This window comes from Lepidochelys kempii, chromosome 10, assembly GCF_965140285.1.
Source record: "Lepidochelys kempii isolate rLepKem1 chromosome 10, rLepKem1.hap1, whole genome shotgun sequence".
Classification (NCBI taxonomy): Eukaryota; Metazoa; Chordata; order Testudines; family Cheloniidae; genus Lepidochelys; species Lepidochelys kempii.
Window position 1 is genome coordinate 32,642,424 of NC_136389.1, and position 139,893 is coordinate 32,782,316.

General features: G+C 50.9%; 5 protein-coding genes across 14 annotated transcripts; 3 read left to right on the forward strand and 2 right to left on the reverse strand.

The window, feature by feature from the left end:
• Positions 1-14,937: 14,937 nt before the first annotated feature.
• LOC140917893 (deoxyribonuclease-1) lies at positions 14,938-28,585 on the reverse strand. The gene is made up of 8 exons (XM_073361416.1): positions 28,439-28,585; positions 25,401-25,489; positions 22,008-22,091; positions 21,312-21,427; positions 19,734-19,846; positions 18,377-18,531; positions 17,297-17,393; positions 14,938-14,991 (listed from the first exon to the last, which is right to left on the reverse strand). The coding sequence occupies exons 1-8, from the start codon at positions 28,583-28,585 to the stop codon at positions 14,938-14,940; spliced, it is 855 nt and encodes a 284-aa protein (XP_073217517.1).
• An 8,006-nt stretch (positions 28,586-36,591) lies between these two features.
• On the forward strand, positions 36,592-52,732 carry INTS15 (integrator complex subunit 15). 5 transcript variants are annotated; one of them, XM_073362725.1, is made up of 7 exons: positions 36,593-36,746; positions 38,568-38,766; positions 39,560-39,781; positions 41,755-41,920; positions 42,522-43,049; positions 47,448-47,487; positions 50,961-52,732. In XM_073362725.1, exons 2-7 carry the CDS (start codon positions 38,575-38,577, stop codon positions 51,175-51,177), a joined length of 1,365 nt encoding a protein of 454 aa, XP_073218826.1. In that variant the 5' UTR covers positions 36,593-36,746; positions 38,568-38,574; the 3' UTR covers positions 51,178-52,732. The 5 variants fall into 5 exon arrangements, with proteins under 5 accessions (XP_073218831.1, XP_073218826.1, XP_073218828.1 ...); XM_073362727.1 differs by having other exon boundaries at positions 36,675-36,762; XM_073362728.1 differs by lacking the exon at positions 36,593-36,746 and adding an exon at positions 37,414-37,841.
• A 3,112-nt stretch (positions 52,733-55,844) lies between these two features.
• Positions 55,845-100,295, forward strand: NAA60 (N-alpha-acetyltransferase 60, NatF catalytic subunit). Of its 3 annotated transcripts, XM_073362731.2 has the most exons (7): positions 55,845-56,037; positions 80,410-80,525; positions 81,320-81,449; positions 82,262-82,358; positions 92,695-92,929; positions 94,619-94,805; positions 95,690-100,295. In XM_073362731.2, exons 2-6 carry the CDS (start codon positions 80,416-80,418, stop codon positions 94,773-94,775), a joined length of 729 nt encoding a protein of 242 aa, XP_073218832.1. In that variant the 5' UTR covers positions 55,845-56,037; positions 80,410-80,415; the 3' UTR covers positions 94,776-94,805; positions 95,690-100,295. The 3 variants fall into 3 exon arrangements, with proteins under 3 accessions (XP_073218832.1, XP_073218834.2, XP_073218833.2); XM_073362733.2 differs by lacking the exons at positions 55,845-56,037; positions 94,619-94,805; positions 95,690-100,295 and adding an exon at positions 56,046-56,123 and having other exon boundaries at positions 92,695-92,968; XM_073362732.2 differs by lacking the exons at positions 55,845-56,037; positions 94,619-94,805; positions 95,690-100,295 and adding an exon at positions 56,144-56,479 and having other exon boundaries at positions 92,695-92,968.
• A 4,089-nt stretch (positions 100,296-104,384) lies between these two features.
• On the reverse strand, positions 104,385-109,128 carry NUDT16L1 (nudix hydrolase 16 like 1). Of its 2 annotated transcripts, XM_073362737.2 has the most exons (3): positions 108,874-109,126; positions 106,756-107,016; positions 104,385-105,490 (listed from the first exon to the last, which is right to left on the reverse strand). In XM_073362737.2, the coding sequence occupies exons 1-3, from the start codon at positions 109,072-109,074 to the stop codon at positions 105,086-105,088; spliced, it is 867 nt and encodes a 288-aa protein (XP_073218838.2). In that variant the 5' UTR covers positions 109,075-109,126; the 3' UTR covers positions 104,385-105,085. The 2 variants fall into 2 exon arrangements, with proteins under 2 accessions (XP_073218838.2, XP_073218839.2); XM_073362738.2 differs by lacking the exon at positions 106,756-107,016 and having other exon boundaries at positions 108,874-109,128.
• A 7,402-nt stretch (positions 109,129-116,530) lies between these two features.
• Positions 116,531-127,371, forward strand: LOC140918409 (forkhead box protein J1-B). Of its 3 annotated transcripts, none has more exons than XM_073362741.2 (3): positions 116,531-117,917; positions 119,519-120,063; positions 122,720-127,371. In XM_073362741.2, exons 2-3 carry the CDS (start codon positions 119,548-119,550, stop codon positions 123,491-123,493), a joined length of 1,290 nt encoding a protein of 429 aa, XP_073218842.1. In that variant the 5' UTR covers positions 116,531-117,917; positions 119,519-119,547; the 3' UTR covers positions 123,494-127,371. The 3 variants fall into 3 exon arrangements, with proteins under 3 accessions (XP_073218842.1, XP_073218841.1, XP_073218840.1); XM_073362740.2 differs by having other exon boundaries at positions 116,531-116,796; XM_073362739.2 differs by lacking the exon at positions 116,531-117,917 and having other exon boundaries at positions 119,470-120,063.
• The last annotated feature ends 12,522 nt before the right edge of the window (positions 127,372-139,893 follow it).

Below are 139,893 nucleotides of genomic sequence, written 5' to 3' on the forward strand. Positions count from 1 at the left end.
CACGGGGGCTGGCCTTGCTCTGGCCACCATCCTGCCGGGGAGCGAGGTCAGGACATGGGGGCTTGCCTCGCTCCGCCCACTGCTTCTGTTGGGGAGCAAGGTAAGCCCTTGTGCCCCAACCCTACTGCCTGGCAGGAGTGTGTGGAAGAAGGCCGGGGGGACTGCAGGCGGAAGGGATGGGGAAGGGCCCCCACTTGCTCTGGCTCCGGGCCCCACAAACCCTAGCAACAGGCTAAGCCCAAGGAGCTCAACCTCTGTCTGTGGCTGTTCTGCGGTCCGAACAGAAGGCCGAATCCACCGGGACAATTACTCTCTGCTAATTAGCCACCCAGCTCTGAGACTATTGAAGTATCTGAATCTCCCTGATTGCTCCAAAGGGGTGGTAAGCAGAGAAGAGTGCCGCTGGCTCAGAGGGCCCAGCACCATCAGCACTAGATGCGAGCGGGGAACAAACCCCTGGGAGAACACCCCACTCTGACACTCTCACGCCCAGGGCCCCACGCTCCTCGGGTGAGCCCACCAGCTTCCATCCAGCAAGGGGCACAGACACCTGAGTGGTGCTCTTCTCCACCCACCACACAGGGAGAGCTCTGAGTCGCTCACTCCCTGGGGAATTCGCTGCCCCGTTCTGCCCAGCGGAGACCAACACTTACTTCCCGCATGCAGCATAATAGTAACACCTAGCTCTTCTGTGGTGCTTTTACGAAGGAGGAATCATTAGCTCCTTGCTACAGGTGGGGAAACTGAGGCAAACAGCAGCTACAGCGACTTGTCAAATGTCGCCCAGTGGCAGAGGAGCGGCAGGCCAGTGCTCTATCCACTCGGCCATACTACCTCTTACAGGAGGCAGAACGCAGGTACCTCCCAGTAGCTTGTATGGTCCCAACCAGCACACACTCACTTTCCTTCCCTGGCTCTGCCAGGCACCTCCTGGCATGTTGCCCCACTCCCTACTGTGGTTGGGTCCCGCTGGGTCCCCTGCTCTCCACTAGATTTGACTGCGCCATCAGCAGGTCTCATCAGCTCACCAGTCACTGCTCTGGCAGGCTGCTTGCGAGTGTCCTGACCCCTGGCACATCCCTCTTAGCCTCTCACCATGCTCAGAATCGGCCATTGGTCCCTATCAATTGCTTTACCTGCCTCCCACCACAATCTCCATCCCTCCTTTCTGCACTCTCTCTTCCCAAGGGCTCCGAGAGACGTCACGTGCTGGGGAGAAAGCAGGGATGGCTCCACACCATCACATCAGGCTCGCAGTGGAGCTTTAGGGCTCCTTCCTGAACGGTTTTCCCGCAGCCTGCGGATAATGCCAATTCAGGACAAATTGCTTCAAGCAGGGCAGTTACAGCCCAAGGCTGGGGTTTTTCCACCTCGAAGGCAAACCAAACCAGCCAAACAGAGCAGACTTTGGTCTCACCCCACTGGCTAACCACAAGTCACACAAGCAATTCCCGTAGACACTCCAGTTTCCCAGTATCACCACCAGCGCCACTTGTTATGGGGACAAATGGTGATGAAAACCAATACCCCAGTAAAAGAAAAAAGGGATCTCCCGATCCCAAAGGACCAAGCCCCAGACCCAGGTCAATATACAAATCAGATCTTACCCTCAAATCACACTGTTGCCAATCCTTTAGAATCTAAAATCTAAAGGTTTATTCATAAAAGGAAAAAGATACAGATGAGAGCTAGACTTGGTTGAATGGAATCAATTACATACAGTCATGGCAAAGTTCTTGGTTCAGGCTTGCAGCAGTGATGGAATAAACTGCAGGTTCAAATCAAGTCGCTGGAGAACATCCACAGCTGGGATGGGTCTTTCAGTCCTTGGTTCAAAGCTTCAGTGTAGCCAAGTCCCTCTAGAGGTAAGAAGCAGGATTGAAGACCAGATGGAGGAGCTGCAGCAGCTTGTTATATTCTCTTGCCATGTGGTCTGTCTTTCTTTGTTCCAAAGACAAGCTGTCCATCACATGGCCTGGAAAAACCTTAGAGTTCTGTCCATAGGCATGTCCCTGCATGCCTTGCTGAGTCCCAGGGCGTGTCTGCCTTCTCTCAGTGGGTCAATTGTATGTGTAACCCTTCTGCCCGTCAGAGTTGGCAGCAACAAGGGCCGGGTTCAATATCTAGGGGTTCCATTCCAATAACACAATGCAAACCGGCTCGAGCCCCCACCCAGTGACCTGGGACAAATATATACCACCCCCGCTGGGCGCCTCTAAGAGGCAATACTTCCCCTCTCGCAAGCACATAGTCTGAGTGTAGCAAAAGTCTTAATAACAGAGAGAAACAATGTGGCATTATGTTGGGGAAACACCACCAACAGGATTCATAACACAACCCATGAGCAAAAACAACCCCACCCCAGGCAAATTGGGGCATGCCCTTTTCCCTTTGGTTCTTGAGTCCAGCAACCCCAAAAGTCCAATGCCCCAAAAGTCTCTGTCCCTGGTCAGGGCAGCCCCAGAGTTCGAAAGTTTATCGGCGGAGCTTTACCTCCCAACCTGGGTGGAAATGGGACGGGGGTAAGAGGCACCTTATGTGATCTGAAGCTGACCGCCCCATAGCTGCGCTCCGCTCTGCTCCGCCAGCCGCCCCACAAAACTCCTTCGCGCAGCTGCACTCCGCTCCACCAGCCGCCCCACGAACTCCTTCGCTCAGCTGCGCTCCGCTCCGCCAGCCGCCCCACGAACTCCTTCACTCAGCTGTACTCCGCTCCGCCAGCCGCCCCACGAACTCCTTCGCTCAGCTGCGCTCCGCTCCGCTCCGCTCCACCAGCCGCCCCACGAACTCCTTCGCTCAGCTGTACTCCGCTCCGCCAGCCGCCCCACGAACTCCTTCGCACAGCTGCGCTCCGCTCCGCCAGCCGCCCCACGAACTCCTTCACTCAGCTCCACGGCCCACAAGCAGCTCCTGCCATCCACACACTGCTCCGCGTCAAACCACTTCACCAGCCGTCCCGCAAACTGCTCCACAATAGATCTTCAGGCTCCCCCACTACTTAACACAACACTCAGTGATTTCAGCTCTTAGGTGAATTCAGCTTATAGTAGGGGAGCCCCAGTGCTGGTGCACTGTCAGCCCAAAGTGAGCTCAGCAGCCTATAACTAGACTTCTAATGAAATCAAAATTAGCTCTGATATTCCACAGTGGAGAGAGGAGGAAGTGCAATCAGCATGTAAGGCCCTCACCAAGGGGCCCATGCCACCAAGTATTAATACTTGTCCCCAGCCTCTCTCTATTCACACAGTTTTGGAACCCATGACCCTTGCCTAGCGAGTGCTACTTAGATGATGGTGAATCCCTCCATCGTAACAAAAGGCCACGTACAGTTCCAAGCACAGTTCCCATAATCAGGGTAATAACAATTTATTCTTCCTGCCCCAATAACAGAGACACTGGGGATCCCACAGCAGCCAAAGTGACCATTTGGGCAGCTATGGTCTCATTCTAGGCGTGGTGGGTGTGCCTATGCAAATGAGATCGGCCCCTGAAGTTCTTTTCCACAACTTGCCACACCTCACCACCAGATGTCAGGGTGGAGCTCATCCTGACACTGCTTACATCTGGCTCACTCCTTCTCTATCTGAGGTGGGGGACCGGCAATTTTTTTCCCCAATGTGCACGCAGACCGGCAGCCAATGGCTCGCGGACCGGCACCGGCCTGCGGACCACCACTTTGAGTAGCACTGGTATACCTGATGGTCCTTAATGGGCCAACAAGCAGGCTGGGCAGAGCGGACACCAACTTGTCTGGGGTGTCACCCAGTGGCGTAGCTAGCGGGGGAGCGGAGGAGAGGCCGCTCCCACACTGAGCACAAGTGGTGCCTTTTGAATGTCTTGGCGCCTTTTAAATTTTCACTCGCTCCGGGTCTTCAGTGGCATGTCGGAGGCAGGACCTTCACTCGCTCCGGGTCTTCGGCAGCACGGCGGTGGTGGGACCTTCACTCGCTCCGGGTCTTCGACGGCACGGCGGTGGCGGGATCTTCACTCGCTCCGGGTCTTCGGCGGCACGGTGGCGGCGAGACCTTCAGTGCCGAAGACACCCGGAGCGAGTGAGGGCCTGCCGCCGGAGTGCTGCTGAGTGAGTAAAAGAGCCGCAGCGGGTGGTGCCATTTTTTTGGATCGCTCCCCCTGTTCCCTCCACCTGGCTACGCGGCTGGTGTCACCCAGAAGCATCACACAAGTTTGAAATACAGACAGTATAGAGCCAATATTCATAGCTTCAACTACAAAAATGATACACCTATAGACAGCATAATCATAACCAGCAAACCATAACCTTGTCTTAGACACCTTATTTGACCCCCTTTATACAAGATTTGGTGCCACTACAGGGCCTTGGTTGCAACAATGTTCTATACGGTCCCAGTTCAAGTCAATAACGTGACAGGCTCCCTGCCCCATGTTCCTCTGGCTAGCATTTGACAAGGGCTGTGGAGTCAGTCTGGCTCCAGGCCTCTGCTGTAGACACAGTTTTTGATGTGGTTTGCAAAGCTTCCGGTGAGCGCCGCTGCCTCTGATGACATATGGCCCCATCCTGCTCCTGCGGAAGCCAAAGGGAACTCCAAGGGGAGCAGCGTCAGGCCAATGCTGAGTGAGTATGACAATCCCGCCTGTAAACCACACGCCCTTATGATGTGTGTGACGACTGTTGCCACCTTGGCTGCCCCCTGGGACCACCAGAGCTAACCCCCCCAGTCCTGGCAGCTTCCTCTGTAGCTGGGGCTGGAGCAGATTTGCTCCCGCTGCAGACCGGGCACCCACTGCCCCTGAATGCACTAACTGCTTTCCTTTGACCTATGGAGTCATGGACACCCCTACAGCATTCCTAGAGTGGAAGGACATCTCTGTGGAGAGAGCACAATACTTGCCCTGTATCTGGTCTCTGCAGGTGGGCAACTTAAAAGGACCCACATCCGCCCACCCACCACTGTCCTCCCTGCTTGTCCTGAGGGTGGCTCCTTTAGCTGCTGGTCCATGTGCACTCTCCTTTGGTGAGGCAGGAACTGCAGGTTGCATGTGCCTGTGGCTGTTGGGCCAAGCATCAAGCACCAGCACCACCTCACCTGGGGCCTGGTCTGCTCCCCTCAGAGCCTGCCCGGCTCCTCGCTGCATCGGGTCTTGCTTGTGTGTCTCCATGTTACAGTAAAGCCCACGACACAGAGGAGGGGAATCTGTTCTAAACCAGTGAATCCCCCAGGACCAGCCCGGCCTGGGTTTCAATGTCTAGTTTCAGAGAACCTGGAGCGTTCCCCCAGGGTTGAGTCGCTAAGGTTTGTAACATGCTCACAGCTCAGATCCTTAGTCCTGCTTGGGATGGGACAGCCTCTGAAATGGCCGTTGGTGCCGGCTCCAAATGTGGTGGGTCTGCCAGAGCCGTAGTGGCCCTGACTGCTAGGACAAGTACAAACACCAATGGCTGCTGTCTTGGGGGCCTCCATTGGAACGGGGACCAGGGTCCTGCCCCTGGGCTGCACCACACCCAGAGAGCCCTATGGCCAGCCAGCCTGCTTCCCGATGCCTGTGGGGACCGCCTGCCTCCTCCTCGCTGTCTGCCCCTGCCACCTTCACTGGCTGTCCCAAACGGCGGAGGGGGCAGGGGGAGGAATCACATGGCATTTTCTATCCAAAAAGACACCACGGCAGCTACAGTGAATAATTATCTCAAGCCCTAATCTACCATTTCAAAGCCATCTCTGTGCTGTGCATGCCCCAGCCGGATCACCCTGTGTGCCTCCCACTTCACCCCCATCTCCATCCCCACATGAGAGCCTCTCAATAGAAGGAACCAGGCCCTTCCTTTGTGGAATTTCCCCTGAGCTCTGCTAGGGCACCCTGGGGTGGGGAGGGGGTCATCTCAGGATCTCTGGAGACAGCGCAGAGCAGCTGCTTTGAGTGCTGGGTGTCTTCTCTGGGCATCGGTTCCTGGGCTGACCCTGCTCTTGCTGGGCTCTCTGGGAGAGACAAGGGCACTCGCTACCCCACTGAACAGGCCCTGTTAGCCCCAGCCCAGCCCCACAAGCACTCGTGCAGCGGGAGCTGCGGGTGCACTGCACCTCTCCAGATCAGGTCCAGAAAGAGCCCAGTCCTGCTGCCAGCAAAGCCAGCGGAAGTGTGTTAAAATGGGCTGTCTGCAGTGACCATGCTCTGCCTCTCCCCCACCTCACTGGAGAGTCCCTGGGTGTGTTAATGTGCCCCACGCGAGGGAGGGGCAGCTGTTCTCACTGCGCACAGGGAGGAGCTGAGGTCGCCTACCTGGTTAAAATGGCCTCTAATTTGGGACCTTGATTTTTATGTTCAGGTGCCTAGAGTCCTCGTGAACGAGCTCCCACTCCTTTCAGCTGGAGCAGTGAGTGCTGCGTCCCTCCAACCCTCAGGCCTGAGGCACCAAACGCTGGACACCCAAAGCGAGAGACCACCTGTGACAATTTGGACCTAAAAAACAACAAGGAGTCCGGTGGCACCTTGAAGACTAACAGATTTATTTGGGCATAACTTTGCATGGTTAAAAAAACACTTCTTCAGATGCATGGAGTGAAAATTAGAGATGCAGGCATTGTATAATGACACATGAAGAGAAGGGAGTTACCTCACAAGTGGAGAACCAGTGTTGACAGGGCCAATTTGATCAGGGTGGATGTAGTCCATGCCCAGTAGTAGATGAGGAGGTGTCAATTCCAGGAGAGGCAAAGCTGCTTTTATAATGAGCCAGCCACCCCCAGTCCCTGTTCAAGACCAAATTAATGGTGTTAAATTTGCAAATGAATTTTAGCTCTGCTATTTCACTTTGAAGTCTGTTTCTGAAGTTTTTTTGTTCAAGTATAGCTACTTTTAAATCTGTAATAGAATGTCCAGGAAGATTGAAGTGTTTCCCTAATGTGTTCTAACCACTAGCCACCCTGGCCACCATTGGTTGTACTCTGTGAGCAAATTAAGGGTAAAACCCTCCTTCCCGGTGCCTCCTGGGGCTCTGATCCAGCCCCGGACACGGCTCCAGGCACAGCCTGGCTTCTGCATCAAAACATTGTCTTTCATGGCACTTTAAATGGGAGGGGAATTCTTCTAGCCAGCGGCGTGTTGCCTTCCGTCCCGAGAGATGGACTGTCACTCCGCATTGTTGCTGATTATTATTGAATCTGATGATGGCTGTATTTGTACGATGGCGGTGCCGAGAGCGCCCAGCCGAGGTCAGGGCCCCATTGTGCCAAGTGCTGCACCCTCGTAGGGCGAGTCCCTGCCCCAAGGAGCTGAACAGATATAAGAGCCAGGGGCTGGTGGAATAGAACATACCCCAGGTCCACCGAGCAGGTCCTTTCTTACTCATCTGCTAATGGAGCAGCTCAGCAGGTATTGTAACACCTGTACGTGTGGGTGTACGTGTGGGTGCTTTCCCAGGCAACACTCGCACAGCAGCGTTCAATTATCTTTGACAAATACAGCAGACAAGACGCTGGCACGTCCCTGGGAAGGGAGGGGTGGCAGAAGGCTGCCAGTCTGGCACTGCGTAGTGCTGGCTGGCCATCTAGTACAGGCCCAGACGACATTTGAGACCAAGGTTCCTGGTGGGGGTTCCTGACCAGTGCCTGCCCTTGATGCTTGCGAAGTGTGGGGCAGCCTATGCATATACAGCACCCCAAAGGAAGGATGGGCTGTGCTTATGAGATGAGGCTGTGAGTCAGATCTCGCCCCCCAGCTCAGCTACAGATCTTGGGCAAGTCAATTACTCTCTGTGCGTGGCGACCCCCCATCTGTAACTGGGACAGATGATAATACCCATCTGCCTGAGCGACGGTCCTGGCTGGCACAGCCAGAGCCCTGGGCCGTGGTCAGGGCCATGTGTCAAGGATGTGGTTGGCTGAGGCATGGTCAGTGCCTGGGGAGAGGGGGTGTGCTTTCTGTGCCCGCCTTGATCTGCCAGCTACTGATGCCAGCCAGGCACAGTGATGCATGCCATAGGAATAACGGAGAGGGGCAGGTTAGATTTGATTGTGAGTCTAGGAGCCATGGTGAGTAAAGACTGTGGGTTACGTTGACTTTGGCCAGGCACCCTCCACAACTGCTTGAGGGATTATGGTATCACCAGGTATCAGCGTCCCCTGCCAATCAACCTCTCTGCTACCTCCCCCAGAAGGCATAGGCCCCGACTCTGTGGGTGCTCCGGGGCTGGAGCACCCACGAGGAAAAATTAGTGGGTGCTCTGCACCCACCGGCAGCCAAGCTCCCCTCCCCGCCCCACCTCACCTCTGCCTCCTCCCCTGAGTGTGCCGCGTCCCTGCTCCTCTGCCTGCCTTCCAGTGCTTTCTGCCACCACTTTAGCTTTGAACGCAGGGGTGATGAAATGTTATTATCCTGGTTGTATGACTAAGAGGCAACAGAACTGTATTTATCATGCCTTGATTGAGGCTGTCACTCTAAATTAAGCATGTGGTTGTGATGTTAAATGCAAGTGAAAGGCAGAGGGTGACGGGAACAGATGCTCTTAGGTGGTGGTGGGGATTTTGTGGAGGTAGTTTAGGTCACATTTGACCTCTCTCGCTCTCGCGTGTTTAAAGATAGAGTTGATCTGAATTAATTGAGTCTTTGTTTCTGCTGAGTGATCACTAGGGCTGAAATCACTGATGGGTAGGTCCAGGGGGCTGAACCTTAGACCTGTTGTGAAAGGCAGCATAGAGGCTGCAGCAGCAGTCAGGTTCCCTGCTGCCTGGTGAAAACATGAAGAACTGGGCTAAGTGGTGGAAACTCAGAACGTGGCATCGCAGCTAGACACAGGGGCAGCAGTGAGTGGCAGGTAGCAGCAGAGCCATTACCTGCCCCCTGCCCCCATTAGTGGCGGGTGGTGAACCCATGCAAATGCTCCCCTGAATTCTGGGACTGCGCTGATCTGGGACAACCAGCTGTGAATGGGGTACGGCAGAGGGAAAGCGGACTGCTGTGTTAAAGGGATATTCGTCTGTCAGACTTCCCCACGGCAAGGTAGAAAACAGAGGCAAAGGATACGGCAGGGTGGGGGGTTACTTATTGTTTGCACACTTTTGACACACTGGTGCCGGGTTTCCCCAAATTCATGCAGAGTTCCCTCTCCCTATTAATAAACTTTTGCTTTGCCTCTTTACAGGCCCAGGAGTGGGGGGGTTAGTTTTCCCAGATTTCTAGGTAGGGGCTTGAGCCAGATCTGGTTTTGTAATGTTAAGAGGAACCCCTAGATATTGAAACCAGCCCTTGTACGGATGACGGCAGACTCACTGGTGTGCGGTGCCTCCTGCTGGTTACCTCAGGAATTAGCTCAATTCGAGCGCTCAGAGCGCTCTCTGCTAGCCTGTGTCTTGCCCCCCTCAAAATCCCCACCCCGGGGATAGAGGGGCATCTTGGCTTGGGCTCCCCAAAGCAGCCCCTCCAGGGCCACCCACCCCATCTCCGAAGCCTCCCAGACTTGGGGCATCTCCCGGGTGCGTGCCTCCACCTTCTGGTGGGCCTGTTCCGCTGCCTCCAGCCACGCTCACAGGTCAGCATCCCTCTGCCTCTCCACTTTTAGGGTCTGGGTCCATTTTGTGGCCTGCTCCTTGACCAACTGGGTCCCAGCCTCTTGCTGGGCCCACTCTATCTCAGTTTCTTTATTTGAGACCTGCCCAGCAACGGTCTGGGTCTCGATCTCCTGCTGGGTCCCCTTCATCCCAGTTGCTGCCTCGGCCACCTCCTGTTGGCATCCCGTCAGCCAGTCAGCCATCATCACTGCGGTCTTGATCCTGTCCCCTTTTGACTCTTCCAGGCCCCCAGGCACCTTCTGCGGCCCCTCCGTTCCCTTGAGGGGGCAGTACCTCCTAATGTGGCTGATGCAGCTCCAGCAGGCTTCCCGCCTCCGTGGGTCTCTCGTGGTCCTTCTGTGGTTCCACCCTCTCACCCGGGCTGACTTGGACCCTCCGCCGCAGGCCTGGGCACGCCCATTGTACGTGTCCACGTTGTCCGCAGGCCCAGAATGTCCTCGGCCCCCTGGGTTCCCTCCCCAGGCAGGCTGCCTTAGGGACTTGCCCCTGTCCCGGCTTGGGGTGAGGCGCCCTGCCCCCGTCCCAGTAGGGACAATCCCTTTTTAAATATCCATGCCTTGTACAGGCATAACAAGCACTACGTTCCACACCCGGCCTCCGGGCCCTGGTGCTGGGCTTCTCCCATTGCTTCCTGCGGTGGCTCCTCCGGAACTTGGCAATAGTTCCAGTCCTGTCCCTGCCCCTCGTATAGGTGGTGACCATCTATGCCTACCTTCTCCACCACATGCAGCAGACTGCTGACTCACTGGTGCGGCGCCTCCTGCTGGTTGCCTCAGGAATTAGCTCAATTCCAACTCTCAGAGCACCCTTGTTGGATCATATTAAAGAAGTTCTGTATTAAAATCACAAATGAGTTTGATTCCCCATAGTTTAAATTCCAGGGTATTACTAATTAAGAGGTCTCTTGGTTTTTGGTACTGTTTCTCTCCCTCTATGTGTGAAACTTGCAAGCTGCTAATTGTGTTAGTACATTCTAAGACAGAGTCTGCTCTCAAAGCAATCTTTGTAACAACTACTCACAGAGAGAGAGACTCAAAGCAATACTCTGTAACAACAGAAACAGCACCCAGAGACTCCCTGCCCTTTTGTTGTATTCATCTCGCTTTGTTAACAATTGTGATTAAAATAGAGATAGAGGATGTATGGGATGGATGCTTGGTGTGGATAATAACTGAATGATCAGGGAGGTGCCAGCCTAAGAATCCAGTGTCCATCGGCTGAAGAAGGCATCAAGTGGAAATAATCAGAGGACCCCCGGAGGGCAGACTGGAATCCACCCAACAGCCTCAAGGATGGGAGAACCAAAGAACAAAATAACATCTGGCAGCACAGAGCCGTCAGAAATGTGCTATCTGCTGATGGATTCAGCAACAGCATGATGAAGCAATTCCCACAGACTGGCATAGGAAGAAATTCCTATAAAAATGGACTCTAGAAAGTGAGAACTTTGGGGTCTGATTCTGCAAACCAACTTCCAGGAGCATCAGATGTGCATCTGACGAGGCCCTGCTCCCTCCTCCTGTCCAGGCCACCTGGCCAGTGGCTTGGCATGAGCAACTCTAAGGCTGGTAACTATGATAACAACCTTGTGTGTATGTATCTATCTGTGTGTGTGTGTCTGTGTGTGTGTATGAATGAATGTGAATAAATATGAGATTGAATGGAATGTTATAGCTGTAACTAACTGCTTACTATGAGTCTTTCTGTATTCACAATAAATGTGGTATTTTGCCTTTTCCCCTTTAATAAGATCCTGCTGGTTTTTATTTTATTGGTATTACACCCTCTGCTGGCCAGGGTCTTACCTGCTTCAGGCCTCTGTGTCCCTCCTGGACCCTGATGCCCCTTACCCCGGGGTTCTGTCCCCAGCAGTCCCCTCACCCGGGTCTCCCCCTCCCAAGGGAGCTCCCTTCCCCTATACCCACCTTGCCTCAGTGGCTACTGCCAGTCATCATCTCGCCCCCTCTCACTGGGGCAAACTGCAGTCTGTGATGGCCACTCCTCACTGGCAAAGGGGTTGGACCAGCTGCCTTTCCCTGCAGCACCAGTACCTCTTTAGGCCTTTACCAAGGCCTCAACCTGGGGAGTTGCCAGGCTGGAGCTCCCCAGCTCCTCTTGCCCTTCCCCAGCCCTGCTCTGCTCTGCATCAGGTACCCTCTGTTCCCAGGCAGCTTGGCCCTTCCCACTCCAAGGCTGGAGCGAGCCTGACCCAGCTCCTCCCTTAGCCATTTTCTCCTACCGCTGTGGCCTGATTAGGTGTGACCACAGCTGTGGCCACTTCTCCAAGCAGCCTACCTTTTCTCCCAGGAGCAGGGGTGACTGCCCGCGACACCTTGGGGCTGTGACACCCCCTGGCACAAGGGTTACGTGCAGCTGTCCAACTCTGCCGTAGCCAGATGTAAACAGTCTCCACTGCCACCTGGGGGCCAAGGGAGATGGAGCAGGAAACTCGTCCCAGTAACAAAGAGCATGGACATGGTAGAAAAGAAATGACTATTTTTCCCCCCCATTTTTTTTCCTGTAACAAGGAATGAAGCACGTAAGAACGGCCACACTGGGTCAGACCAATGGTCCAGCTAACCTACTAGCCTGTCTTCTGACAGTGGCCAATCCAGGTGCTTCAGAGGGAATGAACAGAGCAGGCAATCATCGAGTGATCCATCCCCTGTCGCCTACTCCAAGCTTTTGGCAAATAGAGGCTAGGGCAGAGGGGCAAACTATGGCCTGCGGGCCACATCCAGCCCATGGGACTGTCTTGCCCAGCCCTGGAGCTCCTGGCCGGAGAGGTTAGCCCCCGGCCCCTCCCCTGCTGTTCCCCCTCCCCCAGTGGCAGGCAGCGTGGCTGGCTCCGTCCGGGCAGCGGGACTGTGAGCTCTTGCCGCTCTGAGCGGCATGGTAAGGGGGCAGCGGTGGCACATGCGGTGGCGGGGGGTGGGGGTGGGTAGAGGGTCCCGGGGGGCAGTCAGGGGACAGGGAGCGGTTGGATGGGGTGGAGGTTCTGGGGTGAGGCAGTCAGGGGTTGGATAGGGCGTGAGAGTCCTGGGGGGCCTGTCAGGGGGCAGGGGTATGGACAGGGGTCGGGGCAGTCCGGGGACAGGGAGCAGGGGGTTGGATAGGGGGTAGGGTCCTGGAGGGCCTGTCAGGGGGCGGGGGTGTGGATAAGGGTCGGGACAGTCAGGGGACAGGGAGCGGGGGCGGGTTGGATGGGGGTGGCAGGGGTGCCGGGCGGGGGCGGTCAGGGGACAAGGAGCGGTGCGGGGGTTGGATGGGTTGGAGGTTCTGAGGAGGGAAGTCAGGGGGCGGGAAGTGAGTGGGGGCGGATAGGGGGCAGGGGCCAGACTATCTGGGGGACACAGCCTTCCCTACCCGGCCCTCCATACAGTTTCGCACCTCGATGTGGCCCTCAGGCCAAAAAGTTTGCCCACCCCTGGGTTAGGGTTACTCAGAGCATGGGGTTGCATCCCTGCCCGTCCTGGCTCAGTGGGATATTTTGGTGCCTTATTTAATAAATTAGAAGAATCATTAATCGTGGTTTAATTTGTTCTAAAATAAAACATTTTGTAACACGGCAGTAAAACCCTAGCAGGTGTGTGGTCTCACACACACCCTGCACTAACGCACTCCATCTCCGAGATGCTAGGTACCCCCTCAAATAAACAGGATGCTCACAGCAGCCTAGATGGAGGTTGGCTTGATTCACTCAGGGCCACCGCTGAGCTGTTCTGGGGGCTCTCCATGCATTGTGAGAGCTGAGTGACTGACTGCAATAGACAGAAGCGTTCCCACTACATGCCCACTGAGCCACGTGCCTCCCCCATCCCAAACCCTGTCCTGTTCCCACAGCCACAGTCTAGTCCCTTCCTTCCTGGGGCTGAGCTGTAGTCTTGCTGTTGCAGTAGCATTTGTTGAATAGGGATGCTGCTGTGAGCAGAAAAATGCCCCTCATTACAAAATCTGGCAGCTCAGATGGCAGAGGCCCTCAAGAGCATAAATGACCCCCCCAAAAAACACTCTGAATCAGATACAGATGGATCCATTTGATTCTCCGGGCCCTTTGATTACATACTGATTGCATGTCATGGTATCAAATTGCAGATGACCAGCACTCCCCCTTATTATTCCATAGTATAGACATAGTGTCCTTAGAGTCATAGAATATCAGGGTTGGAAGGGACCTCAGGAGGTCATCTAATCCTACCCCCTGCTCAAAGCAGGGCCAATCCCCAACTAAATCATCTAGTGCAGGTGGGGCTTATAAAAGGCAAGCCATAGACACAGAATAGAATCTCTTCCCCGAAGAGCTGCTAGGGCAATGCCCCAAGTCAGGATGGGACACCACAATGCAGGGTTAATGCTGTCCTGTAGGGAATGACTCCAGGTGGACAGACAGTTACAAGAACAGTCAGGTTCACAGAGTTCATGGAGGACAGGTAGCCCTCAATGGCTTTAGGTCACGGATGCAACCCCATGTTCTGGGTGTCCCTAAACCTCTGAGTGCCAGGTGTGGGGACTGGACAACAGGGGATGGATCACTCGATAATTGCCCTGCTCTGTTCATTCCCTCTGAAGCACCTGGCACCAGCCACTGTCTGAAGACAGGATCCTGAGCTAGATGGACCATTGGTCTGACCAAGTGTGGCCATTCTTACGCTCCATGTTAAGTGTTCAGAGCTCATGAGTCTGGCTTAAAAATCATGAGAGAGAGAAAAAATAATCAGTGGTGGGTTCTGTTTATTGGCCTGGTGGGGTTTGAGCGCTGAGAGGTCATTCACATCTTCCAGCTTTTAAACACATGCATGAAGGCTGGAACCTGGCTCTTTTAATGAAAGCCAAGAGTCTGCTATAATCACATGACTCTAAGAGCTAGGGCTTTATGAAAAACACCAGATATCATGCGACTCCAGAGTTGGCTTCTAGCCAATCATCAAGCACTTATAAAACTGCCCCTCATTCAGCCTATGTTAATTGCACATACCCATTGGTCACAAAATCAGCGCCGCCCCAGCCCTGTTGCCCAGCATAACGCTCCAGGATGCCCCGAGACCAAAGATTTCAAAGCTTACTAACTACATTGCATGAAGGGCATTCCCAATGGCATGGCATGGCATGGATATGCCAGTTATCCAGGTACCCAGTAAATGACGCTGGTGGGCCATTCGATGCAGCACCTAGAGAGGTGGGTTTGTGACCAGCCATGAGGATGTGCCAGGAGCAGCAGGTAGATGCCAGGAGGCTGGTATTTGGCTATAATCGTAGATGCTAAGGTTCATCCTGGGGAGCTCGTCTGAAGGCGTTGGCGCTGCAGCCAGCAGCAGCCAAAGGGAATATGAATGCGGTAGAGGTTGCTTTGCTGGTAGCTATGGGGGGGATGGAGCAAAGCAGGAGCAGGCGAGCCTCAGCGAGCCCTCAGAGTCACTTCCACCGGGAAATGGTCACTGACGGCCAGGGCCTGGACACAAAAGGGAGAAATCACAGAGCCTAAGTTGTGGGGCTGCTCAGCAGGCATCAGATACAGCTTGTCCATGACCTCGTGTCATGGCTCTTGTCACATGAATCCTGGCAATTCCTGAGGTGCAGCAGGAGGCAGAATGGGCTAATGGACAGAGCATGTGTCTAGATCTGTTCCGTGCCCTGATACCGACTCATTGCATGGCCTTGGGCAAATCACCCAACCACTCCATGCCTCAGTGTCCCCACCTGTACAATGGGGATAACGCTGACCATCCCTATCACTGGGCTCTGCCAGGGTGAGTCAATTAATATTAATGAGGTGATCTGAGATCCTCCTATGCAAGGTGACTCATTGTCAAACGCAGGGTTCCCGTTAGCTCCCTGCCTTTGGGAAGGAGAGCTCCCTAGGGGTCTGCATGGCTTTAGATGAGCTCCCAGGCGTGAGCTCCATCAGGAGTGTGAGTGCAAACCAGGGGAAGCCCGGCCTGCACTCATCCCATGGACATCAAGGCCAGCGGCACACGTTGAACAGGAGGCCAATGCCAGAATGAGCCAAGGCTCCCCCAGCTCCTCCCTCAAGCTCAGAGCCCTTTACAGAGGGGAAACTGAGGCACAGAGCAGCAAGGCGAACTGGCCGTGCAATTCAAGCCTAAGGTTTAACCCTCTCCTGCCCTGCGCCTTGGGGAGTCATTCAGACTGGTGCAAAGAATGTGTGAAATGCTCCCAGCCTGAGCTGGCCTGGAGCGTGTTACCATCACTTCACACAGCCACTCTAACCAACCACACAAGGGGAAAGTCCTGGGTTATCAGGCCCTTGGCCTCTCGACGCCCCTTCCTGCGCCCTAGCCACTGAGCCACGCTGCCTACACAGTGCCCCCAAGAGCGTTGCCTCCTTCATGCAGTCTACATGCATGCAAAACACAGCCACAGTCCCCAGGGGAGATGGCCTCCCGAGGCGCTGAATGGTTCTGTGCAGCGAGCCCCCTGAGTGATGCCTGAGTGGTGGCATCCAATCACGTAAGAGCACAGACGCATGAGCTGCAGTGGACAGCACTGTCGAAGGGAGAGCCAAGACCTCAGTGTAATTTACCCTCTAATTCCCCAGCGCTGTGAAAGGAGCAGCCGGAGTCTCCTTTCTCACCTACACCCAGATGTGCCAATTTCTATTTTTCTCAAGGGGTGCTCCATCTCTGCTCTGCCCCGAAGCCCTGCCCCCATTCCATCCCTTCCCTCAAGGCCCCACCTTCACTTCACCTCTTCCCGCCCCAAGCCCCCCACCCACCTGCCACTCGCTGCTCTCCACTCTCCCCCAAGACCCTCCACCAGCTGCCAAACGGCTGTTTGGCTGCACCGCCTATCAGCTGTTTGGTGGCATCTCCGGATTAGTTGATTGGGGGCACTGCCGAACAGCTGTGGCTGGTGGGCGCTGAGCACCCACTATTTTTTTCCATGGGTGGTCCAGCCCCGGAGCACCCATGGAGTCAGCACCTATGGTTATACCAGTTGACAGCTGGTCTGCCAAGAACAATGGTTACCCCAGGGAGAAAGCAGGATCAGGCCCGGGGTTTTAACCCATGGCAGGGGCTAACTGCAGGTGTGGGGATATTCTACACAATATCCATAAGAAAACAGCCACTAGCAAGCACTGGCAGGGGCGGAGCGAGCTGTACAGCATAGAGCCAACAGGACCCTCCAAGTGTAAATGCTGTGTCCTGGCCAGGATGTAACCATGTCTAGGGCCCGTCATCCTACCCCTTGGGCAGTCAGTGACAGCCAAGTGTGTGGGAAAGGCTGCCCTGCAGATCCTGCACTCTTACTCTGCCCCGCATTCACTCTACACAAGATGTGGGACAATGGAGAATCAGGCCTGTAGGGTCTCCAGCCTCGTCTACACCCACAAGCGGTACCCCTTTTGCCCTCAAGTGTGGATGGAGTTAGACTGGTCTAAAGGTGCTTACCCCGGGATAGCTCTTCCCATCTGGGAAGGGGAACAAGCTATCCAGCCCCTTTATATTGGTATAACTGCATCCACACGAGTTCCTGCCCCTGTAACTATAGCAGTACCCCCCAAACCCACACAGTTATAGCAGGACAACACCTGTGTATAGAACAGGCCTTAGTGTAGCTGAGCTGGACTAGCCTTTAACTCTGGGAGACTCCCTGCAAAGCTTGATGCAGTGATCTCTGAGCTTGGCCCCAGTCCTGACCAGCTGTCGTTTGTCCCCTGGCTAGCTAGCAGCTATTGTCTCTGCTCACAGCTAGGTGCTCTGAGAGCATGCAGGCAGGTTGTCGGCTTCACTTACATCCTTGAGCTGCAGGTGGAAAGTCTCCTGGAAGTTGTTGACCTTGGCAGATTTGTCCACCGTACAGTGCTGCAGCTCAGAGCCACTCACCACGATCCTGTGACATGCCACAAGGGGCTAGGGTTAAACACTGCACTTCTCAGGCAGCTGGGCTTCAGGGTCACACCCTGCAGGGAATGCCCTCGCCCACCCCAGAGCCAGGCTGGAGCCCAGGGCCAACGATGGCAGCGCTGCTGGTGGGGTTCCTCACCAGCTTCCCTAAGTAGTGGAGCCAGGGAGAGTGCTGGGGGGAGCTGACAGGGTGGCTTGGTTTGTGCAGTCCTGGGGGAAAAATCCCTCTCCCCTGCAGCTAGACCCCCCGGGGCTCTCAGCCAGCTCCATCTGGTGTGGAAGCTGAGCTCAGTGGAGGCAGGTGACAGCTGAACGTGGGGCCAAGTTCCAGCGGCACCTGATTCCAGAACCTTCTGGAGAGAGCCAGGCTTCCTATTGCACCCGGGTGTGTGGGGAGCACACACCCACAGCACAGCACAGGGCAATCAGGGTTAATGAGTGTCCTGGCTGGGCTACAGTGTCTCTCTGCAGTCTGGGCCAGAGGCTGTGGTTTTCCCCAGCTGAAGGGGTCTCTGAGTATTCCCAGATATGGTCCTACGAGTGATGACCTTCTGTGCTAGGGCACTGCCCACCTGCGGTCCTCTCCTTGTCCCTTTTCATCCCCTCCCCGTCATTTGCTGTCCCCAGGGCTGGCTCTGGCCGCATTAGGCTGTCTCTTGGGGCTGCTGTCATTCCTATCTCTGATGTGCCGTGGTGCTCACATGGTACCCTCCTGCCAGGTGACTGCATTGCTCAGGGACCGGCAGTCCCAGGGACCGAAACCCGCTACTGACTGGTAGAACAGGCACAGCCTGGGCAGAGGCAGTGCAGGCTCCCCCGACAGCCCACTGCCCATCTGCCTCAGCACCAGCCCAACCCCCAAGGGCTGATGGGGAGCCCACAGACCATGGAGCCCTGGGCTTCTCCTTACAGCTGCCAGGCACAGGCCCAGTAGCGGCACTGGGGATGATCAGCAGCAGCTCTCCTCACCGGTCGTAGGCGCAGTCTGTGTACGACACAGTGGTGTCTGCACTGTCTGGGATGAGCCACTGGAAGGCGTCGCTGGTTCGCAGGCGGATGGAAGGCCAGTCCTGCGGCCCGACGTAGGAGCAGTCGGCATTGAAGTCTCCCAGGAAGAGGATGTTCTGCCAAGGAAGTGCCAGGTCAGTGCGGGGGGCCCAGCCAGGCAAGAACCTCACGCACGGCAACCTCCCTGAGCCCTTCGCTCTGGAGTGTCCCAGGCAGCCCTGCCAGTGCCACAAGCTGAGGTCTCGCTGGCTAACCACTGCTCTCCTTGGCTGTGGCTGTCTTTGTGGCTAAGGCAGGGGCAGAAGCTGATACATGGTGGTTTGGGGGTCTGTCACTCCCTCTGGCTATTCTGCTGGTTCCTTCTCTGCACGGGGCGGGGTGTCGTCTTCTCTGGGGCTGGGGTCATGAGGCTTTCCTTCTGCTCAGATACACCATGAAGTCCTGGCTCCACAATGACCTGGGCCAGGGGGGCTGATGCTTCATCTGCAGAGCAGGGGCAGCACAGGCAGGGCCCCCCATGCCTCCTGCTGATGTACCCAGCCCTGCCCTGGAGAGAGCAGCTCTAAGGAGGGAGCGCAGTGCAGGTGCCCAGGCTCTGGTGCCAAGACCACCCCTAGGGTGACGTGCTCTGTGCACCTCCCTGGCTCAATGTCATCAGGGAACAGCTGGCTTCAGTCACCACTGTCCTGGGCCCAATGCCAGCAGGTGAAAGGGCCTACAGCCCATTCCTGATTGATCGAGCCTTCGGCACACTGGGACTGTGCTGTCCAGGCTGAGCCGCGGAACCCCTCGATTTAGCTGGAAGCGGGTCCGAGATCCTCGTTCGCCATCGGTGTGATGAAGGGTGGAGACCCTGGCAGGGAAGCAGGAAGGAACCCACACCTCCCCACCCTTGGGCACTCTGCGGCGAGGGTCCCAGAGGGGTTGTGTGGCTCTGAGGCCTATGGGCCGAGGGCTGAAGGGGTTGGGGGCAGTGCAGTTGGGCCTCTCTGCTCCACAGCTTTGTTCAACACAGATCAGTATGTGGATATGGACGAAGGGAGATTCGCTTCCCCAGAGGCAAACCCTGCTGGTTAGCTCCTGGCTGTTCCCTCTGACCATTCCTGGTAACCTACACTGGCCCAGGCAGACAGAGCAGCTCTGCACAGGAAGTCGGGGGTCGGCATAAGTAATAGACTAGCCAGGACCTTCCACAGCCAAGTTAGCTGATGTCTCATCCTGGCAGCAGCAGCCTTACCCGAGACAAGCGGGGGAAGGAATGCCAGTGAGTTCATTCACACGGCAGGCACTGGGTTTGCATGCGGCTACATCTGCTTACGTCAGTCCCCCACTTGTTAATGACATCTAAGTAGACATCATAGAGGGCGTCGATCTCTGCCACAGCCTCACTGGGGGCCGTATGCAAGGGCACCAGCACGAATTCCGGCACCTCTGCCAAAGACACAAGTTACACAGCCAGCCATTTTCCATGCGCACACGGAGTCGTCACCCATCCTCCCTGCTGTCTCTCTCTCACACACATCTGGGACTGTTCCACCTTGGGGTTCCCAAGACCATGCTCTCCGTATGGACACTTCCCCTCCCACTCAGAATCAGGCAGGACTGGGACTTGAACCAGGATCTCCTATTACTTGTGCTTACTCTATTGTCACTTGGCAGTTCCCACAGTGCTAGCAGCTCCAGTTGGCCATGCTGGCCTCTCTGGGTCCCTCTGCACTTGTGTGCTGCCCTCCTGGGTCAGTGCCATCCATAAAGCTGCCCCTGGTTGGCTTTGTGCCAAAGCAGCAGCTGTCAAAGGAAGCCTCTGGGCTGGGCTCCCGCTGGCCAGGACTGTCGCTGCTTCTCCCCGGCTGCTCTGAGGAGTTCAGGCCCCATGAGAACGGCTGCCGTGGGGTTTGTATGTCAGTGCACAGCCACCCTTTTCCTCCCTCAGCCCCGTGACCAATCATACCCCAAGGAGCAATGGGATTGCGGGCTGGCAGAGGGGCAGGTATACTCACAGCCCGTTGAACCCCCACGACCCCAAAGCTAAGCTCTAGGTCCCAACTGCACCTGGCTTTACAATGAGCTGAACTGATCCCCTGCCACTGACCCCCAGCTCAAGGGATGCAAACGCCACCCCCCAACCCGCCAGACACTGGGATTCAGGTTCAGTGTCCAAGATCAGCCCCCTGCAGGGGCGTATGCCGTGAAACAGCCCCAGGCACGCACTCCGCAAGCCAGCATCCAGACCCACACCCATCGGGGACTGCAGGTCTTGAACCCTGGTCCATAGGGCACTTCAGCACCAGTAAGCGCCAACCCGCCACCCACTGACCTGCTAACCGGTGTCCGAGTAGGAGCTGAACTCCGCCAGAGAACCTCAGTCCTCCAGCTGGCAGAACACGGGGGGTCCTCACTGCTTCACTGCAACTATATAAACCCAGCACAGGAACAGGAAGATGTCTATGCTGCCAGGATCTCCCTGCTCAAGGCTGCTTCCCCTGGCATACCTGCTTCTGTTACCTGCTAATGAGCTCCTGGTAACCTGGCCCTGCCTGACCCCGGACCTTGGTTTGCTCTCTGGCCTGTTCTGGACGCTGACCTCCTGGTATCAGACTGGTCCTGACTCCCAATGCTTGCTCCAACCACTAGGTCAGGCTGCCCACATACCAGTCAGAATAACTTCCCAGAACCGGACCCAGCCCCACGCTCCCCCTATTGGATCTAGGCCTGTCCTGAGTTGAAGCATCATTCCCAAAGACTTTGCCGAACTCTCCATGGTAACGTTCCTTGTTCCCTGGTGGGAGGGGTCAGCGTGTGGGGGAGCAGGGGTTTCTCTAGCTAGATGCAGGATGGCCTGGGGTGCTGCTGCTCCCAGTGCCATGGGGCAGAGAGATCCCTGGGCCCCGCTTACCTGTGTAGGGGGAAGAGAACTTCACAATGAAGGGTTCCCTGCTGAAGGTGTCGCTCCCACAGGGCTCACAGCCATCATCGTAGCAGTAACTGTCCACCACCGACACTACACCCGTCCTGCCGGGAGGAGAGATGGAATGACCACACGCAGTCAGGTGGCTCCACTCTGGGGTGGGCCCTGGTGCACCCAGGGTAGGATGGCCAGGTGTCCGGTTTTCTATCCCAAAGTCCAGTCAAAAAGGGGACCTGACAGAGTCCGGTCAGATCTACTGACCAGACACCTAATGTCCGGTTACTGTAGGCTGGATAGGAGCCAAGTCATCACCCACACCAGCCCCTATATGGCCAGGGCCACCTCCTACCTGCATCAGATGGCTGCAGCTCCAAGCACCAGCAAAGCAAGTGAGTCCCTCCTGAGCCGGTTAGAGGGGTTGGAGGGGAAAAGCAGCAAGTGACAGGAGGGAGGGTGGAAGAAGAGTAGACAGGGGCAGGGTGTCAGCAGGAAGAGGCGTGGCAGGGCAGAGGTGGGGCCTCGGGGGAAGAGGTGGGGCAGGGTGTGGCCTCAGGGGAAGGGGCAGGGCTGGGGAGGTTCCGTTTTTCAAATGTTACCAAATTGGCAACCCTAGCCCAGGGACATGCATGCAGAGAGCAGCAGTGGTTGGGTAGGAGGCGCTGTGGCTGTTTCCTGGATCCTTACCGGTAGATGAAGAGGTATTGCTCCTTGTAGGCACTCTGGCCCAGGGGCTCGCTGATCACATAGCTGTATGGCTGCAGAGAAGCCCTAGAGTGGGGGTGGCAGAAAAGCCGGCAGTGAGGTCCGTGCTGGAGCAGGGAGGGCCGTGCACACGTCCAGCACATCTCCCTGCTCCTGCACCACCTCCCACCATTCCCATCCCACCCCCAGCTGATCTCCCAGCCAGCATAGGTAGGAGTAACCCTGCCTGCTTTACGGCTGAGACGTCTCCCTCCATGCAGGCCCCTTGCCACTCTGTTCCAGGAAGCCAGGTTTGGGGGGGAGGGGAGGGTGTCTCAGGGAGCATCATTCCCATGGGGCCCCTTCAATATGTAGGCTGGCTTGACATGAGTAATTGGACGTGGGTGAGGCCTCATTTCTTGGGAGACAGGATTAGGGAGGTAAGTGGAGCAGCAGGGTGGAACCAGACTGTCTGTGGTGGCTAAGATAAGGGGGGACCCTCAGGGAACCGCTGACAATGGACAAGATAACAATGGGTCAGCGAAGTCTGGAAGGTGAGCCAAGGCAAAGAGAAAGTTGTGCATGGACAGTGCATGTTGTACAGGGATTGGGTCCTCCAAAAGAAGCACGCCCATCCCCCAACCAGTGCTTCAATGGCATGTGTACCTGTCTATAAAAACAGAGGGTTGCTGGGTCACTTTGGATGGGCGGTACCGGTATGCCCGATCCTCACCCCTTCCACTTGAGTCTGATCAACTCAGCGTAGCTTCGCTGCAGGCCCAACGAAGAGACCTGAGTGATGGGAGTGGAGTCGAACTGAGTTCTTGGGAAGCCGAGTGGAAGAGGTCTTGTGGGAACCCCTCTGCCACAGAGGTGCTGAGCACCTGTGACTCCCGCCACATCAGGGACATCTGCAGGTGGCCTCAGCTCTCATACCAGAATCAGACCTCGCTGGTGTCATGTTACCCCTGGCCTGAGGCTGTCTGCTCCCTCTGCACTTCCCAAGCCCATTCCAGCCCTCTCTGCCCCTTTGACAGGCTTCTCCTGAGGGGTTGGTGGCCCCTGTCCCTTGTCACCAATTCACACCTATATAGTAGGGCCCAGTTCTGACCTCACACCGGTTTCACACTGGATGGCCTCCACTGGCTGTAATGGAGTTACCCCTCATTTATACCTGGGTACATGAGATCAGAATCAGTGTATACAGTCACTTTGCACTGGTGTAAACGGCTGCACAGGGGGCACAGCAGGAGAGCCCCAGGCCCCACGATTTTTGTCTGCCCTGTCAGCAAACACCCAATCTATTTTCGTAAGTAACCATTGGAATGTGGGGGGAGGGGCATCTCCTGTGATCTTCCTTCCCTGTTTCCTCTGGGCTCAGCTTGTCACCGCATCACACAGGCAGTGTCACGTGTGTGTCACACCTCGCCCCTCACGCACTACACCACCCTCTTTTGGTGAGGCCATTCTCTCTTGTAAAGTGGGTGGTGTGGCACGTAGGGCTGCTGGCTGTCTCTGGGAGGCCCCCTGCACATTACAAAATGGGGGCGGTTGGCAAAAATCTACCCTGCGCACATTTGGTCAGAAGCCTGGGTAGCATTGGAGTCAGTGGTGTAAACTAGAGTAGCCACGAAGATGCTGTAATCCCAGGGGAAAGCAGTCATCCAAGGATCCCGCCCAATCCCAGATTCTGGCCATGACCTGCTCAGTGTCTGCACCTTGCTGATGTCCTCAGTGAGTTCTGTGCTCCTCTGTTTGTGCTGTCTTTTGTATACAAGATTATTGCCCCGAAATATGCCACCCTGGTACCACTGTACCCCATGTCATGCTTGCTTTGTGAGAATGGCGGCGTGTGGCGCCAGGCAGGGATGCCCAGGTCCCTTCACACGCGTGTGCCTTTCGGTGGTGAAAAGCTCCAGAGACCCACGAGGGTGTTTGTGATGGGGCATTTGCCCCATACTGGCCAGTAAGGAGAGGGGCTGTGAGGAGTGACCGATCAGGGACCGGCAGGCCCATATAAAAGAGCCGCAGAGCAGATCAGGGTCAGTATTGACTGGAATTTGAGGAGGAAGAACTGTGTCTGGAGGTGGCTGCAACCCAGTAGCACACGGGTGGGCAAACTTTTTGGCCCAAGGGCCACATCAGTATTGTGAAACTCTATGGAGGGCCAGGTAGGGAAGGCTGTGCCTCCCCAAAGGGCCTGGCCCCCGCCCCCTGTCCGCCTCCTCCCACTTCCTGCCCCCTGACTGCCCCCCTCAGAAGCCCTGACCCATCCAACCCCCCCTGCTCCTTGTCCCCTAACCGCCCCCCTGGAACCCCACCTCCTATCCAATCCCCTCTGCTGCCTGTCCCCTGACTGCCCTGACCCCTACCCACACCCTTGACAGGCCCCCTGGGACTCCCATGCCTATCCAACCCCCCTGTTCCCAATCCCCTGACTGCCCCCCAGAATCTCCTGCCCCTTATCCAACCCCCCTGCTGCCTGCCCCCTTACCATGCCGCTCAGAGCGACAGGTGTTCGCAGCCCCACCGTCTGGCCGGAGCCAGCCATGCTGCCCATGCTGCCTGGCAGGAACTGCAGGCCAGAGCACTGGCGGTGCATTGAGGCTATGGAGGAGGGGGTTCAGCGTGGGAGGGGCCGGGGGCTATCCTCCCTGGCCGGAGCTCAGGGGCCGGGTGTAGTTTGCCCACCTCTGCTGTAGCACCTTGGACACAGCAGTGCAGGCAGGAACCCGGGGAGAAGAGAAGGAGCTCCGGATGGGCTGGTGAGACTGAGGAAGGGGCTGTGGCCATGGGGAAGTGGCCCAGGGAAATGCAGTGATAGTAAAGGCAAAGGAATGCAGTAAGTGACTGTGGTGTGGAGGGTCCCTGGGCTGGGACCCAGAGCAGTGGGTGGGCCTGGGTCCCTCCACTCACCACTGGGGAAGTGGCAGAACTGTTGAGGAGGTAAACCTCCCCCGGAAGCACGGAACCCAGATAGTGACATGGCCCGAGGGCTGAGCCACGAAGAGGATGCTGCGGTACCTGATGCTGCAAGAGGGGTTGCAGGTGGACTGCGGCTGAAGTGGTGGGGTGGGTGCAGACCGTGGATGGGGGTGTTGGCCTCAAGCTAATCCCCAGAGTGACCAGGAGGAGGTGCCAGACCAGCGGTGAGTGATGCGCCCTGTGACACTGTCACTGAGTCAGTTATGCCAGAGCCACCTGCAGAGCCCCAGCTCCAGCACTCCCTTCATCTAAACTGCTGTGGGCAGCCGCGTAACCTTCCCCATATGGCTGGCTGGGTGCTGCACTCGAAGGAGCCTCGTTTATATCTGCTCTAAAACACTCCAGACCACAGCAAGGTTTTAGGCTCCTCCCCTTCTTCCTCCCCCCCTTCCATGTAGGTTTGGAAAACACCTGTTGAGCTGATCCATCAGTCCCTGGACGGCACTCAGGTCAGAGTCACGGACCTCCTGCACCACAGTGATGTCGTACGTCTGCAAGATCTGGGGAAAACACAAAGCGCCGTGCTGTGAAGCCGAGCCTGGTGCAGGCTGCATGTGCAGTGCCTAACACCCCAGCTTCCCTTAGATATGCACAAACGCTGGGAAAATCGCTGAGAACACCCAGCAAAATCCCAGGCCGCAGCCAGCCACCAGAAGGGTGGTGTCCCCAGGGCCAACATGCCCCTTCACACACCAGCTGAGCCAGGCATTTACCTATCTTCTGCTGCAGTGCACGAGCTGGGGGGAAGGAGCTGAGCCCTGGGGTGACTTAGATGGGGAAACAGAGGAGAACATGAGGAAATGGCAGCTTTCAGACTGAAGCTGTTCCAGAAGGGTTCAAAAATCAGCCAGCAGGATCCCAACACAGCAGTGATTGCACAAGATGAGTTTCACTGCCATGGGGAACGCCAGCCAGGCTGCCAGGGTTACCCTCTGTCTGTCTCTGAAAACACTGTGGAATCTGAAAAAAGAAAAGGAGGACTTGTGGCACCTGAATCTGAAGTGGTGATAGATAGATAGATAGATCTAGATCAGGGGTCGGCCACCTTTTAGAAGCGGTGTGCCGAGTCTTCATTTATTCACTCTAATTTAAGGTTTTGCGTGCCAGTAATACATTTTAACATTTTTAGAAGGTCTCTTTCTATAAGTCTATAATATATAACTAAACTATTGTTGTATGTGTAAAGTAAATAAGGTTTTTAAAATGTTTAAGAAGCTTCATTTAAAATTAAATTAAAATGCAGAGCCCCCCGGACCGGTGGCCAGGACCCGGGCAGTGTGAGTGCCACTGAAAATCAGCTTGCGTGCTGCCTTTGGCACATGTGCCATAGGTTGCCTACCCTTGATCTAGATAATGGTCCATCTAGCCCAGTATCCTTGTGCCAGATGCTTCAGAGGGAATGAACAGAACAGGGTAATTATTGAGTGATCTATCCCAGTTTCTGGCAGTCATCAGCCACATGGTCTCCTATAACATTGAGAAGTGAAACCAAGGTCCCAGATAGATAGATATGTAAGCAGGGGAATGGTCCCGCTATTGTGGGGAACTTTCCTGGCTTATACACTACCACGGTGAAACGGGCTAGCGAAAGGCTCTGAGTCCTCGCTCCCACTTCCTTTACCCAGAGGCCTGTCTGACCTCAAGGGCTTCCCTCCCACTCTCCTGGGTGTCAGAGTCCTCTCCTGGGTGTCAGAGTCCTCGTAACCCCAATAAGGCTGGGCCCAGGATTCCTGGGGGTCTCGACCCCCAACCTTGTTGTGGTCACTTAGGGCAGGGGCTAGGATGTCCCCTCTCCGGGGTGCTCTCTCTGCACTGGATGCTTCACTGATCATTACATATAGTTCAAAGCAAATACAGTTTATTAAACAGCCATCAATTTAAAAAAATAAGGAAAAAATGGGACAGGTTAGAAGAAAACACATCACCCCACTCTGTGGCACGGGGACATCACAACCAGTGTCCCTGGAATGTCAGGGAAGTTCAGTCTGTTCCTCACAAGTCCCAGGCCACCTGCTCAGGCCCTGGCTGTGCTACAGAGATGCTGTGGGTCGGACACTTGCTCTGGCAGTGGCCACATGCCCTCAGGCTTTCTTCTTCCCAGCATCACCTCCACCCCGTCAGGGTTACGATCCCCCTCCCAGTGCAGCCTGCAAGGGGCATCTTGGCTGAGGCGTCTCCCTGCGCTGGCCCCGCTGCCCAGGGTCCTCCTTGCTCTCCCCAGCTGCTCACCACACCCAGCTCCGGACTGCTCCAGATCCAGCTCAGCTCCAGCTCCACTCTGCCTCAGCTCCAACTTCAGCTCCACTTTGCCTCAGCACTGCTGCTGCTGCTCTGCCTCCAGCTCCCTGGGCTGCTTCTCTGGCCCCTCTGGCTTTGATTGTTGCAGCTCTTCCCACAGCACAGGCTGCTCTGTGGGCTGCTTCTGTGACTCTGCTCCCAGCACTGACTTGCTTCCTGGGCTGCTTTTCTGGTCCTTCTGGATCTGGCCCAGCTCTGCTCCCCAGCTGAGCTTGAGCCCCTGCTTTTTCCTTAGCTTGGCCCCACTCTGTCTGACCCAGGCAATTCCAGCTTACATGGAGGACAGGACTCCCCTGGCCTCCTGACTCCCTGATTAGCCTGCCTGCCCTGTCAATCAGGCTGACCTGGAGCATTGGCCTCTCCCCATTGTTCCTGGGGTCTGTTAGTCTCAGGGTCTTGATCTCCCATCGACTGTTCCCAGTTCTTTTGGTACTGGGAGTGAGCCAACCAAAACACCCCCACTGAGTTTGAATCAGGGGACAACAGTCCCATTACAGATAGATAGATCGATCGATTTATTTATTTAGGACCTTGGTTTCACTTCTCAGTGTTATAGGGGACCGTGTGGCTGATGACTGCCAGAAACTGGGATGGATCACTCAATAATTATCCTGTTCTGTTCATTCCCTCTGAAGCATCTGGCACCAGCTGCTATTGGAAGAGATTCACCATTAGCCTGATCCAGTGTGGCCATTCTTTTGTTCTGATAGACCATCTATGCCCATACATAACCATCCATTGATCTATCATCTCCTCACTTAGACCTTGGTTTTGCTTCTCAGTGTTATAGGGCACAGTGTGGCTGGAAAGTGTCTCCCTGCAGGGGTTCCTGGGCAGGGCTCAGATAGGCTGTCTCCACTTGTAACCAAGAGGTCTAGGGCATAAGCACCATGGAGGAGGAGTCACACTAACCAGCTTTACTATCTCTAAGCCAATCCTGCTGGAGTAAGCAGAGAAACAACCCAGCACTTGGCCCTTCATCACTTCCCTTTCAGTTGGGTTTCTAAGTAGCCTTCGGCCCAAGTGAGAGCATACTTTCCAGGCCCACAGAAATCACACTTCTGAGAGCCCCTGGGCCAGCTGTTTGATAGAGTCCAGGGTACCCCCAGCTCTCAAGAACTGCTGGTATGTGGGAACTCCCCCATACTCACATTCAAGATGATGCCTGCGATGGTTTCATTGGACAGCTTGCTGTCTCCAAAAGTCTTGATGTTGAAAGCGCAGATTCTCAGGGCAGCGGCTGTGTGCAGCAGGTAGGCCAGGGATAGCAAGGCCAGCGCCGGCCTCATGGCCCCCATCCTGCAGGAAGGAAGGGAAGCAAAGCCCCAAGGGATTGGCAGAGGTTAGTTACAGTAAGAACTGCCTCGCCTGTCCCCAGTCACTGTGCCATGCAGCGATGTTACTCTGGCACAGGTAACAATCTTGAAAGCAGCCCCTGAGATCCCCCTTCCTCGGAGTTTGCCCTCACTGACATTCGCCCTTGAGACTCCCTGGATTCATCTTCCCAATGTCACTCAGCCCGAGAGAAAGGCTCGATTGTTTGGCAGAGGGATGGGGGCGGAGTGCAGGCTGATGCTGCAGGATCCTTCCCTGAAGCTGCTCATACTTCCGTGCTGTTCTCAGTTCACCTGTGCCACTGGATTAACACAGGGCCATTCCCTGAGAATCCTACACAGGTGAAATGCCCACTGAAATTCATGGAGCCAATCCTGATGCACCGACTCCAGTAAACCCAGCCATACCCCCAGCACCCTATGCCAACACATCACTTCCACCTGCACAGCTGTCAGGGGAATGATTCCCCATGCTCCCATTGAAATATCTCACACGCTCATTCAAAGGTCATTGCTTTCAACACCTCTATAAGAGAGCTCCCTCCCCATGCACCCTTCTGTCCGGACAATTGGGTGGTACCTTCAGTAGAAGATCACCACTGTTTTGCTACCACCTTGTGCTGGCCCTTTGTTTGGTGTCCCAAGACACTAGATGGTACACGTGGTTCTTACACATAAAGGGTGAAGTCTTGGCTCCATTGAATCAATGGGAATTTTGCTATTGACTTCAATGGGGCTAGGATTGCACCCAAGGGGTTTGTAAATATAAGAGAAATGCTACATGCCCTTTTCTGCCCTCTTTATTCAGCTGCAGCTGTGCTACTGCAGTGGAGCTGCTTCCTACAGCGGCGGAAGGGGGGTTTCCATCGCTGTAGGAAATCCACCTCTCTGCGCAGCAGTAGCTAGGGTGACGGAAGAAGTCTTCTGTTGTCCTAGCCATGTGTACACCGGGGATTGGGTCATCGTAGCCGCAGCACTCAGGGGTGTGAATTTCACACCCCACCCCACCCCCTTCTGAGTGCTGTAGCTATACCGACCTAACTTTTCAGTACAAAACTTCCACTGAAGTAAGGAGGTCAGGATCAGGGCTTATAGGGAAGTACTATAATTCAGAGAACATAGATCTCCTCAACGACTGTTAATTGACTGGTTTACCCCTGCTGAAGATCTGGCCTTAGATACTGTCTGGTGGAGAAAAATCTGATCTCCAGAAAATTAGATGGAACAGCCGAAGTCTACATCTGTAAGAAGGAAATGAAAGTGCAGCTTACCTTTGATGTCGCTCCGTATGCCCCACGGAGAGCAGAAGTCCCCCCGGCCCCTATTTATGAAAGTTTGTGAAGTCCTGACTTTGCCAAAGGAGGATTCCACTGTTTGCTCAAGGCCTGGTATAGGCTCCATATGGTCATTTTCATGAAAGCAAAGGTTTGCTTAGTGAAAAAATAGCTCTTCCTATCTGAGTTAACAATGATATCTCCAGCCATGGGGTCCAATGTAACTCTAGGAAACGATGCTAATCAATAGCAACAGCCCTTGTGGTTGCGGAGAAAAACTTGAAAACACAAACCCAAAAGGCTCAAAAATCACAAAGTCAATAAAAAGAACCCAGATGGATTATTCTTTAAAAATCTCATGATTTTTAAGGCAATCTCATGAGATTTTGGGGCCTGACATATGATTTTTGAATATGTAGGATTGGCAATATCCCCATGGTCTGAATGAGCCAGGCTTCCTTCCTAATTCCCTGCTAAAGGTAGGTAAGTGGAGTATTTCAATCGTTACCACATTGGTTCAACTATTATTGAAAAAGTTATCACTTCCCAAATGTAACAAGATAAAGAGTGGGTTGCTTGGTTTAAACCAGAGACACATAGTGAAACCAGCTCCATGGTACCCCATGGCTGGGAGCAAACCAAGGCCATGTTCATGTAAAAGAATTGTAATGTCTCAGGGGCCGGTAAGACACACAGAGGTGTGCACACTTCTTCCGAGTAGTGTCCAGGGAGAGAAGCAGTTGCCCTGGGCATTTTCAACACAGAGCTGAAGCCCTGAACTAGAACTCCATTTGGGAAAGCCTGATGCTGCCACTGATACCCCTTTATGCCCCTAAACCCCAATCAACAACAAAGGAAATGAAATGTGTATATATAACACATCTTACCCCAAGCAGAGTTTTGACTCTGGAAAGGGAGAAGAGCCAGAGACTCCATAAAATCCAATAGGGACTTCACTATTGCTCCGTGGAAGGTGAAGGCAGGATAAAACACATGCTCATTTGTCTTTCCTTGTGATAAGCATTAACAGGAACTATGTTCATGCTGTCACTAAAATAAACTAAGAGAGTCTATCCCAACTTTAAGCATTCCTGACTCCTCCCAGGTTTTACCCCACTCCAGCAGTGAAATCCTGGCCCCATTGAAGAAGTCATTGGGAGTTTGGGCAGCTATTGAGCGGACTTGGGATTGCCAGCTGTTCCAGGGACAGGAAGAGGCAGCTGAGGAGGGGTTTTTCATCCCCTTCAGCTCCTGCACAGAACTCAAGGGGCAGGTGCCTATCTGATCTACGGCACCCTTCTCAAGGGGCTCAATCTCCCCAGTCTCCTCTCCACCCACACCTGTAACTCCTATGGCTGCAGACCTAGAGCCCGGCTGCTTTAGGGTTGCCAACCCTCCAGGATTGTTCTGGAGTCTCCAGGAATTAAAGATTAATTTTTAATTAAAGGCTACCTCATGGGATGAAATCTCCATGAAATCTCCAGCCAACCCAAATTGGCAACCCTAGCCTGCTTACTCCCCAGTCCCCAGCCAGGACCCTCCAACCTCCCCAGTTGCTACTTTCCAGAGGAGGGGTGAATCTTTAGCCCCAAATGCCTCTTTTAGTGGCACTGTCAGCTAGAAGAAAAGGAGTACTTGTGACACCTTAGAGACTAACAAATTTATTTGAGCATAAGCTTTTGTGAGCTACCGATGAAGTGAGCTATAGCTCATGAAAGCTTATGCTCAAATAAATTTGTTCGTCTCTAAGGTGCCACAAGTACTCCTTTTCTTTTTGCGGATACAGACTAACACGGCTGCTACTCTGAAACTGTCAGCTAGGGAGACCTCAGCCTCTATGGCCCATTTACAAATCTTCCCTTCTCAGATGATGGTCAGGAAAGAACCCATCTCCTGGAGGATGTGTCCATCTCCTCACCCAACCTCATTCCCTAGGCTCTGAGTAGTGGCAGGACCTGATTCTTCTTTCCCTCTGTGTTCTCATGCACACCAGTGTGAGTGGGAGCAGAGCAAGGCCCAGAGCCTCCCTGCTTGGTGCAGCTCCCCACAGCCCCACCACCTCGGGAGTGGGAGATGCCTCCAATAGCTGGACCACCCCCATGATTGCAGAATCTCTGAGGGCAGCAGCTGTGGAGGCTTGTCTGGGCTGGGGAGGTCAGTTATGCAACATGATGGAACTCATCTCCCCTGGGCTTTGCATGCTGCTTCTCTGCACTGCCCCACCACATTACAGCTGTCCCCATGTTGCCTCTCCTTTGGTCACTGTGAGCGCTGCTCTGACTGGAGCAGCTGCTTTTATTTACATTCCTTCATCTACCAAGAGCTTTTCATCCTTGAAATGCAGCTGGTGAATTTCTCACAAGGGTGGGGTTGGATCCTCCCAGTGAGGGGCCTGGCAGCAGAGTAGAGCCAGGGCAGCAAGGAGTGCAGGAGGCAAGAGGTGGCAGAGCTGCTCTTTGCAACGTCAGGATGCTCTTTCCCAGTTCCACAGGTAGAATTTTGGCTGAGTCACGGGCTTCTGCTGCAGCAAGGCTCCCCTACATCCTCTTCACAACTCAGGCCAGGGCTTGAAAAAACCATCTGGCTCTTACTTCCCTTGCTCGCTGTTCACCATTGTTTCGCCTACCTTGAAAGGAGAATGTAAAATAGGATGCTGGGCTGTGATAGTACCTGTGCAAACATGTGCCACTAGAGGACATTGCATGCCGCCTGAAACAGCCAAGTGGGAAGAAAATCTTCCAACCATGCAGTGTCCAGAGGACATAGAGCTGGCTACTGGTGCTGGAGCGTCCAGGCAGCTGGAAACATTAGCTGTAAGCGGTATGAGCAGCTCCAGTAATTGCCATAGAATGTTAGTTTTGAATAATGATCGTGATGCAGGACAACACAAAAATCTGCAGCCCTTTGAAAATGTGGGTGTAGCGTGGAATGAATTGCACTGGATAAGTAACAAAGGGTCTGCTGTGCTGACTACAGTATTCACAGTCAGGTTTCATTCCATAAGCCTCCATTCTTAAAATGACTTGACTCTGCCACAGAACTTCCATCCTGCCTCTTCTAGTGGAAGAGGAATCTGGGGACTTTGTTGCTGATTGAGGCCCGGCTTGTTGCAAAGTACACAGGGCTGTGATTATAATTTGAACCAGAGCCTTTCGTAGCTATGTTACTGATTCATATCCAGCCTGGGTCAACAGAGGATGATTTTCCAACACAAAGTTAACCATTTTGAACCTAATTATCACAGATAAGGATGGATTAATCATTGGACTGGAAGTTGGTGGTTACCACTGTCCAGTGACCATGACTGGATTACATTCAATATGGGCAAATGAAGACCACTCCCAACTGGTCACTATATACTTTGTGCTTTAAGAGGGCTAATTTCCCAAAGCAGAGGAAAATGATGAGCAAAGTTAACTGGGTAGAAAAATTTAGACAGAAAACTATAAATGAAATTTGAGAGTTCTGAGAGTGCTTTAAGAATTGTTTATTAGACGGCCAAAAAGCAGTAGAGGACAACTTTGGCTAAAAACCCATCCCGATTCAGTGACAATGTAAAGACTGCAAGTAGAAATAAAAAAAGCAATATATAACAAAAGGAAAAAAGGGGAAATAGGGGTCACTATAAATTAGAAGTGTAGAAGATTGAAACAGGAAGCTAAAGTCATCAGGGGAAAAATTCATAGCTAACAGGGCTAAGAACAATAAGGACTTTCTAGGATTTCTTCCGTTGCTGATATACTGTTAACAATGGTATAAACCCTGCAGACAGCTGTTCTGTCCCTACCACTCAGGAAGGCTTGACCCGCACACTCAGAGACTGTTTCAGGCCCCTTTTTAAGGGTTTTGACTTTATTTCTTCTAATTAACACACTTCCACACATCAATAATCCTTTAGCCCACAAAACCAGTTCTCTTGCAGGAGCCTTTCTACCCCTCCACCAGTTTGATTACAGAGCTCCAAGGCCTGTCATATAAGCTAGCTAAATCCCTGCAACTCTCCACTCCCAGCTAAGCCACTTGCAGGCTTTTATAATCAGCTGATCCCTAGATGATCAGTCTCAGCTGGGAAGTAACTGATCCATCACAGGTGAGGCTTGGCCCAACTTCCTTTAAGGACCAGCTACCTGTGACAGGCCCATAATTACATGGAGATGATAAAGTTGATAATAATGTTGCAAAAAGGCAGATATATTCAATAAATATTTCTGTTCTGTATTTGGAAAGAAGCAGGATGATGTGCTTGTATCACACAAAGATGATGAAGAACTTTTCCAGTCCATTAGTAACCAAGGAGGATATTAAACACTATCTATTCGTGATAAACATTTTTAAATCAGCAGGCCCAGGTATCTTGCACCTAAGAGTCCTAAAAGAGTTGGCTGAGGAGATCTCTGGCCTGCTGATGTTACTGTTTAATAAATCTTAGAATACTGAGAAAATTCCAATATTCAAAAAGGGCAAGTGGGATGAATCCAGTGGGCATGTACTCAGCACAGCTCAGCAGTGCCTCCATTTCCTGTGCTATTGCTGCTAGACTGCAATTTATACTCAGGCTAACTCAATGACAGTTAGCACAAGTATGTGTACACGAGCTGGGGATTGTAGTGTAGATCTAGCTTGTAGTGTAGATCTAACCTAAAAGTTGTTGCTGTGGGATGGGGTTGAAGATCTTGGTGTGGGTGGGAGGCAGGATCACCATCTCCAGGGACACATCCCCACCTCAGTGGTGCTAACATCTAACAAGCTTCCAGAAGGAAACTAGAAGAAATATTATGACAAGAGCATCCAGCAGTTACCTGCAAGTGAAAGAATGTTAGATACTTGAACAAAACCAAGGAGGACACTGGGTGCTCACTTATGAACTGCAATCTGACCCCTCAACTCCTGAGGTGTGTGAGCCTGGAAAGAGGCTGAGGGCCCCCAGCTAGGAATTCCACTGATGCACAGGGGTTATCCAGACAGCATAGGCACAGGCCAGGGATGGGAAGGACCATTTCAGGGAGGCCAGAGCACTCTGCACTATAGTTATTCTGGCAGCAGTGCAGCCCCTATGGCTGGGCGGGGGGAAGCTGCTTGCTTTACTTCTGGCAATGGGTTCAGGCTAACTCCCTTGCCACCCTTCCTGGAGGTCTCACTTTAGGGTGACCAGACAGCAAATGTGAAAAATCGGGATGGGGGTGGGGGGGTAATAGGCCTATATAAGAAAAAGACCCAAAAATTGGGACTGTCCCTATAAAATCAGGACATCTGATCACCCTGTCTCACTTGGAGGGCTGTATTTAATTAACTGGCTGTATTGGTCTGCTGTTGTTCTTTTAGGTGGTACAATATTTCCTTTACATTTTCAAAAAGAGGAAAGCTGTATGAGCAACTACTGAAAAGCGTGTCTGTGGGCTTTGGCATGTAACACCTGGGCTGTATGTCTATGATGACTGAGGCAGGTTTGAGTATTATTTGCTTATTAACTAACAACAAGAAATATCTGATACAGTAAACACAGTGCTCTCATTATTATTTATTTGTCTTGTGGTCACACCTACAGGCCCCAAACCCACTGTGCTAGGAACAGTGTAAAAATATAACAAAGAGCCAGTTCCTATCCCAAAGAGCCTGCAATCCAAGCACTAATGGTGCTGTATCCTACCTTGACTAAATACTCAAGCACCAGATCTGAGCTGCAGGCTGTATACCACTTTTGCTTCCACTGGATTTTGGGGTTGGGTAGGTGCCAACCAATGTTCCTTCTAATTTTTGACAGGCCCAGTGCGCAAAAAATTTCTTCTGTGCAAATTTTTGTGTGCGTGGTGTTTTGCCATGTGCATGCGGGGTTTAGGATCTTAGAGGGAACAGTGGTGCCAGCCCAGACTACAGCATAAAAAGGGGCACTCCAAGGGCTTCTATAATTTAGGCTGGGCTGCGCTGGTGCCTAGGGGCCATTCCAGCAACTGAGATTAGCCAAAAGAAAAGGAGGACTTGTGGCATCTTAGAGACTAACCAATTTATTTGAGCATGAGCTTTCGTGAGCTACAGTTTGCAGCATCGCTCCAGCCACACCTCTGATGTGCTCCTGTGCTGACAAGGGGATGGCTCAGCCCTATGCCACTGGAGGAGGCTCCTACACTAGCGGTATTCCCTGGGGGTTAGCTTAGTCGACTTTCATGGTGCAACGTAAAAGAACAGACCCTATGGTGCCTCAGGATCTGCAGCTGGCTCCGGTCCCTGTGAGAGTCAGCAGGGAGCATGGCACTGCAGTGCCCAGGGCTGGAGGTAACTTGACACACCCTGCTGCTCTGAACCCACATACACAAGGGGCACCAGCCCTTCCTAACGCCAACCTAGCACAGGGGAAATAAAGAGCAGTCTCTTACCAGCCCTCTGTGTGTCCCTCACTCACATTATAGCATGGCCCTGGCCCCTTGAGCACTGCCCCCCCTCCCTGGCACCAACCCCTACACCCCTCTCCCCAGGGACACCCGCCCCACGTACCCCTTTCCCTTGGGCACCATCCCCACAGCCCTCCTCCTTCTCCCCTCCCCAGGCAATGGCCCCACAAGCCCCTCTCCCCCTGCCCACCAGCCCTACACACCCGCGGGCACGACCCCACAAACTCCTCCCCCCACCCCGCCCCGCCCCGCCCCTCTCGGGCGCCTCGCGCGCGCGGCCAGCAGGTGGCGCTGTGGGCGGATGGCCGCGCCCCATCCCCCTTTTTGGCCGTGCCGGGCCGCCGTGCCGCCCGCTCGCGTTGCACCGCCCTGGGCCGCGGAAGGCCTCGCCGCTTCCCCTCGCCTCAGCCCGGCCCCGCCGCGGAGGCCGCCCGGATATGCTCGCCTGAGCGGGCCCGGCAGGAGGTGCGGCCGGGAGCGGGTGCGCGCTCAGCTGGGCCCCGGACCGAGCCCCACAACCGCGCGGGGCCCCTGGCGTCGGGCCTGGGGCGGCCTCGTGGCTTCCCGGGGGCTGCTAGTAGCCTCGACGGGGGAGGGGCACCTGGGGGGCCGGGGTGAGGAGGGGATTTGGGGGCAGGGGACGGAGAGAGGATGGGGGAGGGGCACCTGGGGGGCCGGGGTGAGGAGGGGATTTGGGGGCAGGGGACGGAGAGAGGATGGGGGAGGGGCACCTGGGGGGCCGGGGTGAGGAGGGGATTTGGGGGCAGGGGACGGAGAGAGGATGGGGGAGGGGCACCTGGGGGGCAGGGGTGAGGAGGGGATTTGGGGGCAGGGGACGGAGAGAGGATGGGGGAGGGGCATCTGGGGGGCAGGGGTGAGGAGGGGATTTGGGGGCAGGGGGCGGAGAGAGGATGGGGGAGGGGCACCTGGGGGGCAGGGGTGAGGAGGGGATTTGGGGGCAGGGGACGGAGAGAGGATGGGGAGGTGGCTGGGGTGAGGAGGGGATTTGGGGGCAGGGGATGGTGAGAGAATGGGGATGGGGCACCTGGGGGCTGGGATGAGGAGGGGATTTGGGGGCAGGGGATACATGTGGGGAGGGGATTTGGGAGGCCTGGGGATAGGGAGGGGGCACCTGCGGGAGTGGGGAACAGCAGGTTTCGTGCCTGTTCTCCTGGCATGTGGGGGCATCACACATCCATGACCTGGACCTGTAACTGCCCAGCGAGCACAACATGGCTCTACCTTGTCTTAGCTTCCTACCCCACAGCTGGAGAGACAGTGCTGTGCTTGGCACCCCAGCAAATGACCTGAAGCAGTGGCACAGAAAGATTACAGGGGTTTTGATGCGATTGGCCCTGACAATAGAGTGGGGGCTGTGCCAGGACTTTCTGCAGTATCTGAGTTTTCATTTACCAGCAAGGTCTCTAGCCCTTGCAGTTACCCAGAAAACCTTCCAAACAGGGCTTGTGTGTAAGTGGCACTCTGATGTCATCTTGATGCTGCAGACAGGACTCCTGCCCTGGCCTGCTCCTGGGAGATTTGCAGAAGCTAACGTGACTGGTCAGTTTCATGGTGGCTGTCTAGAACTTTGTAGCAGTGAAACTCAAGAACCGGGTATATTTAATTCCAAAGCAGTTTGGGAAAGCGCTGAGCTGCAGAAAGAGCTCTGGAGCCACTGGCCTTGGTCTTCTCCCCCACACGCAGAGGCTTCAGGCTGCTAGGTGTCTGGTAAATTTTTCAAGTGGAACCACTGCTGCAGATATACATAGGGTGACATTTTTGTGCTGCCCTAGGTTAGTTTTAGAATGAAGCATTTTTTCTCATCCCATTTCCACAAATTGGCTATATTTGAGGCACATAAACGTCTGTGTGCTGCCTCTGTGCTGTGATCCTGTCTTTGTGACAGCGGTACAGCAGCTCATTCCACATCCTTCAGGGGTTGCTCGTTGTTTTCTCAAGAGTCCTAAGCATATTTAGGAGCCAGTGCCATTAATGCTTTCAGTATGAGAAATGCATTTGTGTTTCTTGGCTTTACTTGTTTGCTTAAAAGTAGGGTGAGGTGTGGGCCAAAGAAAACAAAAATCAAGGGCTTTTTGGGAAAGGGTGACAGACCCCTGTCGTCTTAAGTACTGATTGTTCCTGCTCAAGAGTCCCTACATGCAAATACAAGAGAACTGCTGCATAAAAAAGCAGAAGCCTCTCATTTCCTTGCAGCAGAAGAACTTAGACAGATGCTGTTGTTGGTATTGAGGTTTACTCATCACTTTTTTGTCTCTTTTCTTGCAGGAGCACAATGAGTGACATTCGTCATTCCCTGCTCCGCCGGGATGCCCTGAGTGCTGCCAAAGAAGTGCTGTATCACTTGGACATCTACTTCAGCAGTCAGCTCCAAAATGCACCTCTTCCCATTGTGGACAAAGGCCCAATTGAGTTGCTGGAAGAATTCATATTTCAGGTTCCCAAAGAGCGCAACTCCCAGCCTAAAGTAGGTAACAGGTCCAATGAGCAAAAATACAACTGCATTTGAATTGGCTGATAATGTCTTGATGATGTTGTACTTATAATCTAGGCCCTGTTCCTGCAATCAAATCTACACAGCTGGAATCTTGTATCTCTGTAGAGCCCCACTGATTAAATTGGGGTACATGTAAGTGCAAGTATCCAGCCATGTAGATCTGGGTGCAGGATCAGGGCCTAGAAAGATAATAGGCACTGGAAGAACCAGGAAAAGGAGTCACTTTTAGACCTTTTTTTGTATTTTTGGTTTAGTTTCTTTTGAGAGTTCTTTTGGGTCCCTCTATAGACTTTATCCTTTGCCTTGACAGCAAGCTCCATGCAGTTACCCTGCAAATAATATGATTAATAAACTTTCTAGCTTGATAAGTAAATGTAATGTTTGTCTCAGAACTAAGCATGTGCACACTGTACCAGAGAGGAGGCAAGAACTGAAAGATAAGTCAGGCTACACGTGTGATAGGCTAGGAAGTCTGGGAGGCTAGAATTTCTGCTACTGCTCAGAAGCCCTCAAGACCCTCAGACTCACTGCTGCTGCTTGATCTTTCAACCAAGGAATTTATATGGTCCCTGAAATTGCTGGTCAGTGTGTGTACCCTATTCTAGAGGCAGTTCATGGAGAAGTATGGCTAGGCTTGCCCAGGAGCAGGAGATTGAAGTGTGATGGGGAAGGGAGAAAGAGGCATATTTTCATAATGCTTCCTTCTGTTTCTGGACATGCTGCATTGGGATTTACTCTGTTATTTTCTGGCTTTGTTTTTTAGAGGTTGAATTCTCTTCAGGAGCTTCAACTCCTTGAGATCATGTGCAGTTATTTCCAAGAGCAAACCAAGGATTCAGTCCGGCAGATCATTTTCTCAGCCCTTTTCAGCCCTCAAGGAAACAAAGCAGATGATGGCAGGATGGTCTTGCTAGGAAAATTGGTTTCCATGGCGGTAGCTGTGTGCAGAGTTCCTGTTCTGGAATGTGCTGCATCGTGGCTGCAGGTAAAGCTGGTGCATGGATAGGACAGTCCCTAAGAGCTGAGTAGGTGAACATGATGTGCAAGTGGGTGAACTGAAGAAAAGGGGCTGTGTAGTGGCCAAAGCAACGTAGGTTTAGGACTGAGAGGTGGGCTCTAGAATTCAGTTCACAGAACTCGCAGTGCAACAGTTGTGGACCCTCCACTTGCAGCTTAGGAAAGTTGACAGGGCAGTGCAGCGAGGGAAATTCTCCCTACTGAGGTCTGTGCAGGGCATAACTTTACGGCTCTCCAAGCCTCTCGAACTCTCATGCCCCTGCTCCTGTGGATCTCTTAATGTTTGCCTTAGGGGAGCGGCACCCTGATGTGCCTCCTAAGGTCCACAGGTGTGAGCTTTCATTCCCTCACCCTTCAGGAGATGTGCAGAAGCAGGCTGTTCTGCAGACAGGGGGATGGGAATCCCCCCACTTCCCTAAAGTCTTCAGTGTAACTGTTTCTCCATATAGGTCTCCTGAAGGCTGCAGGAATAGGAAGGGGTATAATGTGGGTGGCAGGAGACTTTGAGGGGGTCGCTTATTGTGGTGTACTGCCTCCTTCAGACCACTTAGGTACATAAAGGTTTCCATGTTAAAAACTTGGTGCTTAAAAAACACATTGCAGGGATGGTGCTGGCCTGGTGAACTGGCCTCATATTTCTCACACGTCTCCCACTCACTCATTTTCCTGAGAACTTTAGGCAGGGGAGCCCTGATCCTGATACCCTCCAGAAATCCCTGGGAGCGTGGCTTTCTTCCTCTGGGCGATGGTGGTCTTCAGAATCAAGTGTCAAGTAAGGGACTATAGTTAAGAGGATTTGGACAGCAGTGGACAGAGGACATTGCTATCCTCAGTTCATAAAAGTAGAACACTTTCATGTGAAGAGCAAAGGTTAGTGTGGTGATGAAACATCACACTCTGTATCAGATACATGTAACTTTGGCCAGTTGTAGAAATTCTTGCAAAGCTTTTTACTATTCAATTACTGACTTGTACCCTAGATCTTAAATATTTTTTGTCTGGGAATGGTCAGTTTACAGATCGGTCTTTCATACAGTAATGAATGAGAAAACATTTTTAGAAAATAGGGAAGCATAATAATTGAAATAAAAAAACTGGCAGGGGGACATGGGCAGGTGTAGTGTCTGAAACACCTTTTAAATCGTGTTTGACTAGAATAGATAGTAGATTTCAGGTTGATGGTGTTTCTTTAATATTGGGGTATTTATTTTTTTTGCACAGAATTATTATAATCTACTCCAGTAAAGCTAAAAAGTGGCTGATAGATGGGTTTGTAATAGATGACAGTCATGGTAAAAAATGATGGTCTTGTTCCAAAGTGGTATTTGTATCCATTTTAATGAAGTTACCCTCCCTCCAGATGATAATTAGTAAGACTCTTTCTTCTTTGCAGAATAATTCTCACTTGTGATCTGATAAGCTCGTGAACCCATTGTACTGAGGGCGAGCCACAGCCATCAGAAGCTAAAGCTGAGGCGCCTGATCTTTGTGTTTTACATAAATCAACCAAAACTTAAAAGTTAGCAAAAAGATGTAGTAACAGCCAACTGATAGTTTCATGTAACAGAGCCTTAGGACTGGTCTACACTGGAGGGGGGAATCAACCTAAGATACATCGACTTCAGCTACGCTATTCTCACAGCTGAAGTTGCCTATCTTAGGTTGACTTACCTCGCTTCCTCACGGTGTGGGGTCGACTGTGCTTCCGCCTCTCGCTGTGCTGGAGTACAGGAGTCGATGGCAGAGTGATCGGGGATCAATTTACACTAGACGCGATAAATTGATCCCCGATAGATCGAGCACAACCTGCCGATCAGGCGGGTAGTATAGACGTACCCTTAGTGAAAAACTCTGTATCTCCCCATGGGCTGGGCTCTGCAGAATTTCTTACCTCCTGGTTTGACGTACTTGTCGCAACTTGGTACTGCAAATCTCTTTCAGCGAACACCTGCAATCTACTCTGTGAGGTTAGCCCGTGCCTTAGTGGATGACTACTGCTGTTTGGTGCCAGGTTCCATTCAGACATTGAAACAAATATTCAGCGCCAGTCCTCGCTTCTGCTGCCAGTTCATAACGTCGGTTACCGCGCTCTATGACCTTTCTTCAGGTAAACTGCAAAAAGGCAGCATTCTCTTCTCGAAACAAATGCTGCAGTGCCCTTTAACTGTTATGGGCATGTTTGTGTTCTCAGCTACCTATTGGCATTTTAATGGCACTCGGCACCATAGCTTTGCTAGACACGGTGCTGGATGCAGCACCTATCCTTTGGTGTGTGTGGGAAGTTGAGAAGTACAACACAGTGGTGAGTGACCTCAGTCCAGATTGTAATAGACAACTGTCCATGTAACGATTGGTCCTGTTGTTGACGGTCCTGACCAAGGGCAAGGAACGAAGGGGTCTTCTCAAACTAGGTTCAGATGTGGCTACAAAGCCAGTGAAGGGACTAGATCTGGTGGTAATTTGGCTCAGGCTTCCTGGAGTGAGGGTATCTTACTGTGGCATTCTGAAGGTGAGAGAGCTGGGATTTAGGAGGCAATAAAAATAGAATTGCAGTAGTTGGGACAGAAAGAGCGTGATGCATGAATAAAGATTTTAGCAGAGGCTGGGCTCAGACTTACAGATGAAACATAGGGGAGGAGAATGAAATTGCTGTCCCTATGCCAGAGGAGGGGACTTGCTGAGCAGTGTCTCATATTTTTTATTTTCAGATGATCTCATTCCCCCTTCAGACTTGCTCGAGATGGTTGTCTCCTGGATCTTTGAGGACCCCCGTTTGATACTCATCACTTTTTTAAACACTCCTATTGCAGCCAACCTGCCAATAGGATTTTTAGAGCTCACCCCCCTCACTGGACTGATCCGCTGGTGTGTGAAGGCTCCGTTGGCTTACAAAAGGAAAAAGAAGGCCTCTCTCTCAAATGGTCACCTCACCAATAAAATCGCCAAGGACTCAGCCGCTGGAGCTGACAAAGACTGCCACCTGCTGTATTCCAAACTACATCTAAGCGTCCTACAGGTTCTCATGATGCTTCAGGGGCACTTAACAGAGAAGAACCTATATGGCCGACTGGGTCTAGTGCCCTTTGACCACGTGGTTCCACTTGTTGAGGAAATTAACAGACTGTCTGATGAACTCAATCCACTCAATGCTTCCAAAGAGATTGAACTGGCTCTAGACAGATTGGCTCAGGCTCTGCAGGTGGCCATGGCATCAGGAGCATTGCTGTGCACTAGAGGTATGTCGCTGAAAGCAGCTGGTGAAGAGCCTGGCATGAAATTACTTTTCTCTGGTATGTGGGTAGGCTGTCTCTGGGTGAGGGAGGGATAATACATGGGTAAATGCATTAACAGACGAAATATTCTATAAGTCTTAGGAAATAAGAGATTGTTAAAGCTACAAGTTGGGTGTAGCAAACAGCTCAGGACAGAGAGTAAGAAAGGAAAGACCACTGATGAAAATAAGTGCTATGGACTATCAAGAAAGATTGTTGCTTTGGGGATTTGGGAGGGAATCTTCTGTTCATACTCCCACCATTGCTCCCAGGCTGTGTTGATGGTTTGTAGTTTGTTTTTTTGACATGGGAGTATGTTTGTCCTCTTCTGGGCCCATAAACAGAGCCTGAATGGTACAGTTGACATCAAAACACTCCAAAGATGATGGGTCTGTGGCCTGCTTTAGGTCCTGCACAGTTAGATAATTATGGTTCCAGATTCATGTCTTTAAACCCTGTGTCCTAAACTGGTTTAAAACTGTTGAATTAAAAAATTAGAGTGTAGCCATCCATTGTACATCCTTGCAGCATAGGTTAGAGAAGGATGCAGGCTATGATTCTCCTTTGAAAAATGATACAGTGAAAATTAAAGTGACAAGGTGAGTGAGGTAATATCTTTTATTGGTGCGAGAGACAAGCATTCAAGCTATATAGGGCTTTTCTTTCGGTCTGGAAAAAGGAGTCGGAGTGTCACAGCTAAATACAAGGTGGAACAGATTGTTTAGCATAAGTAGTTAACATATTTCAATATGTGCAGTGGTGTTGTAGCTGTATTGATCCCAGGATATTAGAGAGCTTACACGGAGCTCTTCTTCAGGTCAGAAGGAGAGCTCTGTGCAAGTTCGAAAGAGTGTATCTCAGATCAACAGAAGTTGGTCCAATAAAAGATATTACCTCACCCACCTTGTGTCTCATGTATTTCAAGGGACTGTTCAAGGTGAAGTAGCCCATTAGCACCCCTACAGTCACGAGGGGGAGAGGCTGGAGTGGAAGGTTTAGGTGGGTTACAGATTGAATGTATGGCTCATAACAACAGTATGTCATTTTATGGGGAGGGGATGGCTGTGTGTGTGTAAATTTTGCCCCAATAACTCCAGGGTAGACTTGCCCTTTTAAAAATGTGTGCTAGTCCTTCCAACACCCTGGAATGTGAAAGTCAATCCAGGTTCTTGTGGGCACGTGAATCACATATAATAAAGATGCTGCCCTGAGTTATATTGTACAGCCCATGCTTTCAAAGGGGCTGTACTGGTGTTAACTGAGGCAGAGTTTTGCACTGCAATTAGAAGTTAGTAAACGATTCTAATTCATGAGCCAGAGTAGAATCCAGTTTGCTATTTGGCCGGTATATTGGTTCTGCGGTTTTAAAGGAAGTCAAATCTTACTTTGCCATATCTGACTCTGGGTACAGGGAGACGGGTTTTCGTGACATTTCAGAGTAGGAAAAAAACAGTTTGTGGCTCTGTGGATGGGGCCCATATGACTGAAAAGAACTACTGGTTTGCTCCCACCACAATCTCTGGCAGGACCACCGTTCTCTAAAGGAGCTCTGAAGGAGCTCTGGGGAAGGACACATTTTCAGTGGTTTAAAAGGAAATGGCATCCTGTTTGTTCAACTCGATGGTTTTTCTGCACTGGATGAGGGCCCCTGAACTAGAGCATAGGGTATAAACATGACATGGAGAATAGTCCAGGTGGTGGTTTTATCTGAAACGTTTTTGAAGCCTACATTTCTAGTCTTTTTCATCATGAGAGAAACAAGATTTGTTTGGGTGGAGGGTTTTTATGTTCCCTAGCCTGTAATTTTTAGTACTTTTTGCACAAGATGGTAAACTTATTTCATTAGCTAAGCATTAGGATCATTATAAATCTGAGGCCTGTTGAGGAATCTTGGTGAATTTATTAAAGGACACCAACTTGAAAATCCAGTCAATGTCTAAAAGCTGTATTAAAAGTGGGGCAGGTGTAATACCTGGAACTAAAGTCCCCCTACCAATTTGTGTGGCCCAAAAATGTCTGAAAGACCCACACAAACAAAAAGTAAAAGCGGCTGGTCAAGTGATTCAACCCGAACGAAGGGTCAGCCAATCATACCATTTTCTCAGAGCAATATAACAGAACATCTGCTAACAAAACACCAGAAATCTAACCAACCTTCCCCTGCTCAGGGCTTCTCACCCAGACCCAGAGGTTCAGAGACCAGTCTTTTTTCCTAGACAGGTGTTCCCTGAGGCACCTGTGTGAACCTGAATCAACTCCTCTCCACACCTGCTACGCTGACTGTACTCAGTATTAAGTGCACAAAGCCAACTATATAGGTTTTTCTCTAAGATTTTAGTTCTAGTAATCTTAGGTCTGTTTTGTAATAGTAGCAAGCCAAAACGTGAGGCTTTTTTTTTTAAAAGTTGTCCCTTTAAACTTATTTCCTAACTACTTACTTGGCCCATCTTGTTGGGGGATTGCTGTACTAGAAGAGGAAGGGAATTCAGTATAAATACCGGCTAATCACATTTTTGGGCATTCAGTTTTCTATAGAATTGGGAGGAATTTGTTTAAACCAGCATTAAAAGGACCTCACAACTGCATGTTCTTTAGAGTAGGATTCTTGTTAAATTGGTTGGAAACTGTTTTCCCCAATAGAGCCAGTGTCCCAAATTCCATTACCAGAGTCTCTTAACACAAATCTGAAAATACCTCTTGAGGAGCGTTTCACCTCCAAGCCTGCTCGGCAGGGTGCAGCTTTCCTTGGTGGGTAAATGAAGCAGTGCACAGAGGAATGAGGCATATAAAGATACAAACAGTGCCAGGACTGGTGTCCTACTCCCCAAGTAGCAATTGGGGAAGAGGAAGGAAGGAGCAGCACACTTGTTTGTCAATAACAAACTTTGATACGACAACATAAAGTTCAGTTATAATTACAAAAACCAGTTAGAAAGGGCTGCAAGCAGAGTTCTGCTACAACAGTGGGGAAAAAGCGGAGGCGGGTGCCTTACGAAATGTAAGTTCCAATTTACATTGGGCAGTGATATTTCTGGTATTGCCTACATCTTGGCTGCCTGTTTCCCATGACTGTTGTTGGAATCCTTTGAGAGTACAACTAACCAATTTGTAGCCTTTGATACTGGGGATTTTGGAGATCTGCTCTTCCTTCTTGCCTGAACCATTCCCAAACATGTTTCTTCTACCTCAGCATGACCTGAAGCAGTCTAATACTTGATAAGGAGGTACTTTGAATCTCCATTCCTTGTCTTGTTTTGCTCAAGATGGAGTATTGCATGATGGGACATGTAGTCTTCAGGCTTCCTATTTTTAACTCTACTTCTTGTTAAAGATGAGATGACCATAGCAGTCTTCCCTTATATCAGTGGTTCCCAAACTTCAACAGCACATGAACCCCTTTCATTAAATTGTGAAATCTTGTGAACCCCCTCCTAAAAATGAATATTTCTAGGGATTTAAGATTAAATTTCCTCCACACTCCATGGGAGTCCTGCTGCTGGACCCCATTGGCCGCCCCGGTCAACTGAGCTCCACTGAACTTGGGCTGCAGGTCTTGCTGACCTCCGGGGCTCAGGCTGCCAACCCCAACTACCCGGCCCCACTCTGCCTAGGGCTTGGGCTGTCAGCCCCGCACGGAGTGCTGAGGTTTGGGCTGCCAGCTCCCCCACTGACGGGGGCAGGGTTCGGGCTGCCAGCCTCAACTGCCCGGCCCCGCTCTTCCTGGGGCTTGGGCTGCCAGCCCCGCACGGAGCGCTGGGGTTCAGGCTGTTGACTTCCCTGCTGATGGGGGCAGGGCTCGGACTGCCAGCCCCAACTGCCCTGCTCCGCTCTCCCTGGGGCTCGGGCTGTCTGCCCTGCAACCGGGTCCCATCTGTTGCCTCCAATGCCTGGGGTCCTTTGGCCACCATGAGTGAAATTTTTCTGGCGAACCCCCAGGGGTTTGCGAACCGCAATTTGGGAACCACTGCCTTGTATGAATTGGGTGCTGCTCCCCTGGCTCTAGTTGAGTTGCCAGTGTGGCTGCCCCAGTTGGGCAAAGTTCTGTCTGTTTAATCCGCTGAGAATTTTGTGCTAGGGTTTGTCTGCCTTGCAACAGATGTGAATTTCTGTCCATTTAACTTAAATATAAGGCAAGTGAGAGAATGCTCATCTGCAGATGGATGATGTGCGAAATAGTTTGTGATGTAAAAGTTATAGGGAAATGTTCTCTATACATATCTTACGCATGAAAGGATGAAATTTTGGGTCTCTACTAATCCATTTTATGAAATCTGACTAAAACTTCCCAGAATGAAGAGTAGAGGGGAAAAATCTTTTATTTTGCTTTATCCACACTCTGTTTTCTATCCTCTTGAATTTCAGATGACTTGAGAACAGTGTGCGCTCGGCTACCACACAACAAGTAAGGGACCTTTCTAAACTTGTATTTATTTTAATGCATATTTCAAGGCATTTCCTAGATGTTTGTTGAGGCAGACATCTGCCCAGAAGAGCTTATAATGTAAGTGTGCTTTTTTGGAAGAAGAAAAGGAGTACTTGTGGCACCTTAGAGACTAACCAATTTATTAGAGCATAAGCTTTCGTGAGCTACAGCTCACTTCATCAGATGCATATCGTGGAAACTGCAGCAGACTTTATATATACAGAGAGAATATGAACCAATACCTCCTCCCACCCCACTGTCCTGCTGGTAATAGCTTATCTAAAGTGATCATCAGGTGGGCCATTTCCAGCACAAATCCAGGTTTTCTCACCCTCCACCCCCCCACACAAATTCACTCTCCTGCTGGTGATAGCGCATCCAAAGTGACAACTCTTTACACAATGTGCATGACAATCAAGTTGGGCTATTTCCTGCACAAATCCAGGTTTTCTCACATCCCCCCCACCCCCATACACACACAAACTCACTCTCCTGCTGGTAATAGCTCATCCAAACTGACCACTCTTCAAGTTTTTGGAAGGTGTGCTTTAGTCAAACACAAGTTTGGGGGATCAATACAGGAGCAACTGGGTGAAATTTCACAGATGTATAGATTCCAAGGCCAGAAGGAACTTGTGATCATGTATAACACAGGCCAGAGAGCTACCTCCAAAATAATTCTTAGAGCATATATTTTAGAAAAACATCCAATCTTGACCTAAAAATGGTCAGGGATGGAGAATCCGCCATGACCCTTGGTAAATTGTTCCAATGTTGAATTATCCTCACTGTGAAAAATTTAACATCTTGTTTCCAGACTAAACTTGCTAGCTTCAACTTCCAGCCACTGGTTTGTGTTATACCTTTCTCTGCTACATTGAAGAGCCCTTTATTAAATATGTTTCCCATGTAGGTACTTATAAATTGTGACAAGTCATCCCTTAACCTTCTCTTTGTTAAGCTAAATAGACAGACTCCAGGAGTTCAAACAATAAGTAGGGCATATTTTTCCTAATCCTTTAATCATTCTCATGGCTCTCCTCTGAACCCTCTCCAATTTAACATCCTTCTTGCATTTGCGAGCACCAGAACTGGACGCAGTATTCCAGCAGCAGTCACACCAGTGCTAAATACAGCAGTAAATTAACCTCCCTACTACTGGAGAGTCCCCTCTTTATGCATCCCAGGATGGCATCAGCTCTTTTGGCCACAGTGTCACAATGGTAGCTCATATTCAGCTGATTATCCATCACGGCCCCTAATCTCTTTGAATCACTACTTGGCAGGATAGAGTCCCCCATCCTGTAAGTATGGCCTACATTCTTTTGTTCTGAGATGTATATATTTACATTTAGCTGTATAAAAATGCATATAGTTTGCTTGTGCCCAGTTTACCAAGCAATGTAGATTGTGCTGAATCACTAGCCTATCCTCTTCGTTACTTACCACTCCCCAAATTTTTGGGTCATCTGCAAATGGGTTACCAGTGATGAGTTTGTTTTCTTCCAGGTCATTGATAGAAATGTTAAGTAGCGTAGGGCCAAGATCCCATTCCTGCAGGGGCCCACTGGAAACACACCTGCTTGATGATGATTCCCTGTTTACAATTACATTTTGAGACCTATCAGTGAGCCAATTTTTCATCCATTTAATATGTGCCATATTAATTTTATAGTCTAGCTTTTTAATCAAAATGTTGTGTGGTATCAAATCAAATGCCTTAGAGAAGTCTAAGTATATTAGATTAACACTGTTACCATTCTCAACCAAATTTATAATCTCATTAAAAAAAAGATACCAAATTAGTTTGACAGAATCTATTTTCCATGAATACATTTTGATTTGTATTAATTACATTACTCTCCTTTATTCTTTGTTAATCGAATACTGTATCAGCTGCTCCATTATCTTGCCCAGGATACAAGTCCAGCTGTCAGGTCTATAATTACCTGGGTCATCCCATTTACCCTTTATAATTAGTACAACATGAGCTTTCTTCCAGTCGTCTGGAACTTCCTCAGTGCTTCAAGACTTACTGAAAATCAACACTAATGGTCCAGCGAGCTCGTCAGGATGCTGTTTTAAACTCTTGGATGCAAGTTAACTGGACCTGTTTATTTACAAATGTCTAACTTTACTAGTTTTTGTTTAACATCCTCCAGAGACTAGTGGAATGGAGTGTTACCACCATATGATGAGATTGTATCACCTATTTTTCCCCAAATACAGAACAGAAATATTTATTGAAGCCTTTAGCATTTTCTGTATTATTATTAATTCTATCCTTTCCATCTAGTAATGGACCAATACCATTTTCAGGATTGTTTTTGTTCCTAATACATGTTTTGAAAACTCTTCATTGTCCTTGACCCTGCAGGCCACAGATTTCTCCCTGTGTCCCATTGCTAGCTGCCTTCACGTCCCTTATAAACCAGTATGGCCTTTTTCCTCAGTTGTGGAATTATGGTCTTTTTGGGAATCTTAAATCAGTAAATTCTTAAATGGTTCCCAACTATAATTCAAGATAGTTTGACTTCTGGTATACAGGAGGTCATATTAAATGATCTAATCGTTCCTTGTGGCCTTAAAATCTGTACAAATCCCCAAGCCAGGCAGACCCCATTAAAGTCAGTGAGACTCCTCCTTGGTCCACCCAGTTTGCAGGATAAGAGCCTGGATTAAGACAAATAGACAAACAAGACTGTGAAAGTGAAATGCAATTTTGAAAAATTACCTCTGCCCCATCCCTAATTCCCACCTATTATACTTAGACTCCATGCTTAACCATGCTATTTTTTGTTTGTTGTTGTAACCATTATTAGCCAAAATATTAAAACCTGAGTCTCTAAAGGTAGGCTTTGATATCTGAAAATCAGGCCATTTCTGTTTGGGTTTCTAAGTGTGGATTTAGCCTAACTTTAGGCACCTGGGGTTGAAAATGTTGGCCTTAACATTTGCCTATTTTTAAAAAATTAACCCTTGCTGATTTTGGGTATTTAACCCTAGCTTATATAAATCATTGACAGTCTTGCTTCTTTTTATCATCCCTCTGAAACCTGAGCCCTCGCCCTCTCTCCTGCAGCCTGGCCATAGAGCCTCACAGAGCATTGCCCTTTGGAGAGATGGTAACCAGAGCCCCCTCTTTCTTGACAAACCAGCTGTTCAACAGGATTACTGAAAATACTTAACTCTGTTGATTGTCATGGACAGTGGTCCTTTGAGAAATATCACTGTGCATGTACCTTGCACCATACACATCAGTCTGCAGGATGTCATAAGCATAATGCCACCATCTCTCCCTAAGGCACTTTCCAGTGTTTGTTGCTACGCATTGGCAGGGGCTTTTTAGTGACTCTTCTTGTCATGGAGCAGGACTTCTGCCAAACTGCTCCTTGTTCGGACAATTTATTATTGGAGTAATACTTACATCTATCTGGATCTTCTTTTCGCAGCCTACTCCAGCTGGTGATTTCAGGTCCAGTGCAACAACCAACCCATGCTGCTTTGCCACCAGGATTTTATCCTCATATCCACACCCCTCCGCTGGGCTATCCTGCACATGCAGCACACCCTGCGTTGCCTGCACATCCAGCTCATCCAGCACTCCCAGCCCATCCTGTGCAGACATTTATACCAGGCATGACTTTCCCATACAGGCCTATTCGCTAAAGAACCTAACTGAAACTGTACGATGTGCACACATTTTTCCCTGACTGGGGAAGCCTTACAGAGGAAACCAAACATTTATGGAACCATATTTTCCTCTTTAATATTGTGTTGTGTGAGTTTCTTCAGGAGTAGGGGAGAAGCAGATGCTAGGCTGCTCTAGCCCTAAACATGGACAATTTCTTATTAATCCATATTTATGGATGAGAGACAAAAACAAGCCCTCTGGAATGTATGGGTTTTTTTAATATCAACTCTAACTCCTCTAATGAGCAGTACCACTGTATTTCTTGATCTGGTGTTTCTCACATGTACACGTGTCTGACTCTGTAGGGAGACCATCTACTTTCTTGCTCCTTCTCATTTGTGAGGGACAGAGAGAAAACCATACCAAGACTTGCAAGTTAGTCCCTTGCCCCTGTTCTTTCTCTTTGTAAACATTTGTATCCATTGTATATTTTTGGCACTGCAAATGCTTGCTTCTGAAGTGCAAGGTGTAAGGGAGGGTAGCACTTCCTTTGAGAGGAAACCACTAAAGAAAGTGAGAAGGGATTGCTTGCCTCACTTTTATCTCTCAAATGGTGTTCAGCAAATCCAATTTTTTTTAGCCCTCTGCTAGGAAGGAACTTACTTCTTTTGCAATTGCAACCTCCTTGTTTTTTTGGTAGGCCTCTGGAATATCCTTTTCACATGTTCAAATGAACAAATTTGTGAAATGTAGAGATCAAATCTGGTATCACTAACTAATGCTGGTTGGCAAAAACAGATCAACAGCTTACTGCAACAAATTAGTTACTGATGTTTACCAGTTTAACCTTGTACTGCAATTAATTTGCAGCCACACAAAAAATACATACTGATATTGTTCCAGAGAAGTACCAGTACCACAGGCTTTTAATTAGAAATGGTGTACTCTGTGGAAAAGTGTTCTAGTCAAGATAATACGTTTGTCTTCTGTATCACTGCAGTGAAATACATAATGTATCCCCACTCAGAATTGGGTAGTTTTCTAGCACAGTGAAATTCTCTAAGCCCCTTTCATTGGCTTTAGAAGGAAGCAAGGGCATCCTTTTTCTAGGAGTCAATCACTTTATTTCTTTATACATATTTCAGATGTCATGTGTGGCAATAATAGTTATCCAATTACACACTAAAATCAAAGGACAAAGAGATGGAAGCTGGGGCTTGGCACTTGTAATTCACTCAATAAATTACAACTGGAGAGTAATCCTGATGTTTGTCTACTTCTCTTTCCCTGGAAAGATAAAATTAATCACTTGGTAGAAGCTGCAACAAGATGAAAAGGTCCTGAAGCTAAGAACTACTAAGCATAAAGGAGTATGAAATGATATTTATCAATACACATTGTACCATATCTCCTTTAAAAGATTACTTGAAAGGGGGAAGTAGAGGTGATAACCTTGATGTGTAACACCCATGTTTATTTTGTTTTTACCTGTAGTTAATTGATTTTAAATTGTCTGCAGCCTGTTTTCCAAAATTTGTGCTCAAGGATGGGACTCCATTTTTTTTTTTAAATTAAAACTCTTGGATTTCTTTCTTGTTTTGTATCTCTGACCTATTTCAGACACTTAAATTAAAAACCTTACTTTAGACCTTTTCTGTCATCATCCCTTTGAAGGATTATAGTTTCAAATTAGATGGTGTCAGCAGACAATTAACCTACCAAATGAATGGGGACTTTTGTTATGGTGGAGGGACCATTAACCTCTACCTCCTGATGATTTGGGTTTGAGAAAGGGTGTCCTGGATATGCATAGCATGATGATGCATATCTGGATTCCATGCTGCTGTCAACTGGTTCTAGAAGGAATTTAAATACTCTCGTTCAGCAGTTTTTAACAAGGGGCCTGGAGTCCCCTGGGGGGGCATGAACAGGTTTATGGGGGGCTATCAAAATAAACCAGAGAGCGGGGCCCACCATGGTGTGGGTCTCTGGGCAATTGCCCTGCTTGCTACCACCTAAGGCCAGCCCTGGCTATTAATCTACTGCATTTGCCAAAAACCAGTTGTTGTGGCACATGTTGGCTGTGGAATTCTTATAGCACGGTTGGGGGGGACTCAGAAAGAAAACAGGTTGAGAGCCCCTGCTCTTGTTCCTATGTTCTTATAGCACGGTGGGGGGGACTCAGAAAGAAAACAGGTTGAGAGCCCCTGCTCTTGTTCCTATGTTAAGCCGGTTGGCATGTCATTTACACATCTCTGATGTCAGTGAAGTTTGTAGTAATTTTGATTATGGTATTCAACAAGTGTAGAATGTCCCATGATGCTCTCTCCATTCAAAACCAAAATGTGCATGATGGATTCTTGCTGTGTATTGTGGACCATTCTGGCCACTGGCTGAACTTTAAAAGGCAAAGTTTACTGTAGACTGAGTAGAATAGTGAGAGCAGCCACTGTTGCATCAAACTGCATCTGGCACAGGAAGGGCTTACATGATCTTCTGTTTATCATGTAGTGATCTGCACAGTTCTTAGAAAAGCTAGCAAGATAGCTTACAGCAGCAGTGCTCAGTTTATGCATGGTGACCCTTTCGTCATTAGCAGTTGTCCATAGTCATCTGCCCATTTGCTCACTCGTAACAAGATCCTGTCATTTGTCCCATACACCTCTGCACTAATTGCCATTGAGCCACCTTTGAAGCAATATGGCTCCTGGAGCAGAGGCTTATGGAGTGCAAGGGGCTTGTAAAAGGGTCTCTATTTATGTTAAAATGCATTAACTTATCTCACTGCAAAAGTTTATGTATGTCAGCTTTGTGATTGTAATAAATTCTTCCAAGGTACATTTACAAAGTTCCAATGACACAGCTCTTTCATCAGAGAAATTCTGTCAGGCTGTGTTTTCCCAGTGCGTGGGCACAGAATCATAGACTTTAAGGTCAGAAGGGACCATTATGATCATCTAGTCTGACCTCCTGCACAACACAGGCCACAGAATCTCACCCACCCACTCCTGTAACAAACCCCTAATAGTTTGAGCTATTGAAGTCCTCAAATCATGGTCTAAAGACTTGAAGATGCAGAGAATCCTCCAGCAAGTGACCATGCCCTACGCTGCAGAGGAAGGCAATCTGCCCTGGAGGAAAATTCCTTCCTGACCCCAAATATGGCTATCAGCTAAACCCTGAGCATGTGGGTAAGCCTCACTAGCCAGACACCCAGGAAAGAATTCTCTGTAGTAACTCGGATCCCACCCCATCTAACATCCCATCACAGGCCATTGGGCATATTTACTGCTAATAGCTGAAGATCAATTAATTGCCAAAATTAGGATAGCCCATCATACCATCTCCTCCATAAACTTATTGAGATTAGTCTGGAAGCTAGATATGTCTTTTGCGCCTACTGCTCCCCTTGGAAGGTGGTTCTAGAACTTCACTCCTATGATGGTTAGAAACCTTTGCCTAATTTCAAGTCTAAATTTCCTGATGGCCAGTTTATATCCATTTCTTATTGTGTCTATGTTGGTACTGAGTTTAAATAATTCCTCTTCCCCCCCCCCCCCCCGGGTATTTCTCCCTCGGATATATTTATAGAGAGCTATCATATCTCCCCTCAGCCTTCTTTTGGTTAGGCTAAACAAGCCAAGTTCTTTGAGTCTCCTTTCATAAGACAGGTTTTCCATTCCTCGGATCATCCTAGTAGCCCTTTTCTGTACCTGTTCCAGTTTGAATTCATCCTTCTTAAACATGGGAGACCAGAACTACACAAAATATTCCAGATGAGGTCTCACCAGTGCTTTGTATAACAGTACTAACACCTCCTTATCTCTACTGGAAATACCTCACCTGATGCATCCCAAGACCGCATTAGCTTTTTTCACAGCCATATCAAATTGATGGCTCATAGTTATCCTGTGATCAACCAATATTCTGAGGTCCTGATCCTCCTCTGTTACTTCGAAATGATGCATCCCCAGTTTATTACAAAAATTCTTGTTATTAATCCCTAAATGCATGACCTTGCACTTCTCACTATTAAATTTCATCCTATTCCTATTACTCCAGTTTACAAGGTCATCCAGATCTTCCGGAGGCATGAAGGGGAGATGTTCATCTTAAAAGTCTCCATGAATGCATGATTTTGACTCTGGACCTAGAGAGAAATCTGAATTATGCATGAGCTACATTAAAGTGTTTTGTATCAAAGGGGTAGCTGTGTTAGGCTGTATCCACAGAAACAACGAGGAGTCTGGTGGGACCTTAAAGACTAACAGATTTATTTGGGCTTAAGCTTTCTGTGGGTAAAAAACACCCCCCGGAGCACTGCAAGGTTCAGTGCTTTAAAGTGCCAGGGTGGACAGTGCACCAGCGCTGCTAGCTAGTCCCCTCCTGGAGGTGGTTTAACGGGCAGTGCTTTAATGTTGCTCCTGGAGATGCGCCCAGCAGGGGGCGCTGCTGCCCAGGGCCAACTCCCGAGCGAAGCCTCTGGCAGCTGGGGTGGGGGGAGGGGAAGCAGTCGCAGACACTGCTCAGGTCGGCCGCGCCCCAGGGACAGGCGCAGAGCCTTGAGGCTAGTGCTGTAGCGGGACGGCCGCGGGTCTACAGCTGCCCCCCCACGCCGCTCTGCGCTCTGGCCGCTGCCAACCCCCGAGAATCAGCTGGTGCGCATGCGCGAACAGTTCCGGCAACGACGGCGATCCGAGTGTCACGTGGGGCCGGGGAGCCTATGGGGCGGCGGCTTGCTGCGGGGTCGCCGGGAGTCGGTGTCTGGGCCTGTGGCGCCTGCTGGTTCCTCAGGGGCGGCCCCGCAGCCTCCGCCGGCCCGGAATGTGCTGAGCGACGCCGCCGCCGCCGCCGCGTTCCCGTAGCAGACCGAGGCAGCCGCCGCCTCGCCCGAGGTGAGTGACGGGGGCTGGAGCCCCGGCCGCTGGTGCCGCTCGGCCCGGCCCCGCCTGACGGAAGGACCTGCCTCAGCGAGCCTGAGGTGCGGAGCCCCCGCCCCGCCCCGCCCCGCCCCGGGAGTCGCTGCCCGGCCTCGAGTCCGTGCTCCCGCCGAACTGCTGCGCCGGGCCCGGGGAGCGTCTTGAGCCAGCCGCAGCCGGGCGTCCCTCGCCGCTCACACCCCTTCGCCCTGCGGGGCAAGGAGCGGCGCGGCCCGGAGCGCCGGGGACTCCGGGCCCCGCTTCCGAGCGCGTAAGGGTTTGTCTGCAGGCGGAGCTCCCCCTGACCGACCTCGCGTCTTCTGGTGCCTTGCTCGGGGAGAGTCCCTCAGGAGTGACGCCAGGTGGACACGCGCCCTTAGTTTTGGTTCCAGATGTTTCTCTTGGGCTGTGGGAAGAGGTAAAGGAAGTGATTTCCGAATTCTCTGCCATGACACAGTCCCAATCTTCAGTGCCAGCGCTGGGATATCTGGATTCCCTGTAGAGACCCCTGTCAGGCAGCTCTGTTCGTCTTGTTTTTATCAAATCTGTGGTTTGATGTGGAGAATTCAAAGATCACACACTTCTTGGAATTCATTTCCTCCTTTCATCTCACCATTTCATGGAAATTATTGCTGTAATTTGTAAGCTTTTTTTGGCAGTATTAACTAGCCTAGTTTAATTGGGACACTTGTTGCTGTGATACAAGTATCTAGAGTTAATGGAAAGATTTGGGTCAGGTCTTTAGTGGTCTGAGATGTAATCCCAACTCTGTCACTGAGTCACTAGGTAGCCCTGTGCAAATTACTTATGGCCCAATTTTCAGAGGTGCTGAACACTTGCAGCTCCTGTTGACTGCAGTGGTCCAGTTCCTTAGAAAATCAAGCTAATTTCTGTGTGCCTTGCCTCATTTGTAAACTTGGTAGTAATACTACTTCCCTGCTCTAGAGGGATGTGTTTACTTAATGTTTGTGATAGTGGATATGTGTGGAGAGTGTTTTGTTTTTTTGTTTTTTTACTTACTATGGTTCAGTTTCATAATTGTTTAACTATCTGATATGAGTGTGACAACTTAAATTCTCATTGTCTAATATAAACTTTAGTGTGAGAAATAGAAAAGATCTATAAATCAAGTTTAAAGGGAATTACACCTTGGGCATGGCTACACTTGAAACTTCAAAGCGCTGCCGCGGGAGCGCTTTGAAGTGTGAGTGTGGTCACGCGCCAGTGCTGGGAGACAGCGCTCCTGGTGCTCCACCCTCATGAGGGGATTAGCTTAGAGCGCTGGGAGCATGGCGCACACTGGCACTTTACAGCGCTGTAACTTGCTGCGCTCAGGGGGGTGTTTTTTCATACCCCTGAGCGAGAAAGTTGCAGCACTGTAAAGTGCCTGTGTAGCCATAGCCCTTGTCTCATGGCTAACTATTCAGGAAAAGAGGATGGAACTGATTTTAAATTAAATGTTTCCTATTGTTTCCTGCATAGTTACTCTCAAACATTGATTCCTGGTTGGAAGTGTTTGCTGCTCTAGACTACCAGGCTATACTTTCGTAGCTGCTGTAAGGTACAACTTTATTTTACGTATAATTTAGTGAAGGGAGAGTTTGCTTTTAAAATTAGATTAGGCAACAGCTACACATTTTAAGGTATATTCTCATTCTGAAGGGCTCACCCCCACATACTGAGGTGAAGCAGTTTTAGTTTGTTTCTTGTCTTTCAGTCTGAACGATCTCATAGCATTTTACAATTTTTCAGATGTTGCTGAGCCTGGGATATGTGTCTGGAGTAGATTCCTCCACTGAATTTGTTCTGTTTTTTTAGTATGATTTTATTTTAATATTGCAAATATACAGAACAAAAAGCACCTGTGTACATCTATACATATATACAAGAATTGTTTTCACCCTCTAATGAAATGCAGCCATTTGGGGTACATTGCTGAATTTTTTTGTAATGGTTCACAGCAATGCTACAACAGGTTAGGACTAGGCATGTAAAATATTAAACGGTTAACCAATAAGCATTAGTCTTACTTCGAATGTATTCAGTAAATGTTTAAAACAGCTTGGTAAAATAATTTTGTGACGTAATACCGAATGCGCACATTAGAAACGCCACAGCAATACCATTTCATAGTGTATGTGGAACTAGGTTCTGCATTGTTAGGAGCATTGCTATGGAACTGATGTCACTTTTTGGTGGTAGTAAACCTTCAAACAGCATCATGTAGGTTATCGTGATTTTTGGTAACTACTTTTCCCTAGTGAAGATGGAGCGATCGAAAAGGAGTAATGCCTGGAATCATTTCACAAAAATAACAGAAGATGCAGTTAAATGTAAACTGCGTACGACAGAGCTGAGGTATGCAAACAGCATCGGAGCAATGCTGAACCATTTGAAGCTGAAACATCCCTCTGTTTCATGTGAAAAAGAAGGCAAAACTCAAACAACACTGACAGTGTTTCTGATAGTTCAAGAAAATGCAACACACAAAGTGGCAAAAAACTAACTGAGGTGTTGTGCACCATGATCACTACAGATATGCTGCCTCCAAGTGTTGTTGAGGATACAGTTTTTTGTGCATTGATAAGTTTGGTAGAATGTGAATACTGTGTGCCTGTGAGACAGACTATAACCTTCTGACTAGAGAAGTGCTATGAGGACTGTGTGAAATCTGTCCAGGAAAAATTGGAAAACACTGTTAAAGTAGCTTTCACCACCGACTGCTGGACAGCATTAACTACAGAAAGCTACATGATTGTCACTTGCTATTATATTGAAAATTGGGAGCTTCAGTCCACGGTTCTACAAACCAAAAGTATGGCAGAACGACGTATAGCGGAAAACCTTGCTGAAAAATTAAACGCTACAGTGGAAAGATAGGGTCTGGCAGGCTGTGTCTTGGTGTGCATATACGATAATGCAAGCAACATTGTGTTCGCCAACACACCGAGGTATGTTGCATGGGAATCTGTCAATTGTTTTGCCCGTACATGGCAGCTAGCCGTAAATTATGAGTTTTCTTCAAGTAGCGTGAATCGTGCTGTTGCGGCTGCAAGTAGACTAGGTGCACACTGCCACCACAGCACCGTGACTGCAAAAGCACTTGAAAGAAAACAAACACAGCTTCAGGGTAGGCGATGCTGTCCGATCCAGTTATGTAAAACTCACTAGAATTCGTTTTATGACATGTTCAGCATCTGACTCAGTGAGCAAAGGTGGGCTATAACAGCTGCGCTTTCAGATAGCCCTATAACAAAACAATCTGATACCCAAACACTTCAGCTGCAAGATGAGCACTGGTAATTAGTAGAGGATATCTTATTGCTACTTTCCACTTTAAAATGCACTACAACTGCCATGTCTGCTGAACAGTCAATCTTCTCCAAACTGACCGCAAAAGCAAAGCTCCTGTTGAAAATGGAAAAGTTGCTGATTTCAGGGCTGTTGTTCGTCACTCTCTGGAGCATCACATGAAACCCAATGATCCGGCCATAACTGCCAAACCTGCACTTATTGCCTCCTTTTTAGATCCATGTCATAAACACATGCAGTTTCTTTCGCCGGTTGTCCAGATGGCTGCTAAATCAAAGCTTCTGCACTTGCATCGATGTTAGAAATAGAAGCACCTCCAAGTGCTGTGGCTGAATTGGATGAGCCGATAGAGCCAGCACTGAAAAAAATGTGTGAAACTGAGAAGTGCTGTAGTGATGCTTTTAGGTGAAGATTATACCAATGAGGAGAATGCGGTAGAAAATGAACTGGAATGTTATTTCAGGGAGCCTTGTCCTTCATTGGAATGCAGTTCATTGGCGTGATGCAGTCCATCGCACAGCGTTTTTTAAGGCTTGGAATGTACATACCTGTGCATTCTAGCATTGTCTATGCCTATAGAACATGTTTCCAATGCTCGCCTTACTGTTGTTTATCTGTGCATGAGACTGACACCAGAGCATGTAAACGTGTTAATTTTTCTTAACAAAAATCAGCAGTAGAGTTGAAATTCTAATTGGATTTTTTGTGTTTTTTGGCCAGCTCGGGGATATTATGTAAAAAGTTAAACAAAAAAGCGGGTTTTACACATAAGACTATTTTTGTTGTTAGTAAAGACACTTGACAAAGGTAATATGTACATGGGGTAGATTGTGAACTTGTTAATGATTAAATGTTTAGCCGATACAGTTTCAGTAGTTTAAATGGTTACTTTTTTAAACGCTATTTAGATCCCTAGTTAGGACAAGGACTGAAGAAGAAGATCATGTCCAGTTGAAATTGCCGGTGGAGGTTTCAGTTGGGAGAATGTAGTCACACAACTTGGAATTTGAGCAGGATGCCAGATGAACACCACGTTCTTTCATGAAATGTTATGAGATTTTTAATCACAATAGGTCAAACTCAGTTTTGTGTCTGATCTGAAAGATAGCACTTCAGCATAGTGCCCACCAGCACCAGGTTGGGGGGACTCGCTCAATTTTGACTTGGAAAGAAGAGTACAGAATGACCAGCACCATCTACAAAATAACCAGCACCTTTCTCTTCTTGAGGTTTAGAGCAGCCTGTTTTCTAGCACTGTAAACATATGCAGTTTCAGTACAACATTTAAAAAAAAAAAAAAAAAGTTCCCTGTTCTGAAGAGTTTACAATCTAACTTGCACATGGGAAAGCATATTCAATTTCTTATTGCACTAGAATGATAGTTTGTCAGCTTTTCTTTTAGCAGTGGATTGTACAGTGGTTTGATTTTTTTTTCCCTTTTGCTTGTTGAACAGCACAGAAAATGCCCAGTGCATTGGCATCAAAAAGGATTCTGCAAGTACACTGTTATGCATTCTGCATGAGCATCCAGTTTCATCTCCAAGTACTTAACCCATTTCCAGGGTTTCAAATTCATGTCTTTGCTTTCCTGTGCAGGGTTGAGTGGCTTAATGTCTCATATTTTAAGGCCAGAAGGGACCATTATGATCTAGTCTGACCTCTTGCATCACACGGGCCATAGTTTTGTCCCAGTGATTCCTGTCTCCAGTCCAACAACTTGTTGAACTGGAGCATACCTTTCAGAAAAAATCCTGTCTTTATCTATAGACTCCAAGTGATGGAGAATTTACCATATTCCTTGGTAAGCTATTCCCATGATTAATTACCTTCATTGATAAAAATATGCATCTTATTTCTAGTTTGAATGTTGCTGACTTAACTTTTAACTGCAGGATCTCATTTGGCCTTGTCTGCTAGGTTAAAGAGTCCTCTGGTATGGAATAGCTTCTCCCAGTGAATTTACCCGTGGACTAATCAGATCTCTTAACCTCTTCTTCTCTGGTAGAGCCCTGATGATTCCTCAGAATGCTGCCACAAGGCTGGGTTCCAAAATAATATTTTAAGTAGATGATTTTAATTACAGTTCATCAAATAATCTGTGTCTTGCCTTGCAAACCAATGCTTTAACCCAGGGATAGTCAATAGGTGGACCGCAGGCCAAATCCGGAAAGCCAGAGACCATGAAATCTTTTTATTTACTTATCGTTGTTGTTGTTGTTATGTTTTGTATTATTTTCTCTGGAGTCTGCACCTTGGCTAAATACCTTGACCAAGAAATTTGCACTTTGAAAAAAATAGATTACGTCTTCTTTAACAAGTCCTTGTCTGACTGGTAATAATGAAGAATCATACAGTGATATAGTAAACGTTACTCTGGTATACTGTTGTCCTTTTGGAGTAGCTCTTCTGTTCTGTACTTTTAGCTGACTACTTCTTACTAAAAAGTAAGAGTTTTTTATTGTGGGATATTATTATTTTATTGTGAGATCTTGCAGAGAAACTGAAAAAGCATTTGGCTTGCAAGGACATCTTTTATTAATGCCACTTGAAAGATTTGGAGTTCCTCACCCTCATATCTTTATCTAAGCTAAGAAGTATTATCACCTTCTTTATGGAAGTCTGAGTCTAGATTATGCTGCTCAGATATTGCAAATTCAGAGGAGCTGTGACAGTGGAATTCAGAGTATCTGTGTTTGCCTGTGGAAGGACAAGGTGCCTCCAATTTAACATTATGCGTATGAAAAAGACAGAATCACCCACGCTTGTTTTTGTATCAGGGAACAGTCCAGCATTTCTTTTAGGCCTACTGTTAGCTCTTTGGGGCGGTGATTGTCTTTACTTTTGGGTGTTCTTCAGTACTGAGAACACTGATGCTGCACAAATAAATATATTTTGACTCAGTCAGTGGTGGTATCCTGTGCACACAGCACAGATACCTCCCTGTTAGCAATCTGCAAAGCAACACATATAGGCCTCAGTGTGCCTATCTTCACCATATGGTACAGACTAGAGGTGTGGGCTTCAGCGAAAGCAGCCTTTGGTAGGTGAGCTTTAGTGCCTCTATTGACCTCTAACGCCCGTAGGGTTACCATTAGTACTTCATTCTTATGATAATCACATCTTGATTTTAGTAAAGCTTTTGATACTGTCCCACATGATCTTCCATAAATAAACTGGGGAAATGCAACCTAGATGGAGCTACTATAAGGTGGGTACAAAACTATTTGGAAAACCGTTCCCAGAGAGTAATCATCAGTGGTTCACAGTCATGCTGGACGGGCATAACGAGTGGGCTCCCGTGGGGATCAGGTCTGGGTCCGGTTCTGTTCAATATCTTCATCATTGATTTAGATAATGGCATAGAGAGTACACTTAAAGTTTGTGGGCGATACCAAGCTGCGAGGAGTTGCAAGTGCTTTGGAGGAGTTGCAAGTGCTTTGGAGGATAGGATTAAAATTCAGAATGATCTGGAGAAATGGTCTGAAGTTAATAGGATGAAATTCAATAAGGACAAATGCAAAGTACTCCATTTAGGAAGGAACAATCAGTTGCACACATACAAAATGGGAAATGACTGCCTAGGATGGAGTACTGTGGAAAGGGATCTGGAGGCCATAGTGGACCACAAGCTAAATATAAATCAACAGTGTAACGCTGTTGCAAAAAAAGTGAACATCATTCTGGGATGTATTAGCAGGAGATTTGTAAGCAAGACACAAGAAGTAATTCTTCCACTCTACTCTGCACTGGTTGGGCCTCAACTGGAGTATTGTGTCCAGTTCTGGGGACCACATTTTAGGAAGGATGTGGACAAATTGGAGAGTTCAGAGAAGAGCAGCAAAAATGATTAAAGATCGGGAAAACATGACCTATGAGGGAAGATTTGAAAAAATTGGGTTTGTTTAGTCTGGAAAAGAGAGAACTGAGTGGGGACATACCTTTTTCAAGTATGTAAAAAGGTTGTTACAAGGAGGAGGAAGAAAAATTGTTTTTCTTAAGCTCTGAGGATAGGACAAGAAGCAATGGGCTTAAATTGCAGCAAGGGAGGTTTAGGTTGGACATTAGGAAAAACTTCCTAACTGTCAGTGATTAAGCACTGGAATAAATTGCCGAGGGAGGTTGTGGAATATCCATCATTGGAGATTTTTAAGAGCAGGTTAGACAAACACCTGTCAGGAATAGTCTAGATAATTAGTCCTGCCACAAGTGTAGGGGACTGGACTAGATGAGTCCTTCCAGTTCTATGATTCTGTGTTTGGGACATCTTAAAAAAGAGAGACTGGAGAAACTTAACTTTATTTTCTGGCATTTTTCTCTCTCATTCTAGACACTTCTGCAAAGTTCAAAGTTTAGCACAGTCTAAAACCTACATTAAATTATGTACATCATTCCTGCTTTCTTGATGATACTTGGAGTGCACCGTCCATCCTGTGATGCCTTAAATACAAATAATTAGAATAAGGCTTCTGGGATTTGATATCCTAGAATGTCTTTTTCACTCTTCTGGAAAGGTAGGAATACCAAGATAATCCAGTTTTTAAAAGCTATCTAAATCGCCATTCTATTTTGAATTCTTCCCTTAGCCTGATTATTTGGGACACTGGCACAAATCTGTACCAGACTCTCTTTGAAATGTTACTATGTTGGAAGAGCTACAAAGTGTCTCAGAGCTGTGCCTACATCACTGATGTTGGAAAACTCCATCGGGGAAGAAATTGGAGGAGCCATGTTGGTTTACACCAGGGGTTCTCAAACTGGGGGTTGGGACCCCTGAGGGGGTTGTGAGGTTATTATGTGGAGGGTCGTGAACTGTCAGCCTCCACCCCAAACCCCGCTTTGCCTCCAGCATTTATAATGGTGTTAAATATATTTTTAAAAAAAATTATAAGGGGTATCAAACTCAGAGGCTTGTTATGTGAAAGGGGTCACCAATACAAAAGTTTTAGAATCACTGGTTTACACTGTATTTGAAATGCAGGATCTGGGAGAAGAATGTGTTTACCAAGGCGGGAAAAATATTCTCTCTAAGCCTCTTGGAGGCTACTGCAAACAAGGTATTAAAAACCATAACCAGGTACTTGGCAGTGTCTCTTATAATGGCATGTGTGCTAAGTGAATGGATTTGATTAATTGACAGGTAGTGCTCCAGAACTACCACTACAAATAATTGCTCAGGAGCTCAAGTCTTGAATTTCTAGATCCTGTCCCCTTTAGATAGATATGAAATTCTAGCCTCCGAGTGTGTGCACTGCTAACTGGATTGAGACTAGCTGCTTTTTTGTTAGTCACTGCCTGTTCTAATTTTGCAATGCCAGCGTGTACACTGAGTGGCTTGGGTTTGGAGGAGGAGCAGCAGCTGCTTATTGGAAAATTGCCGTATTCAGTCTTGGCATTAAATCTCTTCTCTTGTTGGCAGATCTTGTGCAACAGACTTGGCTTTAATCTGACCCTCTTGCTTCATCCCCCGTTAACATTGTTGCACAAAGTAAGTTTCTTTTCCACATCTAGCCAGAATAGATTTAACAGAAAAACCCTCTCAGTGACTCTTGTTCATCATTCCCTAAGGGAATGCTGTATCCGGGACAGCAGAAAGTTATACCATTTGCAGCCTGCTTTGAAGACAGAATGTTACTGGTGTATGGACTCCAGCACACCCTACCACTTCAATAATGTAGTTTAAAACTGTAGCTACATGGCAGAAGAGCTGGTGAAGTTTTGATTTAAATTGATGAGACAGGAAGATAATTCACATTGTCAATGGCACTGATATTTTATGCCATTGAAAGACAGTGTAAGACAGGGCAAACTTTTTGGCCCGAGGGCCACATCTGGGAATAGAAATTGTATGGCGGGCCATGAATGCTCACAAAATTGGGGTTGGGGTGCGGGAGGGGGTGAGGGCTCTGGTTGGGGGTGTGGGCTCTGGAGCAGGGCCAGAAATGAGTTCAGGGTGCAGGAGGAGACTCCGGGCTGGGACAGGGGAGTAGGGGGGAGGGCTCTGGGGTGGGGCTGGGAATGAGGAGTTTGGGGTGTAGGAGGGTGCTCCGGGCTGGGACTGAGGGGTTCAGAGCGTGGGAAGGGGATCAGGGCTGAGGCAGGGGGTTGGGGCGTAGTGAGGGTCAGGAGTGCGCTCTCTGGGCCGCGCTTACCTCAAGTGGCTCCTGGAAGCAACGGCATGTCCCTTCTCCAGCTCCTACATGGAGGTGCGGCCAGGCGGCTCTGCACGCTGCCCTGTCCACAGGCACCGTCCCTGCAGCTCCCCTTGGCTTCAGTTCCCGGCCAATAGGAGCTGTGGGGGCGGCGCTTGGGGTGGGGGCAGCATACAGAGTGGAGCCCCCTGGCTGCTCTTACACGTAGGAGCCGGAGGGAGGCCATGCCGCTGCTTCCGGGAGCTTCGTGGAGCAGCTCCTGACCCTGTTCCCCAGCTGGAGCGCCAGAGCAAGGCCATGCCACTGCTTCTGGGAGCCGCGTGGAGCGGCCCCCGACCCTGCACCCCAGCTGGAGTGGGGCAGGCCCCAGACCCTGTTCTCCAGTGGGAGCTCGAGGACTGATTAAAACGGCTGGCGGGCCGTAGTTTGCTCACCTCTGGTGTAAGGAGTCAAGGCTTGAAATGTTCACAGTATTAGGGGTTTGCTATAAATGGGTTAAAGGCTATTGTTTTGACTCCAAATATGTAACTACTGTGAAGAAGCACTTACTGCGTAGGTTGGGCGGTGTTTTTGAATGTGCATTTCTTGACATCTTTCTGAAGTCAGTTTCATACTCAGGTTTTCTTCCTGCCACAGAAGATCAAAGGTGAGAGTTAATGGCTCTGGTTTTGTGCATTCTGCTCTGAAATTTTGGTCCAGGTTCTGTGTGCACACGGTAATCGGAGCTGGCTGAGAAGTTTGGGACAATAGGAGGAAAGAAGCATGTACTACTTATTTGTGTAACTGTTTTGTAGGTAATTTAATGTTGGTGAAAGACACTGGTTTTGGTAGCACTGAAGGCTTTTATTCAGAGAAGAGATACAGCAGTGCAAGTTTCCCCAGACTGAGAGCCCAAGTGCCTCGATTCTGATTGAGATTAACTATCTCTAGGTGAAAGGTCAAGCACTGATTAACTCCTCGATCTGTTAAAGCTTCCAATAAGTAGGATGCTGCGGCACTGGCGGCAGCTCTGGCTAGGTACCTATGCTTAAACCCCTGCGGTCATGTCAGGTTGGACTTGAGTGGCTAGCCTGAGCGGCTGCCAGTGCTGTAGCATCCACACTGTTATTTTTAGGCACCAGCTCAAGCTTAGCTAGCACAAGTCTACTCTCCCCATTGGGAATATCACCTCCCAGCTGTAGTGTAGACATGCCTTGGGGGAGACTCCTGAGATTCTCAAAAGGAATAATCACTTCTAAAGAGAGTAAGTTCTAATCTCTTGTCTCAAACTCAAAAAAGTGCTCTTCACCAGTTTTAGCTGATCATAAACTCTCCCCCTGCCTCTTGAATATCTCTTAAAGCGTTCAGTGGATTTTTAGCTGTGCCTGGTGGTGTACGAGAAGTGAAGAGGAACAAGCAGGATAAACTAAAGGAAGGGTGAACTGTTGTACATAAGAATGGCCATACTGAGTCAGATCAGTGGTCCATTTAGCCCAGTATCCTGTCTTCTGACCGTGCTGAGTGCCAGCTGCTTCAGAGGGAATGAACGGAACAGGGTAATCATTACATGACCCATCTTCTGTCACAGAGTCTCAGCATGTGGCAGTCAAAGGTCTAGGAACACCTAGAGCATGGGGTTGCATCGGTGACCATCTTGACTAATAGCCATTGATGGACCTCTTCTCCATGAATTTCTTTCTTTTTTGAACCCAGTTATTTTTGGCCTTCACAACATCCCCTGGCAACAAGTTCCACAGGTTGACCGTGCATTGTGTGAAGAAATATTTCCTTTTGTTTGTTTTAATCCTGCTGCCTATTAATTTCATTGGGTGACATCTGATTCTTGTGTTATATGAAGGGGTAAATAACACTTCCTTATTCACTTTCTCCACACCATTCTTGATTTTATAGACCTCTATCACATCCCCCTTTAGTGTTGTCTTTCCCTGGCTGAACAGTCCCAGTCTTTTTAATCTCCATACCGATAATCATTTTTGTTGCCCTTCTCTGTATCTTTTCTATTTCTAATGTATCTTTTTTTGAGATGGGACAACCCGAAAGGCATGCAGTATTCAAGGTGTGGGCATACCATGGACTTATATAGTGACATTATGATATTTACTGTCTTATCTATACTTTTGCTAATGGTTCTTAAGGTTCTGTTCGCTTTTTTGATTTTCACTGCACATTGAGCGGGTGTTTTCAAAGAGCTATCCACAGTGACTCCAAGATCTTTCTTGAGTGGTAACAGCTAAACAGTTGTGCTCCCCATGCAGAGCAGCCATGCCTGGTAGTGAAGATCCACAGTAATTCTCAAGGCTGGGACCCTCCACAACTAACGAATGACTTGTAGCACTAACTGATTCAGCTGTCCATAAAAACATAATGGCTGGCTCATGGTAAAATCAGGATAACATTCCCTAAATTATAGGATTCACTAACCTGAAGAAATCTAGTTGTTCTTTATCCTTTCATCCACCCTCATTTCCTTCCACTTTTCCAATGTTGTTAGGCCTGGTCTACACCTAAAACTTAGCTACATTGGTCAGGGGTGTGAAAAATTTCACACCCTGTGTGCTGTAGTTAGATTGACTTAACTCTCCACTGTAGATGCAGCTAAGTCAATGGAAGACTTCTTGGTGAGGTGGATTTACTTCAGTGGTGGAAACCCCCCTTCCATCACTGTAGTAAGTGTCTACGCTGCAGCAGTGCCAATGTAGCACTTGTAGTATAGACATACCCTTAGTAATAAAGTGGTGTAGATGGCGCTGTAGAAATTGTCATGTATCTCCACCTACAGGAAGATGTTTCTCTAACCACAGCTCTTGTATGTTGTTGGTAAATTGAGTTACATACAATGGCTATTATAAAATAAACAAAACCAAGAGAAGTTTGCTATAGAAAATGTTGGTCATCCATCTAAGTTTGTGTGGGGGCAACAAGAATAAAACCTGACACCTAAGCTGAATAAATTCTGAGGTTCAGATCAGGGAGTTTGCTTACAGGGGATCCCTGTGCTCAGGGTGGATAAAAATCAGTGATTTTTTTTTTAAATTAAAAAATCCAATTTTTTTATTTAAATCGGATTTTTTTTATAAAAATGCTGTTTGAGGGAAAAACCATCTAAAGATAGATACATTATAGCTCAAAGGTGTCTCCTCATGGAATAAGGATTCTAATTCTATAGTATGAGACAATATATTCATGTAATGTTTAAGAAACATTTTGTAAATGAGTTCCAATAGTTCATGGATTAAGAACCCAATTTTATGGAGTTCCAGGGGCATCTGTATAGATTATTTAGGTTAATCTTTCTATCTACCCAATTGGACTCAGTTCTCAGCCTAGAACAGGAGTTCCCAAACTTGGTTTGCAACTTGTTCAGGGTAAGCACCTGGCGGGTCACAAGACACTTTGTTTAACTGAGCGTCCATAGGTACGGCAACTCCCAGTGGCCACAGTTTGCTGTTCCTGGCCAATGGGAGCTGTGGGAACCTGATTTTAAAAAGCTTGAATGTTTAACTAAATTCAAAAATTCATATGCTTGTTGTTAAAATACTAGGTTTGCTGTTGAAGAAAAAATCCAGAATACATAACGTTGTTGTTTTAGTTAAATAAAACAATTTAAATGTCTGTCTGGTGGTGATTTCCTCCTAACACAGTATGGCAAGAAAATCCTCCAAATATTAATGATAGTTGACCTCCCAATGACTTCATAAATATCTGCTTCAATTACCTTTGTAAATGAAATAAACAAACAATCATTCATTTTCTGATACAGCTGTAAAACTAATCTGAAAATTTTTCAAAATAAATCGCTTTAAAAATGTATAGTTTGTACCTTCTAAAAATGAAACCATCTTTCTGAGTTGTGAAGAATATGTATTAAGGTTATAACAACCAACAAGAATGCACTTCTATGTAGAAATCCATGATTAAATTGAGTCTTCCTGACTGGTGATTTAAATCAAATCCACCCTGCCTGTGCTCCTGCTTCTTTGTTGGCTTGTATGCTGCTTCTCCGTCCCCTGACCCCCCCGCTTGCTCTGGTTCTTCTCCCTTCCTCTCCACTGCTGGTGAGGCAAATTGCCACCATCTCCCTGTCTTCAGGAAACTCCCTCCAGCTGCAATTGATTCCTGTTAGACCGTTGAATTTAAAATTTATTTATTTATTTATTTATATATAGATATATAAAAATAAAAAAAAATTGGTGAGTTCCCTTATAACCAGTGCACATTGATGGGATAAAAATCTGATTCCTAAAACCAGTTATTTTGCTGAACTTTTTATATCACTGAAGGGGGAGGCATAAAATTAGTTTGGATGCACATGATCCTTGTCTTCCTATATTTTTCACAGCTTCTCTGCAGTCTATTTAAAATTCAGTGGCACTATCATATGTTGTATCCTCCTGACATCTGTAGGCTTAGGGGAATATTAAGCCCCTTCCACTAAAATTTAGATCAGTGCCATTGTTCACAGGTATAAGGGGAAGGGAAAAAATGGATTGTCTCTTTCAAATGCATAACCATATGATCCAGGCATGCAACAAAAAAATGTTGGTGAAAAGGGAAGTTGAGAGTAATGAATATAAATCAGAAGCTAGGGATTGTAGAAAATTGATAAGGAAGCAAAGGGGCATAAGGAGAAATCCATGGCTGGCACAGTTAAGGACAAATAGTTTAGGAACAAAAAATCCTAACAATGGTACTGGTCCGTTACTAGATGGAAATGGTAGAATTATCAATAATAATGGAGAAAAGTAATAAATGTTCAATAAATATCTCTGCTTTGTATTTGGGAAGGGGGGAACATCACAGTACTCTTTCCATTCCACTAGCACCTCAGGAAGATGTTAAGCAGCTACTAAAGTTAGACATTTTAAAATCGTCAGGTCTGGATAACTTGCTTCCAAATTGGTTTAGGAGCTTGTTGGACTGTTAATGGTGGTGGTTCCTCTCCCCGGCCCTATAAGCCTTGGCATACCAGGGAAGGTCCAAAACACTAGAAGAAAGCTGATGTGCCAGTAAATTAGGTGACCCAGATAATTATTGGCCTGTTCCTGGGCAAGATAATGGAGGGACTGTTATAATACTCTGTTAATGAAAAAAGAAAAGGAGTACTTGTGGCACCTTAGAGACTAACCAATTTATTTGAGCATAAGCTTTCGTGACCTACAGCTCACTTCATCGGATGCATACTGTGGAAAGTACAGAAGACGTTTTTATACACACAAACCATAAAAAAATGGGTGATTATCACTACGAAAGGTTTTCTCTCCCCCCACCCCACTCTCCTGCTGGTAATAGCTTATGTAAAGTGATCACTCTCCTTACAATGTGTATGATAATCAAGGTGGGCCATTTCCAGCACAAAACCAGGGTTTAACAAGAACGTCTGGGGGGGAGGGGGGGAAAAACAAGGGGAAATAGGTTACCTTGCATAATGACTTAGCCACTCCCAATCTCTATTCAAGCCTAAATTAATTGTATCCAATTTGCAAATGAATTCCAATTCAGCAGCCTCACTGGAGTCTGGATTTGAAGTTTTTCTGTTGTAATATCGCAACTTTCATGTCTGTAATCGCGTGACCAGAGAGATTGAAGTGTTCCCCAACTGGTTTATGAATGTTATAATTCTTGACATCTGGTTTGTGTCCATTTATTCTTTTACATAGAGACTGTCCAGTTTGACCAATGTCAAATGCTGGGGGGGGGGGGAAGATAACCTGGATTCGTGCTGGAAATGGCCCACCTTGATTATCATACACATTGTAAGGAGAGTGATCACGTTACATAAGCTATTACCAGCAGGAGAGTGGGGCGGGGGGAGAGAAAACCTTTTGTAGTGATGATCACCCATTTTTTCATGGTTTGTGTGTATTAAAACGTCTTCTGTACTTTCCACAGTATGCATCCGATGAAGTGAGCTGTAGCTCATGAAAGCTTATGCTCAAATAAACTGGTTAGTCTCTAAGGTGCCACAAGTACTCCTTTTCTTTTTGCAAATACAGACTAACATGGCTGTTGTTCTGAAATCTGTTAATGAAGAATTAAAGGAGGGTAATGTACTGCCAAGTATTATGCAGTTATGGAAAACAGATCCTATCAGACTAACTTGTCTTTTTCAATGAGATTACAAGTTTGATTGATAAAGGTAATAGTATTGACATAAAATACTTGGACTTCTGTAAGGCGTTTGACTTGGTACCACATGACATTTTAGTTAAGAAAAACTAGAACAATTTAAAATAACATGACACACGTTAAATGGATTAAAAGCTAGCTAACTGATAGGTCTCAAAATGTAATTGTAAATGGGGAATCATCATTGAGCAGATGTATTTCTAGTAGGATTCCACACGGATTGGTTCTTGGCTCTATGCTATTTTAATCTGGAAGAAAACAAAATCATACTGGCATGCTTTTCTGTAGTTGCCTCTTCTGGTAACTTGATTTATTTGTTTCTCCCCCTGGTTGGCAGTAGCTCTTCTTGAGTATACTTCCCTATGAATTTCCAGACCCATCACGAGTGGAAACAATTGTTCTTCTCGCCGGTTACATGTCCTTGGAGAACACTGAAACCCTTCCCAGCTGCTGTAGAAAGAGCTTGAGGGTTACATACAGACCAGACTAAACCTGGCTTCGAGAGTTCCCAGGAGTCAAGATACACGGTGAACAATTACACAAACAGAGCACAAACCAGACGTTGTAGTAATAAGATACAAATACTGTATTTCCGTTGGAGACTGCTGCTAAATGTTGTGAAATGATGTAACTGGATGGGTATGTCCATGCTTGCTTTAGCTTAATCTCTTGTACCTTTCGTATCTTGGCTCAAGAGACATGTTAGGTTGTCGTCTTTCAGAACGCACAGGATCTGCCAGACTAGAAAGGACCAATGATCCTTCTAGTCAAGTGTCACTTCTGTGATAATAGCAATATAGGAGGTAGATGTAAAACCCTTCAGAGTATCTAACTGTGAATACAATGCTGTTCCAGCTGGTAATCTGCTGAAGTCTGAGGATTTGATGGGTCTTGTAGTTGTTAGTCCAGCTCAGGGGTGGGCAAACTTTTTGGCCTGAGGGCTGTATTGGGTGTGAAACTGTATGGAGGGCCGGGAAGGCTGTGCCTCCCCAAACAGCCTGGCCCCCTCAGAACTCCCCACCCATCCAACGTCCCCTTGCTCCTTGTCCCCTGACCACCTCCCTGGGACTCCACCTCCTATCTAACCACCCCCAATCCCCTGACTGCTCCCCTCCCCCCCCCGAACCTCCGCCCCATCCAACCGCCCCCTGTCCCCTGACTGCGCCCCGGCACCTTCTGCCCCTTATCCAACCCCCTGGCCCTGGCCTCCTTACCATGCAGCTCAGAGCAGCATGTTGGGCCGCCACGCCACCCGGCTGGAGCCAGACACACTGCCCCGCATGAGCGTGCAGCCCCACCACCCAGAGTGCTGCCTGCGCGGCAGCGGGGGAGGGGGAACAGCAGGGATGGGGCTGGGGGCCCAGGAGCTCAGGGCAGGACGGTCCCGCAGGCCGTAATTTGCCCACCTCTGGTCTAGCTGGTATCACTGCTATGCTGTTCCTGCTCATATGTGACCAGTCCTCTTTTGAAACTTACTAAGTTATTTCCTTTAATATCCTGAGATATGTTAATTATAGGCTGCATAAAAGTAGTTTCTGATTTGTTTAAATGTTTTTTTTTTTAATTTCATCTGCCCTCTTATTCTTGAAGTATGGGACTGAATGATGGAGCAGTAGCTGGGCCAGACCTGAATGGCATTGCAACCCTGTGCACCATGTCACAATGCCACTCAGGGTGGGGGCCTGGGTCAAACTGCCCCTCTTGCCCCTGCTGGGGGTAGGGTAGGGTACTTCTGGGGTATGCACAGGGCACGCTGGGAGGGACAGTGACAGGCATCCCAAGACCCTTCTTGTGACCTACTGATGGAGCCACCATTTGGGAAACGCTGCCCCAGGTCTGTTTAAAGCTTTTCTGGATGGGGAAGGGTTAGCGAAGTTTTGTTCTTAAAAGTGAGATAACTGCAGAAAACACTAATAATAATACTCAGTAGTTTGGTATAGTGCTTACCATCCTTGGATCTCAAAGTGTTTTAAAGGATAGGAAAGTACACTTATCCCTGTTGTATTTTGGGGTATCTGAGCCTCAGAGGTGTTGTAACGTGTTCAAGGTCACACAACGAGCCAATGGCTGAGCTCCTAGTTCCCAGCCTGGTGCTCTGTCCACTAGGCCACAACAGCCCCATATTATTGGAAGAATGAGGTATGGTCAGCTGTTCCCAAATACTCTTCCAGGAACATGCCTGTGGACTGCAGAAGTGCAGTGGAAGAATGCCAGGGTCATGGCTGAAGGTTGTTCTCATTAGTATCAGTAACTGTATCCCTTTCTTAGGGTTTTAACTGTATTCCAAGGACCAAGCATCCTGGGAATCTTGTGGTCTTGCACGGAAATATTCTGCATTGTGATTGTAGCTGTTATTTTTGGATAGCTTCAATGGCTCTTCAGCAGGGAGTTGAATTAAATGCCTACTTTGCTACAGCCACAACTTTAAAAAAATGTTTTCTCCATGTTCCTTGAGGTCCCTGGGAACAATTTTGTTGTTCCCAGTTCCCTGGAGGATTGGTCAGCACTGAATGTCCTGTCAGAGCAACTCAAACCCAAATCATTGCTGCAATTGCTTGCTTCTCTTTATTTGACAGCGATAGCGAGCTGAAGTGATTTTGTAATCATTACTGTTTTAAATCGCACACCCTGCACAATCATGGCATTGACTGGAATTGAATCTGTTCCGTCTCAAGAGTACTAGGATCAGAGCTTTACTGGAGCACCTCTAAATTGGGCAGAGCCCCCACTTCAACAGTAGGGGATTATGCACTTGCTTTCACACACTGTTCTTTTCAGTATCACCAACCCCAAGCAATCAAAAATCAGTGTTAGCCCTCCAAAAATTAGAAGACAGAGTTTAAAATCTTTGTTTAAAAAAAATATGAATTTTTTTTCCCTTTTGGCCTTCTGATTTCTGAACATTTAGGTTTTACTCTGTTCATGTTCCTGGCTTTTCTCTAAATATGAGGGCTAGAAACTTTTTTTAAAGATGTGGAGATTTTTGGTTATATGAATCTGGGAGCTGAGTCTAAGAAAAACACCATATATTGTGAAATTTGCAGTAAAATTGTCAGAGTTGGTAACCGCACCTCCTGCGGCAGTATAACTGACCAAGATTGTTCAGTGGCCTGGGTCAAATGATTTTTTTTGGCCTCACTCCTCTTCCGATCGAACAGATATCTACATTACAAAAACCACACTTGAATTAGCCCCCTCTAAGCAGAAGCATCAAGGATGAATGGACTGTGGATCATGGACTCTCCTCTCTGCCAAAGAGATGAGCCCTCCAATTTCTGTTGAGCCATGGTTGGGGAAACTTTGTGTTTCTGCTCTGGCTCTATCCCTTCTATGCATAGGGCTGTGAGACAAGCACCTCTTCATTTAGAGAAACACACCCGCCATAAGCTGACCACATGGTGGGATTGTGTCTCTGCTCTTGCTGGCCCAGATGGGGAAGCGCTGAGAGCATCAGTCAGTGTAGACACAGCCTTCTGCTTTGGGGATTCCCTCAGTGGGATATCATCAGGATAATGTTAGGTCAGGGGTTCCCAAACTTGGTTCGCAGCTTGTTCAGGGTAAGCCCCTGGCAGGCTGCGAGACGCTTTGTTTACCTGAGCGTCCACAGGTACAGCCGCTTTCAGCTCCCAGTAGCTGGGATTCGCCGTTCCCGGCCAATGGGAGCTGTGGGAAGCAGTGCAGCCTGCGCCACCGCTTCCCGCAGCTCCCATTGGCTGGGAACGGCGAACCTCGGCCACTGGGAGCTGCGAGTGGCTGTACCTGCGGACGCTCAGGTAAACAAAGCGTCTCGCAGCCTGCCAGGGGCTTACCCTGAACAAGCTGCGAACCAAGTTTGGGAACCCCTGTGTTAGGTCAAACTAGATTATCCAGTGGTCCCCTCTGGCCTTAAAATCTATGAAAGTGAGAGCATGATCCTCCTGGGTTTCCCACAGTGTTACAGATGGATCAGTAATTTTCCTGATTCTTAATACTAGTTGGTTTTGTTCTCTGTCTCCTTGTTACTCATCTACCATGTGCTGTGGACCAGCCCAGTACAAGAAGGTTAATGGTGGTCCTTCTATTTCCAGCAAAACAAAATACAGACTACAAGATGCTTTGTCTCTGGGGTACCTTATTCTAATCCTATACTTAACTCCATGCTTTCTAAAGATAACCTTTTTCTGTATACCATTACCTGTGGTAATGTACCTGTAATCCATCAAAGCCATGAGACAAAAGGAAAAGGGCTTCTGTATTGCAGTGGGGCCTTTGGTCTTTACACTATCACTGGGCTCAAACAAGTTAATGGGGTGACAGCTGATGAATGGGTGGAGTGACTGCAATCAGTGACTTGAGTGTCTGCATCCTGTCTCATTGCTCGTTCTGAATCTGTGTGCGCTGTAGTTCTGAGAGGGACCCTCTCATGAAACATCCAAGTCTGTAGGACAGGGTTTCTCAGACTATTTTATGCTGTAGCTATAGACCATGTCTTGACGTAGAGATTCTCTGGTGGACACCACCCCTCCCCTCTGGCTCTATGCCTTTCTGAGGGCAGTTTAAGTCATTAGGACAGGATCAGAGAGATCAGATGAAAATAAACTCGCAGCAGTGTGATGGGTGTTTTGTCTCTAGGCGCATGTCTACACTTGCCACTTAAAGCGGAAAAAGTCCCTTTTTTGCGCAAAAACCATGGGAGTGACTACACTTGCCAATGACTTTTTGCAGTTTCACTGCACAAAGAAAACCACTTCCATGAGAGGCATACAGCTTTTATCAGTGATGCTTTTGCAGTGATGTGCAAGTGAAGACATGCTCTTCCTGTTTAGAGCTTTTAGCCTCCACAGGATATCCCACAGTGCGTAGGTGACTACTCTAGCCAGCTGCTCTGCTGCCAGGTAAACCGACATCTACCCTTCCCACTGTAAAGCCCTGGGGACTTTGAAACTCCCCTTCCTGGTCTCTTGGCAAGTGGTCACTTCTCTGACCAGGTGACAAGGCCTGCTCCAGGGGAGCAAATGATTCCCCGCTTGGAGCAATGCTGAGCTACTGGAACTGACCAGTGTTTGGGGAGATGAGGCTGTGCAGGGACCCAGGATGCCCCCTTCCCCCACCCCCTCTTCACACAAGACCCATCCTCAAACTGGAGAGAGCTGCACTGTGGGATAACTGACCTACAGGGTTGCTCTCATTGGTGATAGAAGTGCTGCTAATGTAAACGCTCTCTGATGCCTGAGGGATTGAGTACACAAACCAGTGCTTTTCAAAGCAAAAACTCTGCAAGTGTAGACATACCCTAGGATTTTACAGGTTGCCTGCAGCCCCCATTATGTCCTTCACTGCTTTCCCTTCCGGTTCTGGTGTTCAGGTATTTGATCACTTGAATTTGACACAGAGAAGCACCAGACAAAAAGAGGGAGCTGTCTTGTTTTGAGTATTCATCAAACAAGCATTTGGAAATCTTGAGAGTCCCAAATTGGATTAGGAGTACTTGTGGCACCTTAGAGACTAACAAATTTATTTGAGCATAAGCTTTTGTGGGCTAAAACCCACTTCATTGGATGCATGCAGTGGAATCTTTCCCTGTTTGCTGTATAGGATGTTGATCAGGTGGTCCTGCAGTTTCTTTGAGAGTGTGTGGCACAATCTCTCAGCATAGTCTGTGTGGTATGTAGATTGTAGTGGAGTTTTTTTTACCTTGTCCTTTTGGTATGATGTCCATCTGTTTGCATTTGGGAAGGAAGATGATGTCTGTCTGTATTTGTACGAGTTTTTTTTTTTTTTTTTCATGAAGTTGATGGATTTCCACTTCATACAGATAAATGCAGTGCCCTGCATGGTGGCAGGTTTCAGAGTGGAAGCCATGTTAGACTACTACTCTGAAACCTGAATTGGATTACAACTAGTAGAAGGCATTGCTTGAAGTCCTGAGGAATGCTTCATGGTTGTGACGGAAAGTTCAACAGATCATCTAAGAGCTGCTGTAATAGGGAAAAACTCTGAAGCTATAGGATACTGGAGACCAACAGAAATACTAATAACTAAAGATGGCTTGTGGGGATTCAGATTAAACAGTTGCTGTTCATTCACCTGTTGTTGCTCTGGCTCTGCATAACTTGTTTACTACTCTAAGCCAGCGGTTTTCAAAAAAATTTTCCGGCGACCCAGTTGAAGAAAATTGTTGATGCCCACAACCCAACGGAGCTGGGGGTGAAGGGTGTGAGAGGGGCTCAGGGCTGGGGCAGAGCGTTGGGTTGCGGGGTGGGGCCAGGAATGAGGGGTTCAGGTGTGGGAGGGGGATCTGAGCTGGGGTTGGGGTGTGGGAGGGGGGTCAGGCTCTGGGCTGGGGGTGCAGGCTCTGGGCTGGGGCTGGGAATGAGCGGTTTGGGGTGCAGGAAGGGGGGCTGGGGCATGGGGTTTGGATGTGGGGTTACCATGTGTGGCTCCCGGTCGATGGTGCAGTGGGGGTGCTAAGGCAGGCTTCCTGCCTGTCCTGGCACTGTGGACCACACTGCACCCCAGAAGCGGCCAGCAGCAGGTCCGGCTCCTAGGCGGAGGTGTGTAAGCAGCTCTGCACAGCTCTCACCCGCAGGCACTGCCCCCCCCCCCCAGCTTGGAGCCCTTTGTGGAGCCGGTGCTTAGGGCGGGGGCAGAGTGCGGAGCCCCGTGGCCCCCCCGCCTAGGAGCCAGACCTGCTGCTGGCCACTTCCAGGGCGCAGCGTGGTGTCAGAACAGGTAGGGACTAGCCTGTCTTAGCCGAGCATCACCGCTGCCGGGACTGTTAATGGCCTGGTCAGCGGTGCTGACCAAAGCTGCGGCAACCCAGTGCCTTACATCCCGTGACCCAATACTGGGTCGCGACCCACAATTCGAAAACCCCTGCTCTAGGTCACCTGCCACTTGGCATCTTGTAGAGAATGCTTGTTCTGACTAGCAAATATAACCTGGCTCTGCGCTTCCTTTGTGCATACCAATGTGTATATTCACTCTGCCACCTATTGGCTACTTTATTCTGTAGTACTTAAATACATTTGACAATATTGTCCTAGAAAAGTTTCATGATAGTTTTGCTATAATTACACTGATTCTGGGGTGGGAAGAGATGGTGTCAAGGTTTGTATTTAAACATTCCCTGCAGGGTGGATTGATTTACATCAGTCACTTAAATCCTGATTTAAATCATTAAATGGAAACTTTGATTAGAACTGATGATTTAAATCAGAGGTGGGCAAACTACGGCCCGCAGGCCACATCCGGCCTGTGGGACCAGCCCCTGACCTCCCAGCCGGGGCGGCTAGCCCCCAGCCCCTCCCCCGCTGTCCTCTCTCCCATGTAGTTGTGGTGCATGCAGGCAGCATGACTTGCACCCGCCCACCTCCCAGGCTTTCCAATGAGCCTGTCCTGCTGCTCTGACTGGAATGGTAAGTGGGGCGGGGTGGGGTGTTGGATAATGGGCAGAAGGTCCCAGGGGACAGGAGGTGGTTGGATGGGGTGGAGAGCGGTCGGGAGACAGGGAGCAGGGGGGTTGGATTGAGGGTGGGGTCCTGGGAGGGGGGGACAGGTGCAAGGGGGGTTGGATAGGGGGTGGGGTCCGGGGGCTGGGCAGTTAAGGACGGGGGTCCCAGGAGGGGGCGGTAAGGGATGGGGGGGTTGGATGGGTCAGGGGGCAGGGGTGTGGATAGGGGACAGGGAGTAGGGGGGCTTGGATAGGGGGTGAGGGTCTCGGGGGTGGTTGGGGCAAGGGGTCCCAGGAAGGGGTGGTCCGGGGACAAGGAGCAGGAGGGGTTGGATGGGTCGGTGGTTCTGAGGGGGGCAGTCAGGGGCCAGGAAGTGGGAGGGGGTGGGGGCCAGGCTGTTTGCGGTGGCACAGCCTTCCCTACCCAGCCCTCCATACAGTTTCGCAACCCCGATGTGGCCCCCAGGCCAAAAAGTTTGCCCGCCCCTGACTTAAATCAATATTTCCTTTTGTACTTCTTTATTTTCTAAAGAAAGGTGCTTATTGGTTGAGAATTGTTAAAACATGTTGTTTTACAATTAAATAGATAGAGCCTTTACACTGGATTTGATGGGTTTTTTTTTTTTTTGCCATTTAGGCGGGTACACTATAACTAGAGTAAGTATCCATGATGGGTGGAATCATAAATACTAATAATTTGAGAACTGAGCCAATCACAGCTCAGGTAAGGAGAAGCTATAACACAGGAACATGAGATCACCCAGGTGGGCTCAGCAGATGATCGTGATGAGATACAGGATGGTGTCTCCTGGAGTTAGAGGCCAGGTCTCAAAGCCTGTGATGACTTTGCAAGTCTCTTGAATCCAGTAGCACAGGCCTGGATCTCCCACAGGCTCAAGCTCCTAATACAGTACATGACCTATTGTGCCATAGTTATAAAGTGTGACCTCCAAATTTGAATGTTTTCCCTCCTAATTCTGTCTTTATTTAGAAAAGCAGTCTTTAACCCAAAGCTTTTTTTTTTATGAAGGCTCATGAAGTCAAGTATTTATTTTTTAATTAACATATTTTGTACTAACTTCAGATTTAATTTTAAACAGATTTATTTTTAAAAGAAAAACTTGTAATTTAAATGAAAAAATCCATTTTTAAAAAAATCATTATTTTTATCTCCCCGTGCTGTGCAGATTCAGATTGGCCTAAGAATGACTTGCCTGGCAGTGAAGACTCCCCCTAGCCCCAGTGTTGCCTTTATTCCAGATACTAACAGGTCTCAAACCTGAAGCTTTCAGGTGCATCCTTCTTAATATGCTTCCTTTTCCTTCGCAGGTGTGAATGACAGAGGAGGTGCCCCCAACTGCAGTTAGTGACATAAACCTGCGTCTTCTCTGCCACGATGACATAGATGTAGTGAAACAGCTCTGCGGTGACTGGTTCCCAATAGAGTATGTAACAGTCCTGCGGCGGGTGGAGGGGGCGCGTAGAGAGACGGTCTATAAACAATTGGTGTGAAAGTGCGGAGCTGAGAGCATAGGCAGGTACTGTGACAGCTGCCCCACGTGCTAATGTACTTCAGTCCTGACCATCACCCACTGCCTGTCCAGTCCTATGTCACCTATACAACACTGCCAATGGTCCATCAGTATTCAGGGGGTCTTGAGAATGAACAGCAGAAACAGATAAACTCTCGTTTCTTCAGCACCAACATCCTAAAGAATGTCAAAGCCCTCACCAAGGGAACTGTGGGCATCTTACAAGGAGCTTTGTAATAAAGGGGGGAAATCTTGGAGAGGGCTGCTTTTCTCCCCCCACCCCATTAAGGGAATACTTGTCAGATGGGTTACTGGTAGCATAGAATGAAATTAGCCAAGCTGGGATGTACTCCAGACACCTGGGTCAACACTCACACCCTTACAAAAAGTGCCAACAGATCTTTAATGATTACATGCGGAGGCCTTAGTTTTAACTCCATCCAGAAGAGACTCCCTCCATCAGCAAAGCTTCCTAGCTTGCATATCTATTGACTCTTGTAGAAGAGTGCTGCCTACTAGACTACCAACTACTTCCTTCAGCATCTGAGTGTTTATTGCAGGTCTCCCACTGAAGTCTTATTCTGGCCCAGCTTATGCTGTAACCCTGACAGATTCCACAGGGTGGCCTGACTGCAGGCTCATGGCTCAATTTGAAATGCTGTGTGTCCCCCTAAGCATTCATGGGTATTGTTCGTTTTTCTTCCCAGGTACCCTGACTCATGGTATCAGGACATCACTTCCAACAAGAAGTTCTTTTCCCTTGGAGCCACCTACAGAGGCACCATTGTGGGAATGATAGTAGCTGAAATAAAGAGCAGAACAAAGGTGCATAAAGAGGTAGGCAAGCCATAGTCTAAAATAAGATGTGCGTATACCCCCAAATGATTACCTGCTCTGGGGCCCATTTCTCACATGAGTAGCCAGGCAAGGAGAGAAGTCAAAAGACTACATTTTTCAGGATCTTTTATTGTGCACCACCAGCAGTTCATTTTACTAAGCTCCAGTTGGTTACACCTGTGCAAATCCCATTGAAGGCTGTGATGTTGCTGAGGGCATAACATGGCCTGTAGAACATTTGTATTACTATTGATGTGTAAGAGAGGATCCCAGTTTGACTCAAAGCCTAGAGTCTGTTTGCAGAAGCTGGGAGCGGATGACAGGGCATGGATCACCACTGTCGGAAGACAGGATACTGGGCTAGATAGACCACTGGTCTGACCCAATAGGGCCGTTCTTATGCAGGTTGGCAGAAAAAGCACATTCTAGCTGGTAAACTGCTGACGTTTGATCTGGACACTCAAATGTGGAACCCCACAATGCCATTTAACACCTTTCAGTAAACGACTAAACATGAAACAAGCGTGTTTAGTTAACAGTTAACTGTGGAGGACATTAAAGGAACTTAATGATTACTATCCCCCAACTGGCAAGAAATATGAAAATAGCAGAAACCCCTCCCCCAGCCCAAATAGGTTCTTTCCTTTTCCTCCATTTAGGGGGCTGTGTTTATCTCCCCATTTCCAACAGCTCCATAAAGGCACCTGGTATAAGAAAACTCTTCTGTAAATTGATGCTTGCTTTTGTTTTTACATTATACACTGTGCTATACACCTGTATCCTACTAAATGCTTTGTCATGTCTCTGCTCAGGATGGGGATATTCTAGCTTCCAATTTTGCGGTCGATACTCAAGTTGCTTACATTTTAAGTCTAGGAGTGGTGAAAGAATTTAGAAAACATGGAATAGGTAAGAACATTCTAAATAGCTTTTCTATGTCTGTTGCTGAGCACCAATCCATTGTGTGGTTTATTTATCCCTCGTGACTCATGTTTGGTATGTGGGTGAAGGTTATAGAACTAAGAATGCCTTGACTCTGCCCACTTCAGAGACTAGCTTGTACGCTAAGCTTGTATAGAACTTGTCATGTCTCACAGAATTGGAAATGGGATACAGATTACATCACAGTAGCCCGCTGTTGCATATACAGAGTGATTGAGAGTCCATACCATCTGGTTGCTGTTCAGTGGCCTCTGAAAAGAGTAAGTGGATCTCAGTCCAATTCCCAGTGGATAGCTGACCATGCTGAAAACACCGTCATAACTGTCAAACTTGCTAGCAGTGCCAGCAGATCTGCTGTGGACTGAGTGGCCATGGAAACAGAACTCCTCAAGCCCATGAAGCTGGTCCCTCCAGGACGGGGTTGAGGCATGCTGATAATGATGAGGGGTGGGGAGTGGGCACCGCCATTGATCATACCATGCCTGTGTTGTGCTGTGAGGGAGAACTACAGGCCTCGGAGGTTGCAAATGTGTGATGACATCTCCAGCTGTTTTAAAAAAAAAAAAAAAGAGGGAGAGGAAACAAGGGGGATTCAAGAAATAACATCATAATGTGGATCAGAATATGTCCATCAAGTGAGTGCAGTGATCAGTTTGAACCCCAGCTACAGCACAACAATTTCACTGCCATGGGGAAATCCTAAAGTAACAAATGTCTTACCCCTTTGATGTGGCAGAATGTATGCTTCAAGGCCAGATAAAATACTTTTTCTTCAAGTGATTTGCACATGTGTATTCCACTCTTGGGAAGTGTGCATAGCTGGTGGAAAAATTTTCCCTCAGCAGTATCTGTTGGGACAGCTCAAGCTCCCCCTGCTGTCACTCGCCACTACATGCAGGTATAAAGTGGGGAGCTGCCCCAGCCCACTTCAGTTCTTTCTTACTGCCCATGACAGTTGTTGGAATGTATTTGTCTTGCTTTAACAAGTACTCTCAGCATGTTATAGTTACCTGTTTGCATGGGTTTTAGTGTTAGAACTTGCACTAACCAAAGTTTACTACTTTCTTGGTTCCCCAATATGGGGTTCCACTGTTGGGACCAAGGAATGCCTCAGTCACTGAGCTTCAAGGCCTGTCTTTCATGTTCTAAATCGATGCTCATGAGTGACCTGCACTCAAGTTGTTTAAAGTGTCTGGGTGAGTCTCACATTAGGGGTTGGTGTCAAATTTGTAAGGACTTCAAGGCAAGGAGCAAGAAAGATAGAGAAGCCAGATTGAAGTTTCTTTTGATGTAGGCTGCTCTGAAACGACCTTAAGAGTCTTCCTGGTTGGGGGAGGGTGCTGAGCACTTTGGCTTCTGTGAGAAGCGTACCTCCAATGTTGGATTAGTCCTAGCACTCCTTGCTTTCTCTGGTGCCTGGGAAGAAACAAGGCTTCCACGGAGGCTGCTGGGACAGGAAGATCATCAGTTCCCAAGTCCATCAAGCAAGGGGACAAAGGGTCAAATAGAGTGCAATAAAAAGTGAAGCACTCCACCTCTCATTCATCAGCCAAGAGAGCACCATCAACTCTGGCTGCAGGGCAGGCACGATTGAATCTGGGGCCCAAAGTTTTTGTCTCTTGTGCACCAGTTAAAGACAATTCCATTACCATCCATGACAGACACATGTGTAGGAACAAGGAACTTGTTGAGCTTGTTGGTGCCAGTGTCCCCAAAGGTGCAGGAGATTGTTTCTATGGTACTGGCAGATCATCAGGCTCCATGGTGCAGCACCTAGCACCACATCAACCTCCTGTATCCCAGACCTCTTACCTGTCAGTACCATCGAGGAAAGATGGTGGTGATGGCTTCTCTTCAGTTATCTCTGGTTTCTTGACACTAATCTTCAGCAGGTGTCAGGAGAAGGTTATTCTTAATCTTCTGACTCTTGTCTCCCAACTGCAGTGTCTTGCTGCTCCCCTCCCACGTAAAAACAAGCGGAGGATAGGTATTGTGTTCTCTCTCAAGGCTTCCAGCATTTTTATTCCCAACCCTCTCCTGGATCCTTTGTTGTCTCAGCTACCAACAAGAGGGAACGCTGGGGCAGCAGGCGGCTGTCCCTAAGTTGAAGGACGCCAAAAAGCTTGACTTATTTGGTAGAAAAATGTGTTCTACGGTGGGGTTACAGCTTAGAATCACCAACCAGCAGGCTTTGTTAGGGTGATATGATTCTAACACCTGGAACTGTGTACTGAAATTTAGGGACAAGCTGTGGGAGGATGCTAAACAAGAGTTCCTTTCGCAGGTGAATGAGGGGAAGTTAGTGATGATAACTTCACTTCAGGATAGTTTAGATGCAGCTGAAGTGGCTGCTAGGACTCTGGCCTCTGCCATCATCATGCACTGGTGCTCATGTACTCTTTGGGGTTGGCCTAAGAAGTACAGCAGACTATTCAAGACCTGCCATTTGAAGGGTCATCCCTCTTCCTGATGCAGACAGGTTATAAACTTCACAGCTCCAAGGTGACTCTGAATTCCTTGGTATGTATACTTTTGACCCGTCAAGGAAACACTTTCATCCTCAGCAGTTCCATCGATACCCTACTCTTGAACCTTGCCAGGACCTAACAGACACTTCCTCAGTGCTTGGTCTTGAATTACTTTGGCCCAATGGGTCTTAAGTGACTTGGAAGTGGGAACACTCTCTTCATTTTGTTTCTTCCCCTCCTTCCCACCCTCCCTCCCCATCCCTCTTCAGGGACCACTCTCACAAGGAACTCCTCTTCCAGGAAGTGCAATCTTTCTTTTGCGTGGAAGCCATAGAAGAGGTTCCCGAATGTCAAAGGAACAGGGTTTTATTCCTGCTATTTCCTAATCCCAAAAGCAAAGGGAGGTCTCATATTTTTAGACCTCTGGCAATTCAAAAGATCTCTAAAAAAGATAATTTTGCATGGTCACACCGGTTTCCATTATCCCTGCCCTGTAGGCTGGAATGTCACGCTCAACTTAAAGGACACGTATTTCTATGTGGTGATTTATCAAGGCCACAGGAAGTATCTCAGGTTCCTATAAACCAGTCTAATTGCCAGTTCATGGTGCTGCCTCTTAGCCCTGTCATCAGCTTCCTGGATTTTTACAAAATGTGTGCCTTCCTGCGAAAGTTAGGAGTTACTCCTGAGGGCAGTCTGCACCGCAGCATTTTCAAAAATTTTATTTGTCAAATAAATGTGGAAGCTACAGCATGGTATTGGGGAGCACAGGCCGCTGGCTGCACAGAGGTGGGAGATCACTGTGCAGCTCCCCACTCTCGGGACACTGACTCAGCAGTGAGGCTGCACCCAACCCTGACACAGCACAAGGACCGGGCCTGCCCCAGAAACACCCCAGAGCCTTGCCCCTCCATCCAGGTGCACCAGGTGTGGGTAGGCAGGCAGGATCCAAGAGTGGAGGGGCTTAGCGTAGGGGAAATCCAGATGTGGGTTAAGAGGGTTCTGTGTGGGGCAATCTGGATGTGGGCAGCTCAGTGGGGGATCCGGGTGCGGGGAGGATCTGGATGCACAGCAGCTTGTTGTGGGGTTCTGGGTGCAACGGTAATGGGACTCTGCAGGGGGGTCCAGGTGAAGGTGGTTGGAGCTCAGTAGGAGGGTCTGGGTGTGGGGGAATAGGGCTCAGTGGGGGGTCCAGATGCTGGGGGAATAGGGCTCAGTGGGGTTGGGGCTCGGTAAGGTGGGGGTGCGGGTGGCTTGTCAGGGTGGTCCAGGTGCAGGGGGGTTTCTGGGTATGAGGGGGTCTGGATTCATGGGGTTTGGACGGATGGGGGCGCAGCTCCCTGTAGAGTGATCGCTCCCCCTGCAGCTGAGGAGCAATGGGCACAAGAAGCGTGGAGGGGGGAGTTTGCAGAGCTTCCTGCAGCCAGGGGAGAAATCCTGGGGCTGGATCTGATCCAACCCTGGATGCCATGCAGGGGAAGAGGAAGTCCCGTCCCGCCCAGCCCAGCCGGGACTAGCAGCTGAGTCCAGCGCAGGGTAGGAACCACCAGCCATGTCTTCCCCAGTTCCACCCCTGCCCCATGGTGATTTACCTCTCTACTGGCTGCCCTGGGCACCCGAAACATACTGCTGGGGAGGGTCACGTGACTGCTTTTGTGGCTTCCCTTTGCTTACCTGCCAGAAAATCATTTTTCTGTGGAGAAACCAAGAAATCTGCAGGGGACATAAATTCTGCACAGGTGTGGTGGCGCAGAATTCCCGCAGGAGTAAGAAGTACAAGTCTGTCTTTACCTGGATGACTGGTTTGTGAAAGGCGGTTTCAGGTGCAGTTCAGAGTAGTTTGTATCCAGTCAACTTTCAATGCATTGGGTCTGTTGATCAACTCAGATGTCTATCCTCTGAACTGGGGAGAGGATAGAATTTACAATAACATTATTGGGCTCCGCTCAAGCCAGAGTTTTCATTCCAAGGTCAAAGTTTCAGACAATTTGTTCCATTGTTTTAGATCTCAAGGTTCACTCACTTAATTGTATGAGGCTTCTTAGGCATATGGCCTCTTGCACTTGTATAATCTGGTGTGACAGACTTACGTCTCGGGCATCTACAAAATTGGCTGTCTTCCATATTCTTGCCAAGCCATTGCCCTCTAAACATCTTGGTGAGGGTGCCTTCTCATATTTTACCTTGTAGATTGGGGAACAAACCCTGTCAACGTATACCTAGGTGTTCGTTTGTCCACCCTCAGCTGCCACTGATGTTGGTGATAGACGTGTCTGCCTTGGGTGTTGAGCAGCTCATCTGGGTTCCCTGCAAATGCGAGGGTTATGGTCCACAAAGGACTTGACTCTGCACATAAACGTCAGGGAGTTGAAAGCCTGACACCAGTCGGATAGCTCTCCTACACCATGTCAAGGGGAAAAGCCTGCTCATTTTCAGAGAACAGTGGTAGTGTTCTAACTCAGCAGCCAGGGAGGGGGCCACTTGTCCCTGCTCTGTCAAAAAGCAATGCAGCCACACACACAGGTCATTTACAACTCAACACAAGTGGTCTTTCTGTTTAGATGTAGCCAGATTCATTTTCAAGCTGTGGGAATTTGTTCACATTGCAAGCAGGCCCATTTGCAACGAGAACAAACAGGAAGTGCCAGCGAGATCACAGTCTGGGTTCCCTCATGGACACTTTTCTTTGCCCTGGACAGGCAAGCTCCTGTATGCTTTCCCAACAGTTCCACTCCTTCACAGAGGGTTGCTAAAAATCAGACTGGCCCATGCTCGATTCATGTTTATAGCCCCAGCTTGGCCTCAGCAGCACTGGCTCTCCACCCTCCTATCCCTTTCAGTGGAAGCTCTGATATCACTTCCATTGGCCCCAGAGCTAGTATCTCAAGATCATGGTCCCCTGCTCCACCCAAACCTGCAGGCACTTCATTTAACAACCTTGATGGCCCATGGTCAGACTCTAGGGAGGAGTAGTACTCAAAAGAGGTTCAGGATGTGCTTTTAAATAGTAGGAAACCACCTACTAGATCTAGTTACCTCTCGAAGTGGAACCGTTTCTCTGTCTGGTATTGACAATCTAGAATTTGGCCGAATCCAGCATATCTTGGCGTATCTGTACCTAAAACAGCAAGAGTTGACTGTTTAATTCTATCAAAGTCCACCTAGCAGCTCGCTCTCCTTTCCCCTGTCAAGTTGGTGATCACTTTCAAAAATCTTATTGACATCTTTTTAGAAAAAAAGAATGGCCTGGAACAGTTGTATCCTCAGGTACAAGATCCTGTTTCTCCGTGGGACTTAAACTTGGTGTTGTCAAAACTTATGGGGCTCCTTTTAAGCCTTAAGACAGTTTACCCACGTCCTCATCCAAAGTTTGAGTCAAAATTGAGTTTCTAACTTCCACGTCAACCAAGTGATTTACCTGCCTTCCTTCTCCTCGAAGTCCCTCTTGAATAAAGATGGGGAACAGCTGCACACTCTGGATGTCAGGAGAGTGTCGGCATTCTAACTCAGCAGATCCAAGCAGTTCCATTTGTCTTCCCAGCTGTTTGTGGTGGTCACAGACAGGATGAAGAGCCTCCCACTCTCTTGTCAGTGGATTTTGTCTCAGTTAGCCTCCTGTATTTGCTTGTGCTGTGACTTGGCTGACATGCTGCCAAATGGAGTGATGGCATATTTGACAAGATTGCAAGCATTCTCTGTGACCTTCCTTGTTCAAGTTCCAAGCATTTGTAGGGTGGCAACATGGTCTTCAATGCACATGTTTGCATCCCATTATGCCATCACTCAGCATTCTGCCATATTTGGGTGAGTTGTCCTCCAGTGCTTGTTCAGATAGACTCTCTAATCTGCCCTCCTGATTTCCTGAGTTGTGAGCCACCAAGAGTATTCACATGGTCAATTGCTAAAAGAAAAAACTGTCACCTGTTCCATAACTGTTGCTCTTTTGAGATGTTCTACATGTCCATTCTACATCCCGCCCTCCCATCCCTCTGCATCAGACTTTTCCAGCAAGAAGGAACTGATGGGGTTTGTGGTCGGCTCCACAGTTTATACCTTTGTGCAGTGATGCATGGCAACAGAGGGCACTCATGCCTCCTTGATGGGTATTACTGAGGGAAAAATTTCTGACAACTGTGCATGGGGGACGCACATCAAGAGTGGAGTGGAGATGTGCAACGCATCTCGAAGAACAGCACTTACAGAACAGGTTAGTATGGTTTTCTGGTGTGAGAGCATGTACCATCCTTGTCCTTAAGCATCCAATTCATAGAAAGAAATGTGCCATTCAGACACTAGCAGCTGGGACCCATGCCAAGTCTGAAAGCAGTGACCACGTTAAGGTGTCGTGCAGCTGGGACCATGTTAGACTTGACTTGATTTATTTGACCTGTTCAGTAGTGTGACAGAGTCAGGCCAGATGGCTATAAGAGAGTGGTCGAAGGTAGATACGTTAGTTCCAGCTTAAGCAGGTCCCTTTTCCCTGGGTAAGATAACAGGGACTATTCCAGAACACTCAGGAACTTTCTAGAACTAATTAAGGTAGGCAGGCTAATTAGGACACCTGTAGCCAATTGGGAAGCTGCTAGAATTAATTAAGGCTAATCAGGACACTTGGTTTAAAAAGGCTGTCACTCCAGTTAGTGCGGTGTGCGTGTGAGGAGCTGGGAGCAAGAGGCACTAGGAGCTGAGAGTGAGAAGGCATACTGCTGGAGAACTGAGGAGTACAAGCATTATCAGACTCCAGGAGGAAGGTCTTATGTTGAGGATAAAGAAGGTGTTGGGAGGAGGCCATGGGAAAGTAGCCCAGGGAGTTGTAGCTGTCTCACAGCTGTTCCAGGAGGCACTCTAGACAGCTGCATTTCACAGGCCCTGGGCTGGAACCCGGAGTAGAGGGCGGGCCAACTCCTGATCAGACACAAAAGGAGTTGACCTGGACTATGGGTTCACGAAAACAGCCAAACTGAGGGCTGCCGTGAATCTCTGAGGTGAGCAAATCCGCCAATAAGCGCAAGACCCACCAAGGTAGAGAAGGAACTTTGTCACAGTAGATAGGATTATAATTGTCCTCCCCTGAGTGCTCACATCTGCAGACCCAGGCTGATATGATATGCCATAGAAATGATCTGGGTTGTGTCTGTGTGGGAGAGCACCAAACTGAAGCCTTGGTTCAAGCGCTGTCTTGGGACAAACTCTAGGTTATCCGGAGAACGGAATTCAGGGAAGTTGGTAAAGGGAGGGATCTCCTGTTTTCATAAGGAGGTCTCTGAGTCACCTTCAGATGCCCCAGCTGGTTGGTGCATCTTGCTGGAGTTTCTCCGTTAAAGTCAACATTTCTTGCACTTATTAAATTGGGACAGAATTTAGGAACACATTTTTCTGAAAGACCCTCTCTAAAGTCCATCCATCGCCTTGGATCAGCGTTCAGGATTAGATAGCTATTACAGACTAGTACATTGAAATGTTCCAGAACTACATAACGACGTTTGAGGGATTGATGTTTTGAGAGCCCTTCTTTTCTTATCCAAGAGCTCTTCCATTTCCACTCAAGAGGAAGGGGGAGGGATAGCTCAGTGGTTTGAGCATTGGCCTGCTAAACCCAGGGTTGTGAGCTCAATCCTTTTGAGGGGACCATTTAGGGATCTGGGGCAAAAATTGGGGACTTGTCCTGCTTTGAGCAGGGGGTTGGTCTAGTTGACCTCCTGAGGTCCCTTCCAACCCTGATATATTCTATGATTGTAAGAGCAAAACCTTTCATGCAGGAGACTTTTTGCTCCAGGCATTTTCCACCTTTATTGTAGCTCTGATTTCTGTAGCAGATTCTACATGGCTTCCGTTTCTGGTTCTTTCTTCTCCCGCACCTAGAAAGGAACGGGATGGAGCGTGGGATACAGAAAAGTGCAATAAACTGTTGAGAATTGAACTGCTCTTATTTTATTACTCATTTAGATTTCCTGGGATGGGTGGGAAAGTGTGCAAAATCTTAGCAATGCAGTACTTATCTTTCCAGGTACACAGAAGAGAAATTACCATGCAGCTTCTATATTTAAATACTCTTCCACATTGAATTCCCAAAACCAGGTTCTGTATTGCTGATATCTAGTTTGTTTTAATTCTACCTCAGTGCTAGGGGCTGGACTGGATGACCTGTTGTTTAGGACCAGAAGAGACCTCTTGTTTTATATCAGCCTCCTTAGCTGGCCTTGTACTTAGGCAGAGGGGGTAACGTTATGTACTGGGTAGGGATTTTCAGAAGCACCTACATGGCGTAGGGGTACAACTCCTGACTTTCAATGAGACTTGTGCTCCTAAACTACTTGGGCACTTCTGAAAAATCCCATTCACTATGTGGTTCTTTACACATGGATTGTAAAACCGTAGCACAAATGAGGTTCATGTGTTAGGACGTCTGCTAGTGAATCATGTCTTTACCATTGCCCAGTGGTACCTCTACTGGGAGAAGTTAACAATAGCTTAACTTGGGCAAATGTGTTTTGTTCAGTTATTGTAATGTGGCCATCCCAGATTCACACTGGAAGTCATGCATGGAAGCTGTGCCCCTTGACTGTATCCTGGGCTGTTCATATGAGACTTGGGGCATTTAGGGGTACAGAACCAGTAGAAGCCACTTCAGGTCAAAGGAGCCTCTTAGTGTGTGAGGCTAGATATTCAACATTAGAGGCGTGTGTGAAGACACATAAAGCTGGGTCCACCACACGGTACTGACTGCTCAGATGAACCTCCAGACCTAGTCTCCCAAGGCCAAGTGCATGCACTGTGCCCCTTCACTGACAAGTGCCAGATGAAAGATTCTAGATGGCTGGAGCCAAACTCCCAGGAGCTGATGGAGAGCTAAAGCCCTCCCTTATCTTTTAATTAGAGTTTAGCAAGACAAGTGCATGTGACCTGTTTGTCAGTTGCATTTTGCTCTTTACAATTTCAAAATGACTTTAAAACACTGAGTGTTCAGACCTGAAGAAGAGCTCTGTGTAGCTCAAGAGCTTGTCCCTTCCACCAGCAGAAATTAGTCCAATAAAAGATATCACATCACCCGCCTTGTCTCTCTAGAACACTGAATGTACTCCTGTGACCTAGCTGCTGCTAGTCAAGGTGACAGGTCAGCCATTCTAAAACTAAATGGTTCCAGCAACCACCTTGCCAGCCCAATGGGAGTAGCTGTTTGGCTGGCAGTGGGCTATTGCTGGTAAGTCCTTGTGCCTGGAATGCTCATAACTGTGGGGGCCACAGCTGCATGTGTAAACCTTGTTACAGTCTAAATCCAGCCCTGCAGACTCCCACCAATCAATGGCTTTTAGGAGGGACCGCTCCCACCCTATACAGCCTTGAGTTTTCTGAAGCCCAGTATTGTAGAGAGGAAGGAGCTTATTAAGACCACCCAACCCAGGTTCTGCTGGCTGTTCTGAAAAGGGTGAATGAGAATGAGGAAAGATCTAGGAGCAGTGTTCCCTCTAATTTTTTTACATCCATGTGCAGAATGAATTTTCTTATGTACACCAATATGGAGTTGATGTGTGGTGGAGGAAGGGCCAAGGGGTTCAGAGTGTGGGAGGGGGCTTGGAGGTGGGGCTGAGGGTTGGTGTGCAGGGGGTGAGGGCTGTGGCCTCAGGAGCTCGGGGCTGGGGGAGGGGCGCCTCTCCCCGCCTACCTGCACGGCCCTTGAGAGCCTGCTGCGTGGCCACGCAGCTTACAGGGAACTTAATCTAGGAGCTTTGTTCAGAGGCAGTGATGGTGCGTGCAGAGGCTTGGCTGCACTCTCCACCCTGTCCCAGTGAGAGCGCTGCTGCTCTGTGTAATGCTGTTCTTCCTTCCTTTGATAGGTTCCCTCTTACTTGAAAGCTTGAAGGATCATATATCGACAACTGCCCAAGACCACTGTAAAGCCATCTACTTGCATGTCCTCACCACCAACAATACAGCAATTAACTTCTATGAAAATAGAGACTTTAGACAGCACCACTACCTGCCCTATTATTATTCTATCAGAGGGGTCCTCAAAGACGGCTTCACCTACGTTCTATACATCAATGGCGGACATCCTCCTTGGACAATCTTATATCCTTTACCTTGGATTTGATTAGCTGCAGAGCGAGATAACCAGACACATGGTATTTGGAGTAAAACAAATCCTGCAAAGCAAGTCTGTTTGCATTTGGTGACTCATCCCAATTTAAGGGTAGGCTTCACTGAACTGGATTCCTTGCTTTCCAGAAGAGATTTGGATTTGTCTCTGGCATGTTTGTGCCGGACTTCCTCAAGGGTGCTGTGGGATCCGTTCAGTAGAACAGTACATGTCTCTTGTGAGGTTAGAGATGTATATCTTGTCTACATTGGGTGACTGATGGTAATGCAACTGTTTAGCTAGGACTAGGTGTGGTGTGGATGGGCACTGTGCAAAACTCCCTCAGCACAGCTCTGCTGATTGCACCTGAGGCAAGACCTGCAGTTCCTGCCCTGCTATTCCAGTCCTGGGCTCCCCACATGGCTCTGTCAATGTATCTAAGGACTCCTGTACAGTACATAGTTTTCAGAGTAGCAGCTGTGTTAGTCTGTATCCGCAAAAAGAAAAGGAGTACTTGTGGCACCTTAGAGGTTAACAAATTCACGAAAGCTTATGCTCTAATAAATTTGTTAACCTCTAAGGTGCCACAAGTACTCCTTTGTACAGTACATAGGCTTTGCTGGCATAGCTGTGTCAGCAGAGCCCCCTGGTGGAGATGGAGCACAAACCAACAGTTGTTCTGTCAGCATAGCTAATGATGATCGGGGAGCAGAAGCACCCTTCAGTCAGCATAGTTGTGTCTACACTGGGGGGTTGCCAACATTGCTGTGCTGGCTAGGGGGTGTGATTTCCCACCCCACATGCTCCTAGCTGACACAGCTGTGCTAGCAACACTTAGTATCCAAAGCCTTAATCCCAACCTACAGCATCATCTTCTGATCCGGTCTTGGCTTCCGCTTGAGCAGAGACTGCTCCATTGTGTGGTGGCTTCCACCCGGTGCCTTCCAAATGGTTTCGCTGCTGACATGTCTGGGGACTTGAAGTCAAGTCTCAGAAATGAAGGGCTAGTGAGCTCTTTTCCTCCTGTCCAGAGAAGTCAGGCAATGTCTGCCCTTTTGTTGGGTATATCAGAAACTTGCTAACCATCGTAGGTCATGCAGAGTGGAGCCTTCACAACGCTAATGGTGTGGTGGGCTCCAAATGCAGCTGGACGCATGCTATTCAGTGACCTGTCTTACTCCACACTTCTGAACGGCTCTAAGGATCCACACTCTCCTGAGGGAGGCAGAGTGGGTACAGAACAGAGATGACAAACTAAATTATAGGATATACTTCAGGTCAGTCAGTCTCGGTGGAGCATAAAGAAGTCCCTTCTCCCTAACTCTTTATGGTAACGTGGTTGTATCTGAGCAATCAAAATGTCTCTGCTGTCAGACGGGCCATGGCTCCAGCAGCTGGAGTGCTGTGGAGTGAAAGGGACACTAGTGGTTATTCAGCTAAAGCATTTCCTGGGCAAATTACAAGGAATGTTCCCCAAGTGTCCTCCTCTTACTGTGCAGTACAGACCTGCTTATTTGTACCTGAGCAGTTAGATATGAAGGGCAGGTAGCTGGCCAGTGCTGCTTTGCATGGCTTAGCTCTCATTGCCTATTACTGTCCTACGGGCTGCTGTCAATACAGTGTTTTAGGTTGTTTCTTACATTTCACTGTAAATATCCCTGTTCTCCTTAACTGAGGCTCACTGACTACCTACAGCACATTGGCTCAACGCTCGCCAGCCTGAGCCCATGTTCGATTCCTCACCGGATATACCGCCAAGCCCAGAGTCTCCTCCGCAGCCTGCTGCCATGGTCTGGCATTTCCGCAAAGAGTGGTATTGAATACAGCCGGGCAACGTGACACAGTCAGATGGTGACAGCAAAGCGAGAGGTAGGGAGCTGTGAGAATGGGGTTTACCTTCTCTCTGGAGCACTGCACTGCAACAAGTCAGTGGCATAATCGCTCCACTGAAGCGTCTGGGGCATATGAGGCAAGATGCCTAAAGCAAGGGTCACTGCAACATAGACTGTGCGGCTCAGCATACAATTCAGCCTCTTGGAAACGGCTAGAGCCCAGCTTCTGAGAGAGCTGCACCCTGGGATCCCTCTGGTCTCAAGTTGCAGTGGGGGAGGTTTAGATTGGATATTAGGAAAAACTTTTTCACTAAAGAGGGTGGTGAAACACTGGAATGCGTTACCTAGGGAGGTGGTAGAATCTCCTTCCTTAGAGGTTTTTAAGGTCAGGCTTGACAAAGCCCTGGCTGGGATGATTTAACTGGGAATTGGTCCTGCTTTGAGCAGGGGGTTGGACTAGATGACCTTCTGGGGTCCCTTCCAACCCTGATATTCTATGATTCTATGATTCTGTGCAGGGCTGTAAACTGGCAACTATTTAATAATCTTGCCTCTTTTGTTTTTGACTTTGCTCCTGCTACAGTTGATGGCAGAATGCCTATTGACTTAAGGCCCTGATTTCCTCCGCCCCCCCACCCCCGAGAGTTAATGTGATGTAATTTATTTGAGCCCAGTGAATGTTGTTAAAAGCAATCTGCTGCTGGTGACCCCTTTCCTTGAGCTTTTAGAGCACCTCAGCTGGGCCCTGAGCATTTGAGACTGCCCCCCCAGTTCCACAGGGTCTGGAAATCAGAATAGCAAACTCCCCATTCTCCTCCCACTGGCTTAAATGCGCAAAGCCCCGGCGTCTTAGACTGTAAGCACAATGTCTGTCCTGTCCCTTCCATGGTTTTCAGACAGCTGTTCTCTTGTCTTTAATAGGATCATTCTTCCCTTTATCTCCTGAATCATCTGGCTCTGCACTGATTCCAGTTATGCGGGCTTCCTATCAACAACCCAGCCTCTTAAAATTGACCACTCAGCGGTGGATTGACTGAGATTTGGCAGACCGTATGCTTGACTTGCTGTAGCCCTGATTTGCCATCTTCTTGCCAGAGTCCCAAGGCATCTTGTGTGGATTGACAGTCATTACTGTCTTATAAGGGGTGTCACTGTGCTGTAGGCAAGTGGCCCTTCCTATTACAGCTCTGTGTGTTACTCCTCCCCTCCTCTCCCTCTCCCCTTGCTTTTGGCCAGTACTCACGTAGATGCACATAGTTGTACATGAGATGGACAAGGATGCAGTCATCTGCTTTGCCATAGCATAGCTAATGACAGGAATGTACAATAAGGCAATCAACATGCACTGATCAACCATGTTAGAACCCACACAATACATCAGAGGGCCAGGGCTGGGCCATGTCCTCTTAGTCCAAGGCCCAATGGAAATGGGGCACATTTCTCTTGGGCTCCCGTGCTCCTGCTGAGGAGTCTGTGTTGCTGCTGGTAACACTCCTGACCACTCACAGGAAGGAAATTGCTGCTGAGATGCCCAGAGATAGTCATCACCCCATGACTTAAAAAGAAGTGTCTGATTCACGATGCTCCAAAGTAGAAGACAGGGATTGAAATTACTGTTTCATAGTGAAATATATATATACTGTATAGATCCTTCTGCCTTGAGTGTGAGCTAGAGCTCACCAGGATATGAGTGGGGGAGATGTATAGAGTTATTCCTGTAGTTGGAGCCCCTGAGGAAAGAGAGTGAGACATCTCCATTCCCTTACCTTGTCACCATTGGAACCTAAGTTAATCTCCCGCAGGCTCTCTAGGAATGAGATTTGTGCACAGATTGCTGCTTTTGAAGTAAATTAGCTGCTGCCCCTCTTGTGTTTGTAGAGACTGCAGGCCATGAGAGATGTGCAGGGGATGGGCAGCCTCCCTGCGTCTTTGCCAGGAGTCTGGTATTGAAGTCCCTGAGGAGGCTGCAATGTGACTGTCAATAGTGAAATGCTTGCTTTGTTTGTACAAGACTTGTGCAGGACACTTGTCTCCCCATGTGGAGCTTGCCAGACATTGACCTCCCCAATAGGCAGAAGGCCCCAGACCCTCCCCACGTATTAAATTAATGTGCAAAAAGATCCCATAGCCACAGGAGTGGCACCTGAGTGCAAGCAGGACATTAGAATAGTGCTGTCCCTCAGCTCTGCTAGTGGGAGCATTTAGAACGGAGCAAATAGGAGCAAAGCATACACTGTTGGTAAATGCCTGGCCTCCTTCCAGCAATGGTCAACAAGCCCCTTCTTCCCCTGGCGGAGGCTGTGCTCCCTTGGCTCTGCACCCCTGTCCCCACTGTTCATGTACCCACTTTGAAACTGGGAGTTGGCAGAGGAAGTCTTGAACTAAAGTTGGTGTGTTGTCTCCTGCTGCTGGCAGTGTGGGTGGCAGGTATCTAGGAGGTTACTATTGAGACAGGGAGTGATGGGGTCTTACAGCACAAAGTTGCTTAAAGTAACTTAAATCTGCTGGAAGAACTAGCTCTCCAGATGTCACTTAAAGACAAGTCAATGTCTAACTGTAGAGGATAACTATCCCCTTGCTATTACCATGCCAGCTGCTATCTAAATAGGGTGAGAATAGCATCTGTCTTGTCAGGGGCCTCTGCCTGGCACTGCCAGAATCCCAAATAAAGGGCAGTGTTGGCACCCCCCTTCAGGAGGCTCTGAGAAGCCCGTTTTTTAAATACAGAATGTGTGCTGCAGATACAGCTTGCACTCTTAACCCTGTCCCATGTGGGTTGGAGCCAAGCCCAGGAAGTTTCTTCAATCAGGCCCTGGGATGCCACTGTGTGTCTTCCCTTGAGGCAGCAGTGGGGATCATTATTGAAGGTGTTGTTCATTTCCCAGCTCAGCAGGACATGCTCAGCTTCATTTGTTATATTGCTGGAATAGATTGTTTCTCAGTCAAAGCATTCTAGCTATAATGCGTAAGAACAGCTGGGATTTTAGCAGGAAAATTCCTTTTGTGGAGCTGGTACAGATGCACAAACTGCTGCTGTGCAGTGGGGAAATGTCTGAGCTTCAAAATGGATGCTTCACTTGGTGTAGATCATGTGGGCTGAAGGAGGCTAATGACTCGAAGGGAGAGGGCCTCTGGGGAAAGCTGGAGAATGGGTTGGTGTTGGGGCTGCACAGTCGTCATTGTGTGTCTAATTCAGTGCAGTGTGGCAGGTAGAGCCCCTGCCTGAGAAAGAGGGCAGTGACTGACCAGCATGGGCTGGGACCAGAGTTTTATGGGCAAACTTCCCCCATTCTCTGTGAGGAGGGGAGATCTAGCCAGTGCCATGCAGTGATCTCACCAGGTCCTGCAATGGGATGATCTTCACCCATTCAGACTGAGAATCAGCCCTCCTACCCCACCAGCTCTGCTTCATTTTTGTGCATGTACCTTACATCTTTCAGGTCTTTTGGCTGGGGAGCCCTTCTCTTGCAAAGTTGTCTCCCAGGAAGGAATGGAATCTCTGTATGTGTATGTGCACTCCATGCTTTGCAGCCAGGGCCACCCCACCCAGCAGGCTGGGCAAGATGACAGTCCTCTCCTGACACTGAAATGTCTTAGATCCAGCATGACAGTTAAGCTGCTTAGAAGTGGTTTTTTTAAAGGGCTACTCTGAACCAAGCCTGTTTCCTTGGGATGGGCTGACACCTCCCCAGAGAACTTGTCAGCCTTGTTCTCCTGTCACCTTGTTTTTCTTGTCTCCCTGGCCCACCTGCCTGGTATGGATACCAGTGTGCTCTGTATGGGGGGCGGGCGAGGGAGGAAGAACTGTTTCGTAATCATCCAACAGAAACTTTTAGCAAATGTTTTCAGTGTAAAGAAGTTCTAACCCAGTATTCATTATGCACTCAGCTGCTGGGCCACATGGGATGTTAAGGGCTGCAGCCCTTGTGGGGTACATCCCTCTGATCTGCCCAGCCCAGGTCTCCAGACTCTGGCTGATTTACAGCAGCCTGAGATTTCCTCTCCCTTCAGTGCCCATCTGTATTCTAGTCAGGAAACGCCATCCTGCTTCCCCTGTTGGACCTGTGCTGTTGGTGGTATGGGAGCTAAGAGGGTGAGGGGACCAGAGATGTCTGTAATAGACTGAATCTGCTTCTCACTGGCAACCTGCTTTCTGTGTAGTTAGGAATGGGTGCCATCTAGCCTTCCCCCTGCCTGCCATAAGACTTGTACTGCTCCTGGTTGGGCCTCTCTAGCTTCTGTGTGCAGGAAGTGGAGGAAATGTGGGCATCCTAGGACTGATGGGCTTTTCCTAGGGAGGGGCAGTTACCCTGTGGAACCTCCTTGTTCACTCCCTTGTCCTATCCCCATGCACATGTCCTAGTATTGCATTTTTAATTTGTGTGTGCTAATGAAGTGCAGGGCCACATGGCTGAGTTAGCCTGCTCTTGTACACACAGGAACCAAAATAGGGAGTGATCAGTCTGTTGTTGGTGCAGCTGCTGCATTAACATGCGCCACAGAGGAACAGATTCTCTAGCTGCCAGTAAAATCACCAACAATCCTTCCGTTTTGGGGCTGCCGTAGAGGTACTCAGAGGGACAGGGTCTGATTGGCTTGAACTCCTATTACAGACCCTTCCTGGAGAGGCCTTGCCATTCACAGTCATTGTGTGACAGATGGCTTTATTCTCAACATGTTTTTAGATGGGGCTTGTTGGTTCTTCCCACTGTAAATGAGTTGGGTCCCTAGTGGGAAAAATCCTGAGCTCTCCCTTCTGTGCCAGTGAGATCTTCCCAGGCAGAGCAGCCATTGCCAATCTGCTTTGGCCAAGGCCTCTGGCTGAAAGGATTTGTCAGTTGAAACTGTTCCTGGTAATGCTGTATGGAGGCTCCCAGCTGTGAAATTACAGGGGCACCTATTCAAGCCCGGCTCCCTGCCCAAGCAGACTTTGCCAGGTGCTCTGTTTGAGCTTTCAATCATGTATCCTACACTGTAGTATTTAGGACTGTGAATTTTCCAATGTAAATGACCCTTCATCTAGTGGCTCCAGGCAGATTCCATTTCCTCACATCCAGAGGGAGAGGCTTTGGTTTCTCTCAAGGCATCTTAACCTAATTTGTAGTAACTGGTTTTGTATCTCCCCCCTCCCCCCCAGTAGCTCATTTTTTTAAGTGTGTACACCTGTGCCTGAGGATTTAGTTGCTAAATATGCTTCAGTGTGCATGGGGTTTGTGTTCCTTGCACTTTACTATCTCTCTGAAATAGCTGTACAATACAGAATGTTTTTTCCCATGGGTCTGGGTTTGAACTCTTCCAACTGTTTTTGTACCCATAGCTGTTGTCTATGCTAACTACCAGTACTCCAGCAAGAGGAGACAAGCTACTTGTCCTACCTGCGATGCCCCTGTATGAACTCTGTCCTCATTGCAACAGCTTGTCAGTCACACCACCCCTCCTGCCCTGTTATTTATTGAAGAGCATATTGCTGCCACAGTCAGCCTGTCTCTCTAAATGTCTTTAATTAAAATGATTTTTTCTTTTGTGATTCTCCTGCTTGTTTTCAAGTATAAGTCTGGATTTAAACTGCTGCTCTTGCCAACGGCAACCATGCTGCAGTGTGCTCCATAAACACAGGTGTCAAAGGCAAAAAGCACCTGTTCTCCTTAGAGTGCTGGGTGAGTTAGCTGGGCCATCCTCCCAGACAAGCTTTGCCCCAGTCAGCCCTAGCAGAGAGCATTGCTGAGGGGCTTCAGTGACCCCATTGCTGGAACAGCCATTTCCTTTCAGAAAGTGGCTGGGGAGAGCCCTGCCAAGAGTCAGCACAATCCTGCACACCTATGAATTTTGGTTGAAGTGACTTGCACTACTTCCCATTGACAGTGGCACCTGGTAGTGTTCTCTGCACTGTCAGGGCTGTCTGCGTAGCAGCTCTTCTGTCTCATCAGCAGGTCTTTCTCCTGGGGGTCAGTAAGATTCATAGTTCACCCTCTTCTTGCCCCTTGTCCCCCTCAAACACACTTTCTGGATGGCTGCATTAAGGGGGTTGTACTGACAAGCATCTCACTGCTGCTGATCCAAGCACATCCCTTGGTGCTGCTCCTATTTTTGCCTCTCCCCACCCATGTAGCTGAAGGGGGGAAATGGCATCTTATGTGGAAGTCATACTACCCCCCCTTCCTGGGCAAGTATAACCTGAGCATTGGCTCTCTCCAGCTCTATGGGGGCTGGCTGATGCAATACTTGATGTCACTTTATCTTCCCATCATCTCTGGTCCTTTCATCAGAGCTCACAGAGCTGACAGCCTTAAAGGACCTAGCAGAGCCTTGCTGACTACCCAACCAGCACAAGTGTGAGGGGAGGTGGCTTCTTCCTCTATTTCAGCCCCATGATAGCTGTCACTGATCTCCCGTGCAGCCTCACCAGAGCAATCTGTCTGAACTAACCAGATCCTGAGTGCAGTGCTGCTGGCTGCCAGTTACCCTAGCCCCATAGCATTGGCATTAAGCAACCATAGCAATGGATCTGGCAGGTTACAAGGATAGACAGAGGGGTGACAGCTATCACTGTAGTGCATTGGGATGAGACACATGCTGCAGAGAATGTCCAGGATTGCTATTGTGAAAGAGGTTAACAGGGACTTCCCTGAAACTACATACATCTTTGCTGGGTTGAGGTAAGACTTTTAAGGCTAACCTGACCTCTTTCCCCAGGCTCCAGGGCAATCTAGCTAAGGGCCCCTGCAGTGAAGTCAGGGGAGCAGGAGCTGGATCTAGCACCTCTCCTGCCAATAACAGTGGACCCATCAATGGAGTGGACAGGCTCTAGCAGAGATGGTTAACATCTCTCTAGGGCAACTATTAACTACTCCACATGTCCATGCTGGTTGTCTGCCTCGAGCTGACTTTTTTTAAATTCCAGCTCTCTCTCAAAAGCAGGCGAGGGGCAAGACATTTTGTCAATATGAGAAAACAGATTTTTTTTGTGGAACAGGGACATGCAAGAGGCATAGGCCTTCATGTCAGGCATGTGTCTTTGTCTGAAAATCCACCCACAGTTGGCCACTTAAGCCTTTCAAAAAATGAGCTTGCCTATGCTTTGTGAAGACTTGCTAGAGCAGGGGTGGGCAAACTTTTTGGCCCAAGGGCCACAGCAGGGTTGCAAAACTGTATGGAGGGCTAGGTAGGGAAGGTTGTGCCTCCTCAACAGCCTCCCCCCCCCACACACACACTTCCTGCTGCCCTCAGAACCCCTGACCACCCCCTCCCTGCCCCCTATCCACACCCCTACCAGGCCCCCTGGGACTCCCCACACTTATCCAACCCATCTCCTGACCACCACCCCCCAAACCTCTGCCCCATCTGACTGCCCCCCAGGACCCTCTGCCCCTTATCCAACCCCCCCCCCCCCAATACCATGCCGCTCAAAGCAGCATGTCTAGCAGCCACACCGCCCAGCAGGAGCTAGCTTGCTTGCTGTGTTGAGGCTGCAGGGGAAGGGCTGGGGGTGCTAAAGTTTAACTCCAAAAATCTCCAGAGAAGTGGATCCAATAAAATGTGACTCACTTTGTCTAGTATCTAGCACCAACCCTGGAAAGAAAAGTCTCTAAAAACTGTTTTTATGGTGCATGTTCTCTTCCCCCACGTCACCTCACTCCACGTCAACCTGGACTGCATGCACCAACCCTACAGCCCCACTGAGCATGCTCCAGCCCAGGGCTGCAATGGGGCTAGGGAGCAGAGAAGCTGTCTTTCCTGTGTGCTAGGTGCCATCCCCTGCCCGCTCTCACTGGCGATCAGGCACAGTAAAAGACAAAGCCATCCCCTTCAAACACTGAAATGACTAGCAGACATAAGGCGCTGTAGAAGAGGGCTGGGGGGATTAGATGGAACAAGGAGCCTGGGAGCAGAGACTGAATGTGGAGGCTGGGTGTCAGGGAGGAGGGACATGGAGCCAGTGGGTAGGGCAGAGGAGGGAACTGATCAGATGCGGAACCTGGGAACCAGCAGAGTATGGGGGGAGATGGAGCTGACAAGGAGCCAGATGCAGGGGGAGTACTGAGTGGCTGGCACAAGGAGCTGGGGGAAGCATGAAGGATACAGACTGAATGAGAAGCCAGGGGAAATGGAGAATATGAGGCAGGAGGCAGAGTAGGGAGTTGGAGGGAACTAGCATCAACTGGACAAGGAGACCAGGAGGAGGGAGAAAAGTCTGGCTAGGTGGGACAAGAACTTACTGGGCAAGGAGACAGGGGGTCCAAGGCCCGAGTAGAAACTGGAACAAATGGAGGGGTTGGTCAGCTCATCAGGCCCACCAGATAATAACTTGGTGACATTTGGTGTGAGCTGTGGGATGTCCTGGTGGGGCACAAACCAGGAGATGGAGACATGTCGTCAGAGATGACTCTGGGGTCAGACTCTGGCTCTCAAGCTAGAGAAAACTCATTCCACTCCAAGAGGCAGAGGGGGCTGGAGAAAGAGGGAGTGGAGAAGAGGATTAATGGGAAGAAAGTGAGGTACTGGCCAATCTTAGAAGGAGAACACCATACCAAGCATCAAGGAATCTATTCCTGCCTTGAGCATCCTGTTACAGCAATCTGAGCTGTCAGGAGAAGAGGGATACAGAGACAGGCCCACAGTGGAGAGCTACAGGCTCAGTTTAGAGAGCTCCCTTGGCTCAGAATGATTGTTCAGTGACCAAAGCAAACAGCTTGGTAGGAGTACCTGAAACACAGACATGGCAGCATCAGGCTCCACCCTATGACCCTTGGTAGGGCAAGATTGGGCTGCAGAGGATCTGCTGGAGGATAGTTCATAGAGCTGAAATTATCTCATCTGTTGAGCAGGAAAACACAGAGTCAGATGTGAATGAATGGAAATAACATGCCTGACTACAGGAGGAGAAAGGGGCCATCTGTTTGGTTCCCCTGTTGTCAGGGAAAGCTCTGGATGCAACTCGTGCCGTCAGCAAGGATTTGGTAAATGATTATGCAGAAGTGAAGAAGGCAATTCTTTGAAAATACCAAATTACGAGACATTGACAGTGGTTCATGGCCACTGAGAACTCCAGACACTCATCTCTCCCACCCCCGAGACTGAGACCACAGGCACTGGCTGCAGCCAAAGAGGAGACCTGGGAACAGTTCCTAACCATATTGGGGAAGGAATTCAATATGTAGGTCCAAGAGTGGCAACCACAGTCCAGCACAGGCATGGTGATGTTGGCAGACCTATAGTGGTGATGCCTGGTGGATTTCCAAATAAGGACTGCTCCAGTTCCACCTGAGTTTGAAGTGAATAAGGGAACAAAGACTGTGGGCCAGGGTGGACTAAAGGAAAAGGGGGTGAGAAATATAAGGGTAAACTGAAAATGGCTAGTCCAGTGGAGAAAGGAAAGGAACCAGTTAAGTGCTATTACTGTAGTCAGAGGGGACACAAAGCCCAGGATCACCCTACAACAAAATCAAAAGTTACTAACCTCTTATGAGTCTGGCAACTCAGCAAATGGAAGCTCCCAGCAATCAAGTGCTGGCTGCTCCATTCCACACAGATGCAGACACCAAGGCGTACAGCCACTCAAATAGCTTTGCTCTCCAGTTTTCATTACAAGAAAGAAAAGATCTCAAGTGCGAAGAAGTACAGCAAAGCCATTTATTTAATTTTCCTGCTCCCCCAACTCACCATACGCAAAGCCACACACTACCTTTCTGCACCCCACAGGGACACCGACAACTAAGCCACCTGGGAACTGCCACTAGCCAGGTAAGCTGCCACTGTAAAAACTTCCATGTGATACCAAAGTCACGAAACCTGGGAAAACTAGGAGCATCCCTGGACTGTTCCTACAGGAGGGTAGTTTCATTTCTGCACATGGCATGGAGCTAGAGCTGGCAGACTTGCCTCTCTTCAGCTGGGTTCACTTATTTCCCCCCACCCCCACCCCCCCAACACAGCTGTGATGGGTTCACAATACTGCAGCAGGGGGCTAAAAACCCTGCTTGGAACAATTTAAAAAGTAACATTTCAGTTCATTAAAACAATACCCAAGCTGGGACCTGAATGGAGCAGAGCATCCCTGTAAATTAAAGCATTCTAAGAGAGTCCTCAGGTAAGCACATGGACTCCAGAGGGGGACAGTTAAGAGAGATCTGGAAAGCTTGGTACTGTGTATGGGCCTTACAAAATATAGCTTTCCATTGCTTCAGGCAAATCTAATCCCATTCCACCTGAGGAGCACTGAGGTGGAGTCAAATGGGCAGCATTTGCAGCCAGTGACTGTCTGGAAAGTAAGAAGAAAGTCTCTTTACCCATTATTAACCAAGTCAAACAAAAAATTCATCACTCAGCCATAGACTCAGCCGCTGGCTCAGTCACAGGCTCTGCAGCTGACTCAGCTGCTGGCTTTGCTGCTGGTTCAGCCACTGACACAGCTAAAGGCCGATTTGCCAGCTCATTTGCTGGTTTAGCCACCATCTGATTGGCCGTCACAGCAGCCGTCACACTGGCCGTCACAGCAGCCGTCACACTGGCCGTCACAGCAGCAGGCTCAGCTGCAGGCTTTTTTTGCTTCTGGGTGGCAGCCACTGCTTCTGCCAGCTTCTCCTCAGGCACCATATTCAAAACCTTCAGGGCAAAGAGCAGCTGGAATTTAGCAGTCCCGATGAAGGAGTTCCCCAGGAAGTTTGGCAGTCCGCCCATGCGGTCCTTCTGGGTGTACAAGGGGACACGGACCATTCCCATCACCTGCAACAGCACACACAATTCAGTAACAACAAATTACACTTTCAGCCCACCCTCAGTGCAAGCCCCACCAACCACCATGATCCATGCAGGATGAGCACCAGCTTATCTGCAGGTGCCATACCTCCCCAGACCACATCCTAGCTCCCAGACCACATATGCCCTCCTCATACCAGCCCCTCTTATTCCCCCAGGATGAGCACAGGTGCCACATCCAACACCCCAACCCCCAGCATGAATACCACACCCCTGCCCATTACTCCATACCAAACCCAGGTGATGCCCCACATACCCTCTGCACAAGCACCCTAGCCCCAGTCTGACCACCCACCCTACTTACCCATTCCACCAACCAACCCAAAACACCACCACTTCTTCCCTCCAGTGTACCACACCTTACCCTTTGCTCTATCCCATCCCCCAGTATAAGCACCACAGCTTACCACCCACCTTTCCCTACCCCATGTTCCATACCACTCCCCACCACCACATCCCAGGTGTACCACCAACTGCCCCCAGGGATGATCTATGTTCTGGGTCTAGGCCGTGCCCTTCATACCACTCTGCAAGAGTGCTGTGGCTCCATGTCCCCCTCAACAGGTGCCACAACCCAGGGTCACATTTAGTGCACACGCAGCATCACTCCTGGCAGATCACAGCATCGCACCCAGGCTGTACAAAGGGTCCTCCACCATCTGTGTTCTACATCAGGGGCATTAGATGACCTGGCACAAGCTCGCCAACCCTGCCAGAGAATGCTGTAGCACCAGATTCCCCAGAAAGAAACTCATGTCTCTTTCTCTGACTTCTTACGAACTTGTGTGCAATCCAAGCTGGGCCCAATACCTTGTTGATTAAAGCAATGCACTGCCACACAGAAGATCACAGTTCCAGTCAGACACAACACATCCAGACCTCACGTGATGCTCACCAGAGCTGAGGGTGACTTGAAGTTCACCCAACCCGCATGTCAGAGGCACCATCTTTATGACTGACAAGCAAACAGGACTCCCCTTCAAAGTGCAGCACAAAGCCCTCCCTATGCTACCGCATTCCTGCCAGCTCCGCAGTGAAAGGCCAGGGCTCACAACTAGGATTGCCATGTGGCAGTGCGTAGCACTTGCCAGTTGCCACTAGTAGCTGTTAAATGCGGTGCATTCCCCCGCCCAGCTGCAATGGATAGCAGCCCAGCAGGCCTAGTGAGGGAAGCTTCATTCCCCGATGATGTGAAGTCTCAGAGCTTCCAGACACCCCCCCGAATACCCCACCTCCAGCCCGTGGTCTCGGGAATGCACCGCGCAGATCTCGATGGTGTGCAGCTCCTCCAGGGTCAGCTGCCTGGCGTAGAAGTGCGCCACCACGCGATGTGGCCCCTCTGTCAGGTGCGAGCACAGATAATCAGCTTCCGTCAGGCGCACACAGCCCAAACCCAAGCCCAGCACCCGATTCAGACCATCCTCCAGGGACCAGTAACGGCGATCCACGAACCCCCCAGGAAAGCCCAGTAGTCCATCAAATCGCATCTGCATCTGCAATAGAGGCGCATTATGTTAATGGGGCACAGCACATAGCCCCAGGGACCCTGTGGGAGAGGAGAGGGTACCCCCAGCCAAGAGCTGGACACTTACCACCACAGGAAACCTCTCCAAGACAAAGGGGCTAAAGCAGGTGAGGCACAAGACAGTCTGTACCCTAATCAGAGAGGTTTGAGGCTTTATTGTACCCCTCTTCCATTGCCCCACTTGCTTTGGCACAATATTAGCTTCTTTTTAAATTGCCTTTGTGAAGGAAAACCTAGAACCTGACCCAGTGCTGGGCTGTCAGACAGTTTTTGCAGCTGAGAGGCATGAACTGCCCCACTCATCTCACTAGGAAATAAGTGCTGAAGGCCAAACAGCTCTTTCACTGTGATCATTTTTAGCAGAAAATCCTTGGTATTTGAACAGTTTGATACTGTCCATTTTGCCTACCCCCTCCAATTTTAGCTTAGTGGTACCCCCAGAAAGCCCATTCCTACTTCTCTGCAGGATGAAGCTGAGCCTCAAGCGGGTCGCCTTCTTATGAGATACCCACAGAATGACAAAACAGTACTGGGGAATCCTGACACATCAGTACTGCACCATATGAAGAGCCTAAAAGGGAAACCCATCCAGCCTCGTGCCACTGTTGGAGTCAGGTGACCTGCGAACAGCCAGCATCAAGTCTTGACAAGTGCACCAGACACATCGCAGCCAGAGGACCAAGCCTACCAACCAGAGATACACAGAAAAGACACAGCCACTGGTGAGCTCAAGGGGCACATTCAGTTCCCACCTCCTAGCTACTGTCCAGGAGTGGCATGCCAGTTTTGGAGCTCCACATTTTGGATCAGCCTCAGATAGTGGATGGTTGAAAAATCTGAAGCTCCAGCCTTTCTGCCTGCAGGAACGGAGATGGATCTCTCCTCTGCAGGCTGCTATGAAGGGGGCATTTCTGCTGCTCTGCCCCTCCCCTACATCTGGGTTTGAATCCTTCTGGGTGACTACCTCTGGGCTCTGCTCAGCCCTTCCCAAGGAGCAGCAGAGTGAAACGGACATGACTCTTGTCAGTTTCAATGTCACTTACAGCACTGTGGAGAGCAACAGCAAAACCAGCCAGACTTGTTCAGTTCCCTTTGTTCTTGCTCAGCAAAATCCTGTGCGACAGCAGAGGCAATGGAACACCCCGTCTGCAAACTCAGGCAGACAGCATTGCAGAAGTTCACGTCTGCAAAGCCATAAGGGCCTTACAACTATAGGTAGAGACACATGCGCGCACACACGCACACACACACACCCTCTCTCTATGGATTAAAGGGCCTATTCTGCAACAACTGCCAGCATAGAATCCACTGGCCTAGGGAGACCCCGCTCAACGCGCAGCATGAGCTGGGAGGGCTAGTGGTGTGTAGGGGAAGAAGGTTAGCCACTGTCCTCGGGCCGGCTGCTCACACCCTGCTAGGGCGAGGCAGGGCCAGGCAGGGCAGAACTAGCAGATCTGTGCTCGAGCAGCGACAGGCAGCCACCCTAGGGAGTTGGTGCAGTAGCGCGGGGAAGGCCTCAGCCCTAGCCCTGGGCGGGGGTCCCAGCTCTCCATCCCGCCAAGGGGACTCATGGCGTTCCCGCACCCTGAAGGCCGGCTCCCCACTCCCCACCGCGGGCCCCAATCGCCACCCAACCACTCCCGACTCCCGCCCCCAGCCCTCGCCCAACCGGCCCCGCCCCCGACCCCACCCGAAACCCCAAACCCGGCCCCAGGCCCGGCTCCCCACCTCGCCCAACCGGACCTGACCTAGGCCCCAGCCCCCAACCGGACCCCAGGCCCCGCCCCATGGAACCCGCCCGAGGCCCGCCCCAGGCCCCGCTGACCAGCACGGCGTAGCGCAGCGGGATGCGCCCGAAGAGCATGCCCGGGTTGGGCGCGTACAGCATGGCGTGGCACGAGTGGCTCCAGCCGGGCCCGAGCCGCATGGCCTCGTAGCGGCTCAGCGGCTTCAGCTCGGTCACGCCGGGCACCGAGAGGGAGGGCAGCAGCCCCGCCGCGCCCGCGCTCCCCGTCAGAGCCGCCATCACCACACGGAGCCGCGACGAGAGAGAGGCTAACCCCCCTCTGTGCGCTGACCTATCACAGAGCTGCGGGGCGGAGCCACCCCTGAAACAGCCGATCACCGAGCCCACTGTCCGCATCCAGCCAATCAGACCACGGCGTGTGACACCAATGCAACAGCCATCACCCAATCCGAGCAATTCCATTCCCAGGAGGCGGGCGCTGTAGCGCCACCCGTGGCCCTGCTAGCGAATCAGCAATCAGATCAAAGCTGTGGGCAGTGAGGCGCGGCCGCGCGGCATGCTGGGTTCGGTCCAGGCCGGGGAGGGGAGCGGCTCTTTACTCCCAGGCAGAGCTGGCCAGAGCCCACTTCCCGGGGGTGGGCAGCGAGGAGAGGTGGCGGGAGTAGCTCCTTAGCGCCGCCCTCCTCGTGACCCCTGGCTGCTGCCCACAGTCGTGATTGGCTGCTGCGACCAAGAGGTGGGGCAGTGAGGAAAGGCAACAGAGGCGGATCCCAGCTACGAAAAACGTGGTCGCGGGAGGGGGCGGGACTCTCACTGAGCTCGCGGGCTTATTACCTGCGAGTGCGCCTGGACCGACGAGACGGGGGAGGAGCCGCACTGTGACCCCGGGCGGGAGGAGCTGGGGGGGCGGGATTCGCGCCGCACTGTGATCCCGGGCGGAAGGAGCTGGGGGGGGGATTCGCGCCGCACTGTGACCCCGGGCGGGAGGAGCTGGGGGGGCGGGATTCGCGCCGCACTGTGACCCCGGGCGGAAGGAGCTGGGGGGGGGATTCGCGCCGCACTGTGATCCCGGGCGGGAGGAGCTGGGGGGGGGGGACACGCGCCGCACTGTGACCCCGGGGGGGAGGAGCTGGGGGGGGGACACGCGCCGCACTGTGACCCCGGGGGGGAGGAGCTGGGGGGACGGGACACGCGCCGCACTGTGACCCCGGGCGGGAGGAGCTGGGGGGGGACACGCGCCGCACTGTGATCCCGGGCGGGAGGAGCTGGGGGGGGGACACGCGCCGCACTGTGACCGCAGGCAGGAGGAGCTTGGGTGGGGGGAGAACGGGACACGCGCCGCACTGTGACCCCGGTGGGGAGGAGCTGGGGGGGGACACGCGCCGCACTGTGACCCCGGGCGGAAGGAGCTGGGGGGGGGATTCGCGCCGCACTGTGACCCCGGGCGGGAGGAGCTGGGGGGGGACACGCGCCGCACTGTGACCGCAGGCAGGAGGAGCTTGGGGGGGGAGAACGGGACACGCGCCGCACTGTGACCCCGGTGGGGAGGAGCTGGGGGGGGACACGCGCCGCACTGTGACCCCGGGCGGAAGGAGCTGGGGGGGGGGGATTCGCGCCGCACTGTGACCCCGGGCGGGAGGAGCTGGGGGGGGACACGCGCCGCACTGTGACCCCAGGCAGGAGGAGCTTGGGGGGGGAGAACGGGACACGCGCCGCACTGTGACCCCGGTGGGGAGGAGCTGGGGGGGGACACGCGCCGTACTGTGACCCCGGGCGGAAGGAGCTGGGGGGGGACACGCGCCGCACTGTGACCCCGGGGGGGAAGGAGCTGGGGGGGGGAAACGGGACACGCGCCGCACTGTGACCCCGGGCGGGGGGAAACGGGACACGCGCCGCACTGTGACCCCGGGTGGGAGGAGCTGGGGGGGAGACGGACACGCGCCGCACTGTGACCTTGGGCCTGGGGGGGGGGACACGCGCCGCACTGTGACCCCGGGCGGGAGAAGCGGGGGGGGGGACGGACACGCGCCACACTGTGACCCGGGGGGCTGTGCGGTGTCTGGGGCAGGAGTAGGTGGGTGGGGAAGATGGGGGGGGGCTGGCCACGGGTACAATGGTTCCTAATCTGCATTATACTGTTCAGCCATCAGGTGGCGCTGCATGTAAATACCCTACTTAAGCTCCCCCCAGCTGTCCTTGGCAAAGCTTTAGGGAGGAACACATCTGGGGTGTGAGGGAGCGCTGTAGCAACATCTAAACACCACATTCCCTCCTCTCTTAAGAAACTCTCCCAATTATAATAAACGTTGTTCTAACCCTAGGAACAAATAGGAAACAAAACACTAGACTGTAGACAGAATTATTACACTAAAAACACTATAGATACTACATAACATAGTCTCTAGTCCAGACAGGTGGTCGTCTGGGTCTGACAGGCCATCTCTCAAGCCCCGGTTCCAGGGCACTGTCTTGTGTTGATACTACGGTGAAGTCATCCAATGCAGACTGGGTTTGTATGATCTCCTCTTGATGCATAGACAGGTGCAAGACTTTCATACTCTCCTGTCAGAAAGTCGATACAGAAGAAGGGACCTTACACCTATGATTTTAAGAGGAGCTGTGAATTTATGGTCCCCTTTGCGTAAAGTTCCAGGTTTTCGTATTCTAGCAAAGGAACAACACTGAAACTTTGGTTCCTTAGCACCGCACCGCTTGTCTATGAAAGCCTTATACTTTGCTTGGTTCTGTTCAACTGTTTTTCTCACATCATCCTCGGTTGGGGCCTCAGGTCATGCCTTTAACAATCCAGCAATGTTCAGTTTCGTATTCATCTGTTTCCCGTGTAGTAACTCTGCGGGTGATCTTTGCGTTATGGCATGTCGTGTATGCCCAGTATGCTTGCAAGAAATCAGTAGTGAAGGTTATCCACAATTAGCCGTTTGCAAACTCTCTTTCAAACTTCTGTTAAACCATTCAGTTTCCCCATAGGCTTGAGGGTAGTATAGGGATGACCTTCTGTGTAAAATGTTCCTCTCTACTAGAAAAGTTTCAAACTCCAGGGAAGTAAATTGACTACCATTATCTGGAACCAGTTCTTTGGGGTTACCTTCCCTGCTAAAAACTGAAGAGAGGAACTTAATTACTGTAGCAGAAGAAAAGGAGGACTTGTGGCACCTTAGAGACTAACCAATTTATTTGAGCATAAGCTTTCGTGAGCTACAGCTCACTTCATCGGATGCATACTGTGGAAAGTACAGAAGATCTTTTTATACACACAAACCATGAAAAAATGGGTGTTTACCACTACAAAAAGGTTTTCTCTCCCCCCACCCCACTCTCCTGCTGGTAATAGCTTATCTAAAGTGATCACTTTTCTTACAATGTGTATGATAATCAAGTAGCAGAAGAGATTTGCAATGTAAACGCTACCTCAGGCCATTTACTGAAATAGTCTATTAAGGTGATGGCATAACGACAGTCAATTGGAGCAGTATCAAAGGGTCCTATAATGTCAATCGCCACTTTTTCCCATGCAGATTCAGGAAGAGGAACAGGGCTGTAATGGAGGGGTACATGTCACTGCTGTCTTATCATGCATTTGGTAAGTGACGCAGGATTTTATGAGTGCTTCAGTTTGAGAGTCCATCCCTGGCCACCAATATAGATCCTGTGGTCGTTGTTTGGTTCTGACAATTCCTTGATGAGTATCGTGTGCCAGGTGTATGAATTTTGACTGTAATTCTTCTGGCACAAGTAGCCGGTGTGTACCTCGTAGCACACAGCCATCGAGCTAAGAAAGTTCATCCTGAACTCTAAAATAAGGCCGCAAAACTGGGTCAAGGTTTTTGGGGATAGTGGGCCATCTCTTTGTCAGAAATTCCTGTAGTTTTTGTTGAATTGGACACACTGAACAAGCAGCTTGAAATTGTTCTCTTGTAACTGCAGTAAGAGTGCTTGTAATAAGCGCAACCACTACATCCTCATCCTCTGGTGGATAATCTGGTGAAGGCAAAGGCAGGCGAGAAAGGCAATCAGCTACCACATTTTGGTTTCCAGACATATTCCAGTTCATAATTGAAAGAGAGTGGTCTTGCAGACCACCTAGCAATACGATATCCTGCTCTTCCCAGTCCTTTCGTGGCGAGCAACGTCATCAAAGGGCTGTGGTCTGTGCGCAACTTGAACGTGCAGCCCCACAGGTAAGTTCTCCATTTTTCAGTAACCCAGACACAAGCAAGTGCTTCGTTTTTGACTGTAGAATATTTTCTCTCAGGATTACTTAGTGTCCTTGAAGCAAATGCAACAGTGCTCTCTTTGTTGTCCTCGTGAAGTTGTATGACGACAGCCCCAAGTCCATAATCAGAAGCATCAGTAGTTACAATTGTGGGCAATGCAGGACTGAATAGTGCAAGTACTGGACTATGTACAATCAAGTCTTTCACCATTTCAAAACTAGCTTGTGCATCTGTTGTCCACACTAAGGTTAAACTTCCCCATAGTAATTCTCGTAATGGTTCAATGACAGAAGCTTAATTGGGAATGAATTTTGCATATCAGGAGGTAAGACCCAAGAAGGAACATAAGGTTTGCAAATCTGTTGGAGGAGGAGCATTTGAAATTGCCAGGATATGAGCCGGATCAGGTTTTAGGCCAGCCTGTGAAGTTGTATGCCCCAGAAAGGAGAGTTCAGTTTGTCTAAATTTGCATTTGGACCTATTGAGCTTGAGGCCTGCTGTGCTGATACAGTTTAGTACAGATTGCAGATTACACAGGCACAGAGCCTGGAGTACTCCTGCAGCTGGTTGGTTGGCCATAAGGATTCCTTTCCTTCCACCCCTAGGTAGAGGCAGAAGCTCTTTCCTTACCCTCCCTATATCACAAAGGGGGGAATGCACTTAGCTGTCATCATTGAAAAGGGCCTCCTTTGGCAAAGGCACTTGATGATGGGCCTGCCAAAGTCAGGACTGAACCAAGGACCTTCAGGTAGTCAGTGCTATGTTTGTCTGAGGGCACTAAAGTGCTTAACTGTAGCTTTTTCTCTTGGAGGGGGAAGGGCCTTGGTAATGAGCCATGAAGCTTTAGTGCAAAACTTGCTTGAGACTTCAACTGTCACAACTGCTGTGCAGGTTCTTCTAGCAGCTCTCATGCCCAGAGTCAGAGCCTTGGATCAACAACCCCTCTGCTTCCCAGAGCGCTGAGAGGAATGAGTGACCTATGCACCACAGGTATTTCAGAGTTGGGCTGACACACTCACCAGGAATTGACCCCTCCTCTCCTACCACAGTCCGGCAGGTATCCCTAGACCAACACAGCCTGTGGTGTGTGCTGAGTGTCTGGATTTCTGAACGCTGTTTGAAATCACACACTGGAAACACCTTTATTTTCACAAGCTTTTTTCAGGGCTAGGCCCCACAGCCTGTTTCTTGCAGAAAGGAATTGGTTATCTAACACTCAGCCTGCCTGGATGCAGGCAGTAGATTCTGCCAGGATCTTTCTGGGGCCGTGGCTCTTTGCCTCTCACGCAGACCTTGACCTTATTCAGCCCAAAAATCCCATAGTGTAATCTGACCTTGGCCCCCCATAGCCAGGACGTTCAGTGATGTATACTGACCTGTATGCCAGGGGGAGGGGGTGGTCCGTTAACGAGTGACAGCAATAAGAGCAGTGTGGTAGCACATGGGTGAGGGGTCATGTACCCCTCTGGAGGCCCATGTGCATTGGATGAATTTGTGGCTGCAGAAAGGTCCCCAGGATGCTTTGGTTGGGGGGGCCCCAGTGTTGGTCACCTGTAGGTCCAGTGGCTACTGGTAACCTCGGCAGTCTACACAGGCCAAGAGTCAAACAGGGTGGGGCAGGGGGGTGCTGCCAGCTAACACCCAAAACCTTTCAATCACCAGCATATTCCAGCCCAGCATGATCCCTGTCCCTGCATCTCACAAGCCCTTCAGCATACCTGGCCATGTCTGTACCAGTGCTGCAGAGCATAAGGTGGATTCCCATCCCATGAGCTCCCCTCACATCCTGGACAGCCAACAACATCTAGTCACAACTTCCCTGGGCTAGGTCAGAACTGGCGACCTGGCAATGGGTCCCTAGCCCAGGCCCCCTTCCTGCCTCCCTCTCCCGAGCCCTTGCTGGCTGTTGGTGGCTCCCAGAGTCCAGCTCTGGTGGCCAAAGCTCAACATCTGGCCTCCCCTTTGAGGCCTTGGGGTAGGGAGAGAGGGGAATATTGAGGTTGAAGTGACTAGGACTAGAGTCCAGGGGAGAGTGAATGTGTCGGACATTGGGACCAGCCCCAGGAGATGCTCCAATAAGTTTGGGTCAAATGAAAGCTGTTCAGGCAGAGTCCTGCTGCCAGGCAGAGGTACACTCCTGTCTAGCCCTACTCTGCCCCAGGGCCAAGGCTCACCAGGGAGTGGGTGCAAATAGGAGACTCCAAACACAGTGTGACTTGTGGGGAACCAGCAGTGCGTGTATGCTCGTGCATTGAGGTCCCTGCCAGTGCCTCTTGAGGCAGTTTGATTTCTTTCCTTCCAAGAGACCCTCTCTGCCCTTCCCTGCTCCCCCGCTCTCTGGCCTCTGACTAGCTAGGGCCGGGGCTGTTTAGTTTATCAGACTGATGAGGGGAAGTGCTGAAGCAGGGGCTAAGGTGTCCAAACTTTGCAGCCCCGAAGACCATGCTGGGACCTGTAGCATCCAAGAACTGGACCATGTGCTCTGATAGGGAGGGAAATGCTGTAGCTGGTGTTTAAAATGGGCTAAGAAAAGTCTGGGGTCTGTCATTGTTCATGGAAGGTTAGAGCAGGGGACTGGGAGCCAGGACTCCTGGGTTCCATTCCAGCTCTGTCCTGAACTTGCTGTGTGATCTTGGGCAAGTAACTTTCCCTCTGAGGCTATGCCTCAGTTTCCCTATCTATGGGGTGTAGATAATTCCCCCCTTTCGAAGCATGGGCTTTGTCTGTGGATGGAACATGGTGAAGGTGCCACATTTAAATACAGTCACACTGTCCTTTGCCAGCGGCCAGCTCACCTTTTGATGCAACACATTTGGGACAGGATATACACCCTCTGTCATCCCCCATGCTTGGAGCTGTGCCTGTGGTCTCCATGGCCCCTGCTCTGGCCAGTATGGGATGCTGCATGCTGGGATTTGCAGGCTCTGTGAGCTGCAATATGCATTGCAGCTGGCATTGCTCTATAGACCTTTCTGGGTCTCCTCTGAAGGGCTGATTTTCAGAGGTCCTGAGGCTTTGGAAGCTGCAGGTGGTTGAACGTCTCTTATCCCCCAGCTCTCACACTACTTCTTCGCCCTCCCACACAAGCTGGACTCATCCTTGCCACTGGCCAAGGACCTATGTGGAAGACGCTTTCCCCTCTTCCTTAGTTTCACAGGCAGCCAGCTCTGGAGATTTCAGCATGGGCCTCCCAACAATTGGTGTTTTTCTTAAAGTCTGGGTTCCTGGAGTTATGCAAGCTGAGTCTCACATCATCACCTTTTAAAATCCATTCCTAGCCCTGGTGGTTGCGGAGAAAAGCTGGAAAACGTGACCCCCCAAAGGCTCAGAGACCAGGAGACCAACGGGGAGAAGCCAGATTTAGGATTTCTGAAAATCTCCTGAGGTTTAAGCCAATCTCATGGTCTGGAGGCCCACCTTGTGCTCTTGCTCCTGGCCCCTCAACTCAAGGCACTTTTCTTTGTCCAGAATGAGAATTTATAGAGGCTCCCTAACTGCTGAGCGGGCTGGGAGCCTCCCTCCGGGCCTCATTGGCCAGAAGGCACAAGGGACTCCACACGCCATCAGCCAATGAGACACCCAGGATCGGTTTAAAGCCCCCCCTCACCCCCCGCGCCCTACAAAAGGCGATACGGGCGCCCCCAGCATCTCCCTGCCAGGCCAGCCGGGCGGGTGGGGCGGTAGCAGGAGGCGCGGAGTGTCTCTCTACCGGTCCAGACAGGTGCCCCCTGGGGCCGCCGCCCCCAGCCCGCACCTCTCTGCAAAGGTAAGAGCTCCGCTCTCCCTGGCAAGCGCCCGGCTCTGGCTTCACACCCGCCCGCCCCGTTCCAGGCTTAGCCCCGCAGCTCGACACGAGGTTTGGCAAGTTTGAGGAAGAGACGTCTCCTTTGATACCCCCGCCCCGCTCGGGCGCTGCTCCAAGAGGCTGCTGTTCCCAGCACCCGGGCTGCGAGGCACGCAACGAGCGCATCCGCTGGGTCCGGGCGGACGTGCGGGCGTCGGGTTTGGATCTGGATCTCGTCTGAACGTGGCTCCTTTCCTGATCTGCCCCCAAAGGAAAAGCGGGGTGGGGAGAGCAGGTCCCGGACGGGGTTGGCCTCGCAAAGCTGGCTCTGTCTGGAGGCCGCTGGAGCTGTGGGTCCGATCGGATCCGCACGCACCCGCGCCTCTAGCCTGGTTGCATAACCAGCGTGGTGTTCATTTTGTGGGTGGGGGCAGAGGGGGGCCTCTCAGACCTTAGGGCCTGTGTCGGCCTTCATCCCCTGCCGGGGGATGGAACGGGAAGATTGCCTTCGGCAGAGGGTCTGGGGCTTGGCCGGGATCTCCTGTGTTCCAGTCCCAGCTCTGCCTGGCCTGGAGACACTAGCTCCGTGCCTCGGTTTCCCTGTCTGTAACAGGCTAAGCTTGACGTTGCCCTGCCTCCCAGGTGGCAGTAACCGGCCTCTCAGGAAGCCTGCTGTGGGTCCAGCTGTGTCTGGCATAGAGTAGAACACCCCTCTTGTAGATGCCCCAGGTTGGCCCTGCCTGGCTGCCATGAGGTTTACTCAGGAGCCACTGAGTGAGAGGGGACTTTCTGAGCTGCCCCATCCTGCTGCTGCTCGGGCCCTCCTGGCAGCTAGCGATGGGTCTGGCTCTCCAGGCTCTCTGCCACGCATGTGGCTGCTGGTCCATTCTCAAGCTGCTAGCGCCTGGGGCCACCCCGAGCCGCCCTCCCCGGTGGCATTGTGTTCCCTGTCGGCTATGCAGCGCCCCCGGTCTGTCGGCGCACGACCTTAATGAGCGTCATCGTGAGCCCTTCGGTGGCAGCACCTGGCCACCTGCGGTAACAGGAGAACTCCTCCCTGGAGGCCGCCTCAGCACTTTTGTTTTCCACACTGCACGTCCCAGGTGAGCAGGGCAGAGCCAGGTGCCAGTGTAACTCATCTCGTCGCAGGTGGCAACTGCTCGGCCTTTGTCTCCCTGCCGGCTGCACAGCTCCATCCCTCGCCTGGGGAGCAGGGGATTCAAAGCCTGGGCACTACCCTCACTCCGTGCAAAAGGGGACTGTACATTTGAGGGTGCATTTTCCAAGGGTCAGAACCAGCTGATTCTTTGCCCTTCTCCTTGGCGCTCCCTGAGCAGGTCCCTGTGCTGCCTCAGTTTCCTGTGTGTAAATGCAGATGGTAACACAGGGTTGGAAGGTGCTTTGAGGTCCCTGCTGGAAGGTGTCAAAGATATGCCTGTTCTATTATGCTGGAGCCTCCTCCAGCAAGGTCTGACTGAGGTCTTCCTGGAGACCTAATAATGAGCTGGGGGTGGGGGGTTCAGGGCCAGACTGTATTTACATGAACACAGCCACTCTTCTAGGTGCGAGCAGACAGAGCTATGTTGCCCAAGTTATCAGTTCTGGCTGGCACTGGAGTACAAATCACTTTAATGCTGAATACAGGGCTCATGAAATGTTATCCTTTATTGTACCAGTGAAGGGCACCAGGACTGTGCATAGCCTGGCCTGATTGAGGTGGGGCTCACCCTCAACTGAACTGAACTCGCTAAGCAGGGGGTTTGGATGCCCTCTGCCAGCAGAGGTGGGGAGGATTTTGTGCCTGTAGGTGTTGACTCTGCCTAAGGGTTACAGGCAACATCTGACCTGCCCCACTCCACTGTTTAAACACAGAACTGATCAGCTCTAGCTGTTCACTTAAAATGAAAGATTCCCAGTGGAGCTTGAATTTCCTGCTAATCAGGTCTTAGTGTTGACCGGGTGGTTTCTGCAGAAGAGACTGTCCAGCCTGCAGCAGTGAGGTTCCCTACCTGAGAGCTGAAATCACTGAGTACCAGGGGAGAGGCCAGGGGCAGCAGATGAATACAACAGCAGGGAAGTTTCTTTCTGTGAACGCTGGGTCTCTGCTGACCAAGGACAGCAGCTGTGAGTGGGGTGTGGTGGAGGGGTGGTGTGTTACAGGGGCATTTGTTGGTTGGACTTGCACACCGCCAGTTGAGAAGCGGAGGCCAAGGGGACTGCCTGTACTCCGGGGCGGGAGTTTTGCTCATGGGCAGACATGTTCGAATCACGGTTGTGGTGGTTTCCCCTTTGACTACATTTTCTCCACTACGCACAGACTCTACTTGCGAGTGGGGTGCTGTTGCCTCTTAGAGGCACCAGGGGAGGGGAGTGTTTAGTTTTCCCTGATTACTGGGTGGGGGCTTGAGCCAGTTCTGTGTTGCATTGTTAAGAGGGACCCCTGGATGTTGAAAACCTGGTCCTGGTTGCTGCCAACTCCCTGGGAGTGTAGCCCTTCTGCCAGGTGGAAAGATCCACATCCTCAGGGCTGTGCTGGCCCCAGCAGCTCCTTCAAACCCCAGCCCTAGCTGTCCACTCCCTGCAGCCTGGGTCTCTCCTCCCTCCACCCACAGATGTCCTCCCCGGCGGTGTGTCTCACAAGGAGCTGTGCAGGGCATGGGAGAGGGCTGGCCTATGGCTGACGTGCCTCTGTTCTGCCCCGCAGTGAGAGTGGAGGGAGCCTATCCGCGGAGGATGCCCATCCTTGCCTCACCTGACATCGCTGCCCGGTTCAAGGAGAAGTGGCTGCTGCTGCACCCTGAGGACCGGGACAATGTGGGTGGGGCTGTGACCTTGGACGACAGCCTCACCAGCCTGCAGTGGCTCCAAGACTTTTCCATTGTCACTGCTGATCCGGAGAGACCACCTGTCCCCAGCCACCCTCTCCACCAGCCTCCCCAGCAGCTCTTCCAAGGGTCTGAGGCCCCGGCCAGCCCACCAGCAGGAGACACTGCGGCCAAGGGGATGCCCCCGCGCCTCGGCAAGCCCACCTCCACTGCCACCTCCCCTAGCACCAGCTACCTTCCCGGCCTCGGCGCGGCAGTGACTGATTACAAGAGCAACCCTGGGGTGAAGCCCCCTTACTCCTACGCCACCCTCATCTGCATGGCTCTGCGGGCCAGCAAGCAGGCCAAGGTCACCTTGTCAGCCATCTACAGCTGGATCACGGAGAACTTCTGCTACTACCGGCATGCTGAGCCCAGCTGGCAGGTGAGTCGGTGGCTTGAATAATTAACAGCCCTGTTGAGGCAATGGACAATGGAGGCCTCCGTCTGTCACCAGGAGGACCGGGGCTCCACAGGTGGATAAATGAGCTGCGGCATTTGATTCCTTCTGCCTCGGTCACCCCCCATTGAGGCTGCATGTGCCGAGAGGTGGGGGTGGGGAGCGCAGGGCACTGTTTCTCTTTCTCTGTTGCTTCTTGGAAGACCCCAGCAAACGCTGTGTTTAGCTGTGTGGCTGCTCCTTCACCAGGTGTCTTCTGGAGTGGGGAATACTGGAAAGGTGGCTTATCCACCCTTATTTCCATGTGGCCTTTCACTCTACAGGTGGTAGAGAGAGTGTCTGCTTGGGACTGAAATGCAGCCACCTCTGGGGCGGGTCACGGCTGTGGGAGAGCTCCCAGCAAACCTACCGAGCGGTCTCCTCTCTCAGTGGGTCAGCTCTGCCCACTCGTCATGGTGGCCATGCAAATCGCTTCCCCACCTCCGCTGTGCGGAGAGGAGCTTGCTGGGATTTCAGAGGGATAAGTGACAGGACTCGGGGGGGGGGGGGAGGTGGGCCTCCAAGAGCCAATGTCTCTGGGTTCATCAAAAGCCCCTCTCTATAAAGAGCGGAGGATGAACACACCGGGCTTGTTTGTCTAGACCCAGGGCTGCTAATGGGGCCACCTGAGCTCTGGCAGGGAGGGCTCTGGGCCAGGGGGGTCCCAGGAGGCATCGGCAGGTCTCTGACCATGCTGACAAGTGAGCAAGAGGCAGATTTGACCCCAGGCATGTTGTTCCTGCTCCTGGGAGCTGGACATGGACAGCGTAATGCTTCCGGGCAGCCCTGCACCCATGCTCACCATGCTACCCGCCCCAAGTGTTTTGACACCATCGCTCCGGTCCCAAAGACTCGTGAGACTGGCTGAAAAAGCCTGTGATTCTAACACAGGAAACAGTGGGTGTCTTTTCTCGTCGGGGTGTGGAAGCTGCTGGGGGGGGCGGGGAGAAGCTGGAAAACATGGTCCCAACACGCATTCTTCTTAGACCAAACTGAGGTCCCCATTAGCAACACACCAAGGCCGTGTGCACCTGCTGGGCAGCGTCAGGGCAGGCTGAACTAAGCAGGGCTAATCCGCGGGGCTGCTGCCAGACCCCCTGGTGGCTGCAGCTTAATTCCAGCCCAGCCATCCCCAGCTCCAAGGGGGAGCCCAGCCCATGCAGCCACACTGCCTTCCCTGAACAGTCCTGGCTCCACGTGGCCCCTTCCTCGGGCCTTCCTGCTGTGGGCAGCGGGTGCTGCTCTGCCCAGCCGGCTCTCTGGGGGCAGGGCAAAGACCCTCCGAAAGACACAGGACTAGTCCATGGTGTCTAAGCCCACACGGGCTCTTTGCTGGTCCCTGCCTTGCTGGGATGCCTGGGAGTGTCTCAGGAGAGGAGCTGGGTGGGGTGAGTGTATGGGGGGGTGTGACACCTGCCCAGCATGTCCAAAAGAGCCCTTGCTGCCCAGATGGCACGTTCAGCCCAGCACTGCCCCCACAGGCTGCACCTTACCTTGCTCGTGGTCTTCTTATAAGCCTCAGGCTCAGAAAGGTGCCAGGAGCAGCTCTGGGGAGGAGCATCTCCCTGGCCGCAGCCCATACACCCTTTGCTCCTGAGCCCAGCTGCAGGGGAGAGGGGTCCAGCGTCTGTGGCCCATTCAGCTGGACAGGGCTGTGTGTGACGTGAGCAGTTGGTTTCGGACCTGCCTGTGCTTTTTATAACGGTTGCTGCATAGCCCTGGGGGTTGGGGGTGGTTTGCTGCATCGGGAGCAAGGGCAGCCTCAAGTGGACAGGCTCTTCTCTGCACTTGGTCCAGAGCTGCTTGTCGGGGGGCAGGGAAGGGCCCTGGATCTGTATCTGGAGGCTGAGGGACGGCCCTGACTCGTGGAGGATGCTTGAGCTCCAGCACAGCCTCTGCAGGGCTGCCCCCAGAGCAGAGGGGCTTGGTGTTAAGGACCCATTGAGATGCATGGGGCATTTTCCTGTCTCTGAGAGCACCGGCGTCAGGCTCTCAGCAGACTCAGGCAGGTGCCCCGCGTTGGTCGCCCTCCGGTCACGTTTCTTCTCAGCCAGGAGGGCCAGAAAGGGATATTGTTAAGACTGAAAGTGGAGATTCTGCTCCGCACGTGACTGAGGCCTTCTCTTGGCCTGTAGTGCCTGAATTTCCTGGCCCCCAACCCCAAACGCTCACATGGTGAGTCACACATGGGGCCTGCAGAGGAACATACATCTGTACCATGGAGCCTGGATATTGGCAATGGGCAAAGCTGGCAATCCTGCAGGGCTATGGGGCCACCCCACGCACATTAGTGGAACATGGAGAGGTGAACAGACTGGCTAGATTGGGTAAAAGGTGCGAATGGTTGGGACTGGGAGTCAGGAGGCCTGGTTCTGATCCAGTTTCCTTCCCAGGTAAGTCACTTAGGCCCAGATCCTCAAAGATCTTTAGGTGCCGAACTCCATGGTCCTTAAAGCCCACTGCCTCGGTTTCCCCAGCTGTCCAATGGGGCGAGTGCTATGCACTCTCTAGGTGCTGGGAGGACTCAGCACGTCCAGGTACTGCTGGCCCTGCTTTGCCACCGTGTCCTTCATGGGCCTGTTCCTCCTTCTCTTGGCTGCAGAACTCCATCCGGCACAACCTGTCCTTGAACAAATGCTTCCGGAAGGTGCCGCGGCAGAAGGACGAGCCAGGCAAGGGGGGCTTCTGGGAGATCGACCCGCAGTATGCCGATATGTTCGTCAACGGTGTGTTCAAGCGGAGACGGCCCCTGGCCGCGCCCTACAGCCCGCCACAGCAGCACCCCACCGTGCCCGTCCCAGAGGCTGGGTGCAGCCTCTTGTCCCCCATGCCCCACCTGGGGGACAGGCAGCCAGGGCACACCCCTCACCAGGCTGCCCACGGCCCTCTGCACCAGCATGGCCAATGCTGCCCCCTGCTGGATGCCCCCAGCCCCCTGCCGAAGCGCGCCTGCCTGGCAGCCAGAACTGCCTCGTCCCCTCTGCTGCCCTCTAGTGGCGGAGACGCAGAGGCCCTGCGGGGAGATTTCGACTGGGCCGATGCCTTTGACGACGTCTTCCAGGGAAATGGCAGCAATTTTGAGGACCTGGATATTAACGCAGCGCTCAGCTCGCTGGCTACAGAGGTGGACCTTGCCATGCAAGGCAGCTACATACCCCCTGCTGGCAAGTGGGGCGCTCTGGCTACCAATCACCCGAGCCCAGGGGCTTCCCACGGGGAGGATTTCACCCCCTTTGCCGACGCCCCCCAGCACCCCTGGGAGGAGGCGAGGGGGGAGGCACTCGGCAACCCCTGGGGCTTTGAGCAGGGTTTCAACTTCTGTGACAGCTTCCTCAGCGAGACGCAGCCCTGGGACAAAGTCGATGCCTTCATGTGATCCCCCTCTCTCTTCTGGGACAGGGCCCCAGGAGCCCGTGGGCTGCAGCGCCCAGCCCCCCAGCTGATCGCTCTTCTCTGACTGCCCCTCACTCAGCTGAGCTGGATCCAGGCCCTGGCAGGTTGCTGAGGTGCAACCATTCCCCTGCGGGGAGCGCTGGGCCCCTGCCTGTCTCCTACCCCCTGGCGTGAAGGCAGGTCAAGCCCATAGAGCACTTGGGAGAGCAGGAGGGACAAGGCCCTGTCTCTCTGCTGTCCCCAAATGCCAGCACCTGTGGCTTCCTGAGCCCTCATGCAGGGGTTGCATGGGGACTCGTCCCCCCACTCCCACCCCAGCAAACTGTAGTGCCCCAGAGCGGCGACTTGGCCGTGCAGTGACCGTTACAGGGCAAGCTGGATCCTGGCCCTAAGCCACAGGAGGCTCTGTGCCCCATTGTGGCCCCCAGGTTGCAGGGGGGGCCAAGGCGGCAGCAGCTGTGGGGCAGGACCACAGGGGAGGCGCCTGAGGAAGTTGTAGGGGAAGGGAAGGGGTGGGCAGGAGGCTCGCAGGGAACTGCCATGAATGGCGTCGTGCCCAAAAACACACCAGGATGGCCCAGGACAGGAGGGAAGAGCTAGCACCAGAGTTGTGTAGCCTGCCCCAGGAACACTGCTGTGGGTGACCCACTTCTTGGGCTGGGAGGGGCCTCTGCTGGGATCGCCCTAGCCTGGGAGGGAGGAGGGAGCAGCTGTGCCATGGCGTGAGTCCCACTGCCAGGACTTGGGTATTTGGCAAGTGGCCTGGAGACCCAGCCGCTCCTCCTGCTGGGAGCTGCTGATGTCCAGCCAGGGATGGGGGTGAGCTGGCAGTGAAATTCCCTCCTGCAGTCGCCCGTTGCAGTAGCTGAGCCTTGAGCTGCAGGTCTACCAGGCAAACCAAAGGAGCCTCCCCTGGCTGCATGGCTCCAAGCCAGTGCTGGCCACTTTCCACCCCTGAGGGAAGCACCTGGCTCTGCAGCAGGGCCCTAGCCAGCTTCACCGCTCCTAGGCCTCATCTGGGTTGGCGGTTAGGCATGGTAGCCTCCCCTCCCCCTCAGGGTGAAGATGGCAGAGGTCACCCTGCCTCAGGAGTGGGCAGTGCTACCCTTTGGAGCAGGGAGCCAGCGAGAGGCAGAGGCAAATGGGCCAGCTGGGTCCTGTTCCCGCCTCTGACATTATCCTGCACTGTGAGCTTGGGTAAGCGCAGCTTGGTGCCTCAGTTTCCCCACCTGTGAAATGAGGAAAATGATGAGCCGGGGGTTGAGCAATGAGCACCCCCCAGCACGCTGGAAAGTTTATGCCTGTAGCTCCAGCCCCGCAGTCCTATACAAGGAGCTGCATATTAACTTCTGAAGAGCCGCACATGGCTCTGGAGCCATAGGTTGGCCACCCCTGGGTTAACCGACCCTAACCTTTAGCCCCCAACCCCGTGGGCCAGTCAGCCAGAGCAGCCCCAGCCGCAGAGGGCCCAGCCCCTCTCCCCTTTATTGGTTAACCGTTTAAATGACCTAATTGTAATAGTTTAAATGGTTAACTTTTAAAATGGATATTTACATCCCTAATTAAGAGGGAACAGAGGCAGGGTGTGAGAGTGAGAAAGTGTGTGTGTGTGGCTGTGAGTCCCCTACAGCCATTCAACGGGCAGCCCAGCTTTGCCAGGCCAGGCCGCAGGCGTTCTTGGAGATTTCACAGAAAACAAAGCACAAAATCTCAATGGATCTATGGACGCTTCTCAAACCGTGCCCGTCGGAGCCGTGCCCGGGCACCCAGATGGCAAAGGAGCCGGGCTGAAGCACATCCTTGTAGCCTTTGGCCTGAAATCCCTGGGCTTGCGATGGCCCTGCAACCTGGCTGAATTTGTAAACACGCCCATGCACATTCATGCGTGTCAGGAGAGTCCGGGCTGAACGTTTCCCACTTCCACCCACATCCTCCCATCCCCCGCCCTGCCTGGGCCGTGGACACGCAGCGTCATGCAAACGCTCCATGCGTGTCGCTACGGTCACAGTGACGACTCACCCTACACCAGCGCTCAGTGCACCTGTGCCGAAGCGGCATTGACCGGGCAGCCCCTGTTCCCTGGATGACGCGCTGCTGACAATGGGTTCTTTCCCTGCCGGCGTCTGAGCGTGCAGCGAACGAGCCTGCCGACCTGGCACGACGCTGAGGCTCCTGGGAGAAGCCACATGCTGAAGACTCTGTCTTGTGCAGCTTTTTGTGTTTAATTCCCTTGGGTTTTTGTTTGTTGTTTTTATTGTAAAAGACAAAAAGAATAAAAATGGACCCCTCCTACAGCATAGCGTTCAGTTCCAGCGTTCACGGCCCATTGCATGGGCTGGGATCGTGCCCAGCTGCCCCCCAGCACACAGTGGCACGGCTCCTAATGCCAGGCTGAGAACACACCAGCCCATCGGTGTGCCAGGCAGTTCTCACCCCTGACGGAGGGGCGGGGCGGGTGGCAGGGCAGCCGAGGTGAGCGAGCCCCGTGTGGCGAGCAGGGCTGACGCCAGCTGGGCCAGCTCATATGGGCATTGCTGCATCCAGGGGTGCAAACCTCCAGCGCAGGGTTCCCTGGTCCAGATGTGAACGCACCAGGGGCCTCTGTGTCCCAAGGCTGCCAGGCCTCACCCTGCTTGAACCATCTGGGCAGCAATCTGGTGCTCAGCACCTCCAGCCAGGTGGAGTCCAGCCCCTCTGCCCCTCCCACCTCATGGAGAGCTTCAGGTCATTCCCCCTTCACTGCTCCCCAGCCCCCCCCCCCCCACCAGCCAGAGCCCTGGCACCGGCTCACCTTGCCCAAGGCAGGCTTCGCCAGGTGGCTGCTGACCCCCATGATCCTCCACTCCCACCCTATTCTGTGTGCTGAGCACTGGGCTGGACCCTTTAAGCGGAGCTGAACGGCTGCCTCCCACGCAGTGGCATGGAAAGGCAGGGGCCTCCTTGGGGTCTGGCCCTTTTATCCATCTCAGCTCACCCCGCAGGCTGAGGGACACCACGCAGAGAGACTGCCCCTAGGCTGCGGGAGATGGCGCCATTGCTCTGGGTGTCACACTGAAATTTGGCTGGGGCTGTCCTCTGCCCAGCGGGCACTGCCCTTGGAGCTGCAGTCGCACCCGTGCCCGCTGCGCGCTCTGCCAGTCTCCCCCAGCCTGGCAGCAATGCCATGGGAATCAGGACAGAGGCAAAACCCCATTTTGTCCCCACCCCTCCCCACGCCCTATGGTACTGTTCAGCCTAACCAGTTTAGCCAACAGCTCACTGACCCCACAAACCAAAGCCAAAGCGCCTTGCAGCCCAGGCCCCTTGATCCCGCATAGCCCCAGGGGGCACGGCCTTTTGAAGCCGGGAGCTGTAAATTGACGCAGGAGGATGAATGGCATGAGCTGGAACTGGCTCCGAGTCCCTCCCAGGGCAGCTAGCGGGATCCCCAAGCAGTGGGGCTGGCTCAGCTGGCTGGAGCTAGGACCAATGGCTGCCTCTCACCAGTGGGCAGCACTGCCCCAAATCCCCCTCACTGCTCTCCCCCCCCATCCCTGGGGCTGGTCAGCAAATACTCAGCACAATGTGAAGTGGGCTGAGCCCGGAGGCTCAGCACTTGGGCTGGCTGCCGTGGGGGGTCCGCAGAGCCAGGCTAGGAACAGAGACTGAGGCTTGGGGGGGCGGGCGCTGGCTGGGTTCAGGTTGCTGGGAATGCTGAGCTTGCTTCGCAAGACCTATGGCCTGGGCCAGTGAGCCTCAAGTGGCTCTTTAATGTGCCTCCCGCTGCCCTATGCAGCCCACGTGTGATTTCATTGTTAACTGATCAGAGTTATTAACCAATCAGGAGGCTTTTACTGTGTAATTAACCAATTGCAGTTGATAAAATAATAAAGCTTGTCAGTGATTTTGCTGTGAGAATAATAGCGAGAGACCCACACAGATATATGTAGAGAACCTCAGTATTTCCCCTGCCATGCTGTTTAAATAGGATTTGCGCTCCGGTGCCAGAAACAATGAATGCACACGACCGCAGCTCTTTGGGGAATGGTGAGCGCTAATTTGTCTCCTGAACCACTGAGGTTTAGCACACTGGCCTAGGCTATTTGCATTGCCCGCTCGAACCACTGTCCCCTCTCCGGCTGCGGGCTGGCTTAGGCAGGTGCCCCGTGCTGTCACATTTTGGGCAGTACCATGGGTGATATTTTAGGTAAATCATTTAATGAGCTGATTGGCATATTTGAAATGAACGGACACATACCCATATCTGCTGCTGCAGTTGGTGAGGGCGTGGGTGACCGCCCTGGTGGACACGGCCCTCTGAGTTCCTGCAGGGCATCGGGGCAAGCTACCCTGTCCCCGTCCTGCCAGCCTGGCACAGCCTGATCTGGGAATTCTGGGGGCAGTGGGAGTCTGAGGGGTCACTGAGGAATTGGGGTTTAGGGTGACTGCCCCACATCATACTCTGACCCCTGGCCCATTCTCCCCTCTTTGCTTCTGCCTCTTCTCTGGCAACAACTGTGCCCGCGGCCTGTGGGGGGTGGGGGGGAACCCTGCAGCTGGGCACATGATGTTGTGGCTGGCTCCATCTGCCTCCCAGACTCCCCACTGCCCCCATCTCTAGGCCTCACCCAGCATGTGCCTGATGCCCTGCCCATCCTGCGGGTGTTGGAGCCCAGCAAACTCCCACCACGAGGCTCAGGGCCAGCCCTCCCACCCCGCCCCCCGATTGGCAGGGGGCTCGTGCTAGGGCATCTCTGCTTTCAGTGCCATTTTATAATCTGTTGCATTGAGTCCCTAGGCACTCGGAGAGCCAGGGCTGGGCATGGGGAGGCTAAGGGGTTACAAGCCCTGCTGAAATCTCAGCACCTAATCCTGGGCACAGACCCACCCAGAGCACCCAGAGCTCCAGGCACAAGAACCTTTGTACTGCAGCGAGTGCCCCTGTGGGGCCTGGGAAGCCCCAACCTGCTGCCTTGTGGGGCCCTCTGAGCTCCCCACACCCAGTGACTCAAACCACCCCACCTGGCTGGGCCTTTCCCACACATCCCTGCAGGACAGGGGGCATGCAAACCTACATGGGGGCAATTCCCCAGGGCTGTTCACAACCTGCCAGAAACGGTGAGACGGCGGCCCTGTGATTGGCCAGGCTAGGCCCCGCATTTCCTTCACACGCTCTCTGTGCAGCCCTTACTCAGGTCCCCTTGTGGAAGACGGGCAGTGGGGACCCAGTAGTGTGTGTGTGTGGGGGGTGCCTGGTCCCCCTTCTGCTAAGGGATGGGGTTCTCATCACAGGCCTGTGCTGGAAGCGCTAACCCATCCAGACCCCTAGGGCCTCCCCACTGCCCCCAGGCTCTCTACAGGGCCCTTTCCCCTGCCCTCTGTGCGGGCTGGCTCTTGGTCTGGGCTCGCTGCGTGGGGCTGGCAGGTGGAATGTGGGTGGCATGTTTGCACGCAGGCGGTAGCTGTGAATGTCATGCACGAGTGCACAGGACTGCATGGCGCGGGCTGCGAGCGGGAATGGAGCCCAGCGGGTGGGTGCTGGCAGCTCCTGCCAGCACCGGAGTGACCGGCACTGAACCCGGGCACACAATGGCTGATTAACCCCCTGGCTGCCGGGCTGTGGGACAGATGCAGAAGAGGGGTGCCGGGAACAGGGTCATGTCACCTGCAATGTCACGCTAAGCTACTTGCAGGAAAGAGCTGGCTGAGCTTCAAGCCCTGCTTCCTGGAGCCCAGCAGAGCAGGCAGAACTGGCCTGGCCAGCCCTGCCTAGGAATGGGGCTGGGAGTCCCCACAGAGCACATCCCACTGGGGGCTAGGGCCAACCTGAGCTCCTGCCCCACTTCACTAAAGCAGGGCAGCATGGTGGGGTCCTGCACAGCCCCTTCCCCTTGAGGGGCTGGGTTTAGTGTGGGACCGAGAGCAGTGAGCAGGAGCTGACCCACCTCCCTTTGCACACCTGGCAGCTTCTGGTCCAGACTAGCAGGGGGTGGCGGGGGCTGCCTGTAATGGTTGAGGGGCAGCAGCTGACCTGTAAGCGTGGGGAGCCCTGGGCTGGGATAGCGGGGGGTTGAGGGGCAGAGCTGGGGACAGAGGAGAGCCCAGGGCTAGAATAGCAGGGGGGCTCCGGGTCAGGATTGAGGGGTATTGGCAGAGCTGGGGGGGCAGCCTAAGGCTAGACTAGCAGAGGAGCTGAGGGTCAGGATTGAGGGGCACCAGCAGAGACAGGTGGCACAGGTGTAGTTTAACTTCTATATTTCAGGGGTGGGGGGGCAGCTCCAGTCACCGCTGGAGAGCTCAGCTCTCCGGACTGGGCCAGAGCTGCTCCAGAGGCAGGGCCCCAGGATTCAGTGCCAGGCGCTGGAGGGAGCCCCAGGGAGCAGGCTGTGGGCTAACCCAGCCCTGGGACCAGGCTGCATGGGACACAACTGGGCCCCTCCATCGCTCAGGAGTCTTGGCCCTTGGGCATTTCACAGGTCAGGTCCAGGAGCTTCCCAAGCTCAGTGTCCCAGGTGGGGCTGGGTGGGGGGAGGTGCCATGCGTGCCACCCTTGTCCCTCCAGGTAGCCTAGGGCACCAGCTTGGCCCTGGGGCAGGGAGCGGCTCGCTGAAGAAAGGCCCCATTAGCAGGTGTCTGGTGCCATCCCTGCCAGCGCTGGAGCCTTAGGCCTCCCATGCCCCCAGTGCTGAGACAGGGCAGCCCATGGCTATCCAGTCCTCCCAGCATCACATGGGAGACTCTCCAAAAGCCAGCACCCCCTGGCTTTCCATGCAGGAGGGCATACGAAAATGGGGTGCACAGGCCCCCAAGTATTGGGGGGCACTTGTGGGTCAGTGTGAGGTATGCGTGTAAGGCCCCCACTTCGCCCTCCCCTACATTGCTGGGGCAGGGACCACGGGTGGGGGGATAGGGCTGAGGAGAGAAAGCCCCCCTGGTAGCTGCAGGCAGGACATGACCCTGAACCCACAGACTGGCACCATGCTGCCCTGCCTGAGCTCCCTCCCACAGTGTGTCCTTCCCCCTCTGTGTGTGCCTCCCTCTCCCTTCCTCTGTGTGTACCCCCCCCATCAGGTGCACTGTACGTGTCTGGGCTTGCCCTGCAGTGCCCGCCGCGTCTCGTGGCACTCAGGAGAACCGAGCATGCCAGGGCGTGAGTGAGCGGGAGGCGCAGGCCCAGTGAGCAGCATGGGGTGAACAGCGTCCCGGCCCACGTGGGAGTGGCCCAACCAGCCAGGTGCAGCCTCATTCTTCCTGCCTATTTGTCTTGGCATAAACAAGGCACTGACTAATCCCATCCCATATGAGGCCCTCCTGGCTCCAGCACGTGCAGCTTCTGAGGGCATGGCCTCTAGCACAGCCCTCCTCCCCCCCACCCCGGAGTCACCAGACAAGTCAGGCTCCTACACCCCCATCCACCCCCTTCCCCCTCCTCCACTCTCCCCCATCCTCAAGATGTTAGTCCCCCCCACAGATTGCTGGAGAGGCACGAGGGGCTCACACCTCAGTGAGGGTCCCACATCCTCTGGGCATGACCCAAGGGGATGTGATGGGGAGGTATCAGTGGCCGCACTGCAAAGTAGGACCCTGAGCCCCAAGCGGCTGGGCTGAGACACTTCCAGACAAGCCAACTCTCACAGATCTGTCACGAGAGACATGAGTTCTAAGTAAAATTAAGCCTCATTCAGGATCCCGTGATAGAACTCGCAAATCTTTAGATTTTTTCGCTCCTGGAGCAATTCACATGAACAGTGCTGGCCTTAGGAGTGGGTGACTGCCCAGGGCACAGTGCGGGGTGGGGTGGGAGGGCATCTGAGTATCACACATTGGGCAGGGGGAGTTACTGCAGGTGAGCCTGGGGTTGGAACCCCTGGCCAGCTGGGTGGGAGTGGGCAATGCCCCTCGGAGCTACCACAAAGTAACCAGGGAAAGGCAGTCTGGCAGAGTTGCCAACGGATTGCGAGCCACAGGAGTTTGGGGCCTGCAGGAGCCAGGAGCTGTTGTGATGACACAAGACGATCCTCCAGCCCTGTGATTTCCAGGCCTGGGCCCATGACAGAGCTCTGTGCTGCAGCCTTGGGGCTAAGGAAACAGACCTGCCCTGCCACTGAACCAGGCATGGTCCTAGCGCAGAACCCGAGGGCAAGCTGCGGCTGGGGCCTCCCACTGCTTTGGACCCGCTCCTCCACTTGGGAGCAGGAGAGAGGAAAAGCCGGGGCCGGGGGGAGGCGGTAAGCTGGTATTGGTGGGTCAAGGGAAGGCGAGAAGCCCAGGGGGCAGCCAGCCAGGGGAGGACGGGGTGGGAGTCAAGTGGACGGCAGGTCCCCTATCATAGGCATGCGGGGAGGGTAAGTGGGGTCTCCATCGGAGCAGCCAGGGTCAGGAGATTGTTGTGTGTGCATTAATGGCTGAGTTTTCAGTCGGAACCTACCACACCTGGCCCGAAGTGGGGAGAGGGGGAGAACCACTGATCCCACTGGCGCTACGATGAGGCTCCCACACCAGACTCACTGGGGTGGAGTTAAGGGTGCTGCCAGGGGACGGGGCTGGAGGAGTGGCCCGACGTGGGTCGCACGCCGGTGCTTTCCTCCTGCTTGCCTTGTCTCGACACCAGGCCCCTCTCGGTGCGCTCTGGCTGATGTTTTTTCCCTCAGCACCGGAGCTGGAGAACAGCATCAAGACGCGCGGTGCGGTTGGGGCACTTTGTCCCGGAGCGCTGAATCCGAGCGGTTTCCATGCAGCGAGCCCTCAGTCTAGCCTCTCTGTCTTGCTCCGTACGAGGCTTAAACTCCTGACCGATCTGACAGAGCTCTCGATCGTGAGCCTCTCCCAGACACTTCGGCCAACTGGAGCGTGGGTCGCTCACCAGTATAGGTTTGCCATAGGTGGCACAAGGTTTGCTGCCCGGGGACCACGGCATGCCCGGCCGCAGGGGCAAAGGGAGCCCCTCTACACTAAAGGCAGCGGGCTATCTACACGAGCACTGTTTACACTATTTACACTGTTGCTACTACATTAAGACTAATAAACTAAGCTGAGAAGAAAAAACACTGAAAACTCCTTGCCAAAGCAAGAGGAGTTGTTCCAGCAACCGTCACAGGTGGTAAGAAGGAACTGAGAGGGTCCAGGGCCAGCGGTGCTCCTTATACCAGCGCCTGAGCGTACGGCACCAGAGGGCACTAGAGCCGGCCCGACGGCTACCACTGAGGGGACAATGCGGCGTGGAACGGACATGCGCGAGCACTCGTAGAAGAACCCCAAATAACACCTAATGGGCTATAGCCCTAGCAACAGCAGAAAAAAAAACCCTCATCATTTCTACTAATCGGCAAAGCAACTTCTAGCCACAAGAGTAACAGTCAGACACCCGGCCTCAAGGTCAGCTAGTCACACTCCCATTCTCATGGCTGTCACTTATTAGTCTGATTAACCAAAGCTACAGCTGTGTTGGTCTGGCTGCCTAAGCAAGGCCACATTATCTTTGCTGACTATGTGGGTTTCTTGTTCTCAGCTTCTGGTGGGAAGAACACAAAATGACAGCGGGTTATGCCAAGTCCAGGGCTCTTGCACCACCAGGCTCAGGTCTGATAAACCTTTGCCAGCCCCTCCTCTCCGCCCCCCCCCCCCGACCTGCCCCCAAGCCCTGGTGTTTGGGGAAGCCAAGCTGTGGCCAGTAGCAGGCTGGGAAGAGATTATACAGGGGGGAATAGGCAGCAGGGGGCTACAGGGAGCGTGGAAAGTGCTGGCAGGGAGGAAGGGTCCCCAGCACTCAGCGGTGTTCCCAGGTGCCATCCCCACCTGGCCGTGTGAGACTGATGGCCTGTGCCACGCACTGTGCCACTGGGCATAGGAGGAGTACGGGCAGTAGCTGTGCTCCCCACGGCACAAAGAAACACCCTGCGCTGGCTCCCTGCCCGGCCCGCTTTGGCACTCCATACTGAGCAGGCAGGACAGGGAGCCTAGCCAATCAAAGCTCACTGCCCTTGCTCTGTGCCAGTTACAGGGCACAGGCACAGAGCAAGGGCAGTGAGCATTGATTGGCTAGGCTGGCCTTTTTGGGTGATGGCAAAGCCACACCGCAGCTGAGACTCATCACTGTATTGAGCTGTCAGTCCTGAGGTCTCCCCGGGATGCCCTGGGTCCAGGTGGTAAAGGCCTGTGGGTTGAAAGCAAGTTCTATCCCTGCCTGAGACCCTAGCAGGCCTGGCCCTGGCATGCAACATCTGCTCTGAATTATTCCACTGGGGGCGCTCGTCCCTTCAAGTCACTGCTATAAAGCAGGTCAGGGCTGTTATTTTCGTTTGACTGGTGGAGAACTGAGGCAGAGGGAGATCTGGCCTAGGTTGCACAGAGCGTCTATGGCAGAGCTGGGGCCTGACCGGTGAGCTCCCATGCCCCAGGGTTGTGCTCGCAGAGGTTGGGCTGCTTTTTCATATGAAGGAAACTTGACCTCTCCTAAGCATGTGACTCACAAGGGGTCCCCCAGCACAGATCATGAGCACGGAGGGGCTGGATAAGTTGTCCAGACACATTCCACCCTGGAGGAGTATTAGAGCGGCTCCAAAGGTATCCAGCGAAAAGGTTTCCACAAAAAAATGGCCAAGTTTAGAAAAAGAGAAGTTGAGCAAAAGAAATGGCCAAATGTTTTGTGAAAAAAACTTTTTCCATTTAAAAAAAAGAACTTTTTTCCCCCAGAAACGTCTCCAAATGGTTCTCCAAACAAACAAAACTTTTCAATAACGTTTTTCAATAGAAATATTAGGGGGGAAAACACAGAAAATGGCAAACAATGAAAAACGCTCCGTTTCAAATGGAACCAATGCCAAAAGGGCAGTATTTTTGGCACAGAGTTTGATTTTTCAGTTGGCTCTTATTACTGTGTGTGCCTCTCCAGGTCCCTTCCTGCTGCAATTTGGAGACAACGTTCTTCTTTGCTTCCTGCTTCCTGCTCTGAACTGTTGGGTGGTGCTGCTGTGCGGTGTTAAACAGCTGCCGTGCTCCACCCTAGAGATGGCTGTAGTTCTGTCATGGGCAAAGTGATTTCTGGGGCTATAGTGGGTAAAGCACTTCGGGATAACTCAGGCCTAGAGACGAGCCTGAAGCAAAACTCTGGCAGGGTGGGGCACCTGTTCCTAAACCTAACCCCAGGGATGGCACCCCCAGGGACTCTGCTTGCTTTTCGAGCACCTTGAAGCCCACAAGATTGCAAAGTGCTTTGCAAACTACATGCCCAAGAATTGCTTCCCTCCTGGCTGAGATGCAGCAGCCTCTGGGGTGGGACGTAGCAGCTGCTGAACAGAGCATAGCAATGCTATCCCACAGTTCAAGACAGCAGGGAAGCATGCTGTTTCCCACTGAAACTGCTGGGGTGTACATGGAGAGGAAATTCAATTGCCCATGTTTGCATTTGGCCAGTGTGGGCGGGGAGGGCTAACACCCCTACTCTGTGTCATGTGGACATTAACGAGCCCAACCGCCGTATGAAATCCCCTTCAAAAGGCTGCACTGTGCCCCCCGTGCTGAAACCAATGAATTACCAAAGCTGCCCCAAGCAGCACCCACCAAGAAGCACAAAGGCCTGAGCCATCTCCCAGGGTGACACCCGCCACTGCTTGGCGCATTGAACTCGCAGCCCCATTGCTTGGCCGTAACTGCTGCTTGACTCTTGACACTCTAATAGTCTTGCCTTGTTCTGAGAGACGGGGCGTCTGGCTGAGTGGCTCTGGGTATCAGGGTGGGGCTTTCTCTGACCTGTGGCTCAGTAGCCCCTGCGCCCTCATCTGTTAAGAGAGGGGCAGGGGGAGGGATGGCCTAATGCAGCAGCTGTCTGGCCTGTTCTCACAGGGTTGATGAGGTTTGGTCTTAGCACCAAATAGGGGTGTCTCCCCTTAGATGTGTGGGACAACATACTCCAGGCCTTTCAACCCATGGGAATCCAGCTGTGCCATCTGTCACGTTCCCTCCACCACTCCAGCACAGGGGCCAAACCCCAAGCTGGGGTAAGGAGCCACAGCGCTCTGGGCTCAGCTGATGCCAGCTGACCCCGGGCCAAGTCCGGCCTGTTGCCTTGTCCCTGCTTGGCTCTAGCCCGGGTGGTGGAACCGCTGACAAGGCCTGAGGCTCCTCCTCAGCACAGGCTCGTCCTGGGGTGAGAGGTTGCTAGTGGGGATTGTGAGGCTCAGGACCCTGGAAGGGGCCGGGGGGCTCCCCTGGCCCTCGTGCCCATCCAGTGGAGTCTGTGGTACACACAGCCTGGCTGGTTCAGAGGCTGTGTGAGCAACCCCTCGCTAATGTCTGGCTGGGTTCAGGATGCAGTGAGAGCGCTAGGGGCTGTCTGTGCCCATTGGGCCCAAACAAGAGGCTTGCCTGGCTTGTCTCTGCCAGTCCAGATGGGAGCACTGCCAGGTTCTTATTAACTGGCTAGTTTGGAGGCAGATATCTCCCCCTTCCCACCGATTTCTCCTCCCGCTCTCATTTGGGGCTCACAGAGGAGAGTCTCTTGCTCAAAGTGTCTCTTCCAGCCCAACCCCTGGGTGTCTGCGCCCTGGGCCAGTGCGGGAGAGGAAGAGGAGTCCATGCACCCGCCCCATTGTGGCACCAAAGCCATGGGCCAGAGCAGCAGCAAAGGAGGCTGTGACGTTATTGACTTGAACTGGGACCATATAGAACATTGTTGCAAGCAAGGTCCTGTAATGGCACCAAATCTTGTATAAAGGGGGTCAAATAAGGTGTTTAAGACAAGGTTGTGGTTTGCTGGTTATGATTATGCTATCTGTTTGCATGTATCATTTTTGTATTTAAAGATATAAGTATTGGCTCTATACTGTCTGTATTTCAAATTTATGCTATGCTTCCAGGTGACACCCCAGACAAGTTGGTGTCAGCTCTGCCTAGCCTGCTTGATGGCCAATTAAGGACCATCAGCTAGACAATTGACCCACTGAGAGAAGGCAGATATGCCTTGGGACTCAGCAAGGTATGCAGGGACATGCCTGTGGACAGAACTCTGAGGTGTTTCCAGGCCATGTGATGGACAGCTTGTCTTTGGAACAAAGAAAGAAAGACCACATGGCAAGAGAAGTAATAATTTTTTTAAGATGATGTTAAAATAAAAAGAAAACGGTACAAAGTTTAAGCATAGAAGTTTCTGGTTATCAGGGAATAAGGTACAGATTATCAAGGGGTGCAAAGTTCGGTTTAGGAACGGGTGGCGTAAGGAATACATAATCTGCAATATCCCCGATTGGGGGTAAAAGGTTAACAGGTCAACGTACAGCCATTGAGATATGGGGGTATATTGTTCATATTATGGCTATGTTCAGGTGTGGAGTATAACGAGTGGATACGATGATGAGGATGGATTTACCCTCATTTGGTGAGATTTAATGTTCAGTGAGTTTATGGTTCCAGTTCATATGGTCCAATGGAAAAAGTCTCTTGGTCCCTTTCTCATAGTGGATGCACGATGTCGTACCGGCTCACACCTCCTGGTACTGTCGGTGGCCGGTGATGTGTTCGATGTCGATGTCCCTGGACCATCAGATGGTGTCCGAGACCATGAGGTGCCGCATGAGCCATGTGTAGCATTGACCGATCCCACAGGTCCGCAGCGCACGTTCGTTGCAGGGGTCCCAAGTGCCCAGGGCTCCGATGATCAGGGCATCCATCTGCACCTCGTAGCCCTTCACTCTCAGGGTGTCGGCCAGGGAGGCGTATTTTTTCCAGCTTACGAGCTCAGGCTTCATGGGAGGCTGGGGTCCTGTTCTCAAAGACGACCATGATGTCGACGAGGATGATCTTTTTCTGGGCCTCGTCGGTGACTACCACGTCAGGTCGTAACTGGCTGTCAGTACCGGGGATGGCGCAGTTCACGGCGACCTCCCCCAGGCGCGGTGCAATGGCTTTCACCAGGCGGTTCTGGATGGCATTGTGGTGCAGCTGCCAGGCTCTGGAATGGGGCTTGAGCTACACAGGATGTGGGGCAGGGTCTCGTTGAGTAGCCGCACTTCCTGCAACACTTGTCTCGGTTCCCGTGGCGGACAGCTCCGTTGAGCGGGACGCAGTTGAACCGGGCACGGTGGATGAACTGCCAGTCGGCAAAACGGGTGAAGCCGCCCCCAGCGAGGAAATGGTTGCTGGCATCCCACTTGCTGGTCAGTTTGAAGGCTTCACCCTGGTCCGGTTTATACTTCAGGGTTTCCATGTACACCGAGTGGGTGGCTGCCTTCAGGGTCCTCTCCAGCATGCCTCTGGCATATAAAGAGTTGCTGCAGCTCCTCCATCTGGTCTTCAGTCCTGTTTCATACCTCTGGAGGGACTTGGCTACACTGAAGCTTTGAACCAAGGACTGAAAGACCCATCCCAGCTGTGGATGTTCTCCAGAGACTTGATTTGAACCTGCAGTTTATTCCATCACCGCTGCAAGCCTGAACCAAGAACTTTGCCATGACTATATGTAATTGATTCCATTCAACCGATTCTAGCTCTCATCTGTATCTTTTTCCTTTTATGAATAAACCTTTAGATTTTAGATTCTAAAGGATTGGCAACAGTGTGATTTGAGGGTAAGATCTGATTTGTATATTGACCTGGGTCTGGGGCTTGGTCCTTTGGGATCGGGAGAACCCTTTTTTCTTTTACTGGGGTATTGGTTTTCATCACCATTTGTCCCCATAATGAGTGGCACTGGTGGGCATACTGGGAAACTGGAGTGTCTACGGGAATTGCTTGTGTGACTTGTGGTTAGCCAGTGTGGTGAGACCAAAGTCTGCTCTGTTTGGCTGGTTTGGTTTGCCTTTGAGGTGGAAAAACCCCAGCCTTGGGCTGTAACTGCCCTGCTTGAAGCAGTTTGTCCTGAATTGGCACTCTCCGTTGGGTCCCACCAGAACCAGCATCGTTACAGTGGTGTAGTTGTGCTAGGATCCACAGAACCAGGTCAATTAAACTTTGGGTCAGAACCCCACGCTATCCAAATTTGAATTTTGGTATTGAGAGTTTGGTTGGTTAAAGAACAGTTCCAATGGGTGAGCAAAGAGCATATGAGGGCCTTGGCCAAAAAGCCCTGGAAGACTTGTGTTCAGAAAAGGGGATAAGCTTTAGAAAGAAAGCTACAAATCAAGAACTGAGAGATCTGTTAATGGCCGGTGATCAGGAGGCAGGAGCACAGCCCTTACATGATGCTACAGAAGGTGCAGAAGCAATTGGAATGCAAAAGGCAGCAAACAAATGGCAACCTGAGCATGAAAAGAAACTAGCAGAAATTCGATGGCCCGGAAAGCAAAGGATCGCTGCTGAGGAGAGGGTTCACCAGCTGTGACAAGAAATTGCCAGAATTCAGCTCAAAGTCAAAAAAGCAATCGAGAAACTATCCTCTTGAAGTTTCAGTTTATAACAATGTTGGTATGTTATATTGCTCTGACCAGGGGGAGCGGGATTCTAACCTGGTGGGAAATAGGTGTTTGTCCGTGCAAAAAAGCAGTTTGTCTGTGAATGAAGTTTCTGAATGTCTGTCTAATGTCTCAGAAGTGAATCTGGAATTAGATAAAGAGCAGAAAGAACTCATTGGTCAGGAAAATGTTTCTCAGGAGCAGATTAAAGTGGATGGTCAGGTGGAAGCCCTAACGGAGGAAGGAAAGGGTAGATTTTTGATGGGTGATGGATTATTGGCAAGTACAGCTTGTAAAAGTGAACCTGGAAAAGGTAACTGATTTGCTGGAAGTAGCTCAGTATAGTGAGAAGAGCAGCAGTTTATCTGTTGGAAGTGGCAATGTGCCTGGTAAGGAAATTTTGGATGAGCCTAGGCAGCTTTGTGAGCTGATGGCTTTGTCTAGTCAGCAGTTTGGGAAGGCAAGGATAGTGGAAGATGAGTGTCCTTATACCTTACCTGTTAACTGTGTGGAGAAGTGTGACAGTGAAGGAAATGTTCCTGTGTCTGTCAGGGGTATTGTTTTGCCTATGGAGGGAGCTAACCCGGTCTCCAAGCAGACAAGGGAAAGGATATCCCAAGCTGTGTGTCTGGTAAAGGAGAATGTGTCTCTGGCTCTTTGTCTGTGGAGCAGACAGAAGGTGCCTTTCAGCCTGTGATGGTTGAGAATAGTGCAGTTGTCTCAGAGTTGGTTCTGAATTCAACTAAAGCCCAGGAAGGGAATGGTCCTAAGTTTTGCAAAAAGAAAAGGAGTACTTGTGGCACCTTAGAGACTAACCAATTTATTTGAGCATGAACTTTCGTGAGCTACAGCTCACTTCATCGGATGCATACCATGGAAATTGCAGCAGACATTATATACACACAGAGATCATGAAACAATACCTCCTCCCACCCCACTGTCCTGCTGGTAATAGCTTATCTAAAGTGATCATCAAGTTGGGCCATTTCCAGCACAAATCCAGGTTTTCTCACCCTCCACC

Bases quoted from the DNA above. Each gene is read 5' to 3' on its own strand.
- LOC140917893 (XM_073361416.1), bottom strand. From the start codon at position 28,585: ATGGGGGCCATGAGGCCGGCGCTGGCCTTGCTATCCCTGGCCTACCTG. The intron at 18,532-19,733 runs GTAAGCAGATGT...CTTCCTTGGCAG, and splicing joins TTAACAAGTGGGGGACTGAC to AACATCCTCTTCCTGGGAGA. The intron at 17,394-18,376 runs GTGAGGAGAGCT...GGCATGTCACAG, and splicing joins ACAGACTGCGCCTACGACCG to GATCGTGGTGAGTGGCTCTG.
- INTS15 (XM_073362725.1), top strand. From the start codon at position 38,575: ATGAGTGACATTCGTCATTCCCTGCTCCGCCGGGATGCCCTGAGTGCT. The intron at 41,921-42,521 runs GTAAACTGCAAA...TTTTATTTTCAG, and splicing joins GCTCTATGACCTTTCTTCAG to ATGATCTCATTCCCCCTTCA. The intron at 43,050-47,447 runs GTATGTCGCTGA...CTTGAATTTCAG, and splicing joins AGCATTGCTGTGCACTAGAG to ATGACTTGAGAACAGTGTGC.
- NAA60 (XM_073362731.2), top strand. From the start codon at position 80,416: ATGACAGAGGAGGTGCCCCCAACTGCAGTTAGTGACATAAACCTGCGT. The intron at 81,450-82,261 runs GTAGGCAAGCCA...GTCTCTGCTCAG, and splicing joins GAACAAAGGTGCATAAAGAG to GATGGGGATATTCTAGCTTC. The intron at 92,930-94,618 runs ATATCCTTTACC...ACTGAGGCTCAC, and splicing joins CATCCTCCTTGGACAATCTT to TGACTACCTACAGCACATTG.
- NUDT16L1 (XM_073362737.2), bottom strand. From the start codon at position 109,074: ATGGCGGCTCTGACGGGGAGCGCGGGCGCGGCGGGGCTGCTGCCCTCC. The intron at 107,017-108,873 runs GTCAGCGGGGCC...CCTCTATTGCAG, and splicing joins CGCTGCGCTACGCCGTGCTG to ATGCAGATGCGATTTGATGG. The intron at 105,491-106,755 runs GTGGGGTATTCG...GTGCTGTTGCAG, and splicing joins CCCGAGACCACGGGCTGGAG to GTGATGGGAATGGTCCGTGT.
- LOC140918409 (XM_073362739.2), top strand. From the start codon at position 119,470: ATGGGAGAGGGCTGGCCTATGGCTGACGTGCCTCTGTTCTGCCCCGCA. The intron at 120,064-122,719 runs GTGAGTCGGTGG...TCTTGGCTGCAG, and splicing joins ATGCTGAGCCCAGCTGGCAG to AACTCCATCCGGCACAACCT.